This window comes from Protopterus annectens, chromosome 6.part1 (genome assembly GCF_019279795.1).
Source record: "Protopterus annectens isolate FY-2018-M chromosome 6.part1, PAN1.0, whole genome shotgun sequence".
NCBI classification, from domain to species: domain Eukaryota; kingdom Metazoa; phylum Chordata; order Ceratodontiformes; family Protopteridae; genus Protopterus; species Protopterus annectens.
Window position 1 is genome coordinate 385,962,276 of NC_056738.1, and position 144,179 is coordinate 386,106,454.

Below are 144,179 nucleotides of genomic sequence, written 5' to 3' on the forward strand. Positions count from 1 at the left end.
ATGACAGACATTACTGTTTCAGACTGCATAACATTCAGACAATTCCTGCTACTGCAAACCCCTCACCCTACCAACTTTCTCAGTATGTAAGGGCAATATTTAAAACACATGTCTATCATTGTGTCTTTATTCCACTTTTATTTCTGCCTTTGTCCAGACATCTTGCTGTCAGTGGTTGGGAGTTACGGGTGTGGGTACAGAGTGCATTCTACTGTGCAGGCATGTCCATTATATGTAAAAGCAAACATAAGAAAAAAGGATTATTGAGAATAACCAGTGGCAACAGTACCAAAAAGCACTTAAATTCACAAAAGTCTTGGCACTTCGGCTGCACATCCTTCAAGATGTCCATTATATGTTTAGTATATTCCACATAGTGCTGTGACTTCCAAGTATGTCAGTGGCAGAGCAGTGGATGTCACTGACATGCATAACAGCTGGCACTGCAGTTATCTGCACATGGCCCTGCCAAAGACAGCACTGTACCTATGGTACTACAAGATGACTACCAGGAGAATGTGCTGGGCAGATCCTGTCAGTATTGACCACACATACACATAGCTCATTGACCCCTGCATATTGTGGACAGGCAACATGTTTTCATGTGTATTGGTACAGCCCTGCCAGTGTGTGTTATGCTGCTATTTTCCTGCATACATACATGTTACTGCATTTCTGTTGGTATATGGGGGCACACCTGTCAGCTGTACACATTTGCACAGACTGTGCTGATATTTGCTTTACATTTTGGTTCTATTTACCATACTATTGTGCCCTGTCTTGGGGACTAGAGCCATATCAGTAAAGAGCACAGGTGAGATTGTAATGGCATACATTTGGGTTTCAGACTTCTTACCCTTCATAGCCATACTGCAACTGTGAGTCCTGCTTTGCTATCACTGTGTGAGTCTGTAGGGGGTAATTCAACATTGGCACCATTTGTGTGCTTTTAAAAGACATTTCTCTCTGGTTTTCTACAGCTGGCATGCTGTGTGGGTGTGAGGGGTAGGTATGGGACCCCCACACTGACATCCATGCCTGTAACCTATGACACCCCAGTTAGTTGTCCCCACACATCTACTTCAGTGGGATTTGCCACCTTGGATACTACTGCATAATGTGTGGAGGCCAGTTTTGGCCAGACATTTGCTGGTGTCCCACATAGCTGTCAGTTGTGTGCTGCTATCCCAGTAGGCCAGCCCATTCCCTTGCATGAATGCATGCAACATTACCATAGATATGCTAGCAAAACATACTAATCCATTCATTTATTGTTAAGAAAAAAATGAAGTGGCAAAACACGGACCAATCCAAAAGATTTAATAAAAACGTTAGCGCTTTCATGCACCACACCTTAGTGCACTTCTTCAGACAAAACAGCATTAAAAACAACCTCAAATAAATAGGTTACCCAATTAGGGAACCATAATTGATAATTGACCACAATTAGTACAATTAAAAAAAACTTGACCTAACTTTTAAAGCAACCTACTATTCGAAAACATATTCTAACAATATACAACTAGACAAAACATCATAAATAACATAATTCCATCTTGTTTAAAATTCCTTGGTTTAAATACAATTTAAATTCAATTTGAATCCATAAAAGATTGGAATAAATATATTACTTAACCACATACATAATGTTGGAATTAATAACAAACTACTAAAAAAATTAATTAGTATACATTTACCATTCTAAAGCTTTTAGTTTAAGTAAACACTTGATTGAACAAACATCATTGATGCCCGGATATACATAGGCATTAGTTTTTAGTTGCCATAATAATTCTTGTTCTTCCAGTTTTAAATGCCAAGGTCCCCCTCTGGGATTTTTAAGAACTTGCTGAACTATTACAAACTTAAAACTATGTGTATTATATTCTAAAATGTGCCTTGCTAGGGCATTAGTATTAACACCTCTAGATATAGCATAAATATGTTCGTATATGCGTTGCTTCAGTTGACATTCCATCTTGCCAAGATAGAACGCAGCGCAAGATTGACATGAAGCTAAATATATTACACCTTGACTCTCACAGTTAAATTTTTGGGGGATCCCATACCTAATATTTTTGATATAAAAGGAAGGACCAGTTTGAATATATTTACAATAATTGCATCTACCACATTTATACATGCCTTTCTGTTTATTATGTTGTTGATGTGGTAGTTCAAATAATGTCTTCAAATTGGGACCTTTCTTAAATACCATAACTGGCATTGTACCTAAAACCTTGGTAAGTGCTTGTTGTTGCAAAATAATGTCCCAATTACAATACAAAATATCCCTGAACTGTTCTGACACATCATTGAACTGGGTTGAGAAACTAGTAACATATTTTTCACCATCTGTGTTGACTAACGATGTTATTTCCATATTGTGCAGATGCACACCTTTGTTGCTATTTTCTTCAGATGGATACCCTTTAGTTAAAAGCGGTCCCAAAATATTATTCAACCTCTTATTATTTATCTCCTTACGTAGCTCTTTAATCAACCTCAATGGGTAACCACGGTTAAGGATCATTTCTTGTAAAAAGTTACACTCTTGTTGAAAATCATTGGCAGTTGAACACATTCTGGATGCCTTCACTAACTGTCCCTTGACAATCCCCCTCTTCTGAAAACCTGGGTGGTTACTTGAAAAATGTAGGAAAGAATTGCTATAAAAAGGTTTCCTATATATTAAGGTTCTAGATCTATTTTGAGTTGTGTCTTTGTGCACCTGAATGTCAAGAAAATTAATATATGATTCATGATACTGAAAGGGAAATTCCAAAAATGACTTAGAAGAAGACATAACTTCAACTATTATTCAAGTATTATTGATAGCAATTCTTTCCTACATTTTTCAAGTAACCACCCAGGTTTTCAGAAGAGGGGGATTGTCAAGGGATAGTTAGTAAGGGCATCCAGAATGTGTTCAACTGACAATGATTTTCAACAAGAGTGTAACTTTTTACAAGGAATGTTCCTTAACCGTGGTTACCCATTGAGGTTGATTAAAGAGCTACGTAAGGAGATAAATAATAAGAGGTTGAATAATATTTTGGGACCGCTTTTAACTAAAGGGTATCCATCTGAAGAAAATAGCAACAAAGGTGCGCATCTGCACAATATGGAAATAACATCGTTAGTCAACACATATGGTGAAAAATATGTTACTAGTTTCTCAACCCAGTTCAATGATGTGTCAGAACAGTTCAGGGATATTTTGTATTATAACTGGGACATTATTTTGCAACAACAAGCACTTACCAAGGTTTTAGGTACAAGGCCAGTTATGGTATTTAAGAAAGGTCCCAATCTGAAGACATTAGTTGAACTACCACATCAACAACATAATAAACAGAAAGGCATGTATAAATGTGGTAGATGCAATTATTGTAAATATATTCAAACTGGTCCTTCCTTTTATATCAAAAATATTAGGTATGGGATCCCCAAAAAATTTAACTGTGAGAGTCAAGGTGTAATATATTTAGCTTCATGTCAATCTTGCGCTGCGTTCTATCTTGGCAAGATGGAACGTCAACTGAAGCAACGCATATACGAACATATTTATGCTATATCTAGAGGTGTTAATAATAATGCCCTAGCAAGGCACATTTTAGAATATAATACACATAGTTTTAAGTTTGTAATAGTTCAGCAAGTTCTTAAAAATCCCAGAAGGGGACCTTGGCATTTAAAACTGAAAGAACAAGAATTATTATGGCAACTAAAAACTAATGCCTATGTATATCCGGGCATCAATGATGTTTGTTCAATCAAGTGTTTACTTAAACTAAAAGCTTTAGAATGGTAAATGTATACTAATTCATGTTTTTAGTAGTTTGTTATTAATTCCAACATTATGTATGTGGTTAAGTAATATATTTATTCCAATCTTTTATGGATTCAAATTGAATTTAAATTGTATTTAAACCAGGGAATTTTAAACAAGATGGAATTATGTTATTTATGATGTTTTGTCTAGTTGTATATTGTTAGAATATTTTTTCGAATAGTAGGTTGCTTTAAAAGTTAGGTCAAGTTTTTTTTTAATTGTACTAATTGTGGTCAATTATCAATTATGGTTCCCTAATTGGGTAACCTATTTATTTGAGGTTGTTTTTAATGCTGTTTTGTCTGAAGAAGTGCACTAAGGTGTGGTGCATGAAAGCGCTAACGTTTTTATTAAATCTTTTGGATTGGTCCGTGTTTTGCCACTTCATTTTTTTCTTTTTCAGTTTAGTGTTTTGTTTGATTTATTGTTAAGAAGACTGACTTACCTTGTGCCTGCAGCAGTTGTGAGGATGGTGCAAATCAGCAATTAAAGTAAATCAGTCAAGTCTATTAATCAAATTAATTAAGCACTTAAAAACACAGTAAATAGATTCTGTCAAAACATTTGAAACCCTAAAAACTAATAAAACAGCAAAGCTTATTAAATAACTTTAATTGCTGATTTGACGAGATACTATTTAAATGCTATGATTATTTCATTTGAATGTATAAGTCTGAAGAAGCGGTCAGGTACAGATCATGGAAGCACTTACTTTGTTTTAAACAATGTTGGTTTCAACTATACTCTTCAGCTGTGGTCTCTTCGATTTTTTATTATATTTGTGAGGCTCTGAGGTGAAGGCCGAGTGTCTAGCCAGTTACAGAACAGTATCCTTGTTTGTGTGGTTCTTCCTGTACTGCGACATGGCTGAAGAAGATAACCTGGAAAATGCAATCAATGGAGCTAGCAAGCACCAATACGAACTTTTCATTATATGTTGAACATCAAATCTAATCCTCTGATGCAGAATCCAGTGTTTCCTGACACAAGGACTGAGGTAATAGATCCAAATACCCGTAATAAATTCATTGAAACATTTAGAAACCTGGAAAATAAACTGTATAAATTTAAAAGGTTTCAATGGCAAAGGTTCCATTTAGAGGCATCCTTGAAATATAAGATAGTCCCTAGGGGACTGAGGGTATTAACGATGCCTACATATGGAGATGCTTACCCTGATCTATTACAAAAATGGCAGCATCTTAATCTACAATTGAGTTATGACTATATGCACCTTTTAATTGAATATTTTTTGCCTCATGAAAGAACTTTAGCTGAAGATATAGACAAACTACAGAATGAACTGTTTTCTAAATTTTCCATGGAAGTTATTGGCACTAAAATTGCTGATTTATATGATAGTGTTATTGGCTACGAGAAAATACTTCAGAACATTAAAATGAAAAAATTGCAGAGAGATGTCAACGATATTCAGCAGAAAGAAGTCTTCTCATGGCCGAAGAGGTCTGTCTCCGTTGCAGGGGTATCTAATGATAGTATACATGCTTCCAACCAAGGAAATATAATGAGCACTGTCTCTTTAACATCTAGCCTGGCTAGAGAATCTTCAAATACTACTGATGCAATGATGCAACACTTTACTACACTTTCCGTTATACGAAAGGAGAAGGAGAAGAAAAGTATAGCTTCAGCACATCTCTCGAAGGATAATAGTAAAGCGAATAAATTTAGCAACAGTGAAGCCTCTATTTCATCTTTTTTAGATCTGAAAAAGACTATACAGACTCCTATTTTACCCTTTGTGCGAAACAATGTCCTGCCGATAAGGGAAAGATCCAAAAGCAGAGGGTGGAAGGGCAGATATCATCAGATTCAAAAGGGACAAGCATGCCAAAACAGGATGACGACTCGCAGCAGAAATGCCAAGACTTGGTAATTAACCTTTCTAATTTTTAATTAACTAGAGCACAAGTTTCTCTGCTGAATAAGGGTTTATCCTTTATTCCAGTGCAGAGAACAGTCATGACTGATCTGTTGAAAGAACTGAGACTGTTTGGGCACACACTAACACTCCAAACCATGTTTAAAGATACAGGTATTTCACCTGAAACTCTTCAAAAAACGAGTTTATACGTACCTAAAGTTCATCCTATTTTGGAAACTTTTGTAAACATTATGTGAAAAAGATATTAGAGATGTTTTTAGTGAGAAAAGACCAGCTATGTTTTATAACTTAGATAAATCTGAAAATGAAGCCCTAATACAATTGAAGGCATCGTCCAGCATTGAAGTTCGACCTGCAGACAAGGGGGGAAGTGTTGTAGTTATGGAGAAATAATTCGATATACAACAAATGATGCTTCTCTTAGATGATGTAGATACATACTTACACATCTCTAGTACAAAAGTGAAAGGTATTATTGATAGGGTGTCTGTGTATATTTTTGATCTATTTGTGTCACAACAAATTACTAAGGAACTACTTAATTACTTCCAAGTAGAGCATCCGATTATACCCATGATTTATGGGTTACCCAAGGTACACAAAAACATGACTGAGCCACCTATGAGACCCATTGTCTCCAGTAGAGGATAGGCCACAAAAGCAATATCCATCTATGTAGAGAAGCAATTGCACCCTGTGTTAGAAACTTGTAATACTGTTTTAAGAGACACCAAGATGTTTCTAATTTCTTTCCATAAAAAGATGGCAGAGATAAATGGTGAATATATATTACCATGGATATCACATCCCTTTTTACAGTAATACCTAATGCCTGGGGCATTGAAAGGGTACGTGACTTATTAAATACTAAAAAAATCCATACATATACCAAAGTGAACTTGATATGTAGCTTACTGGAGATAATTCTTGAAAACAATGTTTTTGTGTTTAATGACTGCTTTTTATCTGCAAAAGGTTGGCGTAGCGATGCATGTACTAATAGTTACACCAACCTAGCTCTAGTCTCATGGGAATGATTTCATATATAGTATCATCTGGTATGTATGATTTGTGGATGATGTCTTCCTTCTGTGGGGAGAAACAAGCAGTGCTATGGAACAATAATCTTTCAGAGCTCCTACCATCCTCCCTAGGGGTTCCTCAGGGCTCCATCCTAGGTCCCCTTCTATTTTCCATCTTTATCAATGACCTACACCATGTCACCCCCCTATCTACTTGCATTCAATACGCTGATGATACTACCATCATTTGTTCTGCCTCCAACCAAGATGACTTACACCTCCTTACCCAAAAAACTTTTTCAACCATAGAACAATGGTTCTCTAATCATTGTTTACTTCTAAACCCTAAGAAAACTAAACTGCTTCTCTTCAAACCTACACACCAATCCCCCCCTATTAACTTTTCTCTTACATCAAACAATGGTACCATTATCTCCCCAGATGAAACGACCAAACTCCTTGGCATAACTATTGACAACCAACTCAAATTTGACTCACATATCAAGTCAACCATAAAACAACTAATAGAAAACTAGGTTCACTGTATAGAATCAAATCCTTCCTTACTTCTGAGGCAAGAACTACCATAGCCAGAACGCATCTCATCTCTACGCTACTTTATGCTTCCCCTATTTACACAAACCTAACTAAATATAACATCAATAAACTTACATCAGCCTATAATAACATTGCCAGATTTGCCACATCCTCCCCATATAAAACACACCACTGCAAAACCTCTGCCATCTTGGATGGCTAGAGCTACCTCACCTTATTCTATACTACCAGCTCTCTATAGCCCAGAAAGCCCTGCACCACCCTGTCAACACTCCTATGCTCTCCACCCTTATCCAGCCCTATAACAACCTAAAACCAAAATTCTAATTCAAACCTCTCAATCAAGAAATGCTGCAGGAGAATCTATGTTCTCCAACTCAATTGGTAAAAATGGAACCTACTTCCTCCCAACCTAACATCCCAAACCTCCATCTCTATATTTAAAACTAAACTAAAACACTACCTAACCAACCACTGGCTTTGCTCTTGTGACTACCCCAGCTGATTATCATGGCTCCCATCTCCTATACACATATCTTTCTTTTTCCTATTTTATTCTTTTAACAATACCTGTACTACTAAGACATGCCCTCTTTATCTTGTACCTTTTCCCTAATCGACTTGACATTGCCTCTTTTAATAACCAGCTTCTACTATATTACTCTATCCATTCTGTTACTCTATCTACAACACTACCCTTTTACCTTCCTCTTTCTATCTTATACAAATGTCCTAAGTTCTGTGTTTGCTTGTATATCCATTACACTGTGTACTTTTCTCCATGCCTATTCCTAAATATTCTGTAACAGACTATCAGTTATGGGTGAATATGTGTTTGTATTTGACAATTTACTGTTAATTATCATGTAGTAGATAGTAGAGCTTTTCCTTGCCTATTCCTAAATATTCTGTATCATACTGTCAGTCATGTGTGAATATGTGTATGTATTTGACAATTTACTGTTAATTATCATGTAGTAGATAGTGGAGCTTTTCTCCTCGGGCCTCCACTGAAAATGGACATGTATCCAGCTGGACCAGCCCGGTTAACAAATGTAAAATAAAATAAATAATAAATAGTAGTAGACTGGAACTTTTTATTGAATATTTACACAGTACTACTGATTTTATAAGATTTACATATCATTCTTCATCTGATACCATTAACTTTCTTGATGTGACTATAAATAAAATATCATCTACACAATTAATTACCAGCCTATATAGAAAACCTAGTAGAAAAAATAGCATTCTACATAAAACTAGTATGCATCCCAAACATGTTAACAAGAATGTAGTCAAAGGACTATTTATGAGAATGAGTAGACTGCATGGTACAGATGATGGGCTGGATCAAGCAGTTTCCACCTTAAAGGATGAATTTATAGATAGAGGCTACAATGCAGCAGATATAGAAACAAGTATTATTGATATGTATAAAGGACGTAGACATAGGGGCAAACCGTTTTTCTCAGAGAGTACGAATGACATACATAATATACAAAATGAAAATAGACATAAAGTTATAGTTCCTATTTCCTATTCTAGTAATATCAAGATGTTTTGTGAAATATTTGAGAGGAACTGGAATATTTTAAATTCTATTGAAGAATTGGATGGTGTTATAGACAAGAGACCATGTTTTTCTTTTAAAAATAAAAAATCCCTAAAAAGACAATTATGCTATTTGGCAAGCAGAAATAATAATATGCTGTCTCAGAGAACAGGAACATTTCCCTGCAGGAACTGCATGGCATGTAAGTTTATTTACTCTAACACTACATTCACACATCCAAGCCAGAAGTTTGTCATAGACATTGACTTGTGTGCTGATTGTAAAACACATTTAGTGTACCTTAGCTTTTGCAAATTATGCTATGTATTTTATGTTGGTAAAACCAACAGAAGTTTCAAAGAGCGCATTCTGGAGCATTTAAGAGATATAAATAATGCTAAAGAAACTAGTGCCTTAACAAAACATGTTCAAGCAAAAGGCTCTCAACATGTTTTTAAGTTTTTAGTGCTAGAAATTATAGAACAAAGTATGAGGGGTGGTGACACTAAGAACAAGGCAGAAGCAGCAGAACAAAAATGGATTTTGTTGCTGCAGGCAGATAAACTACCAGGGATTAATGGTGCAGTGTCACTTAAGCCATTCCTTAAAGGCAAACCACTTAAACACTAAGCTTCTTGAAAGATATTTATTGCTATTCAGCTTAGCTGTTTTTTATAACTTTGTTGTTTCATTAGTTTTTAGGGTTTCAAATGTTTTGACAGAATCTATTTACTGTGTTTTTAAGTGCTTAATTAATTTGATTAATGGACTTGACTGATTTACTTTAACTGCTGATTTGAGGAGATACTATTTAAATGCTATGATTATTTCATTTGAATGAATAAGTCTGAAGAAGCGGTCAGTTACAGATCATGAAAGCACTTACTTTGTGTATTAAACAATGTTGGTTTCAACTATATACTCTTCAGCTGTGGTCTGTTCGATTTTTTATTATATTTGTAATCCTTAGTTCATGTTTGACAGGTTGATTGGTTTTACATCCAGCTTTCGCTCAACAGAGCTATTCAGGGAACACATGCTAGGTAACTGGACACCAGATGGCCAGTGGTTTATGGGAACAGGGCTGCTGGGTTTTATGCTGGACACACAGTGGGCAACAGAGGCACATAGACCCCTCCCACTATTAGCATGGATTGCTGGAATAGGTTGGAGTAGGCCAGTTCCTTGACACACTTCTTTGTTTGTGTCTTTCAGCTTTTCCGGGTTAGGGGTCGCCACAGTGGATCTCCGGTCCGCTAACGATTGGCAGTAGATTTTTACATGCCAAGTTGCCAGCCCTGATGCACAACCTTCAACAAAGGTATGCCCATTCATGCATGTCTCCACGCAGAAGATGCTCTAGCTGAGAATCGTACCGGACAGCGTCTTACTGTGAGACGACAACGCTGCAGCAGCACCACCACCGCACTTATCGCTGGCAAACATCCGTGCCCATATTTGATAGCATTTGTCAACTTGACTGATTCAACTAGAGCTAGGTTTTCATCATTGCATGGTCTGCCATTGTACTGCAGACCATCTAAGCCCTCTAATATGCTAAGCTGTGCATTGCCTGTTATAAGGAAGTGCTTTTTCACTGTGCAGCTTATTGGTAAGGGTATGGTATCCGGGTCCATGAGTTGAATATTCCATCATAACTGTCAATTCATCACATAACACACACACACACACACACACACACACACACACACACACACACACACACACACACATGCGCACGCACACACACACACACACACACACACACACACACACACACACACACACACACACACACACACACACAAACTATTCAAGCAACTATAAACATCATCATAAGGGTTCTGCCCCATACAAGCCTATACTCCTGCAACTGTTTTATGGATGATGGGTAAAATCCCCTTACAAACCTATACTCCTGCACCTGCTTTATCAGTGATGGATAAACATTTCTGTCCTTTACGAGCCTGTTTCAATACTACTACTACTTTTTAACTGTAAACTAAACTACACATTTAATCAAGTTGAATCTCATCGCATATAAGTATGTATATAGAACATTAACATTTGTAAATATGTTTATATGAGGTCAGCTTTTACAATCACTACTATAGTAGTTAGCTAGAGCACAATTTAAAACAAATCCCTAATTATGTTAGGAAGTATTGCGATGTTAACTACTAGATTGAACTTACATGCGGTTAGGCTGCATGTACATACGTTATTACTGTTAGACTGAAACTGTCTGATTGTAACTGCTCAACTGCTATTTTATTGTCTTTGCATTTTTTTCAGAGAGCTGTCAAAGCCAAAGGCTCTTCTGACAATCAAAACCTATCTTTTGGTTTAACACTGTTTACATTTCTCAGTCACTCATCTTGCAAATGTGGTCAGTAACTGTATTATTTGTTCTTATACCTTGTACAGCAGATATATAAATTATATCCCGCCACAAAGTAACCACTTTCTTTACAGTTCTGCATGCAGCTCACAGTATGCTTGTACTTGGCTTATCTGTGTGTGTCCTTATATCATGAAATCATGGAAATCACTTGCTCGATCATGTTAGTGTAAAATATGAATGCCTGATACCACTGTGTGCTGTTTTAGGAAATGTTCTCTATTGCATAATTCATATGTGACCATAGAATTGCTATATACTGTGGATATAAAAAGTTACACACCCCTGTTAAAATGCCAGATTTTTATGATATAAAAAAATGAGACCACAATAAATCATTTCAAAACTTTTCCCACCTTTAATGTTACCTATAACCTGTACAATTAAATTGAAAAACAAACAAATCTGTTAGGGGAAAAATATAAAAAATAAAAAACGTACAATAAGCTGGTTGCATAAGTGTGCACACCCTTAAACTAATACTTTGTTGAAGCACCTTTTGATTTAATTACAACATTCAGTCTTCTTGGGTAGGAGTCTATCAGCATGGTACATCTTGACTTGGCAATATTTGTCCACTCTTCCTTGCAAAAGCGCTCCAAATCTGTCAGATTGCAAGGGCATCTCTTGTGCACAGCCCTCTTCAGGTCACCCCTGAGCTCTGGCTGGGCCATTCCAAAACTTTTATTTTCTTCTGGTGAAGCCATTCTTTTGTTGATTTGGATGTATGCTTGGGATCATTGCCATGTTGAAAGGTGAAATTCCTCTTCATCTTCATCTTTCTAGCAGATGCCTGAAGGTTTTGGGCCAAAAGTGACTGGTATTTGGAACTGTTCATTATTCCCTCCACCTTGAATAAAGCCCCTGTTCCAGATGAAGAAAAGCAACCCCAAAGCATCATACTGCCTCCACTATGCTCCACCATGGGAATGGTGTTCTTTTGGTGATGTGAAGTGCTGTTTTTGTGCTAAAAGTACCTTTTAGAATTGTGGACAGAAAGTTCAACCTTGGTCTCATCAGACCATAACACATTTTCCCGCATGCTTTTGGGAGACTTGATGCATTGTTTTGCATATTTTATCCGGGCCTGGATGTTTTTCTGTGTAAGAAAAGGCTTCCATCTTGCAACCCTACCCCATAGCCCAGACATATGGAGAATACAGGTGACTGTTGTCACATGTAGTACACAACCAGGAGTCTATATTATAACCTTGAATGATTAAAAGAGCGAACACTGTTTAATTAACCCCTTTAAACTGAAAGCACTAAATCCCGAACACGCAGAACAGCGATTTTTTTTTTCACAGGGGGAAAAAAATTGCTGCACCGCAAAAAAAAATGCAAACACAAAATAAAGTGGAGGGCTTCATCTCCGACAGCCCCCGATGTGGGGGGCTGTGCCCCCCACACACCCCTACATAAATATACCAACTTTGAGATTGCACCACAGTGGAGGAAATGGCAAAGTCCTGAAAACAGCCCAGTGATTTTTTTTCTCTGGGAAAAAAAATTGCTGTTCTGTGTGTTCGGGATTTAGTGCTTTTGATTTTAAGGGGTCTATTAAAGACCATTCGCTCTTTTAATCTTTTAAAGTTATAATATAGACCCCACAACCAGTACTTGCCAGAAATTCCTGCAGCTCCTTTAGTGTTGCTGTAGGTCTCTTGGCAGCCCCCCTGACCAGTTTTTCTTATGTTTTTCTATCAATTTTGGAGGGATGTCCAGTTCTTTGCAACATCACTGTTGTCCCATATTTTCTCCACATTTTGATGACTGTCTTCACTGTGTTCCATGGTATATCTAATGCTGTGGAAATTTGTTTATACCTTTCTCCTGACTGATACCTTTCAACAATGAGATCCCTTTGATGCTTTGTAAGCTCTCTACGAACCATGGCTTTTGCTGTAACAGGTGACTGAGTAAATGTCAGGAAAATCCTACTAGGACAGCTGAACTTTATTTGGGGTTAATCAGAGTCTCTTTAAATGATGGCAGGTGTGTACCCAAGAAGACTGAATGTTGTAATTAAATCAAAAGGTGCTTCAACAAAGTATTAGTTTAAGGGTGTGCACACTTATACAACCAGCTTATTGTACGTTTTTTATTTTTTATATTTTTCCCCTAACAGATTTGTTTGTTTTTCAATTGAATTGTACAGGTTATAGGTCACATTAAAGGTATGAACAATTTTGAGATGATTTATTGTGGTCTCATTTTTTATATCACAAAAACCTGGCATTTTAACATGGGTGTGTAAACTTTTTATATCCACTGTATAATTTTGGAGGGTGAGGGAAAAGGTGGGTACAGGGACTGTTGCCCTCTGCAAAAACAAAACACTTGTTTTGAGCTGTCCTATTATTTAGCATCTAAGAAGGAGATTTTGATATTGCAGAAGTAAGCACTCATGACATGAGAGATCACCTTTTGATCCCTCATATAGGAGGACATGGGCTCTCTGGGCATTTTTTGCTCATATTTTACATATCACTACCAGCTAGTGAAGTTCTGTTACTTTAAACAATGTGGTTTCATCAGTGATCATATCTAATAGAGAAGATGACCTTTTAAGCATACATGTTCAGTTAACTGTACTGTGGTGTAAACATAAGGTCCTTTGCTTTTATTAGTCTTGGCTGCTATGGCACATTTTCTCATCTATGTTTTCAGATGTCCCAATGTTGTGATACAGTTGTTTGTCACATTATAACACTTTCATATTTCATGCAAATATATCATATTTTTTCTGAAATGCTCTACTGCCTTCCCTGATGAGGCACACCATGCTGTGTTTGAAGTGGCATTTGATCAAATGACTCTCCAGTTTCCAGTGTGGTTTAAAGATTTCCTACATTCTGTCTCTTTCCTACTTGAATTCATGAACTGCATATTCAGTTTTCTTATCTAATTTCTTCAAGTTTGCTGCACACTGTAATCTCTTTGACATACAGCAATGTTTCAAGGAAGGCATGGATGTTGTCTGAGTGGGAAAGCTAATCTGTTTTCTAAGCATGTTAAGTCAAATTTTTATCTTTTCTGTTGCAGTCATCTGAATTTTTCCAAGGCATTCTTGATTAGTTCAACTTACCAGGTTCCTCCTTAAGTTTCTCTCTTCGCTATAGGAAAACAAAGATTAATCAACTAGTTATAATAATATAGGAATACCAGAAACAGTAATAATGCTGCTTTTACAGCATTGTAGCTACAGACATTTGAACTTTGACTGGATATAGAGTAAGAAAGGAAAACTGAGTAACCCACTAACAGGAAATGCATTAGCACAGAAGGAAGATTAGATAAAACAGTCACTGATGCCATAATGTAAGCAAGAAAAGTACAACTAGTTAAAATAATTCAGCATCATGCAAGTGTTTTAAAGCAGGACCACTAGCCCTCATAATGTGGAATAAATGGGCAAAATGTGGAACACATACTAATGGCTTACTAACAACTTTAACTAGGAAGGCCATTGGATGGTTAGAATATACTGGTTTTACTTATAAAGAAGATCTTTTAATGAATTAATATGATTCATTGCTATTTACCATGGATTTCACTTAAAAAAATTCCTAACACTGAATGTGTGACAGAGTATTTCAAGAGGTATGAGCAGGACTTGCCATTTAAAAGGAGCTTCGTTAGGCATCCTTCCTATATGTCCAGCAATGACAAGTAGAAAGGAAAACTGTTAACTACTATGTTTAAATTAGCTGAACAGATGCAATGTTTGGAGGAACACAGGAATCTATATGGAGAAATTCTTTGATGATGGCTGATTCACCATTACTGCAGAATCGAACATTCTATGTCAGTAAAATCTAAAAATGATAAGAAAAATATTCTTTACCCTTCATGCAGCAGGATTTTATCCCTGCACTCCTAAATATAGGCTGGTATTCACAGACGTAGCTTATTGCATTGCAAAAAATAGTGTGGAAAAGAGGTCACGTGCAGGGAGGAGACAATTGAAAAACACAAGCAGCATAGCCATATTAGTGCAGAACTGGCATGGTACACAGCATATGCAAATGACTAGATAATTACATAAAAATGAGTCTCATGGTGCAAATGAAGATGTTATGCAAATTACACCAGCCATCATCAAAGAGATTCATAAATGTGTAATGCAGGCATACCATACTACAGTATGGTCTATATTATATATTCGAAGCTTCAAAATTTCGAACTTCATATGTTCAATAACATATGAGCGAAACTTGAATCTTTTAATATATAATAAAAATGTAAAAACAAAAACACTTACCTTAACACTCTGAGCAGGGGGGCAAGCCCCCCTGCACCTCCACACCCCCCTGCTTAAATATACCAATTCCGAGACTGCACTTCAGTGCAGAAAAGGGAAATTTTCCCATTCTGCGCATATACAGCTGTTGCCTTTCACCTTTGAACTTTTCAAAGTTCGATCATATGGTGTCAACCTTACGACATTCAAACTCTGAAATGTTTGATAATTTAATAGGGACCCCTACAGTATTCACCTGTTCTGAACACCAGAAATTACCAGTGTACAGGACACTCAAATACTTTATATACCATCAGCTATATGAGTGCAACATGTTTTAGTGTCCAGTTATGGAGCCAGTGCTCTCTGTGCCAGTGTAGACAGTGCTGCCAGTACCTAACTTATCATCACTTAGCTGACCAGTAGATCATGGACTGCTATCATGTGGCTATAGATTCAATACAGAAGTTTGCCAAATTGTGTTATCTATATGTGGAATCAAGATGGATGTGTGAACAGTTCAACCCAGTAGACAGAAAGGTATGTGTACCTTTAAATATTCTAGCTACAGGGACCTTTCAGTATACTACAGGGCATACAATAGGCATTTCACAGACATCAGCCTTACGTATCATGCACAGCTTCCTTGACATTATGCTGCAGTATGAGAAAGAGTGTAAATTGTTCTCAAGGACTGAAGTGGAAGAATCCCTACTAAGCAAGTATTTTACAGCACTGCCCAATTCCCTGAGGTCCTGGGATCTACTGAGTAGACACACATTACCATGTAGGCCCCATCTGATTCAATCAGTGTCAGATACATCAACAAGAATGGCTTCTACTCCTTCATCTGCCAGATAGCTTGCAATGCTTAGGATATCATCTGTAATGTTTTCCTGTAACACCCAGGAGTTTCCATTTTTATATCTGCAATATATCCAAATTATACCAACATGTCATGTGGAGTTGCTTCCTACATGATCTGCTACTTGATAGGCACACATGTACGTGGGTAGATAAGCCAGTATATACATTTGCCATGCAATCAGGTAGCAAGAGATATATAATGGTGTTACCATTGTGTGTTATAAATTGAAACTATGGCTTATGACCCCCATCTGCAACTCCCAGACCATTGTATAAATTGCATACAATATTGTGCATGCTGAAACTTTTCAAGATCACTGCACATTGATCAACAGCTTAATTTTAACTCTCCCAGCGTGACAAACGAAACTAGTACATAAGGGCCAGTTATTCTGCATGCTTTAGAAAAATTTAGTTACTGGGTAGTAAGTACACTGCCTGGATGCCAGCAAAGAAGAAACTTAGAGTACCTGAAAGAAAATCAACTAGTAAAGGTAAAGAGAAAACACTGACTGGGTGGAATCCTGCAGCTGTTCAGCTTTAGGTACAAGAGATGGTTTCCAGCAATTTAGAAGAAAAAATAAGGCAAAGGAGCTCAGAGTTGATTAAAATAAATGAAGCATTGAATGAGTATATATAAACTCAAATAACAAAAGGCTGGGAAAATGGAAGAAGCTTTAAATGCCTGTGCAGATGAACTGATAAAACTGCAAAAATCAGAAGACAAAATGAAGACCAGGCTGGCTGACTATGAGACTGCTCAAGAACATGTTGGAATGATAGGAATCTGTCTCAGAGATTATCACCTCTCTGGAACAGACTTCCCATTCATGTGAAACAGAGCTCTTCCCTAAATCTATTCAAATGTAATTTAGACCAACAGATGAAAAAATCGCAAATTCAACTCTGGTTTGTTACCTGTGGCCCTTATGGACAGGGGCAGTTTGGAGATGACCTAAGACAGGCATATATCAAAGCCATTCTAGCCCATGAGCATTGGTAATTGGGAAATTTTGGACATTTATGGCTTGGCTGAAAAAAGCTCTAGGGCCATTGGCCTAGTAACCTCCTATAACCCTATGAACAGATGTTTCAGCAAATGGTAGAATTAAAAGACAGAGCACACAGAGAAACCTGAGATTTTCTGGTCTACCACAGAAACTGGAAGCAACAGGCTGTATTAATTTTATGAAAGAACAAATAAATAAATTAAATAGTATTTCACAGCAGGATTTGTTAATTAAATTCCTTGTTTCCCGTCTTTCTAAATTCCTTGTTTCCCACCTTTCTAAGCTAGTATAGTCCAGTTTTCAAGCTAGTGCTGAATTCAGGGCTGTGATACTAGTTTCTGAGTTGCCCATACCTTACTTGGGTAGAAGAAAGTTTCTCTGTTCACCTGTGAGAGAGAAGAGCTTTGAGCAGCCTATCTATCCCTGGAGGAGTGGTTCCAGCCCAGAAGTTAGTAGTTTGTTGGCCATTTTGGGCTAATTTCTATCTCTTTCATTTCCCTACTATAAAAAACGCGTTTGCCTGGTTTTGTGTGCCGGGCAGCGCCGGTTAGCTACGGTTAAATTATTCCCGGCTACACTAAGTTTCCTCTTCAGTTTTTCCCTTGAAACTAGTCCAACTCTCAACCTAAGCACTCAAAAAGCATTCTACAGCCCAGCACTTGCTCAGATCTAATAGCAAGCACTAATATACCCTGACACTTGATTGCCCAACAGGGCATTATTCACCCCTCACGAACCAAGCGACTAAGCAGCTCACCCTACTATTCAGGCATGACCAAAGGGCAATTTCAGGTGTACTCTCCAGTCCAGTTGGTGAATGTGGGTGCTGTACAATCACAGCCCTTAAGGTGAAATAACATACCTAACACACTAGTAATAGGTGACACTGATGCCCCACTCGCTAGGCTGGACAAACAGAAGGTTACTGTTAGCTGCCTGTCGGGAGCCAGAATCCGCCACATAACACAAGCACTCAGGTCACTACAGAACAAGTACAAATATGACTCTGTCATTTTTCATGTTGGTGTGAATGACCTGAGACGTACCTCCCTGGACTACATGAAAAGAGACATAAAAAAGCTCTCTGATCATGTAGTCCAGGCTGGTATGACCCTGACCCTGAGTAGCATGCTGCCCTCGCCAAGAATGATACCTCAGTATAAAGAAAAAATGATCAATTTCAACAATTGGCTAAGCTTCTGGTGTCATTCAAAGGGGATCCAGTGTCTGTCAGCCTGGGACGACATGCTCGACAAGCCACGTTGCTTCGCAAGAGACAGCTTGCACCTGTCACCCCTAGGCTTTTAAATACTGGCCAAGGCTCTTGCTGCCCCTATAGTGCCTTTTTTAGGCAAGGCTCAAAAGTCAAACCCACCTCCATAAACAGCACAATTAACAATAAACTGAGGGTTATGCTACTCAATGCCAGGAGTTTAAATCTCAAAATGCATGAGCTCGAAGCACTCCTCAGTATGGAGAACGTCGACATCTGTGCAGTAACTGAAACCTGGTTCAAGGCTCCAGAGAGACCCCAGCACTACCAGGCTACAGCTCATACCACACGTTTCGGCCACAGAACATGGACTGAATCACAAAAGGAGGGGGTGTATCCATATTCATCAAGGATACCTACACCTCCAGGTTAGTGGCGCAGCATGATACCTCTGAGATCATCGATGTGCAACTAACATCGGGCAAATCTGCAATGCAAATTGTGGCCTGCTACAGATCACCCTCCATGACCCAGGACCACCACTCCACCTTTGTGGAGACACTGGAAAACATGAAGGTCCTACTGAACACCCTGATATTGGGCGATTTCAATTACCCTACCATTAACTGGGAAAACTACTTGAGTACAAACTCACAGGCCCAGTGCTTCCTGGAATTCATCAACTCAAATGCCCTGGATCAGCTGGTAAACTCCTCTACCAGAGGTGAAAACATATTGGACCTGGTCATCACCAACATGGGCGACAGGTATTCCACACCAGAGGTCAACACATCGCTGGTTAGATCAGACCACAAACTAATCACTCTGGATATCCACACCCCACCACCACCCCCAACTAAGGAAACCACAGTAAAAAACTTTTCTAAAGCAAACTTCACCTTACTTAAGACAGAGGTGGTAAGTTTCACAGCCACCACGCAAAAGGATAACGCTGCCCAAGATGCAGAAACTTTTACAAATGCACTCTATGAGCACCTACAAGGATGCACGGATCGTGCCATCCCTAGCAAAACCAAGACTCGCTCCTCTAAGAGAAGGAAACCAGTTTGGTTGACTCCTGCCATAAACAGGCTATACAATAGAGGGAGGAAACTAGTTCAGAAAAAAAGCAACTCCCAAGAAGGAAAGACATCCCTGATCAGTATCAGTAAGAAACTAAGGTCCCTCATAAAATCATCCAAGGCTAACTTCGAAAGAAAAATAGCCAATGATTCAAAAGATAACCACAAAGCCTTCTTTAGCTATGTTAAGAATATAAGTGGCAACTCGCAGATATACACTGAACTAGTGCAAAATAGCACAAAATATACTAAACCTACTGATATTGCCAACATCCTGGCAGATAGATTCAGTGCAAATGTCACCCCCCTCTCACCTCTAAAAGGGCCCACAACAATACCAGAAAAGTGTAGTGTCCTGGAAATCACAGATGCACAGGTGAAAACAGCTCTTTTAAAAGCCAAAAACACAGTGTCAATGGGGCCAGATGGTGTCCCAGGCTGCATCTTGCACGAACTACAGAACAAACTAACCCCCCACCTAAACATGCTGTTCACCCTCAGCCTCTCCACAGGCTACATGCCCATAGAATGGCGCACAGCAACGGTTATTCCTCTCCACAAAGGAGGGGCCACAACTGACCCTGGTAACTATCGCCCCCATAAGCCTAACTAGCCTGGTCTGCTAGGTTATGGAGTGCATCATCATGGAACTCATTAACAAAGACATTGGGAATCTCCAAACACTTGACCCGACCCAGTTCAGCTTTGTTAAGGGCAGACCATGCCTACTAAACCTGGTTGACTTCTTTGTGACAGTCACCAAGGCCATAGACGAGGGAAAAGTGGTTCACACAGCCTACCTTGACCTCGCCAAGGCTTTCGACACCATTCCCCACTCGGGTATTACAGAAAAACTCACCAGCCTGAACATAAGCCCCTACGTCACAAGATGGGTTGCCAACTGGCTTACAGATGGAACTCACACGGTAAGAATAGCGGGCTCCAGGTCCGACTCTAAACCAGTCACAAGTGGTGTCCCGCAAGGCTCGGTCCTGGGACCCCTAATGTTCAGCATATAATTCTCAGAAGTACAGTCAAACACAGGAGGATTATGGCTAATCAAGTTCGCTGAAGACTGCAAACTGGGAGCCATAACTGACTCTCCGACTGACATGGACATCCTCAAAAAGGGAAGTACTGAAATGGACACCTGGTGTCAAAGTCATGGCCTCAAGCTAAATGCCAAAAAATGCATAGTCATCCCGTTTGGGAAAAACAAAACACCCACGAATTACCACATCGGTGGCAGCCCCCTTAATACAGAAGAGGTAATAAGAGATCTGGGGACCCAAGTAGATAGTAATCTCTCCTTTGACAATCATATTGTCAAAGTAGTTAGGAAATCCTTCTATGTGGCCCATCTAATTACTAAAGGGTTCGCATCTAGAAATAAAAAGGTTATGGTACCCCTCTACTCGTCACTCATCAGACCCATCATGGAGTACAATGCCCCATTTGGGATGTACCTCATAAGACACTTCCAATAGCTGGAAAGACCACAAAAGTACCTCACCAAGAGGATTACTGGCCTCAAACATATGTCCTATGCAGCCTGACATAAAAATCTGGCTGTACTCAGTGGCATATTGCTTACTCAGTGGTGATCTCTGCCTGACTTACAAAGCCATGTCCAACTCAGAATTGATGGACATGCTCCACCTAAAGAAATCCAAGTCACTGTGAGCCACGTGCTCTAGTGAGCTAAACCTCACCACAACAATAAATAGAACATGCTGGAAGGATAGATTCCTGTCACAGAGACTCCCCATGCTTTGGAACAAAATTCCAAACTACATTAGGCAGAGCCCCTCACTAACACTCTTCAAGAGAAACCTTGACAAGTGGATGGGTAACAGAAAATACACCCCTGGGATCATTTCATTGGCTCTGCTTGACAGAGGATCAGTTAATTAATCAATGGGGTGGCAAAAGCCGACACACTCTGACTAGGCTTATAAATGCCCTCGGGCAGATAGCCTAGTACCTACCTATGAACCTATGAACCTATAAAAGGATACAGTGTGTGTATGCTCCAAACCTCCCCATTTGAAAGCAGCCAAGACCTCTATTAATAAGGATGCAATCATACCAGCAGAAAGAGTTGATCCTGACAAAAATGTGACAGAAGGGCAAAGTATTCAAAATTGGAGATAGAGTATTTGTGGAGAAAGATTATTCACTGTACAATAGGTAGAAGAGAAGCAAATTTATCCCAGCAATCAGGGAATGTTGAGAGGCAGGTGTAAGATTCAAGCTTCTTTATCCAGCTATCTTTGGAATATTGTCCCCTAGAGGATCAAAGTCATTTTTTGATGCAAAACAAGCTAAGGGGAAAATACATTTGTCCAACAAAAAGTGGGCCATCAAACAGAAGGGGACTCTGCTTCTTAATCATCTGATAGAAAGCTCATAAACAGGCCTTGCCAGTGAAACTTTTTTCAATGTTCCAAAGGAAAATTCTTGGGCGATAGAAAAAGGCACATGAGTTGACTAGAAGAATCAAGGGTACCTTGGGCTTGAACCAGAGTCTGGGTTTGGGAGATGGAGATGAACAGAAAGAAGACCAGCAACACTGACATTAGTGAATTAATGTGAGAGTATAAAGCATCAATCACATTTGTGAAATATGAATTTACAAGGAAAAAGTGGCTAAGAGAATTCAGATTTTTGTTGACTTTGTTAAAAGTGTTGGGGGACTGACAGGCAGATACCCCACTTTATGTCATTAATGTTTGGAAGGACACTAAAAGGAAAGAAATGGGAGAAAAAGAGAAAAAGTAAATACAAGTAAAATAATTTGTGTTCTTAACAGTATTTATATAAAACAGTTCCTAATATAAAATGCATGTGTATAGTAAAGCACTGTCAGTGATTATTGCATATGATAAAGATGTTAAAGTAAACAGCTATTTTTTATGTTCTTTTTTTTAGTTTTAAGAAATGTAGGCATTACAGTGTCAAAAAGGGAACAACAGGCTGAATAAAAGCACATTTAAGTTAACAGGTTGTAATCTTGGGCTGTTTGAGTGGAGGATAGGGAGTAAAGTGTGCTGATTATAATATATGTAGAAATGAAATGTTTCTTTTACTTTTGCCTGGGTGAATGTCCTGATCAATGCTCATCGCTTAACCTAATGACAACTTTTTTTGTGCAAGTAAGTGTGTTTTAAACAATGAGAGAGCATAATACAACAGCTTTCTTTAAGCAAATAAATGTTTAGTACCAGTTGAGAGTTCTACAGCTGGGAAAAGCTGTACATTTTGTTCTTATGTTTCCAAAGAAACAAGCTGACTAAAGCTGAAGGCAATAGATAGAGATCTCTGAATGTTGTTTACTGAGAGAATACAAAATTAAAATGTACATGAGCAAGCAACTCAGTAAAAAATGAGTCTGAAATTATTGGAAGTAAATAAGGGATAGCAGATTCTCTGGTAACTAAGTACTTTAATGCATTTACTAGAACAGTGGATAATTTAGTTTTATTTTAAGATAGCCAGTACTCTTTTTCTTAAGGCTAAAAGTTAGTGTTTCCTGAAAGCATACAAGTTGTTTTTCACATCTAGGAAGGGAATATAGATAAGACAAGAACAGACAGCAGTTGGTGTAAGTAGGAGTACATGTTGTAACATGTACCTCAGCATGAGGAGGGATACATTTCATTATTTGAAGATGTACATAGTTTTGTGTGTTTGTTTTAAGTTAATAGGTTATAGAGAAGTTCTGGGGGTGTGTTTGTTTTTTTGTTTGTGGGTTTTCATTAAAATAAAAAGTCTTATAAAATGTGATATAGGTTTATTTTGGAATGAGAATGGCCTCACATCTATAGACAAAATGCTAACATAATGAAGACTGCGGATAGCAATACAACAGGAGACACATTTGGAAAGAAGTAAGCATTTGAATTTAATAAAGAAAGAATTTGAGGATGGATATTCAGCAGAATATAAAGGGCGAAGGAAAAGGGGAGTACATATACTAATTTCTAGAGGAGTTCCAATAGTAATAGAAGAGGAAAAAAGTAAAGAAAATTGTGGTAGTAAGGGGATATTGGCAAGGGAGGAGGATTGTGTTGGCATGTATTTATACACACCTAAAACTGCCAGTATGCATCTTAAGAACATTTGGGAGAAATAATCAGCGTTTAGCAAGGAATATTGCTTATAATGGGACTGGAACTTGATTTGCAACAGTGAGGAGTTTATCTTGGGAACCAAGAAGAGAACATATAACAAAAGAAATTTGTGAAACTGTTTGGTATGGAAGACATGAATTCAGTAGTGGGCACTCTGTGAGATTTTACATATTATTCCCCAAGGTATAATAACTGGGCTAGACAAGACAGAAATTATATTTCACAGGAACATGTGCATTTAATTGAAAGTATCAACACACATCCAGTAATTATTTTAGATCATGAGACAGTAACAGCTAAGATAAAAATGCAAGTAATGAAGGAAAAATAAGACATTGACACTTCCCCACCTACCTGCTAAAAGAGAGGAATTTAAGGATCGGGTAGTGTAAATTATTTGAGATTTCTTTGGGAAAATAGGCATTTCTTCAGACGTTATAGCTAGTGAGTAGGATAACATGAAAATGGAGTTTAAAAATAGGGTAGACATTAAAGAAAATGAGATATGATTAAGAAATAATAAGAATTACTTAGAGAGGCTGACAAAGGTTAATGTATTACAGAATAAGGGGAATCTCACAGAACAAGAATAGGTGCAACTGCAGAGTGCTAAAGAGAAAACAAGGGAGCATCCAGATAATATGCATGAGTTTAGAATGATTGCTGTTAAACAACTGCTGTTTGGGTAAAAACTCCAGCTCAGAAAAACTCTTAGCACAATGACTTATACAACAGACAACCTCAAGAGCAGGGTCAGTCCACCTAAGCATTCTACTTGTATGTTTTATGAGAGTGAATCTATTACATTAGCAGTATTTCTTAGTAGTTCTCAGCGTGCTAATAAAACTGACTGTTGTAGCCTTGAGCCCCCCCCCCAGCTAGTGCAGTAATCCTAACTGTCCAATAGACAGTACACATTTAATTCAGATCCCTGTGACTAAATTAACCATCAAGCAGCCCTCTCAGTGCTTTCTGCCTTAGTTTGTATCACTTGGAGGCCCATCTGTTTATTTGCATCTCTATACATTCCCCTTCATTGCTAATGTATCTCCCTACTCTAATCTGTGCATAAACTGGTTACTAATCAGCAAGTCAATGTGAAGACGCACTCCCAAACTTAATAAAGTTTGCTGTCTCTTCTCTCCTTCACTTTACAGGAAGTTTGAATTCTTACTTTCCCCCTCTGAGGCCTTCACTGATAGTTTTCCACTGATTGCCTCTCTGGTTTATTTGCATTCCACCTGGTTTACACCTCTTGTGCTATCTCCCTCCCCCAATAATAAGTCTATATTAGAATCCTACTGAGCATATAGCCATCTTTAAATTTCTAGTCTCCCACCAGGACACAAGTGCTCTTCAGCAATTGCATTCTGCTTGCTGGTAAGCCATTAGACCTCAGGAATTTGTTTAAAGTGTTCAGATTTGTAAAGTAATACTTACTTTTTACTCTTGTCTTGGTGGGCTGTGCCCCACTACGTTCGCCCTCGCTAACACTCGGGTTCTCTCCGCTCCCCTGCCCTGCCCCCTATTCTCTCCCACCCCCACTAGCTCCACATTTATAGTAATCACAGCCACACCCACAGCTCACCCTCACATCACCTCCACCAATCACAGCTCCTCAAGTCAGATCACATTATACCACACCAACTTGCTCCACACAAAATACTCCCAATCACTTTCATTCCCACTAGGCATTTTTTACATCACCCACACTAGTTACCCATCCACATATAGTGCAACCCTATAATTCCTATTCAGACCCCCAACTAGTACCACCTTAAACTTTATAACCATGACTATCACACAACTAAGTCTAGTCTGTCTTCTCATAATTCTTTATAACACCACAAGTTATCACTCTAGCAATATCCCTAAACTTAGTAGCACAACACTACATTATGCACTCTCATATACAGACACCACACATTATAATAATATCTGCCCACAATTGTTCAAGAACTACATAACGGACCAGTTCAGAACTAAACACATATGCTCTCATTCCTACTCCAAAAAAACACAATACTTTCTCACACTCCTCACCAAACTCCAACATCTGTATCACCATTTTAACACCAGGCTCACCATAAGTGGGGATATCCACCCCAACCCAGGCCCAAATCCATCCTGTCCAACACAAACTGCTCCAACACAAATGTCAGAGCATAACACCCCCATTATCTTCATCCCTGGGTAAATCAACAACAGCAGCAAAACCAACCATCTTTTAATGCTAAATATTAATATTAGAAGTATCAAAAATAAAATACCTGAACTCCAGGCCACAATAGCACACTACTCCCTAGACATAGCTGCTTTATCAGAAACCTGGCTAAATAAAAACATAGCTAACTCAGAAGTTCTCCCTACTGGCTACAATATCATTAGATAAGACAGACCACTTCGTAAAGGGGGTGAAACTTCCTTACTGTATAAGTCCAACTTAACTGTACATCAATTACCAAACTCCTACCCCTCCCCCAATAATTGGGACATACTTATCTCACAACTTCAACTTCACCCTAAAAAGGTCATCACCACAATTGTGATCTATATTCCACCTGGTAAAACACCTACTAGCCTCAAAGACTTCTTATCCTGATGTTCTTCCACATACTCATAAGAAACCGTTATTCTGGGGGATTCAACCTAGATTGGTTCACCTGCATATCAGAACCACCAAGTAATCTAATAAATCTCCATGGCTACCAGCAGCTAGTCCAATTCCAACTAGATGTGATAAAAAGTCTAAAAGGGAGTCCATCCTTGACTGGGTCCTAACTAACAACCCCACATTGTACCCCCACGCAGGCAGTCTCCCAGACACCTTAAGTGACCACAACATAATATACTTTATAAGTAGTTGAACAAGCATATGTAAAACCATTAACTATATAGCCACTAGAAACATAAAAAAATGATCTCCTGAGGTCCTCAATACTTTACTCTGTAACTGTGACTGGACCCCCCCCAGAAACCCTCCCACTTGACCAGGCTGTAGCATATTTCAACAAAACATTTCTACAACACCTAGTCACTGTCGCTCCATTGCGCAAAATCAAGGTTAGAACCTCTACAAACCCCTGGCTCAGTAAAGAAACCAAACAAATCCTCAAGTCCAGAGACACTGCCTGGCTTTACTATCAAAAAAACAAAGAAACACAAAGCCTAACTAAGTACCAAGAACTGCGCAACCATGCAAAAAATGCATTAGGCTGGACAAAAAATCCTACTACATGACATTACAAACTAAATACCAACACAACCCCCCAAAATTTTGAGAAAATGTAAACCATCTACTAAAACTCACCCAAAAGGCTACCCCCAAACCAACCACCCCTGACACTAAAGTTCCCATGGAAACACAATTCATCTCCCACTTTGTGAACTCAATTCTATCCTTAGTATCACAGGACAGTTCCTTCCTCACTAGCCCCCCCAACACAAATAACACTAATACAAGCTTTACCCTCAAAACAGTTTCCACCACTTCAATCAAAAGCATGCTCTCCAAACTAAAAACCTCATCAACAGCAGTCGACCTACTCCCCAGCTATTTCTTGAAACTCACAGCAGATGCTATTGCTATCCCAATCTCCAATCTCATAAACAGATCAGTTGTTGAAAACTATGTGCCCAAACTCTGGAAAATATCCTATGCTACACCCATACATAAAGGCAGGACCTCCACTGAACTTAATAACTACAGACCCATTGCTTTACTCTCCCCCCAAATTCTAGAAAGATGCATCCATACCCAGATGCTAAAATATCTGCTAGACAGCAACATCCTGTCACCTACTCAACATGGTTTCAGACCTGCCCATAGTACCACTACAGCCCTCCTCTGCTTCACCAACACAGTAAACCATCTCAAAATAAAGGCCTGCAGGTGTCAATTCTTTTTTTGGATATGTCCAAAGCATTTGACTCAGTCTCTCACCAAATCCTGCTAAACAAACTAAACCAATATCACCTATCAAATTCCACTCTTACCTGGTTCCAAAGCTACTTAACTGACAGGTACCAAGCTGAGAAATGGGAAAATCTCTCTCTCCTCAGCTGCCCATAACTATAGGAGTCCCACAGAGTTCTATCTTAGGACCACTACTATTCACAATCTTCACAAATGACCTCCATACCTCCACACAGCATGCATCTATCATTCAGTATGCAGATAACACTACCTTAATCTGTGCTGCACAAAACATTCCCACCCTCCTGCAAACAACTCAACTAGCATACTCTGACATTGAAAACTACCTTACCAAAGCCCAACTTATCCTCAATCCAAAGAAAACTCAGCTTATGATTATAACCAGTTCTAACAAAAACACTGATAACAGTCAATTCACTATCTACTCCACAAATGCTACTCCAATCACTCCAGTGGCACAGGCTAAGCTATTGGGAATAACCATAGACTCTCACCTAAAATTTGATAGTCATCTCAACTTAACTATTAAAAAAGTACATGCCAAACTGGGATCACTCTACCGTATCAAACCATTTCTTACCAACAACACAAGATCAGCCATTGCTCGCTCCCAATTTCTATCTACCCTACTCTATGCATCTCCAATTCTGACTAATCTCAACAAAACTGAACTAAGCAAAATGGAAGCCTGCTATAACAGAATTGCCCACTTTGCTGCAAATTGCTCATATAGAACTCATCACTGTACTGCTTTGAGACAGCTCCACTGGCTTGAACTGCCCAACCTCCTAACCTACAATCAGCTCTGCCTCTGTCATTCTATCTATTACCTCCCCAATAAGTGTCCTGTCCTCAAAAACTTAGTACAACATCACTCAGCCAAAAGGCCTCTTAGATCATCAAGCAAACTACTACTAGAAGTCACCAACAGCTACAATAGCTTTGAAGATGCACTATATAGTAGTTCAGTGGCTAGAAAAATGGAACTCTGTCTCCACTAGCATTCAAAACACATCATCCAAAGCCTCCTTTAAAGACCTCACCAGACAACATCTCAAGCAAAGTTGGCAGTGCTATGATTGCTCCCCAGGCTAGTGAAAGCATTTAAGGTACACATACTAAACCTAGAGTACTTGATAATAGTTTTCAATCTTACTCATAAACACTGGCTAATCTACAATGTATGTACTGTACCTGTGTACTGTGTATGTATTCTACCTATGTTACAAAGTTCAGCTGTACACCACAAATCTATTAATTACCTTTATTTTTAAATTAATATTTTTTTGTTTGTTCTCTCCACTGTAACTGTTGATGTGCTGCATACCACTGTAAAAACATGTATTTTATAATTTGTGTGTATACTGATCATGTCTAAATAATTAAATGTATCTGTAATTTTTCTATGTGGAGCTTTTTTTCCTGGGCCTCTGCTGAAAAAGGGCCTTTTCGGCTCAGTCAGACATCCCCGGTTAACAAATGTAAAATAAAATAAAATAAACAGAAAGTAGAAACTGTTGTTGTCAAACTTATAGAGCATATAGCAAGAAAAATATACAAGATATCCTGTAGAAGTATTAGAGATATTTCAGAAATTTTATAAACATTTGTACAAAGCAGCACATATGTAAAATATTAATGAAAGACATAAGTATGCCAAGATTAGAGGTAGATGAGGCTCAACAATTAAAAGTTAACATGGGATTAGATGAGAAAAAAAATGGTGATGTAATCAGTCTGCAGGAAAGTCTTCAGAAATAGTATTCCAGTGGATGTTTGGAAATTAGGAGAGAAGAAAGTGATAAAGATCTGAAAGGCTTTGTTGGACAGTATTTTAAAAGGAGGGGAAGCACCAACATCCTAGAAGAAAACTGTGGTGGCTGCAATACCTAAAAACAGTAAGAGCCTGTCAGACCCAGCTTCATATAGGCTCATCTGAATCTTAAACCATAATGATAAAGTGTTTAAGTCTACAATAACTAAAAGAATGGCAAAGGTGTTGCCAGAATTGATAGATATGGAACAATGTTACTTTGTGGAGGGGAGGCAAACATTTAGCAACATTAATAGAACAATGATGATCCAGAGGGAAGCAGGATATAAGAAAATACTGCTCGTGTTGGCTGGTCTTGATGCAGAGAATGCATTTGACAGAATAAGCTGAGATTTTATGAGTAGGGCAATGGAAGCATTTGCATTCCCTGATACAATATTAAGGTCAATTAGGAGGTTATATGAGAGACATGAGGCAAAAATTAAAGTAGGAGGGTTCTTCTCTGAAAAGTTGTATCTGAACAGAGGAACAAGGCAGGAGTGTCCTCTTCCACCTTTGTTACTTGCATTATATTTAGAGTTATTGACAAGGACAATAAAGGATTCATCCCCAACCAAATATAACAAAAAGCACAACAAAAATACCATCCTCGACTGGATATTGGTACCCAAACCTAGTAAATATAACTCTGCCAATATTCTTTCTGATGCTCTAAGTGACCATCTCCCTGCTTTCACCCAAAGAAAGTACACCCACCAGACTGAAAAACATGGATTCAGACAACACATAATCTTTATAATGTCAACCCTCAGTCTTTCAATGATACATTACTGGCTATGAACTGTTTTCCATTTAAAAGACTACCTTAGATGAAGCCATTGCTCATTTCAACACAGTATTTCTGAACATATACTTATTATATCCACACTATGTACAAAAAAAAGTCAAATTAAGTCATGCTCATTGGCTTACTCATCATTATCTTCATCATCATCAACCCCCATTTTTTCACATTTTCTATAAGGAGTTGGCATGTCATGTGAACTGTTGCCATCCCCTTCTATTCGATACCACTCCCTTACCTTCTTTTGCATTCATGCAGTACTGTTGCAGGTGGTCTCTCACACAATCCAGCCCCCTCTTTGCTGCATTCCCTCGTTCTCTCTTTTCTTCTTAATGTCTGCCCCAAATCTTCTTCACCAGATTATCTTCTACTTTTCTGCACATGTGCCCGGACCACCATAATCTGTTCTCTTTTCACCTTTTCAATTATTTGGGCTACTTTGGTTACTTCTCTGATGTCCTCATTTCTTCATCTGTCCCACAGTGTGCATTCTACCACCCCATCTCAGTCATTCATCTCCATCACCTCTAGCTTCCTCAGCTGCACTGCCTTTACTGCCCAGGTTTCTGAACTATACAGCAGTACTGGTCCCACCACTGTTTTGTATACCTTACTTTTCAACTTCTTTCACATTCTTCTGTCATACACTACACCTAACACTGACCTGATTTTTTGACTGCAACCTCATTGATTCTAGCTTTGACCTCATCATACAGACTTCCCTTCTCCTCAACCACCCCTTCCAAATATCTGAAGCTGTTAACCTGTTCCACTATTTTCTCTTCTATTTCAGTTCTCAGCTTCTTCAGATTTCCCCCATTAACTGCAATTATATCTGTTTTTTCTATACGGAGTTAAATCTTGTGCATTCAGTTTTGCATTCCATTCCCAATCCTTTGCTAATGTTCTAGCTCAAAGTCTACCTGTAATACCACATTGTCTGCATACAGCAACATTACTGAGCTGTCCTCTCTGACCTGTTTGTTAATGTAGTCCATCACCAGTATGAACAGCAGTGGGCTCAGAGCTGAATCCTGATGCACACCCACTCCCACTGGGAACCCCTCTGTGAGATCAATCTCTGTTCATACTTGGGTCATTGGGTCCTTCTACATAGCCTGCACTAATTCTGCCATTGTTTCTTGAACTTTGAACCACCACAGGACTGCCCAGATCAGCCTTCTTGGGACCCTGTCAGATGCTTTCTCCAAGTCTAGGAATGTTTTTTTGGACTATTTTCTAATTTCTAGCTTCTCCTTGTTTTACTAATCAAACCAAAAACATTTTGAAAGATAGTGACATAGCTTGGAAACAATGGTAGAAACATAAAACAGCTGAAAGCCTTCTAACCTTCAGTCAATTTCGTGACTTAGTCAAAAGACAAGTAAACAGCAGCAAAAAACAATAGTATGCACACCATCAAACTAACCATAAGCACAACCTCCCAAAATGTGGTCTTCTATCAACTCTCTACTAAATGCTGGTAGCAAAAAATACACTAGTCCCACTCCTAACAACTCACCCCAACAAACTGCAACCTTATTCAATACTTACTTTATAGATTGCATCTATATTGCATTGCATTAACTATAAATTCAGCATCTTCATCCAAGCCGTTATCCCAGTCTACTCCAATCTCTTCGCACAACATCTTTCTCGCAGCCTATGAGCAATCTCCATCCAACCAAATTCCACACACCACTTCCCCAACTTATCCCATATTAAATAATAAAAATGTAGATTAACCATCACAGCAATAGAAAGAAAAAATTATTTTATGGTTAGTGCTTTCGCAGGGCTACCACTTCTTCATACCAAATAAGACAACAAAAGGTACAGTCAATATAAATACAGACAGTCAGCTAATAAAAAAACACTAAAAAGCAACATTGAAAAACGAGCCAATAAAATAAAGAAAAATTGAATTAATTATACCTCCCCTTCAAAACAGGCTTAAGGGATAGGCTGCAGTTCAGTCCAGGCATTCTATGTGCCTGGAGAGGTACAATCCATGTAAGCCTCTTCAAAACTGTGGTCATCTGTCGATAATATGGAAACCCTCAAGGACTGACCTTTAAGTACATTAGGAAAAACATGAGAAGGATGGATAATGGAATGACGCAACATCCCATTTTTCCAACCATTTTTTCTGAACATCCTGAGCAACAGATATTTGCTCCCAGAATATCTTAAAACTAGCTGCTCATGTCATAGCCTACCCACTTAGTATCCTCTTCAATAAATCCATGTTTGAATCCCATGTCCCCTCCATATGGAAAAAGGCTGATATCATCCCTCTCCACAAAGGTGGAAGCTCAGCTGAAGTTGCTAACTTCTGACCAATAGCAATACTGTCCCCGTCTCTAAACTGCTATAAAAATGCATACACACCAGTCTGCTTCCATGTATCCTACAAAATCAACTGTTAACCTATACTCAACATGGTTCAGGTCTGGTCATAGTACAATGTCTACCCTTCTGTCTTCAAAAACACCATAAACAGAACAAGCGACACTGCCAAGGTAATCTCAGCACTATTCCTCAAACTGTCTAAAGCCTTTGACACTGTCTCTCATGCAAAACTCTTGCAACAACTAAATAGCATTGGTCTGTTTGCTCCTGCTCTAAACTGTTTCCATAGTTATTTATATGGTAAATAACAGGCAGTAAAATGACAAGGCTCTATATCCCCTTACATCCTTAACACCAGTAGACTTGCACAAGGTTCTTTCCTTGGACTCTTCCTTTTCAATATCGTTATCAATAACCTTCACACCGCCTCCAGACAAGCCGCTCTCAATCAATATGTGACTCCGCACTTATATGGTTCTGTAATAGTCTGTCACATCTCTTACAAATAACTCAAGAATCCTTCATCTCAGTTGACACCTGGCTTTGCAATGCTCAACTTTCTTCTTAATGCCAAAAAAACTAAAATTCTCCTTTTCTCCCCAAAAACCTACTTAATAACAAACAGAACTTTAAAATCTTTTCACTAAATGACACAGGAAATAAAAGTAGTACCCATACAAAACTACTAGGCACGATAATTGATGACACTCTCAAATTTGATTTTCACATCCAATCTAACATCAAAAAACTCACAAAAAAAATGAACATGCTCTACCATCACAAACATTTCTTAAAATCAACCACAGAAATCACCCTCACAACTAAGTACCACCTCCCCTTACTCTTATATAAATCGCTGATCCTTACAAACTTCAAACCACACAAAACTCTAAATTTGAAGCATAAAATTGCAAAGTTCACTTATAGCTCAACATTCTTCACTCATCACTTCACTGGCCCCCATTCATTAAATTGCTGAGAACTCCCCATCACCTCACCTCATCTACTTTCAGCTAACTAAAGCATTTAACATAATTTATAAATCCTTTGCTTGTCCTGCTCTGAACAACACTCTCCTTTAGATCACCCTAAAAGACCCTAAAAGACACATTTTCTCTAATAACAAACATCTCATCTCCAGCTACAAACCCAATCAATAAATCTCCTGGTCTCTGCCTCTACTCCCATGATATTGAAAAAAATGGGACTCCATCCCACTACCCATTAGATGGAACCAAACCTACAAACATTCAAAGCCTCTCTAAAGGAATTCCTTTCCAACACATGCCCTTATTCCACTCCCGGCTAATCTCTTACCTGCCTTTTTCCTCCACCTCGGCTAGTAACTGCATTTCCTGAGTCACATTACTTGTGTTACTCCTAACTATGATATTGTACTTGCACATTTTCCCCAACAAACTTACTCTTCCTCCTTGTGTATTACTAATACCATTGTTTAAAGGTCTCCCTGGAATGTATCTTATTTTGTATTCTTGATTGTGAGCTGTAAATATTTCTACTGTTTCAAATACACTGAACGTTTATATACATGGACTTTTCTCCCTGTGCCTCCACTGAAAATTGGTGTTCTAGCCCCATTCGGACTTTCCTGGCAAATAAATGACAATGAATGAATGAATAAATAAGCAAGCTTCTCTCCACATACATGATAAATTGGTTTGGGTCTTTGCTGTACTGGTCCTCCTTGGGCTGTCTGCAGCTGCACATGTGGCTGTGATTTGGCACTTCATTGTGTGCATGAGCATGCATAGCCTTGGCACATCCAGGCACACCTGCCTGCTTTTTGTGTAAAATATAATTGTTTGATAAAGTGCACCTTTCTAGAATGACTCTTCTCTTGATCCTGTCCCTTTAATGTTCCTCTTCTAATTTACTGTGCATTCCTCTTCTCATTATGCAGGGACTATGCAAGCAATGAGACATACCTGGGCAGTTACATATGATATTGCACCATGGAATGCTTGATATTTAGTTGCACAGCCATGAACAACTTGTTTACTAATTCCAGCCTTAATGTTTCTAACTCAAAGGCTGTTGTATGTTTGGGAAAATGAAAGTAAGCAGTGTGGCAATGTCCATCAATAATTCTTATCTCTAACAAGAGATAACATGGTTTTTGAATCCCAGGTGTCAGGGCAACCAGTGTCAGTAAATCTGCCTTCATGAAATAGAAATACTGCAATACTTAAGAAGAATAGCAGCACTGTGCATCTACACCTGTAGATTTTACAGTCTTTAGAGAGGAATTACCATCAAATGTTCGTAGGTTCACAGGTAAGCACTAGGTAATCAGTCTGTAGACTATTACAGGCCTAGATAACAAACCATGTTCAAAAGTTCCCTCCAACCACAAGGAGGGCAATATACTTTAGGCCACGGGACAATCTGAGCCTACCCATCCAATTGTCTTGGTTTATCTTGAAGATGACAAGTGTGCTACTCTATCATGTAGTAGAATTTTGCTCCAGAGGTGGGTGATTCATTGGGATATAAAGCTATCACACCAATTCTTATTTTTCTTATTTTTCTGCTGGTGAAGATTTAGTTCCTTTAGCCTGGTATTTGAAGAACCATATCTTCTGTAAAGGAGCAGAATGGCAAAGAGGGTCAGATCTTTTATGGCTCTAAAGGCTAGACTCCAATCTCCTGAAAGAAGTCTATAATAATTGTATACAGAAATGGCTGACAGTCTGCCCTGATAAATAAGATTTTTGAAGTAACACATCTTTTTGGTTAAGATCCTGTCAGTTCTTTCAAGTTGAGGGATATACAGTATTTAGACAAATATATGCTAAAGGGGGCATTATATTCAGTAATGGGGTCTGATGTTATACAAGTAAAGAGGAACTGAGGCTTCTTTGGCTCTAGAGAAGTCTTTGGAAATTAAATGAACCATATAGGAGGCTTTCCTAATTACTGTACAGACATGATGATCAAAAGATAAGGGATTATGAACAAGACAGCCTAGGTCTCTTATGACTGTGTCTTATTTGTGAGGTTTGTCAGCTATATGTTATGAGAAAATGTTTTGTTTACTAAAATTAACTGTACTACATTTGTTCACATTAATTTAAGACCATTTCCTTTGCATCAATTGTTAACATAGTCTAAACCGTAGTGGACTCAATTCCTAATTTACAGTTGCCTGCAAATTGAAATAACCAGAGGCCAGGAGCGATGGCCTGAAGATCTAAGAAACAGATGTTACATAGGAGAGGACCCAGCATTGTGTACTGTGTTACACCACTGATAACTCTTTTGCTTTCAGAAGTGGCACCTATGACTCGAATGACATGCTTTTTGTCAGACAACCAGCTAGGTATCCACCACACACCACAGAGATTAATATTCAGATTTGCAGGTCTGCCAATAATGTCTATGTGGGGAATAGTGTCGAAAAGATGCTTCTCAGCTGAAATTTATTCTGTGATTTGTGTCTAGTAGTGTTTGTTGTCATTTCCACAATTATTTTAAATATATTGTCATGAACTTTCACTAGCTTAATTCATATTACTGTCTAGTTGTAAAGAACAATGCTCTCTTTTAAGAGGCTTAGTTAAGTTATGCTGGTCCTTACTTACTTCTGAATTGCTTAAATAATCACATGACTAAACCTCAGGTTTCTGTAATCTAAGGGGGTCTGTTTTAGTTATTACATCTATTAAGTGGAAAACTGTTCCTATTTAATTGTATCATGCCAAATCCATCCAGCCAGCCTTCCACAACCCCTTTTTCCCATTTTTGCACATGGGGTCAGGGTGTCACTTCAACAGTGACAATCATCTAGAGCTAAGGTTTACACCACCGAGCGGCTAACTCTGCCATGGTAACCCTTTCATACCACACACACTCGCACTCTCACCTATGGCCAATTTAGAGTATCCAGTCCACCTACTTCATGTCTTTGGAATATGGGAGGAAACAAGAGCACCCAGAGGAAACCTACATGGACACATGGAGGATGTGCAGACTCCATGCAGAAGGCACCCCAGCCGAGAATTAAACCAAATAACCTCTTGCTGTGAGGTGACAACTCTCTGTTGTGCCTCTGTGCCATCATGTATCATGCTAAATGTACCTCTGCACTTCACAAATGTATGATTTCAGAAAGCAGATGAAGCAAACATACATTTTAAATATTTATAATGCCTCCAAGCTACCAAATAAAGTAATGTTGTTCCTGGTATGTGCACCTCACAAGCTAAGTTCAAAAAAGTGTTTCTGTCTTAAGAAACCTAGAATACGCAAATAAAAACAAGTATGGATACTTTGCCTTGGTTAACTGCAATATAAAAATAGATGCCCGAGTTACAATAATTGCCTATCCATTAAAGTCAATATTTCACAATTTACTGGGAAATTCTACTTAGTGAAGGAAACATTGGTTTGTTTTTGGAAAATGCCAAAGTGATAAATCATTCAACCATAGGGAAAAAAGGAACATTTTAATATGTAAAAATTATATATGAAAAGATAAACTTAAGCTATATATAATTAATGAAGCAGATAACAGAACATATTCTAAAAATTTGAAGTACCACTGTAGAGGGCTTCCGAGATCTTTCAACATTACCTGAATGGTAGATTCCAGTTCCACCCCCTGGTATGAAGTCATACTTGGAGTGAATTATATCTAGCACAACCAGGAACTACGCCAATGCTACAAGTGAATGGAGTATATAGTATGCCACAGAGAGAAGGAATGATACTCAGAGACATGAGCTTGAAACATTAATGAATTTTGTTACCTACTCCTGCAGTGACTGTCAGTCCCACCATATTCCCACCAAAGTCAGTTATCCTTATTACTTCACCTGGATATTGGATGTCATAATGTATTTATGACAAATAAACGTCTGTTATACATGTATTATTACTATATCCAAAAATACAACTGAAGGGCATACTGTTGAACTGTGCTAATTTACAACAATCTAAAGAAAACTAGATTTGAGTTGTTCCTTGTGTATATAGAGAATGACTCACAAAAAACAGTGGCCACACATGCATTCACATTCAGCACCTAGCTGGCCTGTTGGAACACCTATCATGCTGCAGTATAGTTTAAGAAGTCTTCCAATGCAGGTATCTCAAGACAGTGTCCTTCATACCACGTAATGTCTGCAGTAACAGTAGGGCATACTGACAGAATGCTTTCTACATTAAGGGAGATACTGACAGAATGCTACCTACATTAAGGGACATACTGACAGAATGCTACCTACATTAAGGGACATACTGACAGAATGCTACCTACATTAAGGGACATACTGACAGAATGCTACCTACACTAAGGGACATACTGATACAATGCTACCTACACTAAGAGACATACTGATAGACTGCTACCTACACTAAGGGACATACTGATAGAATGCTACCTACACTAAGAGACATACTGATAGAATGCTACCTACACTAAGGGACATACTGATAGACTGCTACCTACACTAAGGGACATACTGATAGAATGCTACCTACACTAAGAGACATACTGATAGAATGCTACCTACACTAAGGGACATACTGATAGAATGCTACATACACTAAGGACCATACTTATAGAATGCTACCTACCCTAAGGGGCATACACATAGAATGCTACATACACTAGCGGACATACTGATAGAACACTACCTACACTAAGGGGCATACTGATAGAACACTACCTACACTAAGGGGCATACTGATAGAACACTACCTACACTAAGGGGCATAATGATAGAACGCTACCTACACTAAGGGACATACAGATAGAACGCTACCTACACTAAGGGACATACTGATAGAATGCTACCTACACTAAGGGACATACTGATAGAACACTACCTACACTAAGGGATATACTGATAGAATGCTACCTACCCTAAGGGACAAACTGAAAGAATGCTACCTAGACTAAGGGACAAACTGATAGAATGCTAACTACCCTAAGGAACATTCTGATAGAATGTTACCTACACTAAGAGACATACTGATAGAATGCTACCTACACTAAGGGACATACTGAAAGAATGCTACCTACACTAAGGGACATACTGATAGAATGCTATCTACACTAAGGGACATACTGATAGAATGCTACCTACACTAAGGGGCATACTGAAAGAATGCTACCTACACTAAGGGGCATACTAATAGAATGCTGCCTACACTAAGGGACATACTGATTATATGCTACCTACACTAAGGGACATACTGATAGCATGCTACCTACAGTAACGGACATACTGATAGAATGCTACCTGCACTAAGGGACATGCTAATAGAATGCTACCTACCCTAAGGGGCATATTGATAGAATGCTACCTACACTAAGGGACATACTGATAGAATGCTACTTACACTAAGGGACATACTGATAGAATGCTACCTACACTAAGGGACATACTGATAGAATGCTACCTACCCTAAGGGCCATATTGATAGAATGCTACCTACACTAAGGGACATACTTATAGAATGCTACCTAAACTAAGGGACATACTGATAGAATGCTACCTACACTAAGGGATATACTGATAGAATGCTACCTACACTAAGGGGCATACTGATAGAATACTACCTACACTATGGGACATACTGATAGAATGCTACCTACACTAAGGGACATACTTATAGAATGCTACCTACACTAAGAGACATACTGATAGAATGCTACCTACACTAAGGGACATACTGATAGAATGCTACCTACACTAAGGGAAATACTGATAGAATGCTACCTACACTATGGGACATACTGATAGAATGCTACCTACACTAAGGGACATACTGATAGAATGCTACCTACACTATGGGACATACTGATAGAATACTACCTACACTATGGGACATACTGATAGAATGCTACCTACACTAAGAGACATACTGATAGAATGCTACCTACACTAAGGGACATACTTATAGAATGCTACCTACACTAAGAGATATACTGATAGAATGCTACCTACACTAAGGGACATACTGATAGAATGCTACCTACACTAAGGGAAATACTGAAAGAATGCTACCTACACTAAGGGACATACTGATAGAATGCTACCTACACTAAGAGACATACTGATAGAATGCTACCTACACTAAGGGACATACTGATAGAATGCTACCTACACTAAGGAGCATAGTTATAGATTGCTACCTACCCTAAGGGGCATACAGATAGAATGCTACCTACACTAAGGGGCATACTGACAGAATGCTACCTACACAAAGGGGCATACTTATATAAAGCTACTTACCCTAAGGGGCATACTGACAGAATGCTACCTACACAAAGGGGCATACTTATAGAATGCTACTTACACTAAGGGACATACTGATAGAATGCTAACTACACTAAGGGACATACTGATAGAATGCTACCTACGCTAAGGGACATACTGATAGAATGCTACCTATACTAAGGGACATACTGATAGAATGCTACCTACACTAAGGGGCATATTGATAGAATGCTACCTACACTAAGGGGCATACTATAGAATGCTACCTACACTAAGGGGCATACTGACAGAATGCTACCTACACAAAGGGGCATACTTATATAAAGCTACTTACCCTAAGGGGCATACTGACAGAATGCTACCTACACAAAGGGGCATACTTATAGAATGCTACTTACACTAAGGGACATACTGATAGAATGCTACCTACACTAAGGGACATACTGATAGAATGCTACCTACGCTAAGGGACATACTGATAGAATGCTACCTATACTAAGGGAAATACTGATAGAATGCTACCTACACTAAGGGGCATACTGACAGAATGCTACCTACACAAAGGGGCATACTATAGAATGCTACCTACACTAAGGGGCATACTGACAGAATGCTACCTACACTAAGGGACATACTGATAGAATGCTACCTACACTAAGGGACATACTGATAGAATGCTACCTACACTAAGGGGCATACTGATAGAATGCAACCTACACTAAGGAACATACTGATAGAACGCTACCTAAACTAAGGGACATACTGATAGAACGCTACCTACACTAAGGGACATACTGATAGAATGCTACCTACACTAAGGGGCATACTAATAGAATGCTACCTACACAAAGGGACATACTGATAGAATGCTACCTACACTAAGGAACATACTGATAGAACGCTACCTAAACTAAGGGACATACTGATAGAACGCTACCTACACTAAGGGACATACTAATAGAATGCTACCTACACTAAGGGACATACTGATAGAATGCTACCTATGCTAAGGGACATACTGATAGAATGCAACCTACACTAAGGGACATACTGATAGAATGCTACCTACACTAAGGGACATACTGATAGAATGCTACTTACACTAAGGGACATACTGATACAACGCTACCTACACTAAGAGACATACTGATAGAACGCTACCTACACTAAGGGACATACTGATAGAATGCTACCTACACTAAGGGACATACTGATAGAATGCTACCTACACTAAGGGACATACTGATACAACGCTACCTACACTAAGAGACATACTGATAGAATGCTACCTACCCTAAGGGACATACTGATAGAATGCTACCTACACTAAGGGACATACTGATAGAATGCTACCTACACTAAGAGGCATACTGATAGAATGCTACCTACACTAAGGGACATACTGATAGAATGCTACCTACACTAAGGGACATACTTATAGAATGCTACCGACCCTAAGGGGCATACTGATAGAATGCTACCTACACTAAGGGACATACTGACAGAATGCTACCTACACTAAGGGACATACTGATAGAATGCTACCTACACTAAGAGGCATACTGATAGAATGCTACCTACACTAAGGGACATACTGATAGAATGCTACCTACACTAAGGGACATACTGATAGAATGCAACCTACACTAAGGAACATACTGATAGAACGCTACCTAAACTAAGGGACATACTGATAGAACGCTACCTACACTAAGGGACATACTGATAGAATGGTACCTACACTAAGAGACATACTGATAGAACGCTACCTACACTAAGGGACATACTGATAGAATGCTACCTACACTAAGGGACATACTGATAGAATGCTACCTACACTAAGGGACATACTGATAGAATGCTACCTACACTAAGGGACATACTTATAGAATGCTACCGACCCTAAGGGGCATACTGATAGAATGCTACTTACACTAAGGGACATACTGACAGAATGCTACCTACACTAAGGGACATACTGACAGAACGCTACCTACACTAAGGAACATACTGATAGAACGCTACCTACACTAAGGGACATACTGTTAGAATGCTACCTACACTAAGGGGCATATTGATGGAATGCTACCTACACTAAGGGGCATATTGATAGAATGCTACCTACACTAAGGGGCATACTGATAGAATGCTACCTACACTAAGGGACATACTGATAGAATGCTACCTACACTAAGGGACATACTGATAGAATGCAACCTACACTAAGGGACATACTGATAGAACGCTACCTACACTAAGGGACATACTGATAGAATGGTACCTACACTAAGGGACATACTGATAGAACGCTACTTACACTAAGGGACATACTCATACAACGCTACCTACACTAAGGGACATACTGATACAACGCTACCTACACTAAGGGACATACTGATAGAATGCTACCTACACTAAGGGACATACTGATAGAATTCTACCTACACTAAGGGACATACTGATAGAATGCTACCTACACTAAGGGACATACTGATAGAATTCTACCTACACTAAGAGACATACTGATAGAATGCTACCTACACTAAGGGACATACTGATAGAATGCTACCTACACTAAGGGACATACTGATAGAATGCTACCTACACTAAGGGACATACTTATAGAATGCTACTGACCCTAAGGGGCATACTGATAGAATGCTACCTACACTAAGGGACATACTGACAGAATGCTACCTACACTAAGGGGCATACTGGCAGAGTGCTACCTACACTAAGGGGCATACGGATAGAACGCTACCTACACTAAGGGACATACTGACAGAACGCTACCTACACTAAGGAACATACTGATAGAACGCTACCTACACTAAGGGACATACTGTTAGAATGCTACCTACACTAAGGGAAATACTGATAGAATGCTACCTACCCTAAGGGACAAACTGATAGAAAGCTACCTAGACTAAGGGACAAACTGAAAGAATGCTACCTGCACTAAGGGACATACTGATAGAATGCTACCTACACTAAGGGGTATACTGATAGAATGCTACCTACCCTAAGGGACATACTGATAGAACGCTACCTACCCTAAGGGACATACTGATAGAATCCTACCTACACTAAGGGACATACTGATAGAATCCTACCTACACTAATGGACTTACTGATAGAACGCTACCTACACTAAGGTATATATTGATAGAATGCTACCAACACTAAGGGACATACTGATAGAGCGCTAAGGACACTAAGGGGCATACTGATAGAACACTACCTACACTAAGGGACATACTGATAGAATGCTACCTACACTAAGGGACATACTGATAGAATTCTACCTACACTAAGGGACATACTGATAGAATGCTACCTACACTAAGGGACATACTGATAGAATTCTACCTACACTAAGGGACATACTGATAGAATGCTACCTACACTAAGGGACATACTGATAGAATGCTACCTACACTAAGGGACATACTGATAGAATGCTACCTACACTAAGGGACATACTGATAGAATGCTACCTACACTAAGGGACATACTGATAGAATGCTACCTACACTAAGGGACATACTTATAGAATGCTACCGAACCTAAGGGGCATACTGATAGAATGCTACCTACACTAAGGGACATACTGACAGAATGCTACCTACACTAAGGGACATACTGACAGAATGCTACCTACACTAAGGGGCATACTGGCAGAGTGCTACCTACACTAAGGGGCATACGGATAGAACGCTACCTACACTAAGGGACATACTGACAGAACGCTACCTACACTAAGGAACATACTGATAGAACGCTACCTACACTAAGGGACATACTGTTAGAATGCTACCTACACTAAGGGAAATACTGATAGAATGCTACCTACCCTAAGGGACAAACTGATAGAAAGCTACCTAGACTAAGGGACAAACTGAAAGAATGCTACCTACACTAAGGGACATACTGATAGAATGCTACCTACACTAAGGGGTATACTGATAGAATGCTACCTACCCTAAGGGACATACTGATAGAACGCTACCTACCCTAAGGGACATACTGATAGAATCCTACCTACACTAAGGGACATACTGATAGAATCCTACCTACACTAATGGACTTACTGATAGAACGCTACCTATTACTGATAGAACGCTACCTACACTAAGGTATATATTGATAGAATGCTACCAACACTAAGGGACATACTGATAGAGCGCTAAGGACACTAAGGGGCATACTGATAGAACACTACCTACACTAAGGTATATACTGATAGAACGCTACCTACATTAAGGTACATACTGATAGAACACTACCTACACTAAGGGGCATACTGATAAAACGCTACCTTCCCTAAGGGACATACTGATAGAACACTACCTACCCTAAGGGACATACTGATAGAACGCTACCTACACTAAGGGACATACTGATAGAATGCTACCTACACTAAGGGACATACTGGTAGAATGCTATCTACACTAAGGGACATACTGATAGAATACTACCTACACTAAGGAACATACTTATAGAATGCTACCTACCCTAAGGGGCATACAGATAGAATGCTACATACACTAAGGGACATTCTGACAGAATGCTACCTACCATAAGGGACATACTGATAGACTGCTACCTACACTAAGGGACATACTGATAGAATGCTACCTACCCTAAGGGACATACTGATAGAATGCTACCTACACTAAGGGATATACTTATAGAATGCTACCTACCCTAAGGGGCATACTGATAGAATGCTACCTACACTAAGGGACATACTGATAGAATGCTACCTACACTAAGGGACATACTGATAGAATGCTACCTACACTAAGGGGCATACTGATAGAATGCTACCTACACTAAGGGACATACTGACAGAATGCTACCTACACTAAGGGACATACTGATAGAATGCTACCTACACTAAGGGGCATACTGATAGAACGCTACCTACACTAAGGGGCATACTGATAGAACGCAACCTACACTAAGGGACATACTGATAGAACGCTACCTACACTAAGGGATATACTGATAGAATGCTACCTACCCTAAGGGACAAACTGAAAGAATGCTACCTAGACTAAGGGACAAACTGATAGAATGCTACCTACCGTAAGGAACATACTGATAGAATGCTACCTACACTAAGACACATACTGATAGAATGCTACCTACACTAAGGGACATTCTGATAGAATGCTACCTACACTAAGAGACATACTGATAGAATGCTACCTACACTAAGGGACATACTGATAGAATGCTACCTGCACTAAGGGACATGCTGATAGAATGCTACCTACCCTAAGGGCCATACTGATAGAATACTACCTACACTAAGGGGCATACTGATAGAATGCTACCTACACTAAGGGACATGCTGATTATATGCTACCTACACTAAGGGACATACTGATAGAATACTACCTGCACTAAGGGACATACTTATAGAATGCTACCTACCTTAAGGGGCATATTGATAGAATGCTACCTACACTAAGGGACATACTGATAGAATGCTACCTACACTAAGGGACATACTGATAGAATGCTACCTACACTAAGGGGCATATTGATAGAATTCTACCTGCACTAAGGGACATACTGATGGAATGCTACCTACACTAAGGGATATACTGATAGAATGCTACCTACACTAAGGGACATACTGATAGAACACCAACTGCATTAAGGGCCATACTGATAGAATGCTACCTACACTAAGGGGCATACTGATAGAATGTTATCTACACTAAGGAGCATATTGATAGAATTCTACCTACACTAAGGGCCACACTGACAAAATGCTACCTACACTTAGGGGCATACTGATAGAATGCTACCTACACTAAGGGCCACACTGACAAAATGCTACCTACACTAAGGGGCATACTGATAGAATGCTACCTACACTAAGGGACATACTGATAGAATGCTACCTACACTAAGGGGCATATTGATAGAATGCTACCTACACTAAGGGACATACTGATAGAATGCTACCTACACTAAGGGACATACTGATAGAATGCTACATGCAGTAAGGAACATACTGATAGAACACTAACTACATTAAGGGCCATACTGATAGAATGCTAGCTACACAAAGGGGCATACTGATAGAATGCTACCTACACTAAGGGGCATATTGATAGAATGCTACCTAAACTAATGGGCATACCGATAGAATGCTACCTACACTAAGGGGCATACTGATAGAATGCTACCTACACTAAGGGACATACTGATAGAATGCTACCTACACTAAGGGACATACTGATAGAATGCTACCTACACTAAGGGACATACTGATAGAGCGCTACCTACATTAAGGGGCATACTGACAGAATGATACCTACACTAAGGGGCATATTGATGGAATGCTACCTACACTAAGGGGCATATTGATAGAATGCTACCTACGCTAAGGGGCATACTGATAGAATGCTACCTACACTAAGGAGCATGTTGATAGAATGCTACCTACACTAAGGGGCACACTGATAGAATGCTACCTACACTAAGGGGCATACTGATAGAATGCTACCTACACTAAGGGACATACTGATAGAATGCTACCTACACTAAGGGACATAGTGATAAAATGCTACCTACACTAAGGGACATACTGATAGAATGCTACCTACCCTAAGGGACATACTGATAGAATGCTACCTACACTAAAGGGCATACTGATAGAATGCTATCTACACTAAGGGGCATACTGATAGAATGCTATCTACACTAAGGGACATACTGATAGAATGCTACCTACACTAAGGGGCATACTGAAAGAATGCTACCTACACTAAGGGGCATACTAATAGAATGCTGCCTACACTAAGGGACATACTGATTATATGCTACCTACACTAAGGGACATACTGATAGAATGCTACCTACACTAAGGGGCATACTGATAGAATGCTATCTACACTAAGGGACATACTGATAGAATGCTACCTACACTAAGGGGCATACTGAAAGAATGCTACCTACACTAAGGGGCATACTAATAGAATGCTGCCTACACTAAGGGACATACTGATAGCATGCTACCTACAGTAAGGGACATACTGATAGAATGCTACCTACACTAAGGGACATACTGATAGAATACTACCTGCACTAAGGGACATACTGATAGAATGCTACCTACCCTAAGGGCCAAATTGATAGAATGCTACCTACACTAAGGGACATACTTATAGAATGCTACCTACACTAAGGGACATACTGATAGAATGCTACCTACACTAAGGGACATACTGATAGAATGCTACCTGCAGTAAGGAACATACTGATAGAACACTAACTACATTAAGGGCCATACTGATAGAATGCTAGCTACACAAAGGGGCATACTGATAGAATGCTACCTACACTAAGGGGCACACTGATAGAATGCTACCTACACTAAGGGACATACTGATAGAATGCTACCTACACTAAGGGGCATACTGATAGAATGCTACCAACACTAAGGGACATACTGATAGAATGCTACCTACACTAAGGGACATACTGATAGAGCGCTACCTACATTAAGGGGCATACTGACAGAATGATACCTACACTAAGGGGCATATTGATGGAATGCTACCTACACTAAGGGGCATATTGATAGAATGCTACCTACGCTAAGGGGCATACTGATAGAATGCTACCTACACTAAGGAGCATATTGATAGAATGCTACCTACACTAAGGGGCACACTGATAGAATGCTACCTACACTAAGGGGCATACTGATAGAATGCTACCTACACTAAGGGGCATACTGATAGAATGCTACCTACACTAAGGGACATACTGATAGAATGCTACCTACACTAAGGGACATACTGATAGCATGCTACCTACAGTAAGGGACATACTGATAGAATGCTACCTGCACTAAGGGACATGCTAATAGAATGCTACCTGCACTAAGGGACATACTGATAGAATGCTACCTACCCTAAGGGGCATATTGATAGAATGCTACCTACACTAAGGGACATACTGATAGAATGCTACTTACACTAAGGGACATACTGATAGAATGCTACCTACACTAAGGGACATACTGATAGAATGCTACCTACCCTAAGGGCCATATTGATAGAATGCTACCTACACTAAGGGACATACTTATAGAATGCTACCTAAACTAAGGGACATACTGATAGAATGCTACCTACACTAAGGGATATACTGATAGAATGCTACCTACACTAAGGGACATACTGGTAGAACACCAACTACATTAAGGGCCATACTGATAGAATGCTACCTACACTAAGGGGCCTACTTATAGAATGCTACCTTCACTATGGGGCATATTGATAGAATTCTACCTACACTAAGGGCCATACTGATAGAATGCTACCTACACTAAGGGGCATACTGATAGAATGCTACCTACACTAAGGGACATACTTATAGAATCCTACCTACACTAAGGGGCATATCAATAGAATGCTACCTGCACTAAGGGTCATACTGATAGAATGCTACCTACACTAAGGGACATACTGATAGAATACTACCTATACTAAGGGACATACTGATAGAATGCTACCCACACTAAGGACATACTGATAGAATGCTAACTACACTAAGGGGCATACTGATAGAACACTTACTACATTAAGGGCCATACTTATAAAATGCTACCTACACTAAGGGGCATACTGATAGAATGCTACCTACACTAAGGGGCATATTGATAAAATGCTACCTACACTAAGGGGCATACTGATAGAATGCTACCTACACTAAGGGGCATACTGATAGAATGCTACCTACACAAAGGGACATACTGATAGAATGCTACCTACACTAAGGGACATACTGATAGAATGCTACCTACACTAAGGGACATACTGATAGAATGCTACCTACACTAAGACACATACTGATAGAATGCTACCTACACTAAGGGACAAACTGATAGAATGCTACCTACACTAAGGGACATACTGATAGAATGCTACCTACAATATTGGACATACTGATAGAATATTACCTACCCTAAGGGGCCTATTGATAGAATGCTACCTACACTAAGGGACATACTGATAGAATGCTACCTACACTATGGGGCATACTGATAGAATGCTACCTACACTAAGGGACATACTGATAGAATGCTACCTACACTAAGGGACATACTGATAGAATGCTACCTACACTAAGGGACATGCTGATAGAATGCTACCTACACTAAGGGGCATACTGATAGAATGCTACCTACACTAAGGGACATACTGATAGAATGCTACCTACACTAAGGGACATACTGATAGAATGCTACCTACACTAAGGGGCATATTGATAGAATGCTACCTACACTAAGGGACATACTGATAGAATGCTACCTACACTAAGGGACATACTGATAGAACACTAACTACATTAAGGGCCATACTGATAGAATGCTAGCTACACTAAGGGGCATACTGATAGAATGCTACCTACACTAAGGGGCATACTGATAGAATGCTACCTACATTAAGGGGCATACTGATAGAATGCTACCTACACTAAGGGGCATACTGATAGAATGCTACCTACACTAAGGGGCATACTGATAGAATGCTACCTACACTAAGGGGCATATTGATAGAATGCTGCCTAAACTAATGGGCATACTGAATGAATGCTACCTACACTAAGGGACATACTGATAGAATGCTACCTACACTATGGGACATACTGATAGAATGCTACCTACACTAAGGGACATACTGATAGAATGCTACCTACACTAAGGGACATACTGATAGAGCACTACCTACATTAAGGCGCATACTGACAGAATGATACCTACACTAAGGGGCATATTGATGGAATGCTACCTACACTAAGGGGCATATTGATAGACTGCTACCTACACTAAGGGGCATACTGATGGTACACTAACTACATTAAGGGCTATACTGATAGAATGCTACCTACACTAAGGGACATACAGATGGAACACTAACTACATTAAGCGCCATACTGATAGAACACTAACTACATTAAGGGACATACTGATAGAATGCTACCTACACTAAGGGGCATATGGATAGAATGCTATCTACACTAAGTGACATACTGATAGAATGCTAAATACATTAAGGGGCATACTGCTAGAATGCTAACTACACTAAGTTGCATACTGATAGAATGCTACCTACACTAGGGCATACTGATAGAATGCTACCTATACTAAGGGACATACTGATAGAATGCTACCTGCACTAAGGGGCATACTGATAGAATGCTACCGACCCTAAGGGGCATACTTATAGAATGCGACCTATACTAAGGAGACCTATTCACTTGATCTTGCAATGCTGTCATTTTAACATTTTCCCAAGGTGTTAAATGTCAATGTGAATTTTCAAGGTTTTTTGGTGTGGCATATCTGACAATTGTTTAAGAATTTGGTTTAGGGGTCCACAATTCCTCATTAGCATATATAGCTAGAGGAATCATGGAACCCTTTATTGATTTACATGCTGTATCACCGTAAGTGTAAATCCTTATGGAACCACACTAAATATATTCTTTTTAGTGATATTCATTGTCATTACAGTGGGAGAGTTCATATCTTCAATAAAAAGACAGAACAAAAAAAATCTGATCAGATGTGCGAGTCAACAACACCTAAGGTCCTTACCTCTAAGCAGATATATTATCTGTGTAGTATATTATTCCTTGCTTACTGATGGTCATGTGATATTGGAGAATTGTTTTGAGCTTGAACCGAAAATTTGTTGAAGTCCTAAATAATATAAAAATATTGAGTGAATATATAAAGCTGGCAAGAGAAAACAAAGTACACCACTTTTGATATGAACCACTGTATAACTTTACTTGATTACAACCTGCAGTTTATCAAATACTTTAACTTGAAAGCTGTAAAGAGAAGCAGCTCCTGCAAAGTTATTTTGGTGTGTGTTTTTATCTGTACATATACAGCCAGATTCACGATGGCTTGCACGGAGTCTACGAGTAGAGTAAGACCCCATGCAGCCATAATGTCCGACGAGCGATCCACGAACAGCCTGTAGGGGCATATAAGAGAGCTCCTAACACATCTCCTACACGGAAATGGCTGTGATATGCAAATTACCTCACTTGCAGCCAAAAGGCATGCAAATGAGGTAAATTTGCGATCCAGGAAGCAGAAACCTGTCCGAGTAGGAGACGTGTTAGCTGCAGAAATGTACTCAGTTGACAACTGAGTACCGTTCTGCAAATAGCACAATGGAGCCTTGTCAGCTCCAAAATAAAGGTTACATATGGCTGAGGAAGCATGCCAATGGCCAAATATACGGCCATTGGAAAGTTTCCCTGATGCAAAATTAAAATAAAAATTTTTTTTTTCGCCAATTTCCGATGTTTAAGCGTAGCCAAGCCCCGCTCAAACAGGGTGCGCTATAAAAATCATAAAATAAGGCAATAAAAGCCACAAACATGGAATTTATGAAAATTGTCAAATTTCAATGTAAGGGAATAGCAGGCTGAAGACAACATGGTCACCGAGTAGGGGTTGCTAAGGGGAGAAGCCCAGTCTAAGACATGTAACCATGCATTAGTAGGCAATCCTATGTAAATGAGTGTTAGGATAGTGAATTGCACTTTTACATAGCAAATGAGCACAGTCAGTGGAGTGTAGGAGTAGGATATGGGGAGGAACAGAGTAGGAGATAGGTGACATCACAAGGGGGGTATGTATGAAAGTAGTGCAGCTCATTGGAGGGCAGTGGCATCTGTTAGGTGTCAGTTAGACATCATGGAAAGAGGTGTGTCAACAGGTAGGCCAGGGAAAGCCAAGAAATGGAAGGTGTATACTGTGGATAACACCAAAGTTTCTTGTTGAGCAGGTATGCGCGCATGTGCGTGCCTGTAAACTTGAGTAAGACAGAGTGTGCGCGTGGAAGCGTGAGTGCGCGCGCTTAAGCCGGAGTAAGCATGTATAAGGCTATTGGAAGACCTCTAAACTTGTTTGCACTGGTGTGCGCTCATTTTAGCCCGAATAAGCAAGTTTTAGTCCGTCTAAGCATGTATGCGCGTGTGTGAGCTGCTGTGAGTGTGTTTGCGCTGGTATGCGCGTCACTCCCCCTGAGGAAACAGAAAGGAAAAAGGAAGCACAACAAATAGCAGGAAGCTACCAGGTGATACTAGTAGAGCTAGCAGGTGAAAACTACCCGAATCAGGCAAAAACACAGACAGAACACTAGCCTAGCCCAGCCCAGCACTTAAAACTCTGCAAACAACAGTGCAGTTTGTTTCTCACAAGAGACACTGAAACACTGGAGTATGCTACTAGAAGTGAAAACTGAAAAAGCTTCACTCAGATAAAAAATGCTAGGGGCTGCCATTGCTGTTATAAGACAACATATGCAACATGCTGAGGGTGGTGACAATGCAAATGCTGCCGGACAACCCACAGTGAGGAGACGGAGAAGAGTGTACAGGTCCAGGGTCACCTACCAGGGGTTACATGAGCTGGAGATAGGGGAGATCTATAGAGTGGACAGAGACCTCCTGCAGCAAATTGATGAGCTGTGCAGGCCACACCTCACACACAGAACCAACAGAGGGGAACCCATCCCAGTGGAAACCAAGGTATGTGTTGGCCTAAGAATACTATCAACAGGTACCTTTCAGAGACCAACTGGTGATATGATGGGGATATCACAGGCATCAGCATCCAGGGTACTGAACCAGTTCCTGGATGCCATGTCAACACATGTCGGTGATCATGTATATTTCCCCAATTCCCGTGAGGTATTGGCCAGCAATATGTGTCTCTTCCAGCAAATAGCAGAATACCCTGAGGTAGTGGGTGCAATAGACTGCACGCATATATGCATCAAAGCACCAGCCGGTGAGCGGGGTAGGGCCTATATTTACTGCAAGGGCTTCCCCTCCATCAACAGCCAGGTCGTGTGAGATGCCCAGGGCATAATAATGAATGTGTGTGCTGGCTTCCCTGGAAGCTACCATGATTCCCATATCTGGCATCTGACACAGCTGTACCAGACATTTGCCAATGGGGACATCCCACATGGTCACTTAGTGGGGGGATGCTGGCTATGCACTGAAGCCGTGGCTGATGACACCCATCAGAAATGCACACACACCTGAACAAGAACGCCATAATGAGACACACGCACAAACATGAAAAGTAACCGAGCGTGTGTTTGGGTTGCTCAAGTCACGGTTCCGGTGCCTGGACACATCTGGTGGAGCCTTGCAATACTCACCAACTACATGTACCCAAATTGTCATGGTATGTGCTATGTTACATAATATGATCCTGCGAAAACAGCTGCAACAGGACCAGCATAGGCCTGGGCCAAACAGCCCCCCACCAGTGCCAAGGCCATCACAGGCAGAGCGTGACTTGGAGGAGGAACAACCTGAGCCTGCCCCAATAGGCAGAAGGGGCCTTGGCCTTGACAAAGAGGCAACGCATAGCACATACACTGGCTCAGTAGGAACCCTGGAAATGATACCTCTCTCTGACTCGCACATATAGTAAAAGGGATGCCTAACTTGATACTACCTGTTTCCAAACATGTATAGGGAGTGCAGTATGTCCATCTGACATAGGCAGCCCTGCAGCACCACCTGAGGCATGATTGCCATGTGTTAAGCAATGTAAGGTAGTGCTAAACAGCATTTACCACCTTGTGGTATATGCAAACTTGATGACCTTCAGTAGCATCCTACCCTCACCAAACATGAGGCCACAATATGAAGACAAGATGATCAATTACAACAATTGGCTTAAGTATTGGTGTCAGTGAAAGGGGATTCAATGCCTGTCAGCCTGGGATGAGATGCTCAACAAGACATGATGCTTTGCTAGGGATGGATTTCACCTATCACCTGTGGCCTATTGGATATTGCCAAAGGCTCTTGTCACCCCCATAGTGCCTTTTCTAGGTAAGGCTCAAAAGACAAACCCACCTCCATAGGTATCACAAGGGATAAGAAAGTATAAGTAATGCTACTCAATGCCAGAAGTCTAAACTGCAAGATGCATGCACTCCAAACACTCCTCAGCATGGAGAATGTTGATATCTGTGCAGTAACAGAAACCTGGTTCAAGGCTCCCAAGAACACCCTAGCATTCACATGTACACCTCATACCATGTTTACAGCTGCAAAACATGGAACAAACTACAAAAGGAGGGTGAGTATCAATATTTGTCAAAGATACCCACACCCTCAGGTTGGTGGCACAGCATGAAGCATTAGAGACTACCCATGCGTAACCAACAGTGGGTAAAACCGCCTTCCAGTTCATAGCCTGCTACAGACTACCCTCCTAAACCCAGGAACCACACTTGGCCGACTGGAGAACACATGAAAATATGAAGATCTCCCCAAACACCATTATATTGGGCGGCTTCAACTACCCAAACATACACTGGGAGCATTACCCTAGCTCCAGCACCCTAGGCCAAAGGTTCCCAGAATTTATAAAACAAAATGCTATGGAACAACTTGCTACCACTCCCACAAGAGGGGAAAACATACTGGACCTGATCATCACCAACATGGGGACTCTATGCTCAAGACCAGAAGTGTATCCCTCACTGGTACGATCACACCAGATAGTAATATCACTGGATATTCACATCCCCACCCCAGCCTATGGCCAGAAAACCACAGTGAAAAATGTTCACTAAAGCATATGTCACACACCTCTAAACTGAGGTGGAATCCTTCACAGCCCCTGTGTCTGTGGAAAATACAGCCCAGACCTCATAACCCTTTATAAACGCATTCTATGAACATCGTCAGGAATGCATGGATCATGCAATCCCAAATAAAACCAAGACCCAATCCTCCAAAGGCAGGCATCCTGTTTGGTGGACCCAAGCCATAAACAAACCATACAATACAAGGAGGAAGCTACTATATTATAGATCCAAATCACAAAAAGGGAAGCCATCTCTGACCAGTATTATTGAAAAACAACGTCCACACATAAAATTGTCTAAGGCCATCTGTGAGATAAAAATCATACAGGACATCAAGGATAATCACAAGGCATTATTTACTTATTGTAGGAACCTGTGTGGGAATCCCCAGATATGTTCAGAATTAGTCCAAAATGACAAACAATACAACAACCCCACAGACATTGCCAACATCCAAGCTGACAGGTTCAGTGCAAACTCCCCCCCCACCAAAAGGGCAAATATCTATCCCAGCAGAGTGCTGGCCCACTGACATCGCAGATGCTCAGGTAACAGCCAGCCTCTCCAAAGCAAAATACACAGCATCAATGGGACCAGACGGTGTCCTGGGCTGTGTCCAACATGAACCCCAAGAAGAATTGAACACACACATAAAACCACTGTTCAATGTCAGCCTTAACACACGATATGTACCCAAAGAGCAGTGTACAGCAACAGTGGACCCTCTCCACAAAGGTGGTACCTCAACGGATACTGCAAACAATTGCCCCAGAAGCCTGAATAGGTTGGTCTGCAAAGCTAGGGAAAGGATCATCATGGACCTCAGAAATAAACATATTGGGGACACACAGACACTGAATACTACCCATTTTAGCTTTGTTAAGGGCAGATCCTGCCTCTTAAACCTGGTTGAGTCATTTGAAACAGTCACCAAGGCCATTGACGAGGGGATGGTGGTCCACATAGCCTACCTGGACCTTGCAAAAGCCTTCCATACAGTACCCCACTTGGTCATCATAGATAAGATCACCAGCTTCAATAGAAACCCCTATGTCACTAGATGGGTTGCAAACTGGCTCAAGGACAGAACCCACATGGTCTGAAATGCTGGAGCCATGTCAGACCACAAACCAGCTACAAGTGGCATCCCACAAGGCTCAGTCCTGGGACCTCCCTTGTTTGGTATATATTTCTCAGAGGTACAGGCCAACACAGAAGGACAGTTGGTGAACAAGTTTGTAGATGACTGCAAACTGGGCACCATAATCGACCCTCCAGCTGACACAAGCATCCTACAAAAGGGCCTCATAGAAACAGACAACTGGTGCCAGAGCCATGTCCTCAAGCTAAACACAAAACAGTGTATAGTCCTCCCCTTTGTCAAAAACTCAGTACCCACAAATTACTACATATGTGGTAACCCATTAAGTATGGAAGAAGTGATAAGGGACCTGGGGACCCAAGTCGATAGCAATCTCACATTCGACAACCATGTGGCCAAAGTGTTCAGAGAAACATTTCATATAGCCCACCTAATCATGAAGGTAATCACATGTACATCAGTGGAGGTCATTGTGCCCCTTAACTTATCCCTCATCAGGCCCATAATTGAGTACAATGCCCCTTGTGGGATGTACCTTTTCAGACACCTGCAGCAGCTGGAAAGACCACAAAAGTACCTCACCAGGAGGATCAAAGGGCTCAAACACATGCCATTCACTGCCCGGTTAAAGAAACTGCAGCTCCACTCAGTGGCATACTGCCTTCCCAGAGGCAATCTGTGCCAGATGTATAAAGCCATGTCCAACCTGGAATCAATGGACATGCCGCACCTTGGAAAATCAGAATCCCATCAAGCTATGCGCTCAAGAGACCTGAATCTCAAGACTGAAATAAATAGGACATGCTGGAGTGACAGATCCATAACCCAGAGGCTCCCCCCACTCTTGAGTAAACTCCCACTCCAGGTTAGCCAGAGTCCCTCATTGACTCTCTTCAAGAGGAATCCTGATGAGTGGATGGGAGATTGTAGGTTTACCCTGGGTATCACTTCTATGTCACTGTTAGCCAGAGGCACAATATACTAACCATGAAAAATGTAATGGCAAACTCCACTTACAATGTGTGTTGAAAGCCAAGCACACTCTGGCTAGGATTATAAATGCCCTAGGGCAGATAGCCTAGTATAAACCTATGAACAGAATCACACACACCAAGTAGTACAACTGTGGTCACTGTGGAGTAATGTTTGCCAATGTCCACCCAAGTTGGTGAATACACAGCAATGTCGGACAAGCCTGGTTTAAGTAGGCCATAGCTGAACAAAATGCAGCATGCTCATAGTTGCCCAACTGGCCCTTAACTAGTCTGGTCAGTATGAGCACGTACAGCAGTGATGGGACTCAAACCCATGATACTGTGCACCACAGTGAAAGCACTGAACCACTACACCATGACAGTATTGCAGTGCTCAGACAGTGTGAGAAAATGTTGCCAAGTCTTTGCAAACTATCCCGTGGAAAACCTGCAAGCACAGCATAATCCCTGTTGAGTTATGACACAAAGGAGTCTGGCAGTAAGAACACAACATGACTTCCAACACACACAGTATTAATGTCAATATTGGTCATGTTCACACACAACCACAAATGTAGTGGACTTCAGATCACAACATATGGAAAGGTCACACTGGGCATGCTCACACACTTGGATAAATGAGACACATGTCAGGCAACAAACCATGGAAAGCCTGAACTGGGCATGCTTGCACACTTCGGCCATGTCTGAGTATAGCAGTCAGTCACACATATGTGGCAGTTATATGTGTTAAGCCAGGAACCTCCCACGATCCAGCAATCCACCCTGTGCACGCAGTTAAATGACAACAGACACATATATTAATATACCGGAACCCTGTCATGATCAAACATGTTACACAGATACACACGTTGTTCACAGAAACTGTGAAAGCTACGGCAATAAAGACCTGCAAACAGTAGCAGCAACAAATATTGTGCATCCCAAACATAAACATAGGTACAGAGGTGAATACTAGGCTGTCTGCCCTAGGGAATTCATAAGCCTAGGCACAGTGTATTTGGCGTCTGCCTCCCCAGTAGAGTAGCCTACTGTGCTTCTGTAAAGTAGGTCACAGAAGGCACCCTTTAAGGCTACTGTGCTGTGCCTCTGTCAAGCAGGGACACAGTGGAGATCCCAGGGGTGAATTTGCAATTTCCCATCCATGCGGCTGTATTTTGCTGGAAGAGGGTTGGTGAGGGGCTATGTCTAACTTTAATTGGGATTCAATTCCAGAGTGAGGGGAGCCTGTGAGTAATGAATCTGTCCCTGCAGCATGTCCTATTTATATTTGTGCTGAGGTTTACGTCCCTGGAGTGTGTAGCTGTAAGGGTCTTGGATGTTATGAGGTGGAGCATGTCCATTACTTCTGGGTTTGAAATGGCTGTGTACATCAGGCATAGATTACCTCTGTGTAGGCGTTAAGCAACTGAGTAGCGCTGGAGATCCTTTAGCTGAGCTGCATAGGACATCTGTGTGTAGCCCATGATTCTCTTGGGGAGATACTGTTGTGTTCACTGTAGCTGCCGCAGATGTTGGGTAAGGTACACCCCAAAAGGGGCATTGTAGTCAAACATGGTCCTGATGAGTGAGTAGTAGAGGGCCACAATGACCTCACATGATCTACATGCAAACACCCATGTGAGAAGGAGGGCTATACAAAGTTCTTAGCAATGACTCTCTGTCAATGTGATTAGCAAAGGAGAGGTTATGATCTATCTGGGTCTGTGGGATATTGCTCTGTTATGTAGTAGCTTCCTCCTTCTGTTGTACAGCTTATATATGGCTGGGGTCAACCAGACAGGTCTCCTGTTTTGGAGGAGTCATGGTTTTATGTGGGATAGCATGATCAATGCACACCTGCAGCTGCTCGTACAATGCGTTTGTAAAGAATTCTGCAGATTGGTCTGTATTAACCTCCAGCACGGGGCCTCTGAAGTATTCCACCCCAGTCTTCCCAAGTGCAAAGTCTGCTTTTGAGAAATTCTTTACAGTGATTTCCTTGGCTGGGTGTGGGGATGGGATATGGATGTCCAGGGAAAGTTGATCATGGTCTGATCTTAACAATGACAGTTCTACCTCTGGTGTGGAACATAGAGTCCCCATGTTGGTGATGATCAGGTCCAATATGTATTCCCCCTAGTGGGTGTGGTGAGTGGTTGTGCCATAGCACATGGATTCACAAATTGTAGTGGCTGTAGGGTGATGTTGAGGGCTTGAGTAGTATCCCCAGTCAATATTTGTGTACCTGAAGTCAACCACTATAATGGTGTGTGTGAAGACCTTCATATCCGACACTGTTCCCAGGAAAGCCAAGTGTGGTTACTGGGTATGGGTGGGTGGTCTGAACTACACACCAAACCAAAAGGCAGTTTTGCACAATGGTAGGTGCATATGTATGGCCTGTCATGCTTAGTGCAGTGGGACCAACCCAGTGGTGTGTGTATCTGTGATGTATATGTATACACCCCCTACTTGTGTTCTGTGTCACAAGTCCTGTGGTCACAAAGCATAGTGTAGAACATAACCTGGCAGTGCCAGTGTGCATATGTGACCCTGAACTAGGTTTCTGTGAAGGCACAGATATTGTTATCCCCCATACTGAGGGATAGTTAAAGATGTACATTCTTCTTTGGAAAGACTGATGATGTCAGCACCCTATAAATACAGCAGGAGAAAGAGAATCTGCCAGTAATGCAAGTAGCGTGCTGCACTAATGTGTTTGTCTCAAGTATCATAACATAGTTAGGTAGGGGTTTGAATCCTGCAAACGCTATGTGTGTATGTCTGCAATTCTTTGTGTAAGGAATGGCCATTTTGAAGACTGGGATAACACACTAAAAGATGTACATTCTTCTTTGGAAAGACTGATGATGTCAGCACCCTATAAATACAGCAGGAGAAGGGAAATCATCCAGTAATGTGAATAGCACGCTGCGCTAATGTCTGTCTCAAGTACCATAAGATAGTTAGGTAGGGGTTTCATTCCTGCAAACGCTGTATGTCTGCAATTCTTTGTGAAAGGAATGGCCATTTTGAAGACTGGGATAACACACTAAAAGATGTACATTCTTCTTTGGAAACACTGATGATGTCAGCACCCTATAAATACAGCAGGAGAAGGGAACTCATCCAGTAATGTGAATAGCATGCTGCGCTACTGCGTCTGTCTCAAGTATCATAACCTTGTTAGGTAGGGGTTTGAGTCCTACAAATGCCATGTGTGCATTTGTCACACAGTTTGAGCATGTGTTTTGCTTTCATTATTGTATGAAATATTATTATAACAGTAATTGCCATGCTCACATCAGGTATGTGTTTGCCACATACAGATATGTACCTGTGACCTTTAATAGTTCCTATGTGTGAAGCCTGCCCCATATGAATACAGTTGTTACCTTTGCCGCCATGTGCCGCAGCTTACCAGACCTTAGGCCATACATGTATGTTGGTGACAAAGCAAGCTACTGCAGTGATCTGTGTCCTAGGCCAACTATGTGACACACACCCATGAAAGCTTTGATAGATTAATGTGGGTGACGGTTCATGTCTGCAGTATATATCAGACATGTTAAAACACAGCAAAGTTTGTGAGTGATGGCCATCCAGTGTAGGTGTATGGCAAGTGTTGCCGATATGCATACAGGCACCTTCTTGCTTAGGTGATACACAGAGGGACTGAAGAATACCTTTGGAAATGTGAATATCACAGGATAGACAAGATAACACCTGTCCACATGTACACACCATTACCCATTCTACATGATGGGTGCTACCACCTACATGGTACTGTTGGAATACTATGTTAACTACATGCCGATGACAATGCCACAGTAGCGTTACAGCAATATACCATGGCTTGGAAAACAGGTATCTGTCCGTATGATACCCTTGTGGTGGTTAGGTGTGTCATGTGTAGAATGCATTGTAGGCCACTGTATGTATTTGCAGTCATGGATGGACATATCCATAGTGTGTTGGCATGTACATGAGACTGCTATATGCCAAAGGGTATTGTTCCCAGGGATGTGTGGGGCTCAGTAACAATGGCTACTGGTATAGTGTAGTACTGCAGGGATATCACTGACACCAGGTTCCTACGTCTGTGTATCAGTTGAGGAGACACCATGTAATGACCACTGAATGTCGGGCTATGTAAGCTGCGTATACTACCAGAATGCAGACCATTGACAAGTGGAAACCGTATCACCCACAGTATACTGTCAAACCATGTCATGTTCCATGCTGACCATGTTCACAAATGTACACCTGCAAATCGGTGATGCAAACATCACACATGTACTGTCCACACCCCAACACATGCAGGCACAGGTACACACAACAGCCATGTGGCACATGTGCAGACAGTACACTTTGGGAATTAACACTGGTGTATACAAAACTGCAATGACAAACATAGTTAATGCATCATACATGCTCGAATATACCCACAACAATATCATTACACTGTACTGTTAACAACATGATAATATTACTACAGTGCTATGTAGTCACCCTGTGCATCAGTACCTTGCTATCCTGTTCCAGCATCAATGTTACAGATGGCAAGAGGTGGCAGAGTTTCATCATATGCACAGGGTGTGTACTTGGTTTGCCAGAGTCTGCCATTGACACATCCAATTGACATGTATGTGTGTGTGTGTTAGTGAGGGACAACAGTACAAGATGGGGCAACATTGCTGCAATGTGTGTGTGTATGTGTTAGCCCTAGGTGTTAGCATTATGTGTGTGTGTATGCATGCACACAGTTCCACCATGTGGCTGCCATATATGGGTGTTTGTGGACAGCCACAGACTGTACCTGCCAGGTCATACAGGTCACTGTCTCTGGCCACTGACATGGTACCTGTGCCTGTCAGGGGTGCTACGGACAGTATCAGGTACTATGCCAGACTGGGTACTGTCATCAGAAGCAGTGGGTTGTTGACTGGACACATGTCCCTGCTGGGACTGTCCAGAGCCACGTGCACGTGGTCTTCTAGGACGGTCTAATGACAGCACAGACCCAGCATTGCTGGGGCTGGTACTGGCACTATGGGAGCGGCTTCGGGTCTGTTGTCATCCGCGACGACTGGCAGCTGATAATGTTGCTGGCAGACGTCCACGTCAACGCCTCAACTGTCCTGCACTGTCCTGGCTCCTGGACATGTAGTTGTGGAACAGATCTAATGTGTCCCCCCAACATCTATCAATGACCTCGCTGATATCACGGATGGCAGATGCAACGTTACGCATAGTGTCATTCATAGTGGTGCGATGTGCTCTAAGCTCCCTCAGACCCTGTTTGGTGTACCATTCCATACATGCCTGTGCCTGCATTACAGCCCGGAACATAGCTGAGGTTGATAGACCTCTGTGGGCACATCTGACAGGGGCAGTACAACCATGGATGCTCCCATGAGAACCCCTGCACATCTGCCTGTGTGGTACCATGTCAGGAATCTGGCCATGGCTGCTGTGAGGGGATGCATGTGCCAATGATACCACACTACCCTGGTCAATGCTCACTGTATGCTGTCCCTCAGCTAAGGACATTGGTGACAATGGATTTATCGGCAGGATGACCGTGCGCATTGATGGGGTTGACTGCTGTGTACTGTCAATTGGATGACCAACGACAGACCCTGTCACACCTCCCTGTGCCATTACACATATTTCATCATTAGCACTATCCCCAGCAGTGGCTTCAGGTTCCCTGCTGCACTCAACCAGAGCAACATCAGAACCTGTGAGAGGAAGATAGGAAACACAGTTTACAAATGTGTACATGATATTAGCACACAGGCACACATGCACACATGCACACATGCACACAGGCGCACATTCACACAGGCGCACATGCACACATGCACACAGGCGCACATGCACACAGGCGCACATGCACAAATGCGCACATGCACACAGGCCCACATGCACACAGGCGCACATGCACACATGCACACATGCGCACATGCACACAGGCGCACATGCACACATGCACACAGGCGCACATGCGCACATGCAGACATGCGCACATGCACACAGGCGCACATGCACACATACACACATACACACATGCGCACATGCACACATGCGCACATGCACACAGGCACACATACACACATGCACACAGGCACACATGCACACAGGCGCACATGCACACAGGCGCACATGCACACATGCACACAGGCACACATGCACACAGGCGCACATGCACACAGGCACACATGCACACAGGCACACAGGCACACTCCTCAGTACAGCAGATACAAACACAGGCACACCTGCAATCCAACACATACACAATACTGTTTTAGGGTGGGTGACCGTTTCATAAGGAAAAACATCACTGCACACGTGTCAGCATGCAGGTTATGTGTTGCACAGGAACATGCAGTGCAAGTGTAGACAGCCCTACAGCAGATGTCATAATTGGATAAGGTGTAGTGTGTATGCCAAACATGTGTGTGTTGTGTACATGTGTATCTGGTATGCCTATACAATGTCCAGTACTGTGTTGCCACACATGTGTGTCATGCTCTGTGTATTGCATGTGAGTGAGGCAGCTACTGAGAATAATGGGATATGCATAGTCTCACAGCAAACATGCACAGCATGCATTATGTGTAGGTGTGTTACATGTGCACACACTACACCTCCATATGACATGCACATGTCATTAGCAATAGTATTGTTATTACACACTCACCAGCATGGATTGGCTGCCTTGCTGTCACTCCAGAGGGACCTGCAAACATATGAGAGTGATTGCCAGTGGGCACAACTGTGCCTTTGATACTGTGAGTATGATAAAGCACAGTAGTACAACAGGTGGATTTCACAGGTGTACAGATTATGCTCAGAATATCAATCTTGCAGAAGAATGGGCAGGTTAACAGCTACACAAACAGTACACATCTCACACATGCATAGACTACCAGTACAGAGAACAGTCAACTACAGATATGGGATGTTACCTGCACATTCCATTTCAACATGCTGGGTAGCTCAGGCCTCCATGATGACACATGTTTGTGGATGTTCTTGTTGTTGGCCTGGAGCCACAACACTTAGGAGGTGCTCCTCCACACTGGTGGGGGGGGAGGTGGATAGGTACCCCACCACCTGTGGCAAGCTGTTGTCTGTGGATATCAGACGCATGCTGCCGGACATGTCTAATTAAATCACTGCAGTGATGGTGTACCTGCTCATATGTCCGGTTATGCATGCCTATGTTATTTACCTGATGGACAAGTTCTTGCCACAGTGCAGCCCTCTCATGCTGGTTCTGACTGGTCCTGGAAAACAGCACACAGTAATTCTGCACCAGGCTCTGGTGGATCTCCTGATCCTCTGCTGCTGTATAAGGTGGGTTTCTCTGATGTACTATCACCCTGGAAGGAAGGAAAAGAAAAATATGTGAGCAAGTCATGTGGCACACTTGATATTCAAATGTACTGATATCACTTCACTGCCATATATAGCATCTGTCTGTCTATCAGGGGATACACATGTTCGATACCACATATCAGTGCTCAGCCCACAACTGTCTGACAGTGCCTGCCACACTCCATACAACAAGCTAGTATACACCAGCACTCAGCACACTGTTTGGGATACAATGCACAACCTCACACTGGGGTATGTATCAAGCTAATGGATGAAGAATATTGTCATCCCATGCAATGAATGCAATACACATGTACAGTTTCAACGGTAATCCACCCTAGTCTTTGATGCCATACCCCTACCTGTCATACGTGCACAGTTGTTACTAAAGCCAGCACACTGCTGTCACAGAATATACATGCTGCCAGGTACACACACATACCCTGTAACACACATGTGATTGCGGCCATGGTACAGGCATCATTACACACACATTACACATACATACAACACACAAATGTATGATGACACAGATGAGCATTAACTGTGTACCTTATAGTACTGTGTGCCCCTACTTACAGATACCTATGCATGAGGTATGCAATCCTGTGCAGACTACAGGTAACACACCAAACAGTGTTACCACAGAATGTGAACATACACCATACTGTAGTGTTTAGGCCTACAACATCAGGTAGTACAACAGTTCATATGTGAGCTGGTTTCAACAGCAGTACCACTTACTAAGCATACATGTATTGCTTCTGCCTATGATGGGACACCGCAGTCATACACAGGGAACTACGGCACAACATATGCCAATCTACTATGTTTGCATCCCAATAACTGACACATCTTTCTCTGGCCTCACACCAAGGACACCAACTACCATGAAAGACACAAACTCACGCTAAGCTATCACACCTTTACAGACCTTGCACACAGTCAGTGTCACACTCATTCAATGTCACATAGCTGGTATTGCACTGAGTACATGTGTGTGTGCATTGTGTCATAGGTAGGTACTATGCTATTGGCCCTGGGCCTAGGGCAGCCTAGCCATATGCTACCCTGCCCTTTGGTACACATGTACTGTGATTTTACTTGCTCCTGTGAAACGGTTACACACAGGTGACTCACAGGGCATATTACCTATCTCCATGACATTCATCAGGGGTATGTATGACATCTACTAATGAGGAGCCTTGTTTGTTAAATGCTGGGTGGTTTAGTCCAGGGAATGGCATATTTGTGTACAGAAACCTGTACCTCCAGCATGTGCTGTTTAGTGCGGTGACAGGGATTAGGGCCCTAGGTCATGTAGGCTGGACGGATTGTGAGGTATTGCCATGGTGGTTGGCCAACTGGTATGGGTGTGACATAACTCTGTATGTCCAGCACTGGTAACCTTTGTGTGGGCAGTATGCAAGGCACTCTAGCTGTGGTTTTGTGAGTCAGTCTGCATAGGGAATGTGTTTGTGGCCATTATCAGTCTTTGTTAGGTATGTCTGTGGCCTTTCCATTTGCTGTAGTTCTCATGAGAGGTACATACTGCATAGGACATTGTGAGGTGTACAGGGGTACACTGACTTACATTTCCCTAGCTGACACACTTTTTGTGATGACACGTACCATGTACAGGGATTACAAGACTAGTGTGCCACTGTGGATATCAAAGGGGAGGCTATTGTACACCTGTGTCCCATGTTCCCTTCGGACACCTCCAGTGGTAGGCAGGCAACCACCTATGCGGTAGTTAGTGGATAACATGTTTTGGAATGGGGTATGGTACTGCAGTATCAACACTGGTGTTCTGTCCATGCCTTGGTCACCAGGCACCTGTTGCAGTGCATCTGCCCCCATGTCCTCCTCTCTCACTCTCTCTTTATATACATATCTATAGACATTCATATCTATCTGTATACATGTATGTATCTAAATTTATATCTATATATGTATTTGTCTATTATATCTATATGTATATACATATTCTCTATCTATCTATCCATATATCTCTATGTATCTATACAGACCTCTCTGTCTATGTACATATATATATATATATATATATATATATATATATATATATATATATATATAGATATGTAGATATATAGATATATATGTGTATATATATATATATATATATATATATATATATATATATATACATATATATATATATATATATATATATATATATATATATATATATATATATATATGTATCTATATATATATATATATATATATATATATATATATATACACACACACACACACACACACACACACACACACACACACACTTCTTAACATCCATTGCTGTACATATACATGCACATGTAGGTACATGGACTGCCCACCTTTCATGGTGGGAATATCACTTCTGCAACAGTTGTGAGACATACCATTCTGTAATGATATTGCACACAGTTGTGCATAATGCATTATGCTGTCCTCAAGCCATATAGCTGTAACAGGCCTCACTGGCTCAGTCCCAGAGAAGTTCACCACCACATGACATATACCTGCACTGCATGCTGTTTTCAATGCCACACACTACAACCTACATTGATATGTGCACATAGCAACCTTCAACTACATATGTATGTCCAGCCTTCACTAACAGTTGCAGTATGTCCCTTGCCCTATGCACATCTTCATATACATATAGATACAGACTGCTAACACATATGGAGGGTTCACAGTATGTAGATTATTAGATTATGTAGTTTACATTACATTTGTCTCTGACAGCTTTTTTTGGATTGCTGGCTTGCTAGCTTGCTGGCTGGCTGGCTGCCTGGATGGCTGGCTGGCTGCCTGGATGGATGGCTGACTGCCTGGGTGGCTGGATGGCTGGCTGCCTAGATGCCTGGATGGCTGGCTGGATGGCTGCCTGGATGGCTGGCTGGCTGCCTGGATGGCTGGCTGGATGGCTGCCTGGATGGCTGGCTGGATGGCTGCCTGGATGGCTGGCTGGCTGCCTGGGTGGCTAGATGGCTGGCTGCCTGGATGCCTGGATGGCTGGCTGGCTGCCTGGATGGCTGGCTTGTTTTTTTTTTTTTTTTTGGTCTGTCTCTCTGTCTCTCTGTCTCTCTCTCTCTCTCTCTCCCTCCAGTTGCTGCAATGATATTATTGCATGTGTGGACTGGCAGTACAGGCTGCTTTTGTAGGTATCTGCACATGTGCATGTGATGGCCTCTGCACCAGTTGGTGGCCAGCATTTACTAATTGCATGCAGCCTGCTGTGTGGTAATTGCAGTTCTCACTGTGATTTCAGGACACTGCTATAAAATGTTAGGTTAGGTAGGCGTAGGCCTTTCAGTTTTGCAAGGTGAGTACCATGCTGGTTTGCTGTGGACACTTTTGTGTCAGTCAGAAGGTTGGTATGTCTCTCATATCTAAGGCTGTGTTGTAGTTCTTGCAATGTGTTGCTATGGCTTCACTATTTTCCCTTTACATTCACTCCTTGAAGGCCTGATATTTGTCTTTACTGGAATGTGTTGCTATGGCTTTCCTATTTTCCATTTACATTCACTCCCTGTAATGCATGATATATTTCTTTCAGCAGTAAGTTATTATATGTTTGCTGTGGCTTGGTGGCACTGCATGCAGTCTGGTGAGCCCAAGATCTGGGGTTTGACACTTACAAGGGTATTTTATTTTGCTGCTGAGCAGTACTAGGGCCTTGTATTTTGTATTAACAATTATGAATATCAGGCACATGCAGTGCTTGTAAACTGCTATACTGTCATTAGTTTGTTAGATGGCTATATCCTTTGATATTTCTGTGTTGTACTCCTACATGAGGGTGTGCTTGTGGGAGTAATTCTACAGCTATTCACAGAGTGTGTAACAGCAGACAGGCTGATATGCCTGTGTATTTCTGACACTTGCAGGCCTCAGATACTCTCAGGTATATATTTAACCAGCCTCAGAGAAAGGTACATATCAGTGGGATACACCCGTGATATATTTCAGATATTCTGCAGTTGTGACTGTGGGGTATTTTGAGCATATGTATTACTACACCATTTCTGACATGCAAGTAGTGTCTACTTTAACTATTGACAGTCACCATTACGTGGGATACCCCACCTTTCTGCCTACTGTTAGTACATTTCACATCAAGTCAGTGGGGCACAGGTAACATTTTTTTGCAAATCATGGACATCCCTGTAAATCAGTCACATTTGGGAAGTCTGGCCTCATACCTATTCAAATATGGCGGCGTTTATCCTGCTCTGATACTGTGTGGGGTTTGTAAGGCGCTACTGTAACATTATTACCTCCTAGCATGGCTGTTTCTCTTATCACACTAATGTAATGCAATTCCACAAGAATTGCCAGTAAGGATTCAGGGAACAAGCTTTGTGTAATGGCCTTCCTATATTCCCTTTACATTCACTCCTTGTATTTCATGATATATTTCTTTCAGCACCAAGTTCTTGTATATTTGCCGTGGCTCAGTGGTAATTCATGCAGACTAGTGTTTCCGGAGTTCGAGACTGACAGGGGTATTTTATTTTGCTGATGAGCAGACTACAGGCCTTGTCATACAGAGTGACTAAGGCACTTTTAAGCAGTTGTAAGCGGGTTTGCACTGATTTGCGTGGTGCTTACACATGCGCACACTTGCTTAGCTAAGCACACACAAGCGCACACCCGCTGACTACTGCTTAAAAGTGCTTACTCCAGCTAACACCCACACTAATTTCTTTTAAAGAAAAGAAAATGGGGAGATAGGAAAGTGGTGAAAAAGGGGGCACAAAGAGGGTAGGACAGTAGGAAAACAAGCTTGGGATGTGCAGAAAGGATGTAGGGAAGGCCCATAGCTGCCCATTTCTTTATCAGCAACAGCTGTGCATATGTGTGAAATTTGATGTGAAATTTGAAACCTTCCACCCCTGAGAGAAGGGTGAGGACAACAAAATATGTTGTAATGCCAATTAGAATTATCAGTTTACATGTCCAGTGGACATGTGTGCGAATTGGGCAGCTATGTATGGGGCGTAATTTTTTTGTGGGAACAGAGTGCCCTTTTTTTATTTTTTTTTCAGGTGAGAGTGGAATGTGAGGTACAGGAAGTAGGTATATTTCAGGAGGTAGGTTGGGGAGGTTAACAGACAAGACAAACAAGACACATACAGGGGTGGAGTATGACACATGTGGGGGGTAAACACAAATTACTGGGACGGATGTTTGGATATCGCAAGCCCATGAGCCCACAGATGGCAACAGTGGAACTGAAATCCCCACCCATAGGCAGTTATCACTGCGCCTTCACAGCCCAGGCCAGGGCTGTGCTGGGGGCTGGATAGGATGGGCAGGCACACCAGTGAGTTGCGCCACCCTCGCCTCAAGCTGGCATAGGGGATCAGTCACAGAACGCCTGATCTCACTACGCACCACAGACCGGACCCTATGGAGGGTGAGTGGAGGCTCTCCTCCGACCACGCTTGCAGAGGGGGGACGAGCCCCATCCCCTGCAGCGCTTCCACCTGAAGGTGGCACAGGGCCACCGGAGGGGGAGGTCCCGGCCTGGGCATTGGTGCCAGGTGCACTCGCCAGCTGAGGTGGGAGAGGTGGGTCCGCTGGAACCCGCCTTCCCTGTTGTCCTATGTTTAGCAGTATTTTATGGCATTTTGGGTTAGTAACAAACAACACCATTCAAAATTAGTTGTAACAGCATGCATCAGTATTCCCATTAACCAAACACCCATGAATTCCGAACATTGAGCAGCAAGCATAACACATGCATATTTAGAACAACAGTGCACATTCCAACAGCATGCAGGGTTGATTGGTGGCAACAGGCCATCAGGTTTGGATATGTGAACGGGCTACATGCATCAACGCACATGCAGATATGTATGAACCAACAGGACAAATGTCCATGGGAATTAATTGTGAATACACATACCCAGTTTGGTGTGGAATGGCATCATTTGTGAAAATAGGGTAAGGTGGAGAAAGTTTACATTAACAACTAAAACTACCTATACATATACTGTACATTCCTAGTAGATGCAGATATATATCCCCTACATGTATTAGTACAGTTTCCTGTATGTAACCTTAGGAATGTTGGTGATGGGGATGTTACTGCTACATTAATATACATTCCATTTTTATTCATATATGTTCATATCTGGCTGTGTTCAGGTACAGCATCCTGCTACATTTGATTTATATGGGTCTAGACAACTGTAGATGTTCAGCATTTCATACAACCATACTATTTCCATAATGCAAGGGTACAGCAACATATCCAATTTGTGGGACGGACACAGTCCATGTTCTGTATTTTATTTAACACATTACACTCTTTGGTTGTGGCTGTCTCATTCATTTCATAATGTAGTGACTGTAGTATACCTTTATTCCAGACTTATTACAGCTTTCTTGGTAGCTTCAAACTGTCTTTCTCACACTCTCTCAATTATTTTATATTTACATTTCAGACTGGTACTTAATTCTAGGCTTTATTAACATTTATTACTGGTTTACAACAACCCTTTCCAGCTGACTCACTTATTTCATATGGCAGAATTTACAAGGATGTATTTGCCACTTGTCTATCCTTTGTTGATTGATTACCACTCATTTTCTGGCTGCAGCAGTTATCTGATATTACAATACAGGTGGAAACTCTATTTGAGACTTGTTTAATCTTTATTACTGGATTGCATTACACTATTTTCCAGGCTGCATCACTTATCTAATCTTACAATACTAGCAGAATCTTTCTTCTAGGTTTATTTGACCTTTATTAGTGGGTTACAACACTGAACTCTTTTACAATCTGTCTCACTTATATTCTATGACAATACCAGCTAAATAATTACTAACCTGCCTGGTGGCGCAACCTCAGCAGCCTATCAGCATAGGCTCACTGATTCGCGGAACGAACACCTGCAGCTGTAATATAAAGGAAGTAATATTGGAACATACGTCTCCATACTATAGGCTAGGATAGCATTTCTTACATACTTAATTACATGGATACTTACTCAGTAGTGGGGAGTTGGGCATTTGGCGGGCCTCCTGGATCCAACGGTTCAGTTGGTCCTCCTTCCATCGCTTCAAGTCCGCATGGTGGTGACGGACCTGTTCACCAGTCCTCGGAATGCCTGTGGCACTAGTGAGATCATGTGCCAACCGATTCCACGACTCTGCCTTGTACGCACCCCAGTGAACCTGGCCCTGCAAGAGTTGTGCTTCATGATCATGGACTAGGAGCCAAACCATATATTTTGACTCCTCAACACCCCACCTTTGTGCTCTAAAGCGACTTCCCTCTCCTGCACCTGCCATCCTGACTGCAAATGGGTACCACAATCAGTTATGCTGTGTATTCCCACCTATGGGGCTTATATATGCCGGTTTTCCAGCACTTATCTGTGATTGGCCGTTTTGGATATTTATCAGCTTAAAAAAAACTGCTTTGTCATGCTTCTATTTCCATTAATTCCTATATATATGCTAATACTGCGTTTCTCAGCACAACTGTCATGGCTTAGTGGTTCACTACTTTGACTATGGTGCACAGTATCCCAGGTTCGACCCTGGGAATTGCTTTTTTTTATTTTACTACTGTCTAGACAGGCTAGGAGGTGTGTCTGTGTAAAGGCGGCTTTGATACAGCTTGCCCAATGCTGCCCGACGGTAAGCTGGTTGGCGTGCTGCGCAGCTCCGCGCAAATGGCTTATGCTGGGTAACGCATTATTTAGCTATGAGCACTCATATTATGCTGGGTGAAGTGCTGCTGAACTACGGGCACTCATTTTAAGCCTGTTAAAGTGCTGCTCAACTCCGGGCACTCATATTAAACCTGTTAAACCACTGCTCACCTGCGGGCACTCATATTAAGCTTGTTAACGCGCTGCTCACCTATGGGCACTCATATTAAGCTTGTTAAAGCGCTGTTCACCTACAGGCACCCATATTCAGCTTGCTAAAGCCTTGCTAAGCTATGGGCAATTCTGATCCTTTTTTTATATTTTATTATGTCGGATTTCTTCAAAAATACATGGCCCATTTCATTAAATTTTACTTAAATTATAGTTTGATATATATATATATATATATATATATATATATATATATATATATATATATATATGTCAGGGGATTGTTTCATGCTTATTTAAATAAAAATGGAAACTGATGTTGTGGGGGCCCGAACCGTGACTACCTCCTCTTTGGTCAACGTCTCTACTGCTATGCTATTGCTACTTGGCTTAATTTGCATATTTAGATCTTATATGCTTTTCAATGTCTGCTAACTGTGGCTGAGTGGAGGGCATACCCGCGCAAACGAGTGCAACTACAGGCAAACATTCTGGAAATTATAAAAAAAAATTAAACTGCTATTTTTACGTTTTACATTACAGTTGGGTTTATAGTCTGTGAGGGCATGTGTGGTGTTGTGTTCCTTGACATTTCCGCGGACTCGCTCGTGGGTGTTTACTTTCAGGACTCTGACTCTTCTGGGGGCGTGTCCCTTTGCAGAACTTGGCATTTGGACACGCCCCCTACTTTCCTACATGGACCGTGTTAGCCTAGGGTATGATTCAGCATGCCCTCATGAATATGCATGGCATGCTGACATCATACCGTTAGACTGCAGCCTCCGTGTAAGACATATTAACTCTTACACGGAGGTTTCGTGAATCCAGCCCATAGTCTTTCTCTAACAAAAAGGTTGATGTACAAGTAGTGCAGATTCATACACCATTCACATGATACCCTAAAATTAACTGACTTTTCCCTTGCCACATGTTTGACTCCATTATTCTCTCCAATATTCTTGCTCATGCCATGACTAGAATAACATTTAGATAGGTTCAACTTTTTGCTCATAGGTTCACATCAGGCTATCACTCTGAATCCCCTGGGTATATTCATATATCCCATCTTCTTGGGCTTTTCTGAAATTGCCACCTATTTGGTAGCTTGCTCTGTGTGCCTCTGTCGACTGTTGCACAGCATAGGAGCTCTTGGGTATGAATTCGATCCTCCAGCATCTCCTATTCATCCCCGGTATCTTTAAGTCTCCGCTTGCTCGGCTCTGATCCGCCTAGATTTTTGATGAAGCCTATTTTTTTCTATGAAAGCATGACATGGCCTTTGGGTTTAGGCAAAGGTCACCTCTGCAAAGTAGTGTGTTAACCGAATATGATGATTCAGATTTTACAGGTGTGGGCTATAGGACAACAGATTTTTGACCCCTTATCCCTTTGGGCAAATCCTTGTGTGAGCCAGCCTTGTGGCTTGTCGGGTCAGATACAAGTTCAGGGGCATACGCATCAATCAGGATTCTTTATGACCTCATCCTTTGGTGAGGTAAGACCTCCTTAGCCTAGAGAGAATCCCTTCATGAGAAGGCCTTCATGTAGAAGGTCTTCCTAACTACTTGTGCTAAGCATAACCAGCGTAACTACAGACTACTATCACGAGAGAAAGAATCCCTTCCTGATAACTTCTTCTGTGCTGGTCTTCCTTGCCACCTATTTGGTGACTAGTACCTATTTTAGATCCGGTTCAACCTGGGTTTTTCCGGGAAGGTTAACTTACAGGTTTCAGTGGATTGCCACTTATCCGCTTCTGTGAGACCCTTCTGGAAGGACCTCTGTGACCCTTCTAAAGGATATCTGTGTCAGATGTGTTTCCGACTAGCAAACTTTGTGCAGTCTAACCCTCCTGTGTTTGCTCAGCTATAACTGTGCTAGATTTGTTTTCAAGAGTGGGGCCCAGGACTGAGAGCAGTGGGACAACTTACCCAGCAGGCTTTTGAGTCTGGACCTTGCGCCAGCAGCCTCTGCCCTGTGGGTCTGGTCACTCAGCCGACTTGCAACCCATGCCACGCAGTATGGCTTGACATTTAAGGATGGACATTTTTCAATTTGACCTGAATGGTTCGCCAGATCAAGGTCTTAGCTCCCATCTTGGTATGTATGGAGGGAGGCTGTTTCCGATGAGTTTTTCAACGTGACTGTTTTAAAAAGTCAATTTGGTTTAAAAGGCATTATCTGAGCTTAGTTTTTACTGCTTGATTAAATCCAAAGTCTGCAAATTCCAATGTCTTTATTATCTTGGTCCATTATTATCCCTTTTTGTAGATTGCCATTATGCTGGATCCAAGTTACTGGCCGTTAATTTTGTACTTCGGTAATTTTTGTTCGCTTGGAGGTGGTACCTTCCATGCAGTGCTACCACGGCTGCAATGCAGCCAGAGGTAAGGATCTTGAGCTGCTAGCTGTCCTAGTACTGGGTTTAATAGCATTGAAGTGCTCCACGAGCACACAGCCTGACCATTCTGGGTCCCACAGATGCTGTGTTTTTGTTTTTTAAGAGAGCAGTTGTCAATTTTCATTGGAGATGTTTGGGGCTGCAATTTGGATGGATGATATGTTTGGTTGGGGAGGGGGGAGAAGTTTTTTTGGGAGAGTAGTCAAAAGTATGCCTGCACTTCTGTGGATCAAATCTTCACATCAGGGGGATCTGGTTTGAGTATGTCTGTTTGAACTAGCTTGTTGGCAACAGTAGCTAAAGAAGGCCTGTAATCTGTCTTTATTAGGGCTCTACAGCTATTTTCTCTCTTGGGGTTCTTTGGCTGTTTTCTCCTCAGTTCTTTTTTGGATGATTTATAGAGACTGCGTCTTTTACTTCTAAGGATTTTGGTTTCTATCTCTTTAGCTCTTTTTTGAGAGCTCTTAGTTTTTTATCCCTAGTGGGTGTGGTGTTCACTCAAGGATTGGTACAAAGAGTCTTTGGCTTGCTTTTTGTTTGGTGAATCTATGCAGTCCTTTCCACCAGACTGGAAGGCATTTTGTACACAATTGCATTTGTTTTATTTTTTTATTAGTTTTCCGGCTCAGGCCCTGGAGACCACGTTAGTCTTTTGGGAAGTGTGAAGTCGGTTGGAGAAGAAGTTACTGCCCGGGTTATTTCAAGTGGGTGGGATGGTCTTGTCAGGTGAATTAGTTTGTGGTTTGATCTCACTGTTGTCAGGTGTGGTTATTTGTTGTGGGTTGATCTCACCTGTTCGCGGATGATGATGGTCAAGTATGTTATGATGAGGTAATATGATGAATCCTATGTCTTCCATGGTCGTGGATGATGAGAATTCCAGGCGTTATCTCCTCTTGTGGGGATGGTGACCAGTGTTTCCGTGTCTATTTGAGGGAGTAATGTTTCCAACCTAGTAGCTAGGTAAGTGTGATAGTATGTAGTGTCTCAGTGTTTATATTAGGTAATTAGGAGGTTCTGATAAGGCAGGGTGTGAGTGAAGGCTATACAATTGTCAGAGCAGTCTTGATGATGGTTAATTGCACCTGATGGTCTCCTGGGCACGTAACCTGCCAAGCACTTGGAGTGAAGGTGTCCTTTGCATGAATATGGATACCCCCTCCCTTTCTGGTATTGTCCGCTAGTCTTTGGTGCCGGAACGCATGATATGAGGTAAAACTCTATAGGTAAGTTTCAGGATTTGGGCCGAAGGTTCAGGTCACAGCACAGACATCATGTTCTCCATACTGAGAAGGTTTTCGAAAAGGCATTCCTTTGAGATTTAGACTCGCTGGAGCCCAGGTTAGAAAAAGGCACATTTTCATTCTTAGGACTTAGGGTTGTTTTTTAGTCCTTTGAGCTCCTCCCAAAGGTAGGCAATTTTTGGGTGGAGCCTAAAGCCTTGCCTAAAAAGGCACCAGGGGGGGTGGCAATAGCGCCCCTCATGGGTGACAGGTGCAAGCTAGGTGCATGCCGCGGAAGGCAGACGTGTCCTGGAGCATGTCATCCCAGCAGACAGACACTGGATCCTTGAACGAGACGATCATCTTTTAAGCCAATTGTTAAAGCCCATCATATGAAGGTTGTGTGGCACTGGCCTGTCAGGGTCAGGAACCTGTCTGGGCTCAGGGGGTCTCACCTGTCTGGGGCCAGGTAATCAGAGAAAGCCTAGGCCTCTCTCAGGTCGCGGTAGTCAAAGGAGACAATGACTGAATCATATTTGTACCCGACCATGAGAGAAATGAGTTGCACGCTGGGTGGCGGAGAGAGACAAGAGTGCTGCTATTACTGTGACCTCCCCCTGGACAGGCAGCTTGAGCCGACTTCCTTAGTCTGACTTCGTGAGCAAGCCAATGACCATCTGGTCTGTAATACGACCGGCCTTAAGGGTGGTGACTGTTTGACACTCTGACTGTGAGGTTTGACTGTTTGAGGTGTGACCTCTCTGAGGTAGGTGGTTGTGTGGCAGGTGCTTTGGTCTCAGGTGGCTCGTTGGTAGATTTTTGGGCTCTGCCTTTTTGTCAGTTCCTTGTGTGTTTATGTGTAGAGCCTGAGGTTGTAATGGTGTGGGAATGATGGGATGTTAGTGTGGTAATATCATGTCCTGGAAAGTTCTCTGCTAGTCCTATCTTCTCCTCCTTCAGCCTCCAGTTTGGTCCCCCCAGGTGGATCTTGCATCTCCTCCCGCATAGTTTTGTGTGTGTTGTGGGAGGAGTGTGTAGGTGTGTCTGTACATGGAGCAATTGTAACATTGCCTCAATATTCCCAGGTTCACCAGCCATTCAGGAGAGGAAGCTTCTAGCAAGAGGACACATACTAGAATCCCTCGACAAAATTTAAAAGAAAGACAAAAAAACGAAAAAAAAGAAATGGGGTTTTGTTTTTTGGGTATATGCTGGCGACAAGGTTGCCATCTAAAGGTTACAAGAGGTCAAGGAGCAAGTGCTACTGGCAAACAGATAGATAGTCTACTTGGAGTCAAGTAGAGATGATCTTTTTAATTATAGGATACTTGAATTAGAGAAGTTATAGTTCGAGGAAGGTAAGGTTAATAAAAAGGAAGGGTAGTTTAAGGAAGGTTTGAAGAGTGGACTTAGGTGCTTAAAATAGCTTAAACCTAGTGTGCAACAGTAGCAACTCCGCTGGCCAAATCAAGCAACTGGCAAATCGACTAAATAAAAGCTGCTTCCGGGCAGGGGGTTGAAAAAGACAGCAGGAAATGACCCAATTGAAAAACAAACCACCAAACACTGCAGTAAACCACCTCCGGAGGACAAACTAGAAGGACATGAAAACATGAAGGAGAAATACACCTACCACAGTTTAAAAAGTCAGTAACCACCCTCTCCGGGGGGCAGAAGCTCGGGGTAGTTGGGGTCACTCCCACTGATAAACACAGACCCTCCCAAAGCAGCAGCAAAAATGGCCTCACAGAAACTCATGAAAACAGTTCAAAACAAGAACAACTCAACCTTTTAACCTGTAACAGAAAAGGAAAAAAAAAATTTTTTTTTTTTTTTTTTTTTTTTACAGACAATTACAGGAGAGGTCACAAGTAATACTGGGTTATAATAGTGCAGTAAAATGACCCACACAAGAGTGCTAGGTCGTTTTAAAAAAAAACAAAAAAAATTAAGTGCAAACAGGAAATTCAGCAAACAGCTTTTGGTTGTGCTCTAAATACAACTACTAATATAAAAAAAAAATTATAACACACCAGAAAAATGCTCAAGCTAGGCAGCTATAGAGAAAACTTAGCAAATAAACAGAAGAAAAATACTTAAAATCTCAAAGGTTCAAGCTGCTCAATGTGTCACCACTCACTGACACCGGAGACCCAGAGACCCAGCCCCAGCAAAAATAAAACCACAGAAACTTTCAAACAGTTCAGGAACAGCAGACCTGTAACTGAACTTTTTTTAACTCAGAAAAGTGGGAAAAAGCAAGATTTTTTTTTTTTGTTTTTTTTTACAGAGATAGCAGAGGTTCACAAGTAATATCAAGTTATAATAGTAGGTGCTGTGCTACCACACAACTGATATGCACAAGAAAAGAAAAAAGAAAAATTAATTAAAATGCAAGCAAATTATGCAAACAGGAATTTTGAACATGCTCTTTGGTTGTGCTTCTAAATACAGCTACTAATAGTTTAATCAGCCAGAGAATGTCAAAATGCTCAAGCCATGTGAAAAGAAAAAACTTAGCACAGAGAGAAAAAAATACTTAAAATCTCAAAGTGGCTCCGTAACCACCTCTCAATGTTAGTCTTGCCAACAGTAAACACAGAGACCCTCCTTCCAGCCCAACAAAATGACCTCACAGAAAAAACTTCACAGTCCAGGAACAGCAAAACTCTTGAACTTAACTTTTAACAGAAAGAAAAGAAAAAAAAAGCAAGATTTTTTTTTTTTGTTTTTACAGAGACAAAGAGGAGGCACAGTAGTAATATCAAGTTATAACAGTGCAGTAAATGACCACACAAGAGTGCTAGGTCAAATAAGATTGTTTGCTTTGCTATAAATTCCTTCTACAAGACCCATCATTGTCAACATGAAATCTTTAGGATGATTTTGCATTAAAAAAAAATTAAAACATCTCAACTCAATTTAAATCCAAAACACTGTACCTAACAAACTATGTTCTGCTACAGCAACAACCAAAAAAAATATACAGACCCAGAAGGTTAGTCTGATCTATAAATACATATCTCCAATTTGTTCTAAGCACCCGCAATAGATATTGAGGCATACACTATATGGTTAAACTGCAAAATTGTGTAGCTTGTTATGTATTGCACTCAGTTGTCATAAATCAACCAGCCTCAAGAAATACTAAATAAATAGTAGAGTACAGACTACAAACATTGCCCATATGGGATCCTCTGACTTCCACTGTTATTGTCCTGTTCCCTGATGGACCACTGCAAAGCTCAATAGAATAATACTTTTGTGCGGTGACATAAAAAGTCTTTCAGCTTTTCCACATTAGGGGTCACCACAGCAGATAACTGGTCTGCTCATGACTGGCAGTAGATTTTACAGTGTTGAGTTGCCAGCCTGGAGCCTTACCTTCAGAGAAGGCACACACACACAGTTATGCACCTACCTGCATGTCTTTTTTAAAGTTTAGTCAATTGCAGGGAGAACATGCAGACTCCCCACAGAAGGCACTCAAGCCAAGAATCTAACTGAAAAGCCTCTTGCTGTGAGGTGACAACGCTAACTGCTGCACCACCATGGCTGACAAACATACCTATTACTGAACCGTTTGTTCCTTTCACATCTCCCTGGTTCCCCTGCCTGTTTTCAGATGGCTTTGCAACTTTTTCAGTGCAGCAACCTTCCACCATCATCACCTCTGCTCACATCATGAGGAAACATGGAGTGCATTGCAAAAGGCTCTTTGTACATCAACCTCTTGGATGTGAAGGAGAAAGTGTAGGAGTAAAGGCTTAAAATTAGAAAAAAATGTCTGCCTTACCCTCTCAGTTGGTTCTCTCCCCAGTAAGAGGAAATAATCAACTACTTGGCCAAGAGGTGCACTGGTGATCAATAGGCAGGAGGGACAAAAAGAATTCGAAAAAATGTGTAGCCACAGTGTACATGACATATGCCTAGCTACTCTGTTGCTTCCCCATCTCTACTCCAGTAATAGACTCTGTTTCACTTCTTGGCAAACATGTTATTTGAATGGATTATATAGTATGTTTCATTATTCCATCCAAGAAAAATGTTCCATAAACCGACTGTATAAAGTATTTCACAGAGCAAACCTGCATACAGTGTGTGTGTGTGTGTGTGTGTGTGTGTGTGTGTGTGTGTGTGTGTGTGTGTGTGTGTGTGTGTGTGTGTGTGTCTCATAGTGTGTTTCATTATTGCATCCAAGAAAAGTGTTCCTTAAACATATTGTAAAAGTGTTTTACTTGACACACAGCAGGCCTACACACATTGTGTGCATCTGCGCGCGTGTGTGTGTGTGTGTGTGTGTGTGTGTGTGTGTGTGTGTGTGTGTGTGTGTATGTGTGTGTGTTTGTTTCATAGTATGTTTCATTATTACATCCAAGTAAAGTGTTCCTTAAACCTACTGTAAAAGTATTTCACTTTTCACGTAGCAGGCCTACACACATTGTGTGTGTGTGTGTGTGTGTGTGTGTGTGTGTGTGTGTGTGTGTGTGTGTGTGTGTGTGTGTGTGTGCGCGTGTATTTGTGTGTGTTTGTTTCATAGTATGTTTCATTATTACGTCCAAGTAAAGTGTTCCTTAAACCTACTGTAAAAGTATTTCACTTTTCACGCAGCAGGCCTACACACATTGTGTGTGTGTCTGTGTGTGTGTGTGTGTGTGTGTGTGTGTGTGTGTGTGTGTGTGTGTGTGTGTGTGTGTGTGTGTGTGTGCGTGCGTGCGTGTATTGATACATATATCCATATCCATACATTGTTGCAAACCCAAAACATGTAAGCACAAGAACAATGTATAACAAATTAGCTCTTAGCTCTTTGCATGCATTTGGTGTTATAAAGTATTAAACAGAGGTCCCTGTTATGGCAAAAAAAACTTAAAAATCACATTTAAATATTGATTTTGAGTATGCAAAACTTTAAAGTGCATAACTTTGATGTGTTTTTCTATTTTATTCAAAAGTGACAGTTTTGAGCAGTGCTTTATTTTCGGACTGGAAAGTTTCAGCTTCTACTTTCATTGGGGAAAACTTTAGCAGATAACATATCTGACAGGAAGTGAAGCAATGAGATTAAATGACATTTTCAATTCTGGCTTTTTACTGATGTAAAGCTATAAGACATGGATGAGTTTCTTGTTTCTATGTTATCAGCAATAAGCGGGCTTTGAACAATTATTAGCCATTGTGAAGAGTATGGTACTGCTGGCCACAGATGTTGATTATTCTGACAAATGTATTTCTTTTTTTTTCCTTCATGCAGCATATATTAGCTTTATTTGCAAGTCAAAGCATGCAGCAACAACAATTTCTAATGCTTGTTTCCACTGAAATGAAAACACAAGTAATCCATAGCTGTCATTAATAATTTAGTCTTTGTTTGTCCCTGTGGTGACATGTTTTACTTTGTTTCTATATTTATTTCATTCCATTATTTTTACTCCCCATTCCTTAGCCTGCATTCTGTTTTTATATCTATTACTCCTTAACTTTTTTGTTGTTAAATTGTTGCAGGTCATCATTTTCAGTCACACATGCAATCTTCTCATTGATATGTGTATGTGAGCATGTGTGTGCACACACACACACACACACACACACACACACACACACACACACACACACACACACACACACACACACGCACACACACACACACACACACACACACACACACACACACACACACACACACACACACACACACACACACACACACACACACACATATATAGATAGATAGATAGATAGATAGATAGATAGATAGATAGATAGATAGATAGATAGATAGATCCATCGATCCCTCCACAACCCCTTTTTCCCATTTTTGCACATGGGCTTGGGGTGTGCCACTTCAACAGTGACAATCATCTAGAGCCAAGGTTTATACACACACACACACACACACACACACACATATATATATATATATATATATATATATATATATATATATATATATATATATATATAAAGGGTTTATATTAGATCATCGAACGCTTAGGTAAGCGAACGGTGATTAATTGACCCCATGTAAGCGAAAGCTTACAAAACCGAACTGTCAGAACAGTGATTTTTTTCCAAGGGAAAAAAAAAATCACTGTTCCAACAAAAAAAAAAAAGTAAGCACATGAAAACATGAGATTAAGTGGGGGGCTGTGCCCCTACACACCCCCCTACTTAAATATACCAACTCCGAGACTGCACTACAGTGCCAAAACGGTAGTACGGAAGCTTAAGCTTAATTCTTTCCCAGGGAAAGAATTTGCTTACATGCCGCTTCGATATTTTGCAGTTTCGGTTTTGTCAGTTCGACCAAGATGCATTCGAAAACATGTGTCTTCAGTCTGCTGATAGGAACCCTATATAAATATGTATATACATCTACACACACACACACACACACACACACACACACACACACACACACACACACACACACACCTATATATATTTATTAAGTACAGTAGTTACAGGTATGTGTACCTGAGTTTGTTGGAATTAAAAACAATGAATCAAGCTATATACAGACAATAGAAAAAGGCATTCCAATAATCTTGTCCTCTGCTTTGAAGGGTCACAATTGATTTTCTTTTCAGCATTTCTACTTTGCTGCTCTTTAATGCAGTATGTTTGCTCTATGAAGAAATGTAGCTATTTATTAACAAAAATATAAATAAGTTTGGAGTTGCTAAAAATATCTTTATCTCATTTGGGTTATCCGATTTCTGGCTCTAAGCATATACTTTTTTCTCCTAGTCATGCTATATGAACAATGGTGTATGAAAAACGGGATTTAAATTGTTAATATTCACATATTCTCCCTAATGGTGTACAAACTAAGAAAATGCTTGCAGAAGAAAAGAAATACATCAGTCCTTCAGGTAACCCCATTGTGCCATAATTCTTTAATAATATTTCTGTTTACTTCTGCACCTTAGATAGTGATAAGCATGAGCAACCTGTCTCAACAGCAGAATCAACAAAACACGTCTTCTCCAAATTTTCTTTCTGTTTAGTCATGGATGACCATGCCATATGACCTTGCTGAAGAAATAAATATGGAATGCCCCTCTTGCAACCTGTTTTATGCCTTTTTGTCACTGTTGTTTATAGGTAAGTACCAGGCTATCATTCTGCAGACTATTACAAACCTAACCAATAACCAGATATCAGACTCTCTGTACCTTGTATATGTCAGATAACGATTACGCCAACCATTTCTTAGTCATTCCACTAAATTGATTACTGCTCTCACGTTTCCATTTTATTTGGTTGTGTTTCATTTGGCAATAAAATCAAACAAATAATTTTATTGCTCATACCCTATAATGTAACACATTATGGATAAAATCTGAAGCTGTCTATGAAATAAGTTAGCACATTTTACTTTAAGCAGAATTATGAGGTAACAAAACAAATATCTTAACGTGGTCTGCAAAGTTCAAGACAGAAGGCAGACAGATCCATTTTCATTAAAGAAAATACTGAAAAGGCTGAGACTGAAATGGGTGCACTGGGCTCAGTGCTCTACACCAGTCAACAGAGTCAAAATAAATAAAATAATCAGTATGTCAACCAGAGCCATGGTACAGAAGGATAAATCCCTAACTATGGCCCAGGCAACCTAGGTTGAATTAGCTACTCAGGCATCTGAGTCACTGGCAGGGATGGATAGGCAGACTCATCCCAAGGGGGGTGGGGACATTGATCTAGGTTGTCCTTACATTGAGGCATGGTCTACAGAGGAGAGTAGCCTATGAATGTAACAGGATATTGCAGGGGGGATGCCAAGGTGTACATCATAGATGAACAAATCCCTTGCAGGAAGCAGTCAAGAGCACAACCTCCCCATGCCCTTAGGTTCTGTGCCAGCCCCCGCCTTAGAAAAGAGATAGTCCTGGGGCAGTAGTAGAGGCTGGTAAACCCTGAAGTGGATGGGGGACTGGGGAAGCCAGAAAGAATAAAGCAGAAGTGGAATAAAAAAGAGATAATCAGTATATCAAAGATGAGTCTTTGTTCAATAAAGCCCCAGTCTGTGGTATAAAGTTGATAACACTTGGTCTCAGGAGAAAAGCCATATTGAAACTAAATTTCAAATCAACAGGAAAGAAAAAGACTTTCAGTTTAGCAACTTTAAGAAGAGAGTCAGCAGAAAAGTCATTGACCACACATACAGAGTCCGAAGAACAGTATTACTGCACATATTTCAGCTGTAATAGACTGATGATCTCTAATGATGACAAAATACACTGCCTTGCTTGCTACCTTGAGCCATGGAAAAAGACCCTTTGGTACATAGGAAATTCTTGTGAAAGTGAGTGAACTAGTTTAACTCACTTCACAGAGATGGATATTTTACTATAAGGTTTTGCATTATAGGACATATATAGTAATGTGTTCTTTGTAGTGAGCTTTTTGTCAGAATGGATCTGCTATGGATTGATCACCAAATTGCACAATTTTGAGCATGAAAAATGCTGAACAAAAATGCCCAGAACAGAGAAAGGCAAAAAATTAACTTTAAGTATTTTTTGTAGGGGGGAAAGCACCCTTGCATCCCAGGTGTGTGTGTGTGTGTGTGTGTGTGTGTGTGTGTGTGTGTGTGTGTGTGTGTGTGTGTGTGTGTGTGTGTGTGTGTGTGTCGGGGGGGCACATAACCCATGAACTTACATATACCAACTCCATGGTTGCACCAAATTGTATAATGGTTAGTCCTTGGGATGCAGCAATAAAGTAACACTTCAGGTGTGTTTGTGTTACTATATAGTAAAATGATGGTATTTGAGCACAAAAAATGTTTGCAGATTTTGATCGAGTGCAAACTTGTTTGTCCTTCCTATTCCTTCACAATTCTGCAACTGCTGGCATCCAAAGAGATCACTGTATCATCTCATATCTAAAACCTGTTGCAGTACTCTTGTTTACCACGCACAAAGTATGTAGTCCTATGTTAATTTTTTTCCCCATGACTGTTGATATCTCCATTTGTTTTTGTTTATACTAGTATTGTCTCATCCCATTTCATGTTAATCTTATTTAGGCTCAAGCTTCTTCTGGATCTTGTTCTGGATGACTTGCTATTGATGCCTTGGTTCCTCTAGAATGACTTTCCTATTCTGTCAACACCTGTCAGTCACCTCTAATCAGACCACCTTAGTATGGACTGCTTAATACATTGCTTTCAAATCTTATCATATGAGACCCAGAATTTCAGAATTTGACAATGAAATCCAAATAAACAGTTAATTGCATGTTATTATTGATACTGTGGATTGTGTATGTATAATATTGTTTCTTAATACCTTTTAGATTGTTTTATTTTTGCATATACAAGTTATTTTGCATATCCTCAGAGATTCATTATTTGTGCAGTTCTGAGGGTGAAGTGGCAACAGTGCTAGTTAACATGGCAGGAAACTCATCGGGCAGGATTCATGATGGCTTGCTCGGAGTCTAAGAGTGGTGTAAGACTCCATGCAACCATCGCGATCCAGGAACAGCCAGATTGTGCTTGTAAGAGAGCACCTAAAACGGCTCTTACATGGGCAGGGCGTGAATATGCTAATTACCTCACTTGCAGCCGAAAAGCATGCAAATGAGGTTAATTCGCGATCCAGGAAGCAGAAACCTGCCCGTGTAAGAGCCGTGTTATCTGCAGAAATGTACTCAGTTGATAACTGAGTACCATTCTGCAAATAACACAATGGAGCCATGTCAGCTCCAAATAAAGGTTGCAAATGTTGCAGGCAGCATGCCAATGGCCAAATATGTGGCCACTGGCAACGTACCCTGATGCAAACATGAAATAAAAATATTTTTTTTCGGCAATCGCCGATGTTTAAACATAGCGCAGTGTCGCGCAAACAGGCTGCACTATAAAAACCAAAAAATAAAAATATTAAACCCACAAATGTGGGTTAATGCAAAGCATGAGTATACAATGGAAGGGAATAGCAAGGTAAAACAACATGGCCATCGAGTAGGGGTTGCTAAGGGGGGAAGCGGAGTGTAAGACATGTAACTAAGCATTAGTAGGCAATCCTATGTAAATGAGTGGTAGGATAGTGAATTGCACTGTTACATAGAAAATAAGCACAATCCATGCAGTGTAGGAGTAGGATAAGGGGGAGTAACAGAGTAGGAGATAGGTGACATCACAGGGGGGAATATATGAAAGGAATGCAGCTCACTGGAGCACAGTGGCATGTGAAAGCTGTCAGTCACACATCATGGAAAGAGGAGTGTCAACAAGTAGGCATGAGAAAGCCAAGAAATGGAAGGTGTACACGATGGATAACACCAAAGTGTCTTGCTGGGCGTGCATGCGTGCGTGTGTGCGCTGGTAGTCACGAGTAAGCTAGAGTGCAGGTGTGTAAGCGTGAGTGCACGCGTTTAAGGCAGAATACGCATGTAGGAGCCTGTTTAAACATCTGTAAGCTTGTTTGAGCTGGTGTGCGCACATTTTAACCCGAATAAGCAGATTCTAGTCCGTCTAAGCATGTGTGCGCGCGTGTTAGCCACTGTGAGCATGTTTATGCTGGTATGCACATTGCTCCCCCCTGAGGAAACAGAAGGGAAAAAGGAAGCATGGGAAATAGTAGGAAGCTAGCAGAAATTACTGGCAGAGCTAGCAGGTGAAAACAATCAGAAGCAGGCAATTACACAGGCAGAACAGTAGCCCAGCCCAGCACTTAAAACACTGCAAACAACAGTGCAGAATGTTTCTCTCAAGAGACACTGCAACAGAGGAGTAAGCTACTAGAAGTGAATACTGAAAAAGCTTCACTCAGACCAAAAATGCTAGGGGCTGCCATAGCTGTTATAAGGAGACATATGCAACTTGCTGAGGGTGGTGACTATGCAAATGCTGCCAGACAACCCACAGTGAGGAGACGAGAGAAGAGTGTACAGGCCCAGGGTCACCTACCAAGGGTTACATGAGCTGGAGATAGTGGAGCGCTATAGAGTGGACAGAGACCTCCTGCAGCAAATTGTTGAGCTGTGCAGGCCATGCCTCACACACAGAACCAACAGAGGGGAACCCATCCCAGTGGAAACCAAGGTATGTGTTGGCCTAAGAATACTAGCAACAGGTACCTTCCAGAGACCAACTGGTGATATGATGGGGATATCACAGGAATCAGCATCCAGGGTACTGCACCAGTTCTTGGACGCCATGTCAGCACATGTTGGTGAGCATGTATATTTCCCCAATTCCCGTGAGGTATTGGCCAGCAATATGTGTCTCTTCCAGCAAATAGCAGAATACCCTGAGGTAGTGGGTGCAATAGACTGCACGCATATACGCATCAAAGCACCAGCCGGTGAGCGGGGTAAGGCCTACATTAACTGCAAGGGCTTCCCCTCCATCAACTGCCAGGTCATGTGTGATGCCCAGGGCATAATAATTAATGTGTGTGCTGGCTGCCCTGGAAGCTACCACGATTCACATATCTGGCATCTGATGCAGCTGTACCAGACATTTGCCAGTGGGGACATCCCACATGGTCACTTAGTGGGGGATGCTGGCTATGCACTGGAGCCGTGGCTGATGACACCCATCAGAAATGCACACACACCTGAACAAGAACGCCATAATGAGGCACACGCACAAACACGAAATGTAATTGAGCATGTGTTTGGGCTGCTCAAGTCATGGTTCCAGTGCCTGGACACATCTGGTGGAGCCTTGCAGTACTCACCAACTACATGTACCCAAATCGTCATGGTATGTGCTATGCTACATAATATGGTTCTGCAAAAACAGCTGCAGCAGGACCAGCATAGGGCTGGGCCAAACAGCCCCCCACCATTGCCAAGCCAATCACAGGCAGAGCGTGACTCGGAGGAGGAACAACCTGAGCCTGCCCCAGTAGGCAGAAGGAGGCTTGCCCAGTATGCCTTGGCCTTGGCAAAGCAGCAATGCATAGCACATACACTGGCTCAGTAGGAACCCAGGAAATTATACCTCTCTCTGACTCACACATATAGTAAAAGGGATGCCTAAGTTGGCACAACCTGCTATCAAACATGTACAGGGAGTGTAGTATGTGCATCCAACATAGACAGCCCTGCAGCACCACCTGAGGCATGATTGCCATGTGTTAAGCAATGCAACACCATGTAGTATATGCAAACATGATGACCCTGACTAACATCCTACCCTCACCAAGCATGATGCCACAATATGAAGACGAGATGATCAATTACAATAATTGGCTTAAGTATTGCCATTAGTCAAAGGGGATCCAATGTGTGCCAGCCTGGGATGACATGCTGAGCAAGGCACGATGCTCCACCTCCATAGGTATCACAAGGGATAAGAACCTAGATGTAATGCTACCCAATGCCAGATGTCCAAACTGAAAGATGCATGCAGTCTAAACTACCCTCAGCATGGAGAATGTTGATATCTGTCCTGTAACAGAAAACTGGGTTAAGGCTCACAAGACCACCCTAACACTACCAGGTTACACCTCATACCATGCTTTACAGCCCCAAAACATGGAACAAACTACAAAAGGAGGGTGAGTAGCAATAATTGTCAAGGATAACCACACCCCCATGTTGGTACCACAACAAGAAGCAGCATGGATTATCCATGCTCAAGTAACAGTGGCTAAGACTGCCTGCCAGTTTGTAGCCTGATACAGACTACCCTCCCAATGCCAGGAACTGCACTTGGCCTACGTTGGAACACATGGAAATATCAAGCTCTCCAAACAACATTATATTGGGTGACTGAAAATACTCAAACATAGACTGGGAGCATTATCCCAGCACCAACACCCTAGGCCAAAGGTTCCTAGAATCCATAAACCAACATGCTCAGAGACAATGTACCACTCCCACAAGAGGGGTAAGCATACTGGATGTGATAATCAACAACATGGGTACTCTATGGCCAGATGAGAAGTGTATTCCTCACTGGTAAGATCAGACCATAGAGTAATCACACTGGATATTCACAGCCGGACCACAGTCCCTGTCCAGAAAACCACAGTGAAAAACATGTGTAAAGGAAATGTTGCACTCCTCCAAACTGATGTGGAATCCATTAAAGGCCCTGTGCCTGTGGAAAATATGGGCCACACCTCAGAACCCTTTATAAATGCATTCTATGAACGCAGTCAGGAATGCATGGATTATGCAATCCCAAATAAAACCAGTGCCCAATACCATACACACAGGCATCTGGCATGGTGGACCACAGCCATTACCAAACCATGCAAGAGAGTGAGGAAGTCACCACATAATAGAGCAAACCCAAAAAGGGAAGTAATCTCTGATCAGTATTATGGCAATAAAATATGGCCAGTCATAAACTCCCCTAAGGCCAGCTACAACAAGTTGAATCTGTGAATCTTGGCCAATGTTACACCTGCCCCATGTACACAGACAACCCCCTCCACCCCCCAAGAAATTCAAATATATGTGACAGATGCAAGCACGTCTCCAAACAGGAGGCTGAGCTCACTCAACTCAGTACTGTCTAAACTAGTCAGGAGGAGAAGGTAACCACACACACCACAAACCCACTCACATAGACCTATCACAACTGCAAACCAAATACATAAACACACAAAAACATTCCTGGAGGCTATAATTAAAAAGCACCAAATCAACAGAGGCCTCCAAAGCAGACACCCAAGCATCCACTACCCCCAAACATAGCACATGCAACACATAGTACAGAAAGTTGGTCTGCCAAACAGTCACAGCCCGTAAGGACAAACAACATGCCTGATACACTTGTAATAGGTGACTCCATAGGCAGACACACTGATGTCCCACTCACCAGACTGAACAAGGAAAAGGGTACAGTAAGCTATCTGCCACATAACACAATCATGCAGGTCACTCCAAAGCAAGTACAAATATGACTCAGTCATTGTCCATGCTGGTGTGAATGACCTGAGACGTACCTCCCTGGACTACATGTAAAGAGACATAGAGGAGCTCTCCGATTATGTAGGCCAGGCCGGTATGACTCTGACCCTGATCAGCATCCTACCCCCACCAAGAATGATACCACAGTACAAACACAGAATGATCAGCTTTAACAATTGGCTCAATTACTGGTGTCATTCCAAGGGGATACAATGTGTGTCTGCTTGGGATGTCATGCTTGACAAGCCACGCTGCTTTGCCAGGGATGGCTTGCATCTGTCACCCCTGTGTGTCTGGATATTGGCTAAGGCACTTGCCACCTCTATAGTGCCTTTTGTAGGCAAGGCTGAAAAGACAAACCCACCTCCACAGAAAACATAAGTGGAAAAAACATGAGGGTAATGCTGCTCAATGCCAGATGTCTAAACCACAAGATGCACACTCTCGAGGCCCTCCCCAGTATGGAGAACATCAATGTCTTTGCAGTGATGGAAACCTGCATCAAGGCTCCTGAGAGCACCCCAGCACTACCAGGTTATACCTAAAATCATGCTTTTTGGCCCCAAAACCTGGACCAAACCACAAAAGGAGGGGGAGTATCCATATTCAGCAAAGATACCCATATGTCCAGGTTACTGACAATGCACGAAGCATCAGAGACCATCCATGTGCAACTAACTGTAGGCAAAACTGCTGTACAGTTTGTAGCATGCTACAGACCACCCTCTCAGACCCAGGAACACCACTCAGCCTCCCTGAAGACACTGGAGAGTATGAATGTCTCCCCAAATACCAAACAAGGTACTCACAAATCACCACATAGGTGGTAATCCATTACGTATGGAAGAAGTAATCAGGGACCTAGGGACACAAGTGGACAGTAACCCCACATGCAACACTCACTTTGCCAACATGGCTAGGAAGACCACCTATATTGGCCACCTTATCATGAAAGGATTCACATCTACATCAAGAGAGGTCACTGTGCCCCTATACTCTTCTCTTATCAGGCCCATAAGTGAGTACAATGCCCTATTTGGGATGTACTGTACCCGACACCTGCAGCATTTAGAAAGACCTCAAAAGTACCTGACCAAGAGGATAAAGGGTGTCAAACATTTGTCATATGCTGCCTGGCTGACAACACCCCAACTGTATGCAGTCACATACTGCATACTCAGAGGCAATGTATGCCCGATGTACAAGGTCATGTCCAATACAGAATTGATGGACATGCTCCACCTCAGAAAATCCAAAGCCATTAGAGCCGTGAGAGCGACAGATGTCAACCTCAACACATAAATAAATCGGATGTGCTGGAGGGACAGATTCCTAACCCAGAGGCTTCCTACACTCTGGAAAAGAACCCACTCCATGTTAGGCAGAGCCCCTCACTGACTCTCTTCAACAGGAATCTTGCCAAGTGGATGGGAGATCGTAGATTTATACTGGGGGTCTTCAGTGTGTCACATCTAGACAGAGGCACAGTAAAGTAAACCCTAAATGGCCATAATATTCACATAGCAAGGGGTGGCAAAAGCCACACACACTCTGGCTAGGCTGATAAATGCCCTAGGGCAGATAGCCCAGTATGAACCTATGAACCTATGGAGATACAAATTGTACAGGACACTAAGGATAATCACAAGGCTGTCTTAACTGATGGTAGGAACCTTGTTGGGAATTCACAGATATGCTCTGAATTACCAAATATTACAAACAATACACCAAACCCACACACATTGCCAACATCCAACTTGACAGGTTCAGTGCAAACCCCCAAAATGACAAATATCTATCCCAGCAGAGTGCTGGCCCCCTGACATTGCAGATGCTGAGGTAACAGGCAGCATCTTCAAAGCAAGACACACAGCATCAATGGTACGAGATGGTGTTCTGGGCTGTGTCCAACATGAACTCGAAGAAGAATGTTATGCCAAATAACACTACTGCTCAATTTCAGCCTTACCACAGGATATGTACCCAAAGAGCAGTGTACAGCAACAGTGGTCCCTCTCCACAAAGGTGGTGCCTCAATGGATACTGCAAACTATCACCCCAGAATCCTGACAAGCTTGGTCTGCAAAGCTATGGAAAGGATCATCATGGACCTCAGAAATAAAGATATCGGGAACCTACAGACACTGGACCCTAACCAGTGTGGCTTTCTTAAGGGCAGATCCTGCCCCTTAAACATGTCTGACTCATTTGAAACAGTCATCAAGGCCATTGATGAGGGGAACGTGGTCCACACAGCTTATCTGGACCTTGCAAAAGCCTTCCATACAATACCCCACGTGTTCATTATAGATAAGCTCACCAGCTTAAATATAAACCCCTATGTCAGTAGATGGGTTGCAAACCAGCCCAAGGACAGAACTGACATGGTCAGACATGCTGCAGCCATGTCAGACTACAAATCAGCTACAACTGGTATCCCACAAGGCTCAGTCCTGGGACCTCCCTTGCATGGTATATATTTCCCATAGGTACAGGCCAACATGGAAGGACTGTGTCTGAACAAGTTTGCAGAGGACTACAAACTGGGCACCTTATCTGACCCTCCAGCTGACACAAGCATCCTACAAAAGGGCCACATAGAAACAGACAACTGGTGCCAGAGCCATGTCATCAAGCTAATTGCAGAAATGTGTATAGTCATCCCCTGTGGATAAACAGTAAGTGCCCACCAATTACCACATAGGTGTTAACCCATTAAGTACTTTAGAAGTAATAAGAGACCTGGGGACACAATTTGATAGATATCTTGCATTTGACAACCATGTGGCTGTAGTGGTTACAGAAACATACCATATACCCACCTAATCATGAAGGTAGTCAGATCTAGATCAGGGGAGGTCATCATGCCTCTTCAGTCATCCTTCATCAGCCTCACAATTGAGTACAATGGCCCCTGTGGCATGTACCTCAGCAGACACCTCCAGCAACTGGAAAGACCCCAAAAGTACCCCACCAGGAGGATCAAAGAGCTCAAACAAATGCCATGTGTTGCCTGATTAAACAAACCGCAGCTCCACACAGTGCCATACTGCACGCCCAGAGGCAATCTGTGCCTGATGTATAAAGCCATGTCCAAGCTGGAATCAATGAACATGCTGCACCTTGTACAATCTGAATGCCAGTGAGCTATGCACATGAAAGACCTAAACCCCAGCACTGACATACATAAGACATGCTGTAGTGATTGATCCATAACCCAGAAGCTCACTCCACTCTTGAGTAAACTCCCAGTACAGGTTAGCCAGAGAGTCCCTCATTGACTCTCCTCAACAGGAATCATGATGAGTGGATGGGAGATGGTAGGTTTACCCTGGGTATCACTGTTATGTCACGGGTAGACAGAGGCACATTATACTAACTTTGAAATATGTGATGTCAAATTCCAGTTACAATGTGTGTTGAAAGACAAACACACTCTCTGGCTAGCAGTAGAAATGGCCTAGGGCACATTGCTAGTGTTTGTCAATGTCCACCCAAGTTGTGGAATACACTACCAAAGTTGGACAAGCCTGGTGTAAGTAGTCCATATCCGAACAAAATGCAGCATGGTCATATGTGCACAACTGGCCCTTAACCAGTCTGGTGTGCTCACTATGAATATTAAAAGCAGTGATAGGACTGAAACCCAGGATACTGTCCACCACAGTGAAAGTACTGAACCAGTACACTATACAATATTATAGTGTATGGTCATTATGAAAGGATGTTGACAACTGTATGCAAACTATCCCATGGAAACCCTGCAGGCACAGTATAATCCCTGTCGGGTTCAGACACAAAGCCGTTGGGCAGTATGTACACAACATGACTCCCAACACACAACTATAAATGTGAAATACTGTGAAAGTTCACACACACCCACAAATGTGGTGGACTGAAGATCTCAACATATGGAAAGCACACACTGGGCATGCTCACACACTTTGATAAATGAGACATATGTCAGGCAACAAGCCATGGAATATGCCTGAACTGGGCATGCTCACACACTTAGGCCATGTCTCAGTTTAGCAGTTGGCCACACATATGCTCCTAATAACCCCATAAAGCACTACAAGTGTTGTGCAGAATCCTAGTGCTGAAAATCACCCCCTTTTCGCCACCAGGTGGCAGCATTTTTGCCATAAAAAGGTCCTGCTAAACCCACTCTTATTAGACCTGAAGGCTTACCAAATAGGATTTATCTCTGCCCCTAACAGAGTTTTTCTACTTAACAACTTCTCTTTCTCCCTATTTTTTTTTCCTTTTTTTTTGAAGGAATTACAATAGTTCCTGAACACACTACTAGTACAGAAACCACAAAAGATACAATCCCACTCCCTGGCTTTACCTGCAGTTGTAATCCTGTTCACTGATTGTTTCTCCTGAGCCACCTCACCTCTCGGCTCAATACCCCTCCCCCTCCCCTGTAGTCCCTACCTCATCCCCTCCCACAAAGACCCATATCCGCCCCAAGTTTTCATAGCAGTGATGTTCTCTGTGGCGCCATTTTCAAATCAGGAAGCAAACGGCAGGTTGCAAGTCTCGCTACCCGGTAGGTTTGAACTGTAATGCAAATGTACATTGTTTAATGTAAATCATCTGCCTCAATGTGTTTGGTTTTAAATATATTAGTCTGTTATAACACAATGCAAAATAACCATAGCTTGTGATGTTAAATCCACTATGCTACAAACGCTGTACTGGTGACACGTGCATAGAATGACCCTTTAGATATCCTCGGCAGCTTTGTTACTGTTGGGTCTATAGCAACTGTAACATATAAGGTTACAGACACTTAATATAAAAACTAAAAGCTCCGTTTGTTTGGCTTTGCTTGCTACGAATGCTGTCCTGGTAACACGTGCATAAAACGCCCCTAAAGATATCCTCAACAGCCTGTTACTGTTGAACCTTTAGCGACTGTAACATATAAGGTTACAGAACTTTAATATAGAACACTGAAGCTTCGATTACTTGTTCTGTTTGACTTTAACAGTAATATCTACCTCTGATACCAGTAGAACGACTCGTATAACTGCTGAAAAGTGCTGATAGACATATATACATATATATATAAATATTAGTGTAATGTCCACAGGCTATAGGAACTGTTGCAAGTACGTTGTCCGTGTTAAACGCTAATATTGTGTGTGTTTTATGCAAGCGTACATTTGTTTTTTTTTTTTTACTGATTAAGTAGTGGCTCTGATTTTTTAGCATTAGGCCACTGTTTACTTCTTTTCAGGACCTCCCGACCTTATTGTGTAGTGTGTTATTAGTGCATTTCTACAGCTATTAGTATTTACTATATCGCTTATGCTGTAAAGACCTAGTAAACCTAGTCGCTCCTACATTTTTATTCAAACTCATCTGAATGTATGTTTTCAGGTCATCCTGACCTTACTGAAAAGTGAATAGAAATATCTTTATTTACTAATTCCAAAATTAGCGTACCTATACAGTCGCTAGCACCTATGCTAGTGTTGGAGCGAAGTGAAACACATAGTGGCTCCTAGAGGCTTTAGATTCCTCCCAAGAGTTGCTAATTTTCTCACTGTGCACAGGAACCTTATTCATAGGAAAACATTTTATAAACAGGAACAGTGTACTTGTGCATTGAATAAGTAATCAAACTATATTATACAGTTAGATCTTCTTGAGTTAACAATTACCTTGAATGTGCATAGAATAATCATATACATGTAAATACATTTTAGTTTAACTAGCTAACAAAGGCATCGCATTCTATATTAATTAGAATGTTTGTTTGTTACAAGTGCATTCCTTGAGTTAACAGGGGCACTGAATTTAACAATTCTGAGCTTACAAGGGCATTGTATTTCATTTTCTATAGAGTGTTTGTTTGTTACAAGTGCATTCATTGAAGTTAACAGGGGCACTTAATTTAACAGTTCTGAGCTTACAAGGGCATTGTATTCCATTTTCTATAGAGTGTTTGTTTGTTACAAGTGCAATCCCCGAGTTAACAGGGGCACTGAATTTAATAGTGGTACTCCTACTTTATATCACTAATCTACCTCCCATGTCTTCCTCATCTATCCTTATTTCACAGCTGTCTCTTCCTCTGCCGCTTATTCTACTCTTTCTTCTACTACAGTAGAGGTTGCTCCCTCCTCCTGTCTATCTTCCCAATTTTACTCTTGGTATTTCTCTATCCTTGACTCACGCTGGTACTATTCCCTCTCACACTGAACGCTCCTTTCTCTATTCCTATCCTACACACAATCCCCCTCCTACTTTCCTGATGTACTAAGGTTTTTTTTTGTCTCTCCTCTCCTTACAGCTGTAACCACGGGTGTCCCCTGTACTCTTCCTACATATAAGGTTAGTACTTCGGTCTGGAATCCCTCCGGTCATAGTGAGGACGTCTGAAGATACCCTGCTCCCAGGCATAACAAACACCTCCCAAAGTGGAAAAGGCACAACTCAAATCATACAGGGACAACTCAGTGTATGTAGCTCAAAGGGCAATATTATAACAGCATTCTACTATTATCCAGCATCCTACCAGTGTATGAGATAGCAGCCTGCCGCAAGCCCCCTGAATCCATAGTTATCCCCCGTCTGCTCCTAATAACCCCATAAAGCACTACAAGTGTTGTGCAGAATCCTAGTGCTGGAAATCACCCCCTTTTCGCCACCAGGTGGCAGCATTTTTGCCATAAAAAGGTCCTGCTAAACCCACTCTTATTAGACCTAAAGGCTTACCAAATAGGATTTATCTCTGCCCCTAACAGAGTTTTTCTACTTAACAACTTCTCTTTCTCCATAGTTTTTTTTCCTTTTTTTTTGAAGGAATTACAATAGTTCCTGAACACACTACTAGTACAGAAACCACAAAAGATACAATCCCACTCCCTGGCTTTACCTGCAGTTGTAATCCTGTTCACTGATTGTTTCTCCTGAGCCACCTCACCTCTCGGCTCAATACCCCTCCCCCTCCCCTGTAGTCCCTACCTCATCCCCTCCCACAAAGACCCATATCCGCCCCAAGTTTTCATAGCAGTGGTGTTCTCTGTGGCGCCATTTTCAAATCAGGAAGCAAACGGCAGGTTGCGAGTCTCGCTACCCAGTAGGTTTGAACTGTAATGCAAATGTACATTGTTTAATGTAAATCATCTGCCTCAATGTGTTTGGTTTTAAATGTATTAGTCTGTTATAACACAATGCAAAATAACCATAGCTTGTGATGTTAAATCCACTATGCTACAAATGCTGTACTGGTGACACGTGCATAGAATGATCCTTTAGATATCCTCGGCAGCTTTGTTACTGTTGGGTCTATAGCGACTGTAACATATAAGGTTACAGACACTTAATATAAAAACTAAAAGCTCCGTTTGTTTGGCTTTGCTAGCTACGAACGCTGTACTGGTGACACATGCATAAAACAACCCTAAAGATATCCTCAACAGCCTGTTACTGTTGAACCTTTAGCGACTGTAACATATAAGGTTACAGAACTTTAATATAGAACACTGAAGCTTCGTTTACTTGTTCTGTTTGACTTTAACAGTAATATCTACCTCTGATACCAGTAGAACGACTCGTATAACTGCTGAAAAGTGCTGATAGACATATATATATATATATATATATATATATATATATATATATATATATATATATATATAAATATTAGTGTAATGTCCACAGGCTATAGGAACTGTTGCAAGTACGTTGTCCGTGTTAAACGCTAATATTGTGTGTGTTTTATGCAAGCGTACATTTGTTTTTTTTTTTTACTGATTAAGTAGTGGCTCTGATTTTTTAGCGTTAGGCCACTGTTTACTTCTTTTCAGGACCTCCCGACCTTATTGTGTAGTGTGTTATTAGCGCATTTCTACAGCTATTAGTATTTACTATATCGCTTATGCTGTAAAGACCTAGTAAACCTAGTCACTCCTACATTTTTATTCGAACTCATCTGAATGTATGTTTTCAGGTCATCCTGACCTTACTGAAAAGTGAATAGAAATATCTTTATTTACTAATTCCAAAATTAGCGTACCTATACAGTTGCTAGCACCTACGCTAGTGTTGGAGCGAAGTGAAACACATAGTGGCTCCTAGAGGCTTTAGATTCCTCCCAAGAGTTGCTAATTTTCTCACTGTGCACAGGAACCTTATTCATAGGAAAACATTTTATAAACAGGAACAGTGTACTTGTGCATTGAATAAGTAATCAAACTATATTATACAGTTAGATCTTCTTGAGTTAACAATTACCTTGAATGTGCATAGAATAATCATATACATGTGAATACATTTTAGTTTGACTAGCTAACAAAGGCATCGCATTCTATATTAATTAGAATGTTTGTTTGTTACAAGTGCATTCCTTGAGTTAACAGGGGCACTGAATTTAACAATTCTGAGCTTACAAGGACATTGTATTTCATTTTGTATAGAGTGTTTGTTTGTTACAAGTGCATTCATTGAAGTTAACAGGGGCACTTAATTTAACAGTTCTGAGCTTACAAGGGCATTGTATTCCATTTTCTATAGAGTGTTTGTTTGTTACAAGTGCAATCCCCGAGTTAACAGGGGCACTGAATTTAATAGTGGTACTCCTACTTTATATCACTAATCTACCTCCCATGTCTTCCTCATCTATCCTTATTTCACAGCTGTCTCTTCCTCTGCCGCTTATTCTACTCTTTCTAATACTACAGTAGAGGTTGCTCCCTCCTCCTGTCTATCTTCCCAATTTTACTCTTGGTATTTCTCTACCCTTGACTCACGCTGGTACTATTCCCTCTCACACTGAACGATCCTTTCTCTATTCCTATCCTACACACAATCCTCCTCCTACTTTCCTATTGTACTAAGGTTTTTTTTTGTCTCTCCTCTCCTTACAGCTGTAACCATGGGTGTCCCCTGTACTTTTCCTACATATAAGGTTAGTACTTCGGTCAGGAATCCCTCCGGTCATAGTGAGGACGTCTGAAGATACCCTGCTCCCAGGCATAACAAACACCTCCCAAAGTGGAAAAGGCACAACTCAAATCATACAGGGACAACTCGGTGTATGTAGCTCAAAGGGCAATATTATAACAGCATTCTACTATTATCCAGCATCCTACCAGTGTATGAGATAGCAGCCTGCCACAAGCCCCCTGAATCCATAGTTATCCCCCGTCTGCTCCTAATAACCCCATAAAGCACTACAAGTGTTGTGCAGAATCCTAGTGCTGGAAATCACCCCCTTTTTGCCACCAGGTGGCAGCATTTATGCCATAAAAAGGTCCTGCTAAACCCACTCTTATTAGACCTGAAGGCTTACCAAATAGGATTTATCTCTGCCCCTAACAGAGTTTTTCTACTTAACTTTTTTTCCTTTTTTTTGAAGGAATTACAATAGTTCCTGAACACACTACTAGTACAGAAACCACAAAAGATACAATCCCACTCCCTGGCTTTACCTGCAGTTGTAATCCTGTTCACTGATTGTTTCTCCTGAGCCACCTCACCTCTCGGCTCTTCCCGCTCCGTTCGCCCTACGGGCTCACTCCGCTCCCCTACCCTACCCCCAAATCCCACCCACCCCAGTGCATCTACATTTATAGCCAACCTTGACAACCAATCCAATCTCCACACCAATCACCACCTCCCTTCAATTACACTCAGACACACCCAAGCCAAACACCCCACCCAGTAGCCAAACTAAAGATCTAGCACCCAGCCACTAACACACCCATCTTACTTCCTATCTAAATATCTCTAGTAGCTACACTAACCATGAAATTCATACCACTAGCTCTAATTCTAACTCTCACCACACTAACATTCACCACATCCACACCCACTAACATACCATTAAACAATTCATTCCACACAACACATTCTTACACACACACACACACACAAACACATATATTTCACAATCTGTTCTACGCTATTTAGTGACAGCTCATTATTCTACATATATAAAACCCCTACCACTCAGACTCTTAAAAAACAAGCACTACCTAAAACAAATATAGATCTAGCACATGCTATAAAACTCAAACTAATGTACAAAAAATGTTTACTAATCTCAGGAGACATACACCCCAACCCAGGTCCATACAACAACATCCTCTCACACAAACAAACATCAGACCTACTTATTATAAACCTAAACTCAAGAAGTATATCAAACAAACTGCATGACCTACACACATTCATAGCCCAATACTCCCCAGATTTACTAACTATTACTGAAACCTGGCTAAAACCCTCCATCCAGAATGAAGAAATTCTTCCACCAGGCTATAACATCCTAAGACTAGACAGAAATGCTAAAAAGGGAGGCGGAGTTGCTATTCTATTTAATAACACACTCAACTTCCAGCCTCTGCAAACCCCACTTCCCAAATTCCAAAATGCTGAAACATTAGGCTCAGTTCTATCTCTAAACAACAAAAAGAGAATTAACATCCTTTGTAGTTATATCCCTCCAGGAAATAACTCAGCAACAATAGAAGAAATCTTACAATGGGCTACAACCAACCTGCCACAAGAAACCATACTGTTAGGAGACCTAAATCTAGATTGGCAATCCTGTAATTCTAGCAATCCCACAAACCACATTAACTTATTAGGGTTCTCTCAACTAATTCAACAACCTACCAGAGTGGATAAAAAATCCAAGAAACAGTCAACTCTTGATTGGACTTTAGTAAACTTCCCTAGTCAAAATTATCTCACGGGCTGTCTACCTGACTCACTCAGCGATCACTGCCCCACTTTCCTTCTTCATAAAAAGTTAAACATAACCAAACCCATACTGTATAAGGAAACTAGAAATGAGCACAAGGTAAATCCACAAATTCTCAATAGTATATTACGACAATGTAATTGGCAGCCATTACATACTCTGGAACTAGACCAGGCAGTTAAACTATTCAATAGTACTTTTATGAATGTTTTGAATACAGTAGCTCCCATTAGAAAACTTAGAACCAAAGTAAACTATGCCCCTTGGCTAACTAGGACCACAAAAGGCTTACTACAAGCCAGAGATAATGCCTGGAAGATCTGGAAAAACAACAAAACTAGCTTAAATAGACAGAACTATCAACAACTTCATAATCAAGCCAAAAGACAAACAAAGCTAGACAAACAAAGCTACTTCCTAAATCTCCAAAACAAACATTCTAAAAAACCCCAAAAGTTCTGGCATGCTATTAACTCCCTTCTAAAACCTGGTAAAACTACTACCCCAGCGCCCAACACAAATACCACTAATGACAGCTTAGCCTCTCAATTCAACCATCATTTCATAGACTCTATTCTATCACTATCTACTCAGCTATCTAGCAATAACCCTATATCCACCCCCACTAAGGACTATAGGAATATACCATCTTTTACTCTCTCTCTCTCCCATACCAACCTCCATAGTCAAAAAGCTACTCTCAATACTAAAACCTACCACTCTTGCAGCTGATGGCCTACCCACTAATTTCCTAAAACTAGCAGCTGAATCTCTAGCCTACCCTGTCTCAATTCTGATTAACCACTCCATCAAAGAAGCTTACATCCCTCAACTATGGAAGGTATCACATATTATCCCCCTACACAAAGGTGGAAACTCCTACGAGCTATCAAACTACTTCCCCATTGCTATCCTATCCCCCCTGTCCAAACTCCTTGAAAAATGTATTCATACCCAAGTGATGCATTTCTTAACCTCACATAATCTCCTCTCCTCAACCCAGCACGGCTTCCGCCCAAACCACAGTACAACCACTGCTCTTCTGTCTTTCACTAACCAGGTTAACCAACTCAGGAATAACAACAACTTTGTATCTGCCATATTCTTAGATCTCTCTAAGGCATTTGACATGGTCTCACATAACCTACTACTAGACACGCTATCATCAATATCCTTTGCCCCCTCTACAACTGCTTGGTTCAGAAACTATCTCTCTGATAGGAAACAATCAGTCAAATGGCAAGGAGCACTATCACCTCTACTATCATCCACCATAGGTGTTCCACAAGGCTCAATACTAGGCCCATTACTATTCACTATTTTCACTAATAGACTACACACCTCCACACTGCATGCATCACTCATACAGTATGCTGATGACTCCACATTAATCTGCTCAGCCCCATCCCTTACCACTCTTCAAAACCTTACCCAGGAATCCTTCAACTCCATTGAAAAATGGATTACTGATATCCAACTGATTCTTAACCCCAACAAGACAAAACTACTACTATTCACCCCAACCAAATACAAACCCACACCCCCCCTTTTTGTCACTATCACTTCCAACAATGGCACCACAATTTCCCCCTCCCTCCATACAAAACTCCTTGGCATTGAAATAGATAAAGATCTTCACTTCGATGTCCATATCTCTCAAACCATTAAGAAAGTACATAAAACATTAGGAACACTGTATAAACACAAACACTTCCTAACAGACCAAGCACGAATCACCCTAGCCCAAACCCACCTTCTATCTACCCTAATGTATGCATCTCCAATCCTAACCCACATTAGGAAAACAGACATGAACAAACTAGAGTCATGTTACAATAAGATTGCTAAATTCGCCAATAACTCTGCTTTTCGTAGCCATCATTGCATTGCTCTAAAAGAGCTACATTGGTTAGAACTTCCTCATTTAATTAGTTACCACCAACTTGTCCTCATCTATAACATCCTAAAGAATCCCCACAAGACTCCTGCCCTGAACCAACTACTTAACCAATACTCAGCAAACCGTTCACTCCGCTCATCCAACAAAACCCTTCTGCATATAACTCAAGCCAACAACACTGCAGGTAAAGCTCTTTTTGCTCATACCATAGCAAAGATATGGAATAACCTCCCCCAGAATATTTCCTCAGCAACTTCTATCACACTCTTCAAAAAATCACTCAAATCACACCTCTTGCATTCCTGGCTCTGTCCTTGCATCACATAAATGCTTCCCTGCTCTCCTCAAATACTTCCTACCTTACACTATATTCTGCTTACTATTTCTATATTACAGTACTAACTTCTCCTCAAAACTGCCATACAGGGCCTTCCTGTGCTCACACTCAAAACTGCTCAGCAAAAATATTGTCTGTTTATACTGGCATATGTGATGTATCTGATGAATGTATTGTTACAATGTAATCCTTTCATTAGTTTTGAACAAATCACTTTAATCATGTTTTTCTTGCATGTAATATCTTGTATTGTAAATAATATCTAGTACTGCATATATTATCACTGAACATTTAGTATAATAGTGGAGCTTTTCTCCCCGGGACTCCACTGTAAATGGACCTCGCTCCAGTCGGACTTTCCCGGTCAACAAATGTAAAATAAAAATAAATAAATATAAATAAATAAAAATTTGTATGTGTTAAACCAGGAACCAACCACAAGACAGAAATCTGCCCAGTGCACACAGTTAAATGACTACAGAGACATAAGTTAAATAGTGGATCCCACACATATTCAAACATCTTCCACAGATACACAAGTTGTACATAGAAACAGGGAAAGCTATGGCAATAAAGACCTGCAAACAGTTTATCAGCAACAAATATTGTGCATCTGACAATTAAACATATGGGTGTAGAGGTCAATACTAGGCCGTTTGCCCTAGGGAATACAAGCTTAGCCAGAGTGTGCTTGGCATCTGCCTCCCCAGTACAGTAGGCTACTGTGCCTCTGTAAAGTAGGTCACAGGAGGCACCATGTAAAGCTAGTGTGCTGTGCCTCCGTCAAGCAGGGACACAGTGGAGATCCCAGGGGTTGAATTTGCAATGTCACATCCATGTTTGAATCCTGCAAATGCTCAGTGTGTGTGTGTGTGTGTGTGTGTTTGGGTGAGGGGGGTTAGTGTGTGCAATTCTATGTGAAAGAAATGTCCCTTTTGCCAACTAGAAGAACACACTGCATGATGCACACTCCTCTTTCTAAACACTGATGATCCCAGCACCCTATAAGTACAGCAGGAGAAGGAAAACCTCCTAGTAGTACAAATAGTGTGCTCCGCTAATGCGTCTCTCTCAAGTATCATAACATAGTTAGGTAGGGGTTTGAATCCTGCAAATACTCAGTGTGTATGTTTGGGTGAGGGGGGTTAGTGTGTGTGCAACTCTGTGTGAAAGAAATGTCCCTTTTGCCAACTACAAGAACACACTGCATGATGCACATTCCTCATTCTAAACACTAATGATGTCAGCACCCTATAAGTACAGCAGGAGAAGGGAAACCTCCCAGTAACGCAAATAGCGTGCTCTGCTAATGCATCTCTCTCAAGTGTCATAACATAGTTAGGTAGGGGTTTGAATCTTACAAATGCCATGTGTGTTTTTGTCACACAGTTTGCCCATGTGTGTGGGGTGTTGCTCTTAATATTGTATGACATAGATCATATCAGTAATGTCAATGCACACATGAGGTATGTGTGTGCCACATAGACATATGTACCTGTGACCTGAAATAGTTCCCATGTGTGAAGCCTGCCTCATGTGAATAGATGTAATTTGCATTACACAACTTTATGACTGTGGTTTTCTGTGCAGGGGCTGCATTTGGTATGTGAATATACAGTGAGAGTAGTCTATGGTGTCATCTTACCAGCAAGGGATACACGTCTGGTCTGGAGCATATAGTCCACATGTTGGTGATGAACAGGTGCAGCATGTATTCCCCACTTGTGGGAGTGGTAACAAGTAGTTCCATAGCAATTGAGTGTATGGATTCTAGGAACTTTACACCTAGGGTGTTGGAGCTACAGTAATGCTCACAGTGTATGTGTGGGTAAATGAAGCTGCCCAATATATTGTTGTTTGGAGACACCTGCAGATATACGTGTCTTCTAAAGTAGGCCAAGTGTGTTACCTGGGTTTGGGAGTGTGGTATGTGCCAGGCTATGAACTGGTCGGCAGTCTTACCCACTGTTAGTTGCACATGGATAGTCTCTGATGCTTCATGCTGTGCCACCAACATGGAGGTGTGTGTATCTTTGATGAATATTGAGACTCCCCCTCCTGTTCTGTTTTGGTGCAAGTTATGTGGCCGACAAGCATAGTATGAGGTATAACCTGCCAGTGCTGGGGTGCTTTTGGGGGCCTTGAACCAGGAATCTGTTACTGCACAGATATTGATGTTCTCCATGCTAAGGACAGTTTCCAGTGCATGCATCTTGACGTTTACACTGCTGGCATTGAGTAGCATTACTATTAGTTTCCTATCCCTTGTGATACCTATGGAGGTGGTCTTGTCTGTTGAGCCTTGCCTAAAAAAGGCACTATGGGTGTATCAAGAGCCTTTGCCAATATCTGAAAGCCCATGGGTGACAGGTGCAAGCTGTCCCTAGCATAGCAGTGTGGCTTGTTGAACATGTCATCCCAGGCTGACAGGCATTGGATCCCCTTTGAATGACACTGAAACATAAGCCAATTGTCTGAATTGATCATCTTGTCTACATATTGTGGCATCATTCTTGGTGAGGGTAAGATGCTACTCAAGGTCAGGGTCATACCAGTCTGGGCCACATGCTCAGAGAGCTCCTCTATGTCTCTCATCATGTAGTCCAGGGAGGTATGTCTCAGGTCATTCACACTGGCATGGACACTGACTGAGTCATATTTGTACATGCCTTGGAGTGACCTGTGTGCTTGTGTTATGTGGCAGATCATAGCGCCCGACAGGCATCTCACCATGACCTTCTCCTTGTTCAGCCTGGTGAGCGGGACATCAGTGTACCTGACGATAGAGGCACCCATCACAAGTGTAGCAGGTGTGTTGTTTAGCCTTACATGCTGTGACTGTTCGGCACACTGGCTTTGTGAGCTATGTGTTGCACGTGTTCTGTTCTGGGGTAGCCGTTGCTTGTGTGTCTGCTTTGGAGGTGTCTGCTGCATAGGCAGACCTTTATTTAGAGACTCCGAGTATGGTTGTGTGTGTTTATTTGTTGGGATTGCTGTCGTGGTAGGTCTATGTGAGACTGGAATTGTAGTGACCGTGGTTTCCTTCTCCTCCTGACAGGTTTTGCCAGTACTGAGTTGAGAGAGCTTAGCCTGCAGTTTGGATATATGGTTGCATCTCTTACATGTGGTGGAATTTGTTGGGAGGAGGAGAGGGTTGACTGTGTAAATGAGGCAGTTGTAACATTGCCTCTAGATTCCCAGATTCACCAGCTGGACCGTGGAGGAGATTGACAACTGACCTTTGAACATGCTAGGCTGGTATTGGGAATTCCTTTATAATTAGCAACAAAAAGGGCCAATGGGGAACAAGGTACGTAAGGTGAGTTTGTGAGGGTGTAGTGGTTTTAATTTGTTAGTGCTGGCATATATAAATGCTTTAGTGAGCAAGTGCTAGGTATCTCAAATGCAATGTGTTACAGGTAACTTAAATGCATAACTGACAAACACTAACCTTCTGTCAAGTGAAACAAGGACATACATACAGTAAGCAATGCACATGTCACTAGGGATTCTCAGAGGTGCTGTAAAGCTGCATTTCAGGTGGGATTAGTGTTTCAGGGAAATAACAAGCAAACAAGCATACAAACAAAGCTACAATTAGCAGCCATGGATCTAGTCTATGCTACAGCAAACAAGGTGTACCAATTTCAGTAAGAAACAGTTCAAATATGCAGGCACTATAAGCCTTTAGCCAGAAATTCCCACCTCAGACAGGCAGAGTCCAGCCTCTCCTCCCACAAGAGTGCAGACCATGAACCTTTGTAATGTGAAATAACTGGCCTGAAGCCCAACTGCTTAAACCAGAACTAATACACATTTATAATGACAGACACTGAGCCCTCAATCAGCATTCCCCAACTTAGTAGGCTGTATGCTACCTGTCCTGCCACCACAGTATCCCTGACATTTAATGAGACTCACATCCTGTCATAGTTAGTTGTGTGTTTTGGGGCTGTCAAGCATGGTATGAGGTGTAACCTGGTAGTGCTAGGGTGCTCTTGGGAGTCTTGAACCTGTTATCTATTACTGCACAGATATCAACATTCTCCATGCAGAGTAGAGGTTGTACTGCATGCATCGTGCGGTTTACATGTCCACCATTGAGTATCATAACTTCCATTTACTTATCCCCTGTGCTACCTATGTAGGTGGCCTACTGTTTACAGCCTTACCAGCAGAATGCAAAGATGTGCAGATATTACACTATGGTAATTTATAGGGGTGTACCAAACAATACAATGACAATCATACTGTTAATGCATCAGGCATGCTGGGATATACCCACAATGATATCATTACACTGCACAGTTGACAACATGATAATATTACTACACATCTATGTAGTCACCCTGTGCATCAGCACCATGTTAACCGGTCCTGCATCGATGTTACAGATTGCAGGAGGTGGCACAGTTTCATCATATGCACAGGGTGTGTACTTGGTATGCCTGAGTCTGCCACTGATACAACCAATCAACATGTATGTGTGTGTGTGTTAGTGAGGGACAACCGTAGAAGATGGGGCAATGTTGATGCAGTGTGTGCATGTATGCGTTAGCCCCAGGTGTTAGCATTATGCATGTGTGTATGCATGCACACAGTTCCACCTTGTGGCCGCCATATACGGGTGTTTGTGGACAGCCACAGACTGTACCTGCCAGGTCATACAGATCACTGTCTCTGGCCATGGACACGGTACCTGTGCCTGGCAGCGGTGCTACGGACAGTATCAGGTACTAAGCCAGACTGGGTACTGTCATCAGAAGCAGATGGTTGTTGACTGGAGACATGTCCCTGCTGGGACTGTCCAGAGCCATGTGCACGTGGTCTCCTAGGGTGGTCTGATGACAGCAAAGACCTAGCATTGCTGAGGCTGGTACTGGCACTATGTGAGCAGCCACGGGTTTGTTGTCGTCCGCGATGACTGCCAGCTGCTGCTGTTGCTGGCATTCGTCCACATCGACGCCTCAACCGCCCTGCGTTGCCCTGGCTCATGGACATGTAGTTGTGGAACAGATCTAATGTGACCCCCCAACGTCTGTCAATGACCTCGGTGAAATTACGGATGGCAGCCGCAAGGTCACACATAGTGTCATTCATAGCAGTGCGATGTGCTCTCAGCTCCCTCAGACCCTGTCTGGTGTACCGTTCCATACGTGACTGTGCCTGCATTACAGCCCGGAACATAGCTGAGCTTGAAAGACCTCTGTGGGCACGTCTGACAGGGGCAGTACGACCATGGATGCTCCCACGAGAACCCCTGGACATCTGCCTGTGTGGTACCATGTCAGGATTCTGGCCATGGCTGCTGTGAGGGGATGCATGTGCCACTGATACCACATTACCCTGGTCAATGCCCACTGTATGCTGTCCATCACCTAGGGATATTGGTGACAATGGATGTATTGGCAGGATGACTGTGCGCATTGATGGGGTTGACAGCTGTGTACTGTTGATTGGCTGACCAACAACAGACCCTGGCACACCTCCCTGTGCCATTACACAGGTATCATCATTATCACTATCCCCAGTAGCAGATTCAGGTTCCCTGCTGCACACCACCAGAGCAGCACCAGAACCTGTGAGAAGAAGATAGGAAACACAGTTTACAATGTGCACACAATGTTATCACACATGCACACATGCACACATGCACATGCACACATGCACACATGCACACATGCGCACATGGGCACATGCACACATGCGCACATGCACACATGCACATATGCACACATGCACACATGCACACATGCGCACATGCGCACATGCACACATGCACACATGGGCACATGCACACATGTACACATGCACACATGGGCACATGCACACATGGGCACATGCACACATGCACACATGCACACATGCATACATGGGCACATGCACACATGGGCACATGCACACATGCACACATGCACACATGCACACATGCACACTCCTCAGTACATGAGAAACAAACACACAGACACAGGCACACCTGCATTCACACACATAGCAATACCATTTTAGGGTATTATTACTATTACTATCATTAGTATTAAAGGAATGCTATTACACACTTACCAGCATGGATTGGCTGCCTTGCTGTTACACCAGAGGGACCTGCACAAATAAGACATTCATTGTCAGTGGGCACAACTGTGCCATTGATACTGTGATTATGATACAGTTCAGTAGTACAACAGTTGGCTTTCACAGGTCTACTGCCAATATTGAGAATATCACTCTTGCACAATAATTACCAGGATAATAGCTACAAACACAGTACACACCTCACACATGCATAAACTACCAGTGTAGAGAACAGTCAAATATAGATATGGCATGTTACCTGCATGCTCCAAGTCCTCCTGCTGGGTGGCTCCAGCCTCCATCATTACACATGTGTGTGGATGTTGTTGTTGTTGGGCTGGAGCCACAACACTTTGGAGGAGCCCCTCCAGTCTGGTGAGGGGGGGTGTATAGCCGCCCCACCACCTGTGGCAAGCTGTTGCCTGTGGATATCAGACGCATGCTAATGGACATTTCTAATTAAATCACTGCAGTGATGGCGTACCTGCTCATATGTCCAGTTGTGCATGCCGATATCATTTACCCGACGGACAAGGTCTTGCCACAGTGCAGCCCTCTCCTGCTGGTTCTGGCTGGTGCAGGAAAAGAGTGTGGCAAACTCCCGCACCAGGCTCTGGTGTATCTCCTCTTCCTCTGCAGCAGAGTATGTGGGATTGCACTGGTGCACCATTGCCATGGAAGGAAAAGAAAAATATGTGAGCAAGTGATATGGCACACATAAATCTCTACTGTAGTGATATCACTGAACCGCCATATATAGCATCTGTCTGTCTATTGGGGGATACACATTTGAATAACCACATATCAGTGCTCTGCTGACAACTCTGTGACAGTGCCTGGCACACTCCATACAACAAACAAGTATACTCCAGCAGTCGGCACACTGAGGTCCAATGCACAGCCTCACACTGGGGGTATGTATCAAGGTAATGTATGGGGAACATTGTCAACCCATGCAATGCATGCAATGCACAGTACAAATGTCACTGGTAATGCACCGTAGTCTTTCTTGCCATATCCATACCTACACCACAGTCACATACAGGGAACCACAGCACAACATATGGCAATGTAGTATGTTTGTATCCCAATACCTGACACATCTTTCTCTGGCCTCACACCAAGGACACACACTACCATGACAGACACAAAGTCATGCTGAGCAATCACACCATTACAGACCTTGCACACAGTCAGTGGCACACACATTCCACCTCACATAGTTGGTATTGCAATGAGTACATGTCTGTGCATTGTGTCATAGGCAGGTAGGATGCTATTAGGCCTGGGCCTACAGCAGCATACTGTTATGCTACCCTGCCCCTTGGGACACATGTAATGTGGTTGTACTTGCTCCTGTCAAACAGTTACACAGGGTGAGTCATATGGCATACTACCTATCTGCATAACAATCAACAGGGGTATGTCTGACATCTACTAATGGGGAGCCTTGCTTTGTAATGCTGGGTGGTTTACTCCAGGGTATGGCCTATTTGTGTGTAGGGACCTGTACCTCCACCATGTGCTCTTTACTGAGGTGCCAAGGATGACAGACATAGGTCATTTATGCTGGGGATATTGTAAGGTGTTACCATGGTTGTTGGGCAACTGTTATGGGTGTGACTAACTATGTATATCCAGCAGTGGTATGCTCTGTGTCGGTAGTTTGAGAGGCACTCTATCTGTGGTTTTGTCAGTCACTCTGCATAGGTAATGTGTTTGAGGGCATTATCACTGTTTGTTAGGTATGACTGTATCCTTCTCCTTTTCTGAAGTTGTCATGAGAGGTACATACCATGTAGGACATTGTGAGGTGTAGAGGGGTACAGTGACCTACATTTCACTAGCTGACCCACCATTTCTGCTGACATGTACCATGTACAGGTATTACAAGACTGGTGTGCCACTGTGAATATCACAGGGGAGGCTATTGTACACTTGTTTCCCATGTTCCCTCCTGACATATCCAGTAGTAGGCAGGCAACCACATATGTGGTGGTTAGTGGTGTAAGTGTTTTGGAATGTGGTATGGTACTCCTGTATCCGCACTGGTGTTCAGTACATGCCTTTGTCAATAGGCATCTGTTGCAATACATCTACACACATGTGCCTCTCTCAGTATATATATATATATATATATATATATATATATATAGAGAGAGAGAGAGAGAGAGAGGGGTGAGAGATAGAGAGAGAGAGAGATTCATATACATACATATCTGTACACATGCATATCTGTCTGTATATGTGTATGTATCTATATATATCTATATATGTATGTGTCTATTACATAATATATGTATATACATATTCTATCCATCTATCTATATATGGTCATAGGTAGGTACTAGGCTATCGGCCCTAGGGCCCATACAAGCCTAGCCAATAAATGTACCCTGGCTTTCGCCGCCCAAGAAAGGTATTTTCCTATGCCCCTGTTGAGCAGAGCCACGTGATCCTCGGGGTGAATTCCCCATTTCCCATCCAATCATCAGGATCTTTCTTGAAGAGTGCTAATGAGGAGCTCTGTTTGACATACATAGGTAGTCTGTTCCAGAGTATGGGAAGTGTCTGTGACAGGACTCTATCCCTCCAGCATGTTCTGTTTATTGTGGTGACAAGGTTAAGGTCCCTAGAGCATGTAGCTCAGAGGGATTGGGATTTATTTGAGTGGAGCATGTCCAACAGCTGTAGGTTTAACATAGCTGTGTATGTTAGGCAGAGATCACCCCTGAGTAGGCGATATACCATGGTGTCAAGCTGTAGTTTTTTGAGACGGTCTGCATAGGGCATCTGTTTGAGGCCAGTAATCCTCTTTGTGAGGTATTTCTGTGGTCTTTCCAGTTGTTGTAGTTGTCCTGTGAGGTACATAACAAAAGGGGCGTTGTGCTCTATTATGGGTCTAATAAGTGATGAGTTGAGGGGAACAATGACCTCTTTTTTCTGGATGGGAATCCTTTTCTGATGAGATGAGCCACATAGATGGATTTCCCGACCACTGTGGCAATGTGATTATCAAAGGAGAGACTACTGTGCACCTGTGTCCCAAGGTCTATTATCACATTTTCGGCATTAAGTAGACTACCAGCTATGTGGTAGTTCATGGGTGCAGAGTTTATACCACGGGGATGACAATACACATTTTGGCATTGAGCTTCAGGCCATGGCTTTGACACCAGGTATCTGTCTCAGTGAGGGCCTTTTGTAGTTTGCCCACATCATTAGGAGTTGCGATTATGGCTCCTAGGTTGCAGTCATCTGCAAACTTTGTTAGCCACAGACCTTCTGTGTTGGCCTGCACTTTGGAGAACTAGATACCAAACAGGGGAGGACCCAGGTCTGAACCCTGTGGTACTACACTTGTCACTGGTCTGATGTCGGATTTGGAATACGCTACTTTCACAGTGTGGGTTCTGTCCGTGAGCCAGTTGTCAACCCATCTTATGACATAGGGATTTATATCTAGTTTAGTGGGCTTATCTATAATTCCAGAATGGGGGTTGGTGTTGGAAGGCTTGGCAAGGTCTACATAAGCTGTGTGAACCATTTCACCATCATCTATGGCTTTGCTGACTGCTTCAAAGAAGTCAATCAGGTTTAGGAGACATGATCTGCCTTTTACAAATCCAAACTGAGTAGGGTCCAGAGTTTGGAGATTACCAATGTCTTTGTTTATGAGTTCCATGATGGTACATTTCATGGCCTTACAGACCAGGCTCGTCAGGCTAATGGGGCGGTGGTTACCGTGGTCCATCATGGCTCCCCCTTTGTGGAGTGGGATGTGTTGTGGTGCCAGTTCATTCAGTGGTTCATGTAGAATGCAGCCTGGGATATTGTCAGGTCCCATGGATGCTGTGTTCTTGGCTTTGGAGAGTGTGTATTTTACCTGTGCAGCCATGATTATAGGGACATTGCATTCTTCCACTATAGAGATGGGCCCTCTAGGGGGTGAGAGGGGGGTAAAGTTAGCACTGAACCTATCTGCCAGGATGTTGGCAATATCAGTTGGTTATGTATATTTAGTTCCATTATGCTGTACCTCAGAGCAGATCTGTGTGTTCCCATTTAGATTCTTGACATAGCTATAGAATGCTTTGTGGTTGTCTTTAGAGTCAGTGGTACTTTTGTTTTCGTAACTAGCTTTGGGGGATTTTATGAGGGATCTCAGCTTCTTACTGAGGTTGACCAGGGAGTTCCTCCAGTCATGGGAAATTACTTATTTTTGCAACAGTGTCTTTCTTCTGATGTAGAGTTTGTTTATGGCACAGGACCACCAGACTGGCTTCCTTTGTCTGGGGGATAACATCTTGGTTCTATTAGGGATAGCATGATCCATGCACTCATGTAAGTGCTTATACAGTGCATTTGTGTAGGATTCAGCAGTCATACCTCTATTGTCCATCTGCATGGGTGTCATGCAGTTTGCCACTTCTGTCTTAAGACGTGTGACATTGGCTTTTCAGATGTTTGTTATGATGGTGCCCCTAATTGGGGCTGGGGGTGGGATGTGGTTGTCTAGGCTTATTACCTTGTGGTCAGATCTCACCAACGAGGAATTGACCTCTTGTGTGGAACACTGGTTTCCCATGTTGGTGATGACCAAGTGTGGGATATTGCTGCCCCTGGTGGGGGTGTGAATATGTTAATCCAAGGCGTTGGTATTTATGAATTATAGAAAACGTTGGGCAACAGAGTTGGTACGGGTGTAGTTTTTCCAGTTAATGGTGGGGTTGGTGAATTTGGCCATTATTAGGGTGTTGGGTTGTACCCAATACTTTCCAGTGTATCATGACATGAGGGGTGTGAATCCTGGGGCATGGTGGGGGGTCTGTAGCAAGCTACGATCTGGATTGCGTTCTTGCCCAGAGTTAGTTGCAATTGGATACCTCAGATGCATTATGCGGTGCAACTAGCCTGGAGGTGTGGATATCCGTAATGAATATGGACACACCTCTGCCTTTAGTGCTTCCTTCTGGGTTAGGTGGCCAACAGGTGTGGTATGACTTGAAGCCCGGTAATGCAGGGGTGCTCTCTGGAGCTTTGCACCAGGTCTCTGTCACTGCACAGCTGTCACAGATGTCACCGTTTACAGTGGTGTATTTGTCATTTGAACCTTGCCTGACAAAGGCACTATAGGGATGGCATGAGTCTTAGCCAGTATCTGGAATCCTGAGGGCAACAGGTGCAGGCCATCTCTGGCACAGCAATCGGTCATGTCATCCCAGGCAGACAGACGCTGGATCCCCTTAGAATGACACCAGAAGCTTAGCCAATTGTTGAGGTCAATTATTTTGTCCTTGTACTGTGGTATCATTCTGGGTCTATCTATTTCTACATCCCTCTCTATCTATGTATACATATATGCACATTATATATAGATACATACATAATTATACATACATATACATATAATATATATATTTATACCTTTTTATTTACACATACGAATACACACACTAACATACTGCTAAACATTCAGTACTGTACAACCTACGTTGTACGTTGCACTACAATCTACATTGTTATGTGCACATAGCATCCTTCACATACATATGTATGTCCAGTCTTCACTAACAGTTGTAGTATGTCCCCTGCCCTATGCACATCCTCATATATATATATATATATATATACAGACTGCTAACACATATGGAGGGTTGCGAAAAGCAGAAACCTGATCTCAACGCAATGTGGTTAAAATACTGAACGGTTGCTGTTAAACAGGCTTTTCAAGTCCACAATTCAAAAAAGTCCTCGGCAGCCGTAGCAAAAGTAAAAACTCTTCTTTATTGTAATAGATATAACTGAAAGGTTCACAGTATGTAGACTATTACATTATTAGTTTACATTACCTTTCTTGGACACTGCTAATTTTGATGGCTTGCTGCTTGGTAGCCTGCTGTTCTGTACTGTAGTGGTTTCAGCAGTCTGTGTCTCTTATTTTTTTTTTTTATTTCTTTGTTTTTATTTATTTATGTTCTCTCTCTCTCTCTCTCTCTCTCTCTCTCTCTCTCTGTCTCTCCCTCCGGCTGTTGCAATGAACGTATTGCATGTGTGGACTGGGAGTACAGGCTGCTTTTGTAGGTATATGCAGCTGGGCATGTGATGGCCTCTGCACCAATTGTTAGGCAGCATTTGCTAATTGCATACAGCCTGCTGTGTGGTAATTGCAGTTCTCACTTTGATTTCAGGTCAGTGCTATAAAATGTTAGGTGAGGTAGGCGTAGTCCTTTCAGATTTTCAAGGTGGGGACCATGCTGGTATGCTGTGGACACTGTTGTGTGAGCGTAAAGGTTGGTATGTCTCTCATATCTCAGGCTGTGTTGTAGGCACTGACAGGCATGTTGTACTGACACCTGACTATTGCTTCCTCCAGTTTATTCTTCTCAGTGTGTATGTTAACTGACACCTAATAATACTAATACTGTTTAAATGGGAGTATGTGCTTTCCTGTGGGACTTGTGGAGTAACTGGTTTACTGCAGTGGCTCTTGCAATTTGTTGATATGGCTTCACTATTTAGCCTTTACATTCACTCCTTGGAGGCCTGCTAGGTGTCTTTACTGGAATGTGTTGCTATGGCTTTCCTATTTTCCATTCACATTCACTCCTTGTAATGCTTGCTATATTTCTTTCAGCAGCAGTTCCTTATATGTTTGTTGTGGTTTGGTGGTACTGCATGCAGTCTGGTCTGGCCAGTGTGTGGGGCTTGACACCTACAAGGGTATTTTATTTCGCTCCTGAGCAGTAGTGGCACCTTCTACTTTGTCCTAACAGTTATGGATAGCAGGCACATGCAGTGCTTGTAACCAGCTATACTGTCCTTCTGTTATTAGTTGGATACCTCCTTTGATATTTGTGGGTTGCACACCTACATGTGGGTGTGCTTGTGAATACACCATTTCTGACATGCACGTAGTGCATACTTTCAGTAGTTGACAGTTACCATTACGTGGGGCAAAACACCTTTCTGCCTACTATTAGTACATTTCACAGGGAGTCAGTGGGGCACAGTTAACATTTGTTTTCAAATCAGGGACATCCATGTAATTCAGTCCCATTTGTGAGGTCTGGCCTCTTACCTGTTCAAATATGGCAGTGTTTATCCTGCTCTGATAGTGTGTGTGGTTTGCAAGGTGCTACTGTCACATTATTACCTACTAGCTACCGACTAGCATGGCTGTTTCTCTTCTCACACTAATGTTATACAAATCCACAAGAATTGCTAGTAAAGATACAGGACAAGCTTTGTGTAATAGCCTTCCTATATTCCCTTTACATTCAGTCCTACTATTTCATGATATATTGCTTTCAGCACAAAGCTCTTGTATATCAGTCATGGCTTAGTGGTAAGTCATGCAGACTAGTGTTTCCAAGGTCCTGGGTTCGAGACTGACAGAGGAATTTTATTTTGCTGCTGAGCAGACTGCAGGCCTTGTCATTCAGAGTGACTAAGGCACTTTTATGCAGTTGTAAGCAGGTTAGCGCTGGTTTGCGCGGAGCTCACGCATGCGCACTGTTGCTTAGCTTTGTGCACACACACTTAGCTAAGCGCACAGAAGCGCACGCCCGCTTACTACTGCTTAAAAGTGCTTACTCAAGACACCCGCTAATTTCTTTGAAAGAAAAGAAAATAGGGAGATAGGACAGTGGTGAAAAAGGGGTCACAAAGAGGGTAGGACAGTAGGAAAACAAGCTAGGGTTTTGCAGGAAGGATGTAGGAAAGGACCATAGCTGCCCATTTCTTTATCAGCAACAGCTGTGCATATCTCTGTAATTTGGTGTGAAATTTGAAACCTTCCACCCCTGAGAGAGGGGTGAGGACAACAAAGTATGTTGTACAGCCAATTGTAATTACCACTTCACATGTCCAGCAGACATGTCTGCAAAATGGGCAGCTATGTATGAGGCGTAATTTTTTTGCGGGAACAGAGTGCCCTTTTTTTTTTTTTTTTCAGGTGAGAGTGGAATGTGAGGTACAGGAAGTAGGTATATTTGGGGAGGTAGGTAGGGGAGGTTAACAGACAAGACAAACAAGATGCATACAGGGGCGGAGTATGACACATGTGGGGGGAAACACAATTGACAGGGACGGATGTTGGGATATCGCGAGCCCATGAGCCCACAGATGGCAACAGTGGAACTGACATCCCCACCCATGGGCAGCCACTGTGCCTTCACAGCCCAGGACGGGGCTGTGCTGGGGGATGTGTAGGATGGGCAGCAGGGACACCCGTGAGATGTGCCACCCGAGCCTCAAGCTGGCATAGGGGTTCAAGCACAGACTGCCTGATCTCGCTACGCACCACAGACCGGACACTTTGGAGGGTGAGTGGACGGTCTCCTCCGGCCACGCTTGCAGAGGGGGGACGAGCCCCATCCCCTGCAGCGCTTCCACTTGAAGGTGGCACAGGGCCACCAGAGGAGGTTCCAGCCTGGGCACTAGTGCCAGGTGCACTCGCCAGCTGAGGTGGGAGAGGTGGGTCCGCTGGAACCCGCCTTCCCTGTTGTCCTATGTTTAGACATATTTTATGACATTTTGGGTTAGTAACAAACAATACCATTCAAAATTAGTTGTAACAGCATGCATCAGTATTCCCATTAACCAAACACCCATGAATTCCAAACATTGAACAGCAAGCATGACACATGCATATTTTGAACAACAGTACACAATCCAACAGCATGCAGGGTCGATTGATGGCAACAGGCCATCGGGTTTGGATATGTGAACAGGGCACATGCAGCAACGTACATGCAAATATGTTTGAACCAACAGGACAAATGTCCATAGGAATTGATTGTGAATACACATACCCAGTTTGTTGTGGAATGGCATTATTTGTGAATATAGGGTAGGGTGAAGAAATATTTCATTAACAACTTCAACTACATATACATATGCTGTACATCTCTAGTAGCTGCAGATATATATACCCTACAGGTCTTACTACAGTTTCCTATATGTAACCTTAAGAATGTTGTTGATGGGACTGTTACTGATACATTAATATCCATTGCATTTTTATTCATACACATTTCATATCTGGCTGTGTTCAGGTACAGCATCCTGCTACATTTCATTTATATGGCTCTAGACAACTGTGGATGTTCATTATTTCATACAACCATACTATCTCCATATTGCAAGGGTACAGCAACATATACAAATTGTGGGACAGACACATTCCAGCTTCAGTACTTTATTTCATACATTTCACTTTTTGGTTGTGGCTGTCTCATTCATTTCATTATGTACTGACTGCAGTATACTTTATTCAGAAGTTATAACAGCTTTCTTGCTCGATTCATACATCTTTCTCTCACTCACTTGTTTTATTTTTACAATTCAAGTTGGTACTTTATTGTAGGCATTATTAACATGTCATAGCTGCTTACAACAATCCTTTCCAACAGACTCACTTGTTTCATATGGCAGATTTTCTAAGGGGATGTATTTCACACATGTCTATTATCTTTGGCTTGTTTACCAGTGATTTTCAGGCTGCTGCAGGTTATCTGATATTACACTTCAGGTGGCTAATCACTATTTCAGACTTGTTTACTTTTTATTTCTGGATTACAGGCTGCATCACTTATCTAATCATACAGTGCTAGCAGAATCTTTCTTCTAGTGTTATTTGAACTTTATTAATATGTGACTACTCTGACCTCTTTTACAAGCTGTCTCACTTATATTGTATAACAAGTACAGGAATATAATTACTAACCTGCCTGGTGGTGCAACCACTCCAGCCTATCACCATAGGCTTGCCTATTTGCAGAACGTACACCTGCAGCTGTAATATAAATGAAGTAATATTGGAACATACATCTACATAATATCAGCTAGGATAATTCCTTACATACATAATTACATGGATACTTAGTAGTGCGGCATTGGGCATTTGCCGGCCTCCTGGATCCAATGGTTCAGTTGGTCCTGCTTCCATCTCTTCTGGTCCACATGGTGGTGACGGACCTGTTCACCAGTCTTTGGTATGCCTGTGGCACTGGTGAGATCATGTGCCAACCGGTTCCATATATTCCTTATATGCACCCCACAGAACCTGGCCCTGCATGAGTTGAGCCTCATGATCATGGACTAGGAGCCAAACCATGTATTTGGACTCCTCAACAGCCCACCTCTGTGCTCAAAAGCGACTGCCCTCTCCTACACCTGCCATCCTGACTGCAGATAGGTTCCACAATCAGTTATGCTGTGTATTCCCGACTATGGGGCTTATATATGCCATTTTTCCCGCACTTATCTGTGATTGGCCATTTTGGAATTGTATCAGCTTCACAAAACCTGCTTTGTCATGCTTCTATTTCCATTCATTCCTATATATATGCTAATACTGCAGCTTTCAGTACAGCTGTCATGGCTTAGTGGTTCAGTACTTTGACTATGATGCACAGTATCCTGGGTTCAAGCCTGGGCATTGCTTCTTTTTTTATTTTACTACTGTCTAGACAGGCTAGGAGGTGTGTCTGTTTAAAGGCGGCTTTGATACAGGTTGCTCTACGGTGCCCGCCGGTAAGCTGGTTGGCGCGCTGCGCAGCTCCGTGCAAACGGGTTACGCTGGTTAACATGTTATTTGGCTATGAGCACACATATTACACTGTGAGAAATGCTGCGCAACTACGGGCACACACTTTCAGCGTGTTAAAGCACTGCTCAACTCCGTGCGCTCCTATTACACCTGTTAAACCACTGCTCACCTGCAGGCATACATACTCAGCTTGTTAGAGCACTGCTCAGCTATGGGCACTTATAAAATATTTTATTTTTTTATTGTGTCAGAGTTCTTCATAAAACATGGCCCATTTCATTGCATTTTACTTAAATTATATTTATATATATACATATATGTCAGGGGATTGTTTTGTGCTTATTTCACTAAAAATAAAAAATGATGTTTTGGGTGCTCGAACCATGACTGCCTCCTCTTTGGCCGACGTCTCTACCGCTACGCTATTGCTACTTGACTTATTTTGCATATTTAGAGCTTACATGCTTTTTCAGTGACTGCTAACTTTGGCTGAGCGAAGGGCACACCCGCGCAAATGAGCGCAATTACGGACAAACATTTCTGAAATTAAAAAAAAAATTAAACTGTTCATTTTTACGTTTTACTTTTCAGTTGGGTTACTAGTCTGTAGGGGCATGTGTGCAGTTGTGTTTCGTGACATTTCCGCGGACTCGCTCGTGGGAGTTTCCTTTTGGGACTGTGATTCTTCTGGGGGCATGTCTCTTTGCAGATCTCGCCATGCGGACACGCCCCCTACTTTGCTACACGGACCGTGTTAGCCTAGGGTGTGATTCAGCATGCCCTCATGAATATGCATGGCATGCTGACATCACCCCGTTTAACTGCAGCCTTTGTGTAAGACTTGCTAACTCTTACACGGCGGCTTCGTGAATCCTGCCCATCCTCTCTTTTCTTAATTTTTCTTTAAGTTGTACTTTATGGGTATTTGTCAGCTGTAATATTGCTGAATTGAAACTCATGATAATGATAGGCCTTTAATGGTATAAATCATTGTAATTTGAATGACATGATATACAGCTTTCTTTCCAGATATTTCCTTTACTTTTAAGTAATATCATTATTGAACTCCAACACATGCAAATGCTTTTCTTAATCTCTTACAATCTGCACTCATTTTTTTTTATTGTTATATATTTTTTAATCAATATTTCATTGCATTAACAGTTAAACATTGACACCTCTATGTAGAAGTCTAATTGTTATTGCATGAATGGTGTAGCTTAAATCACAGCAGGTCAAAGTCAAGTGTGTGATACTCAGCATCTACTAAACTCAGGGAAGCTACATGACATCTTGAGGAGGGGCTGACATGAGCTGGGTGGTACTTGCTGCAATGTCATGACCTAGTTAATGCAGATGACCTTGCAGGCACTTTTCTGACTTTGTTGCAGGACCAGAACCTTGAATGCGAGGTTGTGCTACATGTTAATGAACCTGTCCTGCATGAATTCTGTTAAGTCAGTTCCCACACAGTAGTCGCACCACCTTCTTGTAAAGCACTTGCATTGTGAAGTGATATGCCTCCACACGTCTGACAGATCTCCCTCCTCTTTTTCTAACAATACTGACTCCTACGTGAGTCCGGTAAATCTCACCAGTGTAGTGCAGTAAATAGAAGCGTCCATATGTACTTGATGTGCAACCATAGTATAGCTCAATGTGTCATGGCATGATCCCTGCTGTCTGCCATTTCCATGTCATGCTGGAAATACTCACATAAACTCTGGGGTAATCTAATCATTTGTAGCTGACCTCTGTGGCAATGCACTGATCCTTACAATGTCATAGCACATTTGTTGCTGGGCAGCCAATGTTTTTCGTGTTTCCTGGGGTAGCTGTGACAAATGCCTATACCTGGCACCCCTTTCTAAAGGTGTCACTATGGGCACAGCTGAATTTGAATTTCTGCCATTGTCCATAAGGTGTTCCTGTTTGTTTGGAGATACTAGTATAGAGGTCCATGGGCTGTCTCCCTGCACAGCCTGTAGTGTAATGTCACCATGCAAAATTTAAAGACAAAAAAAAAACAAATAAGCCCCCACCTGCATCCCTACACTGCCTGCTAATTACTAACTCCAAGATTACACAAACAAAGGGTAAGGGCATATTTCTCAACTCTGCAAAATTGTGCAATCTCAATCAGTTGTATAGTCAGTTATAAATGGTCAACTAAACAGCTGTTGAGCAACATGCATTCTTGATCTTTTGCAGAGAACCCATATATAATTTATTAAGATATAGATATAAATATTTGTTACTGTTGTAAATTCAAACTTCCTGAGCAGATGTCTGTTGATACTACAGATGTGGGTAACAGCCAGTGTTCACACCACCTCTAATTATTCCACTGCCATTGTCATCTGTCTCAAAATCATCTGCACAGCTGGCGAGGAGGTATTCCTCATCAGGTGTTAAAGGAATAATTGTGGGATACCCCGTTCCATACAGCTATGGGCAATTGTATTCTGACTTGCACTAGATCTTGCATGTTCTGCCATATCACTGGCCCTATCCTTGTACTATGTTAATGTATAGTTCCTTCTGCCAACATCGTTTATATCCATCACTACCCTGCTCCATGTCTTTGCTTATTCAGGACCCCCTTCTCCAAAAAGGCATTTGCCATATGTCCTAAGATCTACCATGAGGATGTGGTTCCCCTCACGACTAAATTTGTGTCTTCTCTGTCTTGGTCCCTGCTTTTGCATGATTCATTTACCTAAAACAACATGCCAGTCATACACCAAACCATTTGATCAAGTCATCAACCAAAAAACTCAGCAATGAAAGTACACATGCTGTCATTGCAAATAAATCAAACATTGAGTACAAACACACGTATAGCGACACAATGCCCATATTCATATACATACGCTGCAAGTATAAATTCAGACAGTTAGTAGTAAGCTGTACAGCATTTTCAACAAAGCCGTAGTATTATTGCAAGCACTTCACATATACACATTTCACATTATACTTATTCACAACAGTTTCAGTGCTGCTGTCATGAATTCCAATTTATGTGTCAATCATGTCCTGAATAAATACATGAATCACTAGCATCTAATTGTCAGATTTATAAAATACACATTATTTCTAGTAAACACTGTTATGTGAAATCAGTATCAACTGTTTTCAACTACTTTCTATTGTTTTATCATTGTTTTCTTACTTGATTAAGTTTGCAGTTTCCCAAAGCATTTCCCAGCTATCTTCAGTGATCGCAAGTTAATATGATAATCTTAAACTTACACATGTAAGTCTAGGGTAATTTACACCTGTCATATGCAAATTAGGCTTATTTAAGCTTATCTCCATGAATCACAGTAATATGTGAGCATATGAGTCACTAATACACATAACTCTGGCTTGTGTACATACTTGTGAGTACTCTTATTACAGTGGCAAAGCCTGCAGCAGTCCCCAGAATAACTCAGCTTACCTTGGGAACAAGCAAAGAACACTAGTTATTCTCAAAAATCCCTATGATTAGAAGAAGGGAAATGGAGTCAGATCTCATCAAGCCTGTGTGTTCATGAAGTGCAATCAATGGCCATCCTGCATACTGTGATACACCTTATTACTGAAACCACTCAATACTTGCTATAAATTCATAGAGGTGTACACAGTCATATATCTTTATGTGTATAACAAAACAAAAGTCACATAAGTACAAATTATTTACACTGATATAATACTGAAAAGGTCATGCTTAAACAAAGGGTTCCTACTTCACCACCAGGTGCACAACTGATACATATAAAATCAACAAAAAGTTAATCACACAATCAGAAAGAGATGCAAGCAAGTTAAAAGTAATGGTTTCATGATTTAATTTTATTCACCATGGAAATCCACATCTCACCCACACCCCCTGCAAAGGTAACCACCATGAAAAACTTCTCCAAAGCTGACTATGGGCTCCTAAAAACAGAGGTGGCTAACTTCATGGCACCCATGTCAATGGAAAATAGATGCATGACTGCCGAATCATACACCAATGCACTGTACGAACACATACATAAATGCATGGAACTAGCCATATCCAACAGAACCAAGATGCTCTCCTCCAAAAAAAGAAAGCCAAACTGGTGGTCCCCTGCCATTAATAAACTCTACAACAGAAGGAAGAAATTGTTGCAGAAAAAGATGATGCCCCAAGACTGGAAAAACGCCCTTATTTGCCTCAACAAAAAGTTGAGATCCCTCATCAAAACCTCTAAAGCCAGCTATGAAGGCAGAATTGTGACAGACACTAAAAACCACAAAGCTTTCTATAGTTATATCAAGAATCTCCATGGCAATGCCCAGGTTTGCTCTGAGTTACTGCACAATGGTACCTCCTATACTGAGCCAACAGATGTTGCCAACATACTGTCTGACAGATTCAGTGCCAACTTTACTCCTCTCTCCCCCCTCAAAGGACCAATCACATTACCAGAGTAATGCCAGACACCCAGCATTACTGCAGCACAGGTTAAAGCTGCATTGTCCAAGGCCAAGAATACAGCTTCCATGGGACCCGACAATATCCCTGGATGTGTTCTATATGAACTACAAAGTGGACTGGCACCACATCTGTGTGCCCTGTTCAATCACAGCCTCATCTCAGGCTTTGTCCCTACCGAATGGCACACTGCTACAGTCATCCCTCTCCATAAAGGGGGAGAGACTACAGACCCTGGGAATTATCTCCCCATTAGCCAATGAGTCTGATATGTAAGGCTATGGAGCAGATCATCATGGACCCAATTAACAAGGATATAGGGAATCTCCAAACTCTAGATCCCACGCAATTTGGTTTTGTGAAAGGTATATCATGCCTGCTCAATCTGGTTGACTTCTTTGAGTCAGTCACCAGAGCCGTGGATGAGGGCAAGGCAGTTCATACAGCCTACCTTGATCTGGCCAAGGCCCTTGATACCATTCATCACTCAGGAATTATTGATAAACTCACCAAACTAGGCATCAACCCTTATATCACTAGGTGGTTTGCAAACTGTCTCATAGATAGAACCCACAGTGTGAAAGTTTTGGACTCCAAGTCAGACTGTCGACCAGTCACGAGTGGAGTCCCACAGGGATCGGTCCTGGGTCCTCTCCTGTTTGGCATCTACTTCTCAGAAGTCCAGGCCAGCACGGAGGGACTCTGGTTGACCAAGTTCACAGATGACTGCAAGCTGGGAGCCAATATTAACTCCACAAGTGATGTAAACATCCTACAGAAAGGCCTCACTGACATCAATGACTAGTGTCAAAACTATGGCCTTAAGCTTAATGCCACAAAATGAGTTGTCATCTCCTACTAATTACCACATCGATGGGAGCCCACTGAACACCGAAGGCGTTATAAGAGATCTGGGGATGCAGGTTGACAGCAACTTCTTCTTCAACCATGACATTGCCACTGTGGTCAGAAGGTCCTTCTATGTGACACATCTCATTACCAAGGGTTTGGCATCCAGGAAGAAAGAGGTCATCATCTCTCTCTACTCTTCCCTCATTAGGCCAATCATCAAGTATAATGCCCTATTTGGCATGTACCTCACTAGACACATGCAACAGCTGGAAAGGCCACAAAAGTACATCACGAAGAGGATCCTGGGCCTTAAACACATGTCTTACATGGACAGAGTAAAAAAACTCCAGCTATTCTCTGTCTCATATCATCTACTAAGAGGCGATCTCTGCTTGACTTATAAAGCCATGTCTGACCCAGCTCTGTTAGAAATGCTACATCTAAAGAAAGCCAAATCCCTCCGCACCACACACTCCAGAGACCTCAACCTCATTACCACAATCAACAGAACATGCTGGAAGAACAGGTTCATAACCCAGAGACTTCCCATGCTCTGGAATAGACTTCCCATACATGTCAAACAGAGCACCTCACTGGCCCTCTTCAAGAGAAATCTTGATGAGTGGATGAGAAATAGAAAGTTCACCCCAGGGATCATTGCAGTGGCTCTACTTGATAGCGGCACTGGGAACAAACATTACGTGGCACAATGCCAGGGCACTTCTATGGGCTAGGCTTGTAAAGGCTCCAGGGCCATTAACCTAGTACACACCTATGAACCTATGAACCTATGAAAGTATTACTTTAAAAAAGTATGTGACAAAAGAAATTTGGTTAAAACCAAACTTGCCAGTAATATCAGTTCCAGTAGTAATTTCTCTAGAGGGCACTTTTTTATGGTGATATCACAACCTAGACGGCATGGTTCCAAACCTGTGCGCCACAGCCCTGAACTTTCATTACTCATTCTGAAACTGGCAGTTATAATGATGACAGCATCTGTGAAGGCATGTGGCTAAGCTATGAGCTGGGTTGACAGTGAAACCAAAATAATGCTCTACCTTCTTAGGGATTTGTACCTGGATAAGATTGTGTCTTGTATCCACGGGTCAGACTGGAAGAAAATTGACATCTGGCCCGAGTTGGCTGAGCACCTGTCAACCATGACAGGATACCCCATCTGGCCACCAGTACTGACGCATGTATGATGGCCTGCAGAAGCATAGGTCTGTCCAGCTAGCTGAGTGGGTAGGTCAGGCGATAGCAAAATGGCCAAAGTTCCATAGTAAGTATTTGTATTTATGTTTTAATCATATCAAGCATATGTTTAAAAATACTATTTAATTGTTGCATCACTAAATGTATATTTATTTATTTATCCATCCTTTATTGACCAGATTAGTCCCATTAGGGTAATAGCCTTTTTTCATGTGAGAACTGAGGTGGTATTTTTACTCCTGAGGGAAATTTGACCAAGGCATCGGGAACTTCCCTTACTCATTTCGATAGGTGCCATGGGATCTTTTATATTCACCTGAGCTACCACCTACTCAAGCAGATGGGACCACAGTTTAACATCTTATCCAAAGGACAACACACTCAGTAGTGTAGCACCCCCCTTATGCTGCTCCATAGTGTCAGCAATTAATCTACCTGGTGTGGTAATAGAACCTGCAGCTTTCTGCACCAAAAGTAAGTGTGCTACATTTTTCACCACTTATACGCTAGAGAAAATGTATGTATAACTGCAAATATGTGCCCACAAGTAATCATAATGCATGAAAATGCATAAGCATATCTGTATAGAGAAATGTACTTGTACAGGAATAGGGAATGTTTAAATGATGACATATTTTTCCTGTATAGGTTCCAATGTATAAGTATGAATAAAGAAGTATATGTAAGTATATACATATATGTCTGTAAAATACAGATATACATCTGCATGACTACATTTATAAATATTTTTCATGTATTTTAATGTATGTATTTATACACAAATCAAAATAACATATTTCTATTGCCATATGCTTAGTAATAACTTGCACTACATGCAGCCATTATTTGTAAAGGAAGGATTGTGTTTGTTTGTACAGGCCAGAAAATATTTAATAGTATGACAGTTGTATAACACAGTATTTATTTCCACAATATTAACTCCATGTATAAAATGACTGAAGTCAGTCAAGCATGACACTCTAATCAAAGATGGAAGTTAAAGGGGGGGTGATTAAAGTAGCAAGTGAATGACCAGCACAGAGGATACTGAGAAATGCATTGTTTGCTTATATCTGTATGCATTCCTACAAATTACCAAAGTACACATTTCCATGAACTATATGGACTATATCCATCTGTAACACTACATATGATTTGTTTAATGAAGTCCAATCTGTAAGAATGTTAAAACTTCCTTTCAGTTGTTACTTTTTATGGTAAAATTGTGTCGCATAAAGAAAATTTACAGGACATTACTTAAAACTGTAATTTAAGTATGCAAAACATAGTAGAAAGTAGAAATAACACTGAAAGCATAAGGTAAGATTGCAGAATACACACCTCCCCTAACCACAGGAGTTTTGAACACATATAAAAAGTGTTACAATTTAAAGGAAGATGCACTCCGACTGTTTCAATTTGCATTAAAGGAAAGGTTAGCACAGATGGAGCAGGTGTGATATGTGTACGATCGTCGGTGCTTTACTGTTTCCATGATTAATAAACAAAAGCATATTCCAGAAATGAAAATAAATATTTAAAGAAATAAGCAAGTGCAACAATAACTTAAATGCATTGCTGAATATTACAAGTAAACATGTCATAAATGTTAAGGAACACAAATTTGAGGCAAATAAGCAACATTGCAGTAATGTGTTCCTCTGCAGCTGATGAGGAACTAGAATATAATTCAGCTTTTCAGAACAGGAGATTGGCAAGGTTGACTAAACATGCTGTTAAGTATAAATAAAAAAATTATCTCCATTAAAAAATAAATGATAAGTAATAAATGCTGTTTTCTGTCTTGAACTGATTTTGTTACTATAACTTATAATTTATATACAAAGATAAAAGAAGCAGTAAAGTGGTTTCAGTACAGTATTATAGCTAAATCCGTATCAGGCAGAAATTTTAAATGTATTAACATTTATGTTAAATCTGCATATCTTATTACTATCAGTAGACTGTGTGATGCCCGTTCCCTGGTCCGGCAATCAAGGGGCCTCAATCCTCACCACTAACACCAGTGAGGGGCATCTCATATAGGAGGAAAGGATGACAAATACACACAGTAAAGTGCAATTTCCCTTAAGACCACACAGAGATCATAGTCAGTTCAGGGCTGGTCACTCCCTTGCTCTCCAGGTCCCCAATAAGACTCCCCGCTAGCACAGCTATAGGGTCCAAATTTCAGCCTAGTGGGCAAGCTTAAACCTCCAGCACTCTCTCTGTCCAGCCAGTGTTTCGTGTCCCTGCCCAAGTAGCTGACACACACACATATTCTGAGAAGAGTTTATACAACCACACAGACACTCCTGGGGAAGGCTGGCACAGGTTCTCCAGCTGTGCTCCTTTTTCCCAGAATATACAGTAGTACCATCTACCACCACCCACTAATATTTATCAGCTACTAAAAGGCCCTTAAAATGGTGTCCAATTATTACTGTGCAATATTATTATCCAATTGGTAGTATAGACCAGGGCTAAAGCTATTGAAGCGGCTTTGTACAATTTTACCAAAGGCATGCAAGTACTCTAAAGAGCTTAAATTATCTCTACAAAAGCAGCCGCAATTGAAAGGGTTTAAAAACATTTAATAACAAATAGTCAAAACACAAGACAATACTTTTTACTACACAGTGCTAGTCAAGAGTTCAGAGATCACAGATAAATACTTAAAATAATTCAGTAGTACAGTTCTGACATCATAGAAAAACACTTAGTCTAATCATTCTAGTTTCTAGCTATTTCTAAGAGAAAACGCAAGTCTAAGATAAACTTACAAACAGAGCAAGACAGTGCTGGTGAGTTGGATGGTCAAGACAAAAATGCTTAATGCTCTCTGATTCTCTCTGTTTTTACAATCACATTCCTGGTTCACATTACATCATTCTTCACACTTCCCTGGGTTCCCAGGCTAACAGAAACTACATTTACGCATGCAAATTCTGGCCATTAACTCTGGCCTTAAAACAATAGGCAGGATGCCTCACTCTAGACTTACTGACTCTGACTTTTAACATCAAAAGGTCACAACATGCTTTACTTGGTCAGTAAAGTGTACTGTTGTTACATTTTTCCAGCTCCACATGTAGCACTATTTGTACCATTCAAGACAAGCCTGTGATTTACATTAAGATTTACAAATGACAGAATTATCTCCAAAATTCAATCTGGCTAGGCTAGCAGCCTTCATCTATCTTCACCCAATCTTCACAGACTGCAAATGTAAAAATCACCACCACTTGATAACACTATACTGATTTTTCCATTGTATTCATAAGCATTTCCAAGAAATTTAGTTTTACTTGAATATGTTTAATAAAAAAATAAAATTCAGTGATAATAAAGATTGGAATGGTATCTAACATTATGTGTGAATTTATTTTCCAGATTTTTTCTTAGTTCCCCCCCCCCCACACACACACACACACACACACACACACACACACACACACACACACAAACACACAATTTTTTTTCTCTTTTTCTTATTTTAATTATGTATTCCTTTGTCTGTCCTTCTTTTATTTTCTTTCTCTCCCATTTCTGTTCATTTCTCTACAGGTCCAGAGTCCTTAGGAGCAGTTCAGCTGCATGCATCCCAGGTCTTGGAACATTCACATTCTGCCTGTCCAGAGATATCTTGTGGCTACCTGGCAAGCCTCACTGACCATGGGGTTTGGACTTGATTGTGAGTATGGAGGAGCAAATGTATTCAGCCAGTCCAGGATTTTCTTCTGCTATTGAAGACTCGCTGCCCCGGTTGGAGCCAGCCACCATTCCAAAGGCCCCTGCCCTCTCAGCATCAGGGTCCTTCACTGCAAAATCATTAGGCAGTGGAAACATTTGAGATCCTGTGGATTGGAGGGTCTCTGTGTGCTGGACTCCTCATTATCCCCTCCTTCTTTTATCCTCTCTCCTATACCCTATTACATACTTCCCACACAAATTACCCTCTTATGTACAAAAATGTTTTTGAAAACATAGGGGGGGTCTATCCATAGATAAAAACATGGAACTCCCTATTCTCCCACCATCTACAGCACAACCTTCTTGATGTTTTCCTTCTGTGTTCTCATCTTTCTTATGTACTCCCTTTTTCAATCTTTCCTATCTCCCCCTTTCCAGTCTTTATAACAAACAACAGGGTGCCCACATAAGGATACCCCTACATAAAACAATTAAAACTCTTTAATTGTTTTGAAATATTAATAATAAAAACTGCACTGTCTGCAACTTGCCTTAACTGTTTCAAGCATGCCTGTGCATAGCTGTATTCATGCACAATATCTGAGTATGCAGAGAATCATACAAAGCCCAAGGTTTCAAGTAGTAGTTCATACATACTTAAGGATTAATTTCACCTACTTTACACTTTTACTGCAAGAGGGCAGTATTATTAAAGTATTTTTTGCATTTACTTAGTAAGCATGAATAACTTGAGCTTAATGTATTTACATACAGGCATAGTGGTATCCCTCATGGATAACCACTATGCAAGTGCTAACCTCATGACTATGAACATCAGCATATATTTTTGGAGTGGTGAAGCATGCATGCATGATTGCAATTGTATCTAAAGTGTGATGAACCTCAAAAGCTACTGGTTTCTGTCTTTTACATCCTGTTCGTACCTCCAACCAGTCAATTTTTTATTACATGTGCAGTCTGTTTAATCTAGGGGTCATTTTACTTGTATCTTTGTTGATCAATTTCTACTACAGTTCTAAGTCACCTAAATTGTTATTTTCATTTGCACTTCTTTCTGAAATGGCTGAGATCTAAATTCCTTTCATCTAGTCTACTAGGAACAACCTAATATCATATCTTAGGATATTATAATTCCTGCAAGTAGAATTCCATAAGGTGACACTATCCTTTATCTTTCCAGTTCATGCATATCTTTTTATTTATTTTAATCACCATTTTGTTCAATTAACATATATACTTCCCGATAATATGGGCTTAATTTATTATCTAGACATCTTTCTGTTTCAGTTCTGAATAGTCCTAGGCACAAGAAATGATGGCATTTTTGATTTTCTGAAGTGTTCCATCTTGATACAGTCTTTCTGACTTCAGTTTTGTTCCCAGTAGTTTACAAAACATCCTGTCCCAGTGATCCACAGAACTGGGCAAATTGTTACTCGTTCTCCAAACATAATACATTCAGCTAAGTATTTAATAAGACTCTGTTCATTTCCTCCAACTGGCCGCCAATACTCTTAGCCACCTGCATTTATTGGGAGCCATGGGAGACTGTATGATAACAGGCATGTATCTGTCGGACTATTAACCTTGAAATGGCATGTATTGCCATCTCCACACACTCAACTGCTGAATCATAACTGTCAAGCAAATCTGCACCCTCCCCATTATCTCTTATATTATATTAATGTTCCAGAGTTTGGCTGCAAGTGTAAAGCCATTTTTAGAACCTTTTTTTTACTCTTTCAGCATAGACCACACAATTATTATGAGTCATCACTGCATTCCGCCATTTTTCGTATTTAATGCCACAAACTTGATACATATACCATTAATCACAGTCCCCTCTCCCAAAAGGATATAAATTAAACTCTTTTTCTCTCTCTCACTATTGACTCCATCATGCCTATGTCATTTCAGAAATGGAGTCTTCAAAACTGCATAAAACACTGCAGATTTAGATATATCTGTATTTCAGTAGCACAACTTCTGCCTGGCTTTCTGTTTTGTTACATATCACCATATCTCTTCATGTTAACTTTCTGACAGAGCTTGGTTTCTGTTAGTTATTCCAAGGCCTGTTCCATTATTGTCCTTCCTGCCCTCTGTCATCTGACGATGTGCTTCCTCTTTTCAGCTCCCAGATGTAATATGTTGCATTTATCTACAATAAATACAATCTGCTCTGTTGATGACCCTCCATTAAACTTGCAAGTCATTTTATCATCCTTTTTCCCCTTCATGTCTATCAACATTATTGCAAATCTTTGTATTACCTGCGAAAAGATATACTTTCCTCTTGGTCCTCTGCAAAGTCATTTATTATTTCTCATTGTACAGTATTATCAGGTCAGTGTTTTACCCATGATGTCATTTTAGGATCCAATCCAGAGCTGTTTAATTTGCACACTAACATTTTGTGTTAGCTTGTTTTCCCCTAGCTACTTTGATGTCTAATGATCTTACTTTTCCAATACTTTAAGCAATAGTTTCCTGGTACTTCATTCTCAAGATTCAGCAATCTACTAACTTACCAAATACAGCCCGTAATAAGATTATCTAAGCTGTGAAAGTATTTAGTGTGTCATTATTTAACCCAAAAGTAAATTTACCTATTTCTCCTTATTTAATTAACCCCTGCTGACTATAAATTATCCCGCTATAATCCTTCCTCTTCTGGAAGATACAACCCCATTACATTACAGTAAATTAAGAAGCTTGCAGGAAAAATATTGGCAAAAGCATTTAACTTTGGTCCTGCCTGAAATATATGAAGGCCAAACAACTCCAGAAAGAAAATGCTTTTGGCTCCCAACTGTTAGAGAACTTTTATTTGTAAGGCTCTAAAAAAGCTAGTCCTGTCTTATTAATTTCATTTTATTTTATTATCTGAGCTTGTTTGTAGTACCTTTGATCAGACTATATATCCTGCTATTATGGCAGTATGTTAAAGCTTTCAACATTCAACTATTATCAGCAGGGTTATGAGAATTCAGTCTGGACCATTGATTGCCAGATGGCAGAAAACAGTGTAACAGATTTCAAAGTTTGGTTACAAAGTGCTATTTTTTAACATACAGGGAAAAAGGGATCCCAGATATCTGTAATGGGTCCATGACTTGCATGTCATTATATTTTTAAGTACAGTTATGGTTAGAGTTGAAACCTTCCCAATATATTCAAACTAGGTGGCTATGTTTAAACAGAGCAAATACAGCAGACCTAGTCAGGCAACAAATATTAAATAAATGCATTATGGTGTGTATGTGTATGTGCGTGTCATCGTGTGTGTGTGTGTGTGTGTGTGTGTGTGTGTGTGTGTGTGTGTGTGTGTGTGTGTGTGTGTGTGTGTGTGTGTGTGTGTGTGAGTCTGTATATATATGAGTATATCATCAAATATCAAACGCTCATAACAGCAAATCACATAAGAGTGATGATTTTAAAGTGACTCTAAAATGATTGAAAATCAGCAAAAAACAAACTAATATTTTTGCAGGGGTCAGGCACCTCTGCACCACCACACCCCTGCTAATTATATATATATATATATATATATATATATATATATATATATATATATATATATATATATATATATATATATATATATATATATACCAATACTAAGATTGCACAACAAAAGGGTAAGGACAAATTTCCTCACCCTATTCAATACAATGTCACTCAAAAAGTATCAGGCTAAAATACAATATACAGCACTGACATTTCTGAGTATTTGTGCTTGTTTAAAACAACAAATTGTGTTCCCTCATTCAAACGTTTGCGCATATATAAATATATATATATATATATATATATATATATATATATATATATATAAATATATATATATATATATAGAGAGAGAGAGAGAGAGTGTGAGAGAGAGGATGAGAAAGAGAGAGATTTATTTTTTAGTCCATGGTTTTGACACCAGCTATTTGCTCAGGAAAGGCCCTCTTGGAGGATCATGGTGTCCTCAAAAAAGTCTATAAAGGAATTAAGTTTGCAGTCATCTACAAACTTGGTCAGCCACAAACCCTTAACATTAGTTTTCACCTCTAGGAAGTAAACACTAAAGAGAAGTGGCCCAAGGACTGACCCCTGGGGTACACAGCTAGTGACCATAATTGAGTTCTATTAAATACAAGAAAAAAATCTAGCAAGTTGATTAATTATCATATTTGCATGCTAAAATGTTCTGATATGGTATTCAGATTCTTTATAAATATTTCCAGTAAAAGGTATTCTGTGATGTTATTGCTTGTATCCCTCATGTCTATTTCTTTAATGCAGTATATAGCCACTAAGAGAATGTACTGCAGATGAAAAAAAGGTTCTATTTATAGGAGGGATTCATATGCATAGTATATATTGCATAGGGGTTAACATATAAGAAAAAATGCTTGGAAATGCTTATATGTTGTTCACAGATAACAGTATAGCAAAACCAGTATGTTGCTAAGCACCAAGCCAGTCTGTAGTACACAATGCTTATGCATATGAGCTGCATAGTATGGATAATAGTACTAAGGCATTTCATAAACTGCTGCGCTGTGTATGACAGCTACATGAACATGAGTGTGTACAGACACACATGCACAGATGTGTATAACTAGGAGTTGGGAGGGTGGACTAATGGTTAAGATGTTTGCTTTGCAAACACAAGATGCAGGGTTTGAGTCTCACAAGGGATAATTGGCTAGGATTAAAATGGCTCACAAGGGCAGTTAGCTTAGTACTAATCTATGAACCTATGAACCTATGAACCTAGTATGTATACTCAGAAACATACATTCACATGCTAGTGTAATATATATATATATATATATATATATATATATATATATATATATATATATAGACACACACACGCATGTATATATATATGTATATATATATATATATATATATATATATATATATATATATATATATACACACACACACACACACACACAATGTAAACAAAGCTTTGTGGTTGCTTCATTGACTCCTGACTGCCTTAAGGTTGAGAGCCACATAGCCCATTCATTCTCCTCTCAGCTAGAATAACATGCTAGGAGCAGTGTTATGTTATGACCTGCAATTTTTTCTGTTTTTTTTTTTACTTTGCAATTCTTCTTTCTTCATGCATGTCATCTGTTGCCTTTAGGGTTGGGCATGAAATGGGCAATTCCTAAGACTGGCACTTGCTTCTGTGACCCATGTAAGCTTGCAAATGCCCCCCCAAACAAATCCTTGTGTTGATTCCCTGGTCTGCACTAAGAAATGTGAACAAAGCAAGCACTGCTGAGCATGTAAGTTTGCCCTTCTGGCCACAGAGCTGACTGTAATTTGACTTTGAAGAGTTGCAATGTAGAATTGTGATCAGTGTTTTGATATAATTGCTCTAGAGGAATGAGTTTGTGTGTGTGTGTGTGTGTGTGTGTGTGTGTGTGTGTGTGTGTGTGTGTGTGTGTGTGTGCATGTGTGCATGTGTGTGCGTGTGTGTGTGTGTGTGTGTGTGTGTGTGTGTGTGTGTGTGTGTGTGTGTGTGTGTGTGTGTGTGTGTGTGTGTGTGTGTGTGTGTGTGTGTGTGTGTGTGTGTGTGTGTGTGTGTGATGGAGCTGGATTGTCATTCCATCTGGGACTTGTTCGTACCTTGTATCTATTGCTTTAAGAGCTAAGAGCTCACTAATTTAACCATGCAGTGAAAAAAATAAGCATTGAAACATAACTAATTAAGTAATTAATTAATTCATTATTATGCTTTCTGTCTACTCCAGTGCTTGTTATAAATATCTTGCCTTATTCTGAAAAAAATGATTTCCACTATAGTACTTGTCGTGCTGCTAATCTTGTTTACATTGCTAATTGTATAGAATGTGATAGTTTTTATATAGGCAAAACCAATATGAAGTTAAAGGAAAGGATAGGGGCACATCTGTCTGAAATATGTAGATGTGTGGAAACAAATGCACTCTATAATTATATGCTAGATAAGGGCAACTCTCATAAGTTTAAATTTAGGATTTTGCAAAGTGTCTGTGGTAATGTAAGGGATGGTAAGATTGTGAATGTCACTGAAACTGTAGAGTGTAAATGGATTCATTATTTTTGATCAGATGTACTACCTGGTTTAAATTCTGAAAATAGTATTAAGCCTATTTTAAAAGCTAGTCATGATATTTTGTAAGATTTTTATTTTAAAATGTTGTTGATTAGATTTAATTGAGTCTTATTCTAAGTGACTTCATCACTGCTGATGTCAGTGTTACATGAATGTATGTGTATGGTTATTGGCTGGCTATGTATTTAACTATGAAGACTTTTTAACTGTTTTATGTATTGAAGAAGAGCTGTTGTCTCAAAAGCTTTGCTGTTTTATTAAAATTTGTGAACATTGAGCTACTGGTCTTATTTTGCTTATCTGGATATTGATTTTGGACCACAGAGTTCTTAGACAGAAGGAAGAAGTGTTTTTACTGTTTGATTTCAACTATAGGTTATTTTAAATATAGTATCTGGTGCATCAGTAGCAAAATAATAAATTAGTCAACATTTCAATTTACTTGAAATGAATAAGTGCTACTTTTCTCATTCATAATTATTATAGAATAATGTCCTGGTAAAACTATGCCCTATAAATCATTTCACATACTCTGTTGGATATCTTACTTTCCAGTCATCAAGCAGTCTTAGTCAAAAATTATTCAAAAATCATACATGGTTTCTGTTGTGCTGGTTTATTAAAGCTGTGTTGTGACAATTTCATTTTGGGATGTATTGTTGTGTTGCTGAGTTTCAGTTTTATACTAAAAGACACCTGTAACCAACCAAAATCCTAAAAACAGTCACATGATCAAATTCATTAACAAATAACAAATCCACTAAAAATCTATAATAAAATGCTCTAACCATTTAAGATAATATGTTCATAAATTAAGAATCTTTCTTCTTCTATTTCTGAGATAACATTTGATATTTATTAATTAATTTATTCCAGGAGCCTTGCCAGCCCCCAACTTAATTTGTCACATGGTTTCTCTTTGTTCAATGTTATTTTTATAATTTCCACCACATGAGAGTTTAAAATAAGTTCTAAAACAGAAAGTAGAAATTCCTTAAAAGACTTATTTTCAAAAGTATGTTTATAGAGGGAGTTTTTAACCATCTTTTCTCCTAATAGCATAAACATGCTCTCTTATTCTTTTAAACTCATACTAGTCATCCCTACATAAAAAGCACTACATCCAGAACAAATACAAATATAAATTATACTCTTAGAATTACAGTTAAAAACCCCAGGTACTGAAATGGTGTAACTTAAATGGTCTAGGCTAATAAAAGGTCCTCCTAAAATATATCTGCATGACTCATACCTCTCAACTGTACAGATTTTTGCAGAATGTCCAGATTTTTGCCTCATATTTTTGGTCAGTTTATCATAAAATTGTGGTTTTCTATCAAATCATTGAGGGTTAAAGTCAGAAAATAATGACAGACATTCGAATTTCAGACTTCACACCCTTCAGAAAATTCATGCTAATGCAAAACCTGTAATTCTATCAATTTACTAAGTTTGTAAGAGGAATATTTAAAAAGTGTCCCTTGGGCCTTTGTCCCCCCATTACTGATGGCTTTGTCCAGATTTTTTACTCCAAGAGGTTGAGAGGTACGCTGCATGTATTACAGTTAATGCACTTATACATACCCTTAGCTGAACCTAAAGGAGGGGCAGTAGGAATAAGAGCTGTAGTGTCTTTTTATAATAACGTTTTTATATTAAAACTGTTCGTGTATACAAATCTAGGACAACTTCCAACAACCTTAAGCAGCTCTGGATTGCCCTCTATTATATTCCAGTTTTCCTTAATAATATTCCTGATGTCCAAACTATCTATGGCAATATCCAAATTACAAACTAGAATATTATTGTTTTTATTGTTATTTTCATTTTTTTGTGACTTCCGCGGTGGTGCAGTGGTAGCATTATTGCCTCACAGCAAGAGGTTCTCCCGTTCGATTCTCGGCTTGGGTTGGGAGTGCCTTCTGTGTGGAGTCTGCATGTCCTCCCCGCAGTTGAGTGTGCATTCAAAAGACATGTGTTGAATGGGCATGCCTTCGTTGAAGGTTGGGTGTCGGGCTGGCACACCATAAAAACCAACTGCCGATCATTAGCGGACCAAAGTTCCGCTGTGGCGACCCCTAACCGGGAAAAGCTGAAAGACCAACAACAACATTGTTATTTTCATTTTTATTGTTATTTTTTTATTGTTATTAAAGAAGTGGGAACAACACTTTTAGAGGAAATGAAGGGGGCTTTTAATATTGGAGGAAATGTACTAGCTCTTTTAACAGAAATTTATTTATAAAAATTTATATAAACTTTATTTCATCCTCAAAGAATGTATCACAAGTAGTCATTCTAGAGGCCCTTATAAATTGTCCTCTTGGAATATTGTTCTTCATAAATCTAGGATGACAACTTATAAAATGCAAGTAATTATTAGAAGAGGTACTTTTCCTACAAATCTTACTTTCCAATTCATTTATAACTTTATTCCAAAACAAAGTAATGTCCAAAAAATTAACTTCAGTCCCCACTTCACCAATAACAAACTTCAGAAAACTGGAGTCTGTGTTCATCTAGTCAACCAGTTTCTGACATTCTTCTGTAGTCCCTTCAATAATTAAAAAAGGTCATCCACAAACCTGTCATAGTAAACTATTTTATATTTCTCTCTTCTTCTTCTTCTTTCATCTTTTCCCCGGTTAGGGGTCACCACAGCGGATCACCTGTCTGTTCATGATTGGCAGTGGAGTTTTTACACTGTCGAGTTGCCAGCCCGGCACCCAACCTTCCACAGAAGGCACACACATGCACGCACTCATGCCTAGGGCCAATTCTCTAATTGACCTAAATATAATATGTTCTCACCATCCAAGTACGATGTTGGCAAAAGCAGGGGCAAGTGATGAAGCCATTGCTATCCATCTTACTTGTTTATACACTTTGTTGTTAAACAGAAAATAATTACTGTCTAAGAGCAATTCAACTAAGGTACAACAAAAATTGATATCTTGGTTACTAAACCTAGAAAGTTCAAATAAGGCCTCATATAATCTATACCTTCTTCATGAGGGATAGAAGTGAATAATGAACTAATATCAACAGTCATTAATAAAATTTTCCTAGGTGAAAAACAATAGGTATCCTTAAAAGTTCTGAACTTGTCTAAAAAGTGCCAAGAGTCCTGTATAAAAGAACTAGATTGCTGTATAATGGGATTCAAAATTGCATGTAAGTAAAGAGAAATCCCCTCGGTGGCATAGTTGGGGGCTGACAGAATAGGTCTAAAAGGTGGGTTCCTCTGGTGTTTATGGATCTTAGGTATACCAAATAATATGCCTAAAATGGGATCTTCAACTAACAAAAAGCTATAAAGGTCTAAATCTAACATCCCTTCCATTAAACTGTCGTAAAAAACTTTCTATCTTCTTAAAACTTCTGTTACCCTCAGCTCTAGTGCTAAAAGATATTTACTCTCATCTTCTAACATCTTCTCCATTTCACATACATAGGTACTTTGATCCATGGCCATGAGGCCCCCACCTTTATCAGCTTTCATAAACCTTAATCTTTTATTACCAGTCAATTCATTTAAAGCATTCTTCTGTTTGTTGTTCAAATTATAAAAACATGTTCTTTCTCTGCTTTAACAAACTTCTGATTTTATTTTCACAAGTTTTCTCGAAAACTTTTAAAGTGTTTAATAAAGAATTAAAAGAAGAAGGTTTCATAAATTTACAACTATTAAAGTTAATGTCCTTTAAAGTAAAACTTAAATTCATTTTCCTGGTAAAATATTTAAAATTCAACAACGTCTTAAAAATATCCACTCTACGAGATGGAATAAAGATCAATTCTAATCTTTTAGAACCTGTTTTTAAACACTCACATGGTGGAAATTATAAAATAAAATTGAACAAAGAGGAAACCATGTGACAAATTAAGTTGGGGGCTGACACGGCTCCTAGGTTAAATGAATTAATAAATACATTTTGTGATATGCTAGACCTGGTCTTTTTGTTGTTCTTCTGCCGTTTTTAAGTGTTTTTTTTTTTATTTCCTGTGGCATAGAAGCTACTAGTAAGCAACATTATGCAAGGTCAGGTTCTATGCCATTCCATACAGCCCAGCAGGAGTGCTGTATATCAGTAGTACAAAATTCCTTTGAAATACAAATGAGGACTTGAATGCAGAGCTGGGTAATAAGGTAAATGCAGGTCACCGCATTATCTGGGCTGTCCTGCCCATTTCTGGGTCCCCTTCACATGATTGACTTTTCACAAAGTCGAATTTCATATGGCCGAGACCATATGATCGACTTTTGAAAAGCTGACCATGGGGGAACCGCTATCTCCATACAGTGCGGAATGGGAAAATTTCCCTCTTCCGCACTGTAGTGTGATCTTGGAGTTGGTATATTTAAGTTACGGGGGGTGGGGGTGGAGCTTTTAGGTAAGTGTTGGCTGTGTTTTTGTGTTTACTTTACATGTTCGGCTTTTCAAAAGTCGATCATATGGTCTCGGCCATATGAATTTCGACTTTGTGAAAAGTCGATCATGTAAAGTAAAACCCATTTCTACATATGAATGTAAATTTCATGGCACTCACTGCATGCAGTTCATGTTTTCAAGTTGTAGTACAATACACATGCACATAAAATATATATAAGATAAATAGATATATAGAGGTTTACCATCAGAATGTTGAATGCCATAATGTCTAATAGTCATTTCGTCGAAAAATAACATCCCAACCCAAAACATTGAATTATCACAATGTCTACAATCATTTCATTGAAAAAGCAATGAGATCAACTCTACTATTTTGCAGGGGTGCACCCCCCACACATCCCCTACTTAAATATATCAACTCCAAGATCGCACTACAGTGCAGAAATGGACAAATTCGATAATTTAGACATTGTGTGTTTAGACTAATTTTATTTCAACATTCTGATCATTCAGTATAGTGAGTTCAACCAATTCAGTTTCAACCATTTAGCATTAAACATTCTGATGGTAAACTTCTTCTTCTTCTTCTTCTTTCGGCTGCTCCCGTTAGGGGTTGCCACAGCAGATTAACTGTTTTCATTTCTTCCTGTCCTCTGCATAAACCATATACAGATATATAGATTTATATATAGATATATATATATGTGTGGATCTGCATCAGTAGATCAGACGTTCGTAAAACCAAAAGTCTAAATGACAAGACAAAAACACTGCAGATTTAAAATACTGAAAGTGTAATATTTTAAAAGTTGTAAGAATGAAGCCCCTACTGTGCATGTCTGACAACACTCGGACGTAATGAATGGAGATTGCAGACAAAACAAAACAATAGCTACAGTTGATTTAAGGTAAAAATGTATAGTTTTCAGCTTTTGTGAATGAGATCACAGTGCTGTATCAGAAGCTTTACTGTTTTCTCCACTGTAGTTCAGTCTCGGAGTTGGTATATATAATTAGCAGGGGGTGTGGGGGGCACAGGCCCCGCACATGGGGAGTGCAGGGGGGCTTATCCCCTGAAAAACTTTGGAAATGATATATTTTTAATTTAAATATTTAAATGTAGTACTTCTTGTTTTGTGTTGTGCGTGATCTCCATTCATAACATCTGAGAGTTGCCAGACATGCGTAGTAGGTTCTTCATTCTTTCAACTTTCTAAATGTTACACATTCAGTATTTTAAATTTGCGGTCTTTTCATTTCGTTATTTAGAGTTTCAGTATTCCATACATTCAATTTACTGAAGTAGATCCATGTATATATATATATATATATATATATATATATATATATATATATATAGATATAGATATATATATATATATATATATATATATATATATATATATATATATACATATATATATATATATTTATATATATATATATATATATATATATATATATATATATATGTATACACATATATATATATGTGTATATGGGTCTACTATGACCTACTGAAATTACGTTTCAACGAAACGTAATAAGGCGAGCTGTTTTCCGCGAAAGTGCACTTTTGCCAAAATGCACTTTCACAAAAAACAAATTAAACAAATTAATTAATTAAATTAATGAAATTAATTAATTAAATTAATGAAAACAAAAAAAAAATAAACAAAATAAAAAAACACAACACTGACCATATTTATGCAGGGGGCAAGCCCACCTGCACCCCCTATGTGGGAGGCTGCACCCCCCACGCTCCTGCTGCTTTTATATTCTCACTCTAAGATCGCAGTACACTGGGGATAAGGGAATATTCCCTTATCTCCACTGTACCATGATCTAAGCAACAGCCCCCATTGCTGTTCACTTAGGTGCCTTTTCGCAAAAGTGCATTTTGGCAAAAATGCACTTTCACGAAATAGAGCTCACCTAATTACGTTTCGGTGAAATGTAATTTTGTTGGGTTGAGGTAGATTCATATATATATATATATATATATATATATATATATATATATATATGGTATGTATCACTTCACCTAAAACTCATTTCACCTAAACTCATTTCACTGAGACCAAATCACCTAAAGTTAATTTCACCTAAAACTTATTTCACCTAAAACTCATTTTACTGACAAGTAGTACTCTAATGCAATTGAAAGGTATATGTTCTTTTCCCCACTGTAGTGTGATCCTGGTGTTAGTATATATATTAAGGGGGGTGTGGGGGGCGTAGCCCCCCATAGTTGGCTTTTACCAAACAATGTAAATTAATGTAAAGCAAAACCAGATAACATAAAACCAAATAAGTGGGGGGGCGCCCCTACCCCCCCCCTTAATATATATACTAACATCAGGATCGCACTACAGTGGAGAAAAGGACATATACCTTTCACTTGCCTTATTGTACTACTTGTCAGTGAAATGAGTTTTAGGTGAAATGAACTTTAGCTGATTTGGTTTCAGTGAAATGAGTTTAGGTGAAATGAGTTTTAGATGAAGTGATACAAACCCATATATATATATATATATATATATATATATATATATATATATATATATATATATATATATATATATATATATATATATATATATATATATATATCCACATAGGGCATACATTGTGTTATTGATTTTCCCATTCATGTACTATAACCCCAACAAGTGCTAAATGTGCCTTTTCAATGAAGAGTGCACAGACATCTCTATTGTATACCTAACTTAATATGAGTCCTCCATCCCAGGATCAACAGTACTGTACAATGGCAGATCACACAATATATTGTGTGCCCTTAGCTTCCTGACCATTTCCTTATACTATTGTGAGTTAATAGGGTAGACAGTCCACTTTGCTATCTGTCCCTAAATTCTTCTGTCCTTACTCCCATTACAAAATGTGTTATATCTTTGCAGGCTGCACACGTGCACAAATCGACAGCTTTGAGCACCTGTCTTCTAACAGCACCCCATTCCTCTGAATTCAGTCTGTATACTGTGCTGCACCATTTGTCTCACTGTATGACATACTAAATGTATAGGTAGGTACATACGTCTTCATACAGTTTATATGTCCTTACTGGTTGTATAACAAATGAAAGAAACCCCTGTCAAAAAAATAGGAAGGGCTATGCCAAACAGGCAAAAAACCTCCCTCAGCAGCTCATGGGATTAGTCCACCAAAGCCAGCTTCAAGGTAAAAATAGCATTCCAGGCTAAGGATAACAGTAAGGCATTTTTCAGTTTTGTACAGAACCTTAAGGTGAACACCCAACAGTGTGCCAAACTAATAGTAAATTCCTTATACTGAACAACAGGATATAGCAAATTTGCTTGCAGAAAACTTTAAATCAAATTTAATCCTCCCATCACCCCAGTTATCCTCCAGGAGGTACCCTCTATCATGTCTCCCCCAAATAACACTAAAGAATAGGTCCCCACTATACTCTCCAAAGCTAAAAAACACTGTACCGATAGATTTTAACAATATCCCATGATGTCCCCTAAATAGTTTGAAAAACAAACTCAGATCAAGCCCACAAGAATCTCTGTTCAACCATAGCCTCCAGACAAGCTTCATCCCTAGGGAATAGGGGACAGCAACAGTGATTCCTCTACACAAAAGGGGACTAGCTACAGATCCAGGGAACTACAGACCCATAAGTTTCACTAGTCTTCTATGCAAGGCTATGAAAAAAAATCATCATGGACCTGATAAACAAAGACAGAAAATCTGCAAACACTAGACCCTTCCTAGTTCAGTTTTGTTGAGAGCAGATCATGCCTAATAAACGTGGTGTACATCTTCAAGAAGGTCACTAGAGCCATGGATGAGGGCAAAATGGTGCATGCTGCCTACCTCAACCTAGCAAAGGCATTTGACATATTACCTCATTTGGGAATTATAAACAAACTCACAAATTTAGGCATAAATCCCTACATCACCCGATGGATAGCCAAATATCTAAAGAGCACATTAAGTTAGGGTGGGGGAATCCACCTCCACCAAAATGTCTGTTGCTAGTGGTGCCCCACAGGGTTCAGTACTAGGACCTCTTCTGCTTGAAATGTACTTACCTGAAGTCAAGGCAAATGTAGAGGGCCTTTGGCTTATGAAGTTTGCTGACAACTGCAAGTTGGGTGCAATTATTGAATTCCCCCAAAAATGTAAATATCCTCCAGGATGGTATGACACAGGCACATAACTGGTGACAGAACCGTGGCCTAAAACTCAATGCAAAAATGTATGATTATATCCTTTGAAAAGAGGACCACCCCTCCAAGTTACAACATTGATGACACCCCCCTAAGAGTAGATCCACCATGAAGGGACTTAGAAACTCAGGTTGACAATAGCCTAAACT